General features: G+C 48.9%; 1 protein-coding gene across 1 annotated transcript; it reads left to right on the forward strand.

Annotated features, from left to right (window-relative positions):
* Positions 1 to 40,751: 40,751 nt before the first annotated feature.
* foxo6b (forkhead box O6 b) lies at positions 40,752 to 100,504 on the forward strand (the record flags this gene model as incomplete). Its single annotated transcript, XM_079258957.1, has 2 exons — positions 40,752 to 41,216; positions 98,825 to 100,504. 2 exons carry the CDS (start codon positions 40,752 to 40,754, stop codon positions 100,502 to 100,504), a joined length of 2,145 nt encoding a protein of 714 aa, XP_079115083.1.
* Between the last annotated feature and the right edge of the window lie 43,675 nt (positions 100,505 to 144,179).

Consider the following 144,179-nt stretch of genomic DNA (forward strand, 5'->3'; position numbering starts at 1 on the left):
CATTCTGGATACTACCGCCCAGAACAGGAACAACATTCTGGATACTACCATCCAGAACAGGAACAACATTCTGTATTCTACCATCCAGAACAGGAACAACATTCTGGATACTACCATCCAGAACAGGAACAACATTCTGGATACTACCATCCAGAACAGGAACAACATTCTGGATACTACCATCCAGAACAGGAATAAAATTCTGGATACTACCATCCAGAACAGAAACAACATTCTGGATACTATCATCCAGAACAGGAACAACATTCTGGATACTACCATCCAGAACAGGAACAACATTCTGGATACTCCCATCCAGATCAGGAACGATGTCCTGGAAACTACCATCCAGAACAGGAACGACGTCCTGGATACTACCATCCAGAACAGGAACAACATTCTGGATACTACTGCCCAGAACAGGAACAACATTCTGGATACTACCATCCAGAACAGGAACAACATTCTGGATACTACCATCCAGAACAGGAACAACATTCTGGATACTACCATCCAGAACAGGAACAACATTCTGGAAACTACCATCCAGAACAGGAACAACATTCTGGATACTACCATCCAGGACAGGAACAACATTCTGGATACTCGCATCCAGATCAGGAACGATGTCCTGGATACTACCATCCAGAACAGGAACAACATTCTGGATACTACCGCCCAGAACAGGAACAACATTCTGGATACTACCATCCAGAACAGGAACAACATTCTGTATTCTACCATCCAGAACAGGAACAACATTCTGGAAACTACCATCCAGAACAGGAACAACATTCTGGATACTCCCATCCAGATCAGGAACGATGTCCTGGAAACTACCATCCAGAACAGGAACGATGTCCTGGATACTACCATCCAGAACAGGAACAACATTCTGGATACTACCGCCCAGAACAGGAACAACATTCTGGATACTACCATCCAGAACAGGAACAACATTCTGGATACTACCATCCAGAACAGGAACAACATTCTGGAAACTACCATCCAGAACAGGAACAACATTCTGGATACTACCATCCAGGACAGGAACAACATTCTGGATACTCCCATCCAGATCAGGAACGATGTCCTGGATTCTACCATCCAGAACAGGAACAACATTCTGGATACTACCGCCCAGAATAGGAACAACATTCTGGATACTACCATCCAGAACAGGAACAACATTCTGTATTCTACCATCCAGAACAGGAACAACATTCTGGAAACTACCATCCAGAACAGGAACAACATTCTGGATACTACCATCCAGAACAGGAACAACATTCTGGATACTACCGTCCAGAACAGGAACAACATTCTGGATACTACCATCCAGAACAGGAACAACATTCTGGATACTCCCATCCAGATCAGGAACGATGTCCTGGATACTACCATCCAGAACAGGAACGACGTCCTGGATACTACCATCCAGAACAGGAACAACATTCTGGATACTACCATCCAGAACAGGAACAATATTCTGGATACTACCGCCCAGAACAGGAACAACATTCTGGATACTACCATCCAGAACAGGAACAACATTCTGGATACTACCATCCAGAACAGGAACAACATTCTGGATACTACCATCCAGAACACGAACAACATTCTGGAAACTACCATCCAGAACAGGAACGACGTCCTGGATCCTACCATCCAGAACAGGAACAACATTCTGGATACTACCATCCAGAACAGGAACAACATTCTGGATACTACCATCCAGAACACGAACAACATTCTGGATACTACCATCCAGAACAGGAACAACATTCTGGATACTACCGCCCAGAACAGAAACAACATTCTGGATACTCCCATCCAGATCAGGAACGATGTCCTGGATACTACCATCCAGAACAGGAACAACATTCTGGATACTACCGCCCAGAACAGGAACAACATTCTGGATACTACCATCCAGAACAGGAACAACATTCTGTATTCTACCATACAGAACAGGAACAACATTCTGGATACTACCATCCAGAACAGGAACAACATTCTGGATACTACCATCCAGAACAGGAACAACATTCTGGATACTACCATCCAGAACAGGAATAAAATTCTGGATACTACCATCCAGAACAGAAACAACATTCTGGATACTATCATCCAGAACAGGAACAACATTCTGGATACTACCATCCAGAACAGGAACAACATTCTGGATACTCCCATCCAGATCAGGAACGATGTCCTGGAAACTACCATCCAGAACAGGAACGACGTCCTGGATACTACCATCCAGAACAGGAACAACATTCTGGATACTACTGCCCAGAACAGGAACAACATTCTGGATACTACCATCCAGAACAGGAACAACATTCTGGATACTACCATCCAGAACAGGAACAACATTCTGGATACTACCATCCAGAACAGGAACAACATTCTGGAAACTACCATCCAGAACAGGAACAACATTCTGGATACTACCATCCAGGACAGGAACAACATTCTGGATACTCGCATCCAGATCAGGAACGATGTCCTGGATACTACCATCCAGAACAGGAACAACATTCTGGATACTACCGCCCAGAACAGGAACAACATTCTGGATACTACCATCCAGAACAGGAACAACATTCTGTATTCTACCATCCAGAACAGGAACAACATTCTGGAAACTACCATCCAGAACAGGAACAACATTCTGGATACTACCATCCAGAACAGGAATAAAATTCTGGATACTATCATCCAGAACAGGAACAACATTCTGGATACTACCGCCCAGAACAGGAACAACATTCTGGATACTACCATCCAGAACAGGAACAACATTCTGGATACTCCCATCCAGATCAGGAACGATGTCCTGGATACTACCATCCAGAACAGGAACGACGTCCTGGATACTACCATCCAGAACAGGAACAACATTCTGGATACTACCATCCAGAACAGGAACAATATTCTGGATACTACCGCCCAGAACAGGAACAACATTCTGGATACTACCATCCAGAACAGGAACAACATTCTGGATACTCCCATCCAGATCAGGAACGATGTCCTGGATACTACCATCCAGAACAGGAACGACGTCCTGGATACTACCATCCAGAACAGGAACAACATTCTGGATACTACCATCCAGAACAGGAACAATATTCTGGATACTACCGCCCAGAACAGGAACAACATTCTGGATACTCCCATCCAGATCAGGAACGATGTCCTGGATTCTACCATCCAGAACAGGAACAACATTCTGGATACTACCGCCCAGAACAGGAACAACATTCTGGATACTACCATCCAGAACAGGAACAACATTCTGTATTCTACCATCCAGAACAGGAACAACATTCTGGATACTACCATCCAGAACAGGAACAACATTCTGGATACTACCATCCAGAACAGGAACAACATTCTGGATACTACCATCCAGAACAGGAACAACATTCTGGATACTCCCATCCAGATCAGGAACGATGTCCTGGATACTACCATCCAGAACAGGAACGACGTCCTGGATACTACCATCCAGAACAGGAACAACATTCTGGATACTACCATCCAGAACAGGAACAATATTCTGGATACTACCATCCAGAACAGGAACAATATTCTTGATACTACCGCCCAGAACAGGAACAACATTCTGGATACTACCATCCAGAACAGGAACAACATTCTGGATACTACCATCCAGAACACGAACAACATTCTGGATACTACCATCCAGAACAGGAACGACGTCCTGGATCCTACCATCCAGAACAGGAACAACATTCTGGATACTACCATCCAGAACAGGAACAACATTCTGGATACTACCATCCAGAACAGGAACAACATTCTGGATACTACCATCCAGAACAGGAACAACATTCTGGATACTACCGCCCAGAACAGAAACAACATTCTGGATACTCCCATCCAGATCAGGAACGATGTCCTGGATACTACCATCCAGAACAGGAACAACATTCTGGATACTACCGCCCAGAACAGGAACAACATTCTGGATACTACCATCCAGAACAGGAACAACATTCTGTATTCTACCATACAGAACAGGAACAACATTCTGGATACTACCATCCAGAACAGGAACAACATTCTGGATACTACCATCCAGAACAGGAACAACATTCTGGATACTACCATCCAGAACAGGAATAAAATTCTGGATACTACCATCCAGAACAGAAACAACATTCTGGATACTATCATCCAGAACAGGAACAACATTCTGGATACTACCATCCAGAACAGGAACAACATTCTGGATACTCCCATCCAGATCAGGAACGATGTCCTGGAAACTACCATCCAGAACAGGAACGATGTCCTGGATACTACCATCCAGAACAGGAACAACATTCTGGATACTACTGCCCAGAACAGGAACAACATTCTGGATACTACCATCCAGAACAGGAACAACATTCTGGATACTACCATCCAGAACAGGAACAACATTCTGGAAACTACCATCCAGAACAGGAACAACATTCTGGATACTACCATCCAGGACAGGAACAACATTCTGGATACTCGCATCCAGATCAGGAACGATGTCCTGGATACTACCATCCAGAACAGGAACAACATTCTGGATACTACCGCCCAGAACAGGAACAACATTCTGGATACTACCATCCAGAACAGGAACAACATTCTGTATTCTACCATCCAGAAAAGGAACAACATTCTGGAAACTACCATCCAGAACAGGAACAACATTCTGGATACTACCATCCAGAACAGGAATAAAATTCTGGATACTATCATCCAGAACAGGAACAACATTCTGGATACTACCATCCAGAACAGGAACAACATTCTGGATACTCCCATCCAGATCAGGAACGATGTCCTGGATACTACCATCCAGAACAGGAACAACATTCTGGATACTACCGCCCAGAACAGGAACAACATTCTGGATACTACCATCCAGAACAGGAACAACATTCTGGATACTCCCATCCAGATCAGGAACGATGTCCTGGATACTACCATCCAGAACAGGAACGACGTCCTGGATACTACCATCCAGAACAGGAACAACATTCTGGATACTACCATCCAGAACAGGAACAATATTCTGGATACTACCGCCCAGAACAGGAACAACATTCTGGATACTACCATCCAGAACAGGAACAACATTCTGGATACTACCATCCAGAACAGGAACAACATTCTGGATACTACCATCCAGAACACGAACAACATTCTGGATACTACCATCCAGAACAGGAACGACGTCCTGGATCCTACCATCCAGAACAGGAACAACATTCTGGATACTACCATCCAGAACAGGAACAACATTCTGGATACTACCATCCAGAACACGAACAACATTCTGGATACTACCATCCAGAACACGAACAACATTCTGGATACTACCATCCAGAACAGAAACAACATTCTGGATACTCCCATCCAGATCAGGAACGATGTCCTGGATACTACCATCCAGAACAGGAACAACATTCTGGATACTACCATCCAGAACAGGAACAACATTCTGGATACTACCATCCAGAACAGGAACAACATTCTGGATACTACCATCCAGAACAGGAATAAAATTCTGGATACTACCATCCAGAACAGAAACAACATTCTGGATACTATCATCCAGAACAGGAACAACATTCTGGATACTACCATCCAGAACAGGAACAACATTCTGGATACTCCCATCCAGATCAGGAACGATGTCCTGGAAGCTACCATCCAGAACAGGAACGATGTCCTGGATACTACCATCCAGAACAGGAACAACATTCTGGATACTACTGCCCAGAACAGGAACAACATTCTGGATACTACCATCCAGAACAGGAACAACATTCTGGATACTACCATCCAGAACAGGAACAACATTCTGGATACTACCATCCAGAACAGGAACAACATTCTGGAAACTACCATCCAGAACAGGAACAACATTCTGGATACTACCATCCAGGACAGGAACAACATTCTGGATACTCGCATCCAGATCAGGAACGATGTCCTGGATACTACCATCCAGAACAGGAACAACATTCTGGATACTACCGCCCAGAACAGGAACAACATTCTGGATACTACCATCCAGAACAGGAACAACATTCTGTATTCTACCATCCAGAACAGGAACAACATTCTGGAAACTACCATCCAGAACAGGAACAACATTCTGGATACTACCATCCAGAACAGGAACAACATTCTGGATACTACCATCCAGAACACGAACAACATTCTGGATACTACCATCCAGAACAGGAACGACGTCCTGGATCCTACCATCCAGAACAGGAACAACATTCTGGATACTACCATCCAGAACAGGAACAACATTCTGGATACTACCATCCAGAACACGAACAACATTCTGGATACTACCATCCAGAACAGGAACAACATTCTGGATACTACCGCCCAGAACAGAAACAACATTCTGGATACTCCCATCCAGATCAGGAACGATGTCCTGGAAACTACCATCCAGAACAGGAACGACGTCCTGGATACTACCATCCAGAACAGGAACAACATTCTGGATACTACTGCCCAGAACAGGAACAACATTCTGGATACTACCATCCAGAACAGGAACAACATTCTGGATACTACCATCCAGAACAGGAACAACATTCTGGATACTACCATCCAGAACAGGAACAACATTCTGGATACTACCATCCAGAACAGGAACAACATTCTGGATACTACCATCCAGGACAGGAACAACATTCTGGATACTCGCATCCAGATCAGGAACGATGTCCTGGATACTACCATCCAGAACAGGAACAACATTCTGGATACTACCGCCCAGAACAGGAACAACATTCTGGATACTACCATCCAGAACAGGAACAACATTCTGTATTCTACCATCCAGAACAGGAACAACATTCTGGAAACTACCATCCAGAACAGGAACAACATTCTGGATACTCCCATCCAGATCAGGAACGATGTCCTGGAAACTACCATCCAGAACAGGAACGATGTCCTGGATACTACCATCCAGAACAGGAACAACATTCTGGATACTACCGCCCAGAACAGGAACAACATTCTGGATACTACCATCCAGAACAGGAACAACATTCTGGATACTACCATCCAGAACAGGAACAACATTCTGGAAACTACCATCCAGAACAGGAACAACATTCTGGATACTACCATCCAGGACAGGAACAACATTCTGGATACTCCCATCCAGATCAGGAACGATGTCCTGGATTCTACCATCCAGAACAGGAACAACATTCTGGATACTACCGCCCAGAATAGGAACAACATTCTGGATACTACCATCCAGAACAGGAACAACATTCTGTATTCTACCATCCAGAACAGGAACAACATTCTGGAAACTACCATCCAGAACAGGAACAACATTCTGGATACTACCATCCAGAACAGGAACAACATTCTGGATACTACCGTCCAGAACAGGAACAACATTCTGGATACTACCATCCAGAACAGGAACAACATTCTGGATACTCCCATCCAGATCAGGAACGATGTCCTGGATACTACCATCCAGAACAGGAACGACGTCCTGGATACTACCATCCAGAACAGGAACAACATTCTGGATACTACCATCCAGAACAGGAACAATATTCTGGATACTACCGCCCAGAACAGGAACAACATTCTGGATACTACCATCCAGAACAGGAACAACATTCTGGATACTACCATCCAGAACAGGAACAACATTCTGGATACTACCATCCAGAACACGAACAACATTCTGGATACTACCATCCAGAACAGGAACGACGTCCTGGATCCTACCATCCAGAACAGGAACAACATTCTGGATACTACCATCCAGAACAGGAACAACATTCTGGATACTACCATCCAGAACACGAACAACATTCTGGATACTACCATCCAGAACAGGAACAACATTCTGGATACTACCGCCCAGAACAGAAACAACATTCTGGATACTCCCATCCAGATCAGGAACGATGTCCTGGATACTACCATCCAGAACAGGAACAACATTCTGGATACTACCGCCCAGAACAGGAACAACATTCTGGATACTACCATCCAGAACAGGAACAACATTCTGTATTCTACCATACAGAACAGGAACAACATTCTGGATACTACCATCCAGAACAGGAACAACATTCTGGATACTACCATCCAGAACAGGAACAACATTCTGGATACTACCATCCAGAACAGGAATAAAATTCTGGATACTACCATCCAGAACAGAAACAACATTCTGGATACTATCATCCAGAACAGGAACAACATTCTGGATACTACCATCCAGAACAGGAACAACATTCTGGATACTCCCATCCAGATCAGGAACGATGTCCTGGAAACTACCATCCAGAACAGGAACGACGTCCTGGATACTACCATCCAGAACAGGAACAACATTCTGGATACTACTGCCCAGAACAGGAACAACATTCTGGATACTACCATCCAGAACAGGAACAACATTCTGGATACTACCATCCAGAACAGGAACAACATTCTGGATACTACCATCCAGAACAGGAACAACATTCTGGAAACTACCATCCAGAACAGGAACAACATTCTGGATACTACCATCCAGGACAGGAACAACATTCTGGATACTCGCATCCAGATCAGGAACGATGTCCTGGATACTACCATCCAGAACAGGAACAACATTCTGGATACTACCGCCCAGAACAGGAACAACATTCTGGATACTACCATCCAGAACAGGAACAACATTCTGTATTCTACCATCCAGAACAGGAACAACATTCTGGAAACTACCATCCAGAACAGGAACAACATTCTGGATACTACCATCCAGAACAGGAATAAAATTCTGGATACTATCATCCAGAACAGGAACAACATTCTGGATACTACCGCCCAGAACAGGAACAACATTCTGGATACTACCATCCAGAACAGGAACAACATTCTGGATACTCCCATCCAGATCAGGAACGATGTCCTGGATACTACCATCCAGAACAGGAACGACGTCCTGGATACTACCATCCAGAACAGGAACAACATTCTGGATACTACCATCCAGAACAGGAACAATATTCTGGATACTACCGCCCAGAACAGGAACAACATTCTGGATACTACCATCCAGAACAGGAACAACATTCTGGATACTCCCATCCAGATCAGGAACGATGTCCTGGATACTACCATCCAGAACAGGAACGACGTCCTGGATACTACCATCCAGAACAGGAACAACATTCTGGATACTACCATCCAGAACAGGAACAATATTCTGGATACTACCGCCCAGAACAGGAACAACATTCTGGATACTCCCATCCAGATCAGGAACGATGTCCTGGATTCTACCATCCAGAACAGGAACAACATTCTGGATACTACCGCCCAGAACAGGAACAACATTCTGGATACTACCATCCAGAACAGGAACAACATTCTGTATTCTACCATCCAGAACAGGAACAACATTCTGGATACTACCATCCAGAACAGGAACAACATTCTGGATACTACCATCCAGAACAGGAACAACATTCTGGATACTACCATCCAGAACAGGAACAACATTCTGGATACTCCCATCCAGATCAGGAACGATGTCCTGGATACTACCATCCAGAACAGGAACGACGTCCTGGATACTACCATCCAGAACAGGAACAACATTCTGGATACTACCATCCAGAACAGGAACAATATTCTGGATACTACCATCCAGAACAGGAACAATATTCTGGATACTACCGCCCAGAACAGGAACAACATTCTGGATACTACCATCCAGAACAGGAACAACATTCTGGATACTACCATCCAGAACACGAACAACATTCTGGATACTACCATCCAGAACAGGAACGACGTCCTGGATCCTACCATCCAGAACAGGAACAACATTCTGGATACTACCATCCAGAACAGGAACAACATTCTGGATACTACCATCCAGAACAGGAACAACATTCTGGATACTACCATCCAGAACAGGAACAACATTCTGGATACTACCGCCCAGAACAGAAACAACATTCTGGATACTCCCATCCAGATCAGGAACGATGTCCTGGATACTACCATCCAGAACAGGAACAACATTCTGGATACTACCGCCCAGAACAGGAACAACATTCTGGATACTACCATCCAGAACAGGAACAACATTCTGTATTCTACCATACAGAACAGGAACAACATTCTGGATACTACCATCCAGAACAGGAACAACATTCTGGATACTACCATCCAGAACAGGAACAACATTCTGGATACTACCATCCAGAACAGGAATAAAATTCTGGATACTACCATCCAGAACAGAAACAACATTCTGGATACTATCATCCAGAACAGGAACAACATTCTGGATACTACCATCCAGAACAGGAACAACATTCTGGATACTCCCATCCAGATCAGGAACGATGTCCTGGAAACTACCATCCAGAACAGGAACGATGTCCTGGATACTACCATCCAGAACAGGAACAACATTCTGGATACTACTGCCCAGAACAGGAACAACATTCTGGATACTACCATCCAGAACAGGAACAACATTCTGGATACTACCATCCAGAACAGGAACAACATTCTGGAAACTACCATCCAGAACAGGAACAACATTCTGGATACTACCATCCAGGACAGGAACAACATTCTGGATACTCGCATCCAGATCAGGAACGATGTCCTGGATACTACCATCCAGAACAGGAACAACATTCTGGATACTACCGCCCAGAACAGGAACAACATTCTGGATACTACCATCCAGAACAGGAACAACATTCTGTATTCTACCATCCAGAAAAGGAACAACATTCTGGAAACTACCATCCAGAACAGGAACAACATTCTGGATACTACCATCCAGAACAGGAATAAAATTCTGGATACTATCATCCAGAACAGGAACAACATTCTGGATACTACCATCCAGAACAGGAACAACATTCTGGATACTCCCATCCAGATCAGGAACGATGTCCTGGATACTACCATCCAGAACAGGAACAACATTCTGGATACTACCGCCCAGAACAGGAACAACATTCTGGATACTACCATCCAGAACAGGAACAACATTCTGGATACTCCCATCCAGATCAGGAACGATGTCCTGGATACTACCATCCAGAACAGGAACGACGTCCTGGATACTACCATCCAGAACAGGAACAACATTCTGGATACTACCATCCAGAACAGGAACAATATTCTGGATACTACCGCCCAGAACAGGAACAACATTCTGGATACTACCATCCAGAACAGGAACAACATTCTGGATACTACCATCCAGAACAGGAACAACATTCTGGATACTACCATCCAGAACACGAACAACATTCTGGATACTACCATCCAGAACAGGAACGACGTCCTGGATCCTACCATCCAGAACAGGAACAACATTCTGGATACTACCATCCAGAACAGGAACAACATTCTGGATACTACCATCCAGAACACGAACAACATTCTGGATACTACCATCCAGAACACGAACAACATTCTGGATACTACCATCCAGAACAGAAACAACATTCTGGATACTCCCATCCAGATCAGGAACGATGTCCTGGATACTACCATCCAGAACAGGAACAACATTCTGGATACTACCATCCAGAACAGGAACAACATTCTGGATACTACCATCCAGAACAGGAACAACATTCTGGATACTACCATCCAGAACAGGAATAAAATTCTGGATACTACCATCCAGAACAGAAACAACATTCTGGATACTATCATCCAGAACAGGAACAACATTCTGGATACTACCATCCAGAACAGGAACAACATTCTGGATACTCCCATCCAGATCAGGAACGATGTCCTGGAAGCTACCATCCAGAACAGGAACGATGTCCTGGATACTACCATCCAGAACAGGAACAACATTCTGGATACTACTGCCCAGAACAGGAACAACATTCTGGATACTACCATCCAGAACAGGAACAACATTCTGGATACTACCATCCAGAACAGGAACAACATTCTGGATACTACCATCCAGAACAGGAACAACATTCTGGAAACTACCATCCAGAACAGGAACAACATTCTGGATACTACCATCCAGGACAGGAACAACATTCTGGATACTCGCATCCAGATCAGGAACGATGTCCTGGATACTACCATCCAGAACAGGAACAACATTCTGGATACTACCGCCCAGAACAGGAACAACATTCTGGATACTACCATCCAGAACAGGAACAACATTCTGTATTCTACCATCCAGAACAGGAACAACATTCTGGAAACTACCATCCAGAACAGGAACAACATTCTGGATACTACCATCCAGAACAGGAACAACATTCTGGATACTACCATCCAGAACACGAACAACATTCTGGATACTACCATCCAGAACAGGAACGACGTCCTGGATCCTACCATCCAGAACAGGAACAACATTCTGGATACTACCATCCAGAACAGGAACAACATTCTGGATACTACCATCCAGAACACGAACAACATTCTGGATACTACCATCCAGAACAGGAACAACATTCTGGATACTACCGCCCAGAACAGAAACAACATTCTGGATACTCCCATCCAGATCAGGAACGATGTCCTGGATACTACCATCCAGAACAGGAACAACATTCTGGATACTACCGCCCAGAACAGGAACAACATTCTGGATACTACCATCCAGAACAGGAACAACATTCTGTATTCTACCATACAGAACAGGAACAACATTCTGGATACTACCATCCAGAACAGGAACAACATTCTGGATACTACCATCCAGAACAGGAACAACATTCTGGATACTACCATCCAGAACAGGAATAAAATTCTGGATACTACCATCCAGAACAGAAACAACATTCTGGATACTATCATCCAGAACAGGAACAACATTCTGGATACTACCATCCAGAACAGGAACAACATTCTGGATACTCCCATCCAGATCAGGAACGATGTCCTGGAAACTACCATCCAGAACAGGAACGATGTCCTGGATACTACCATCCAGAACAGGAACAACATTCTGGATACTACTGCCCAGAACAGGAACAACATTCTGGATACTACCATCCAGAACAGGAACAACATTCTGGATACTACCATCCAGAACAGGAACAACATTCTGGAAACTACCATCCAGAACAGGAACAACATTCTGGATACTACCATCCAGGACAGGAACAACATTCTGGATACTCGCATCCAGATCAGGAACGATGTCCTGGATACTACCATCCAGAACAGGAACAACATTCTGGATACTACCGCCCAGAACAGGAACAACATTCTGGATACTACCATCCAGAACAGGAACAACATTCTGGATTCTACCATCCAGAAAAGGAACAACATTCTGGAAACTACCATCCAGAACAGGAACAACATTCTGGATACTACCATCCAGAACAGGAATAAAATTCTGGATACTATTATCCAGAACAGGAACAACATTCTGGATACTACCATCCAGAACAGGAACAACATTCTGGATACTCCCATCCAGATCAGGAACGATGTCCTGGATACTACCATCCAGAACAGGAACAACATTCTGGATACTACCGCCCAGAACAGGAACAACATTCTGGATACTACCATCCAGAACAGGAACAACATTCTGGATACTCCCATCCAGATCAGGAACGATGTCCTGGATACTACCATCCAGAACAGGAACGACGTCCTGGATACTACCATCCAGAACAGGAACAACATTCTGGATACTACCATCCAGAACAGGAACAATATTCTGGATACTACCGCCCAGAACAGGAACAACATTCTGGATACTACCATCCAGAACAGGAACAACATTCTGGATACTACCATCCAGAACAGGAACAACATTCTGGATACTACCATCCAGAACACGAACAACATTCTGGATACTACCATCCAGAACAGGAACGACATCCTGGATCCTACCATCCAGAACAGGAACAACATTCTGGATACTACCATCCAGAACAGGAACAACATTCTGGATACTACCATCCAGAACACGAACAACATTCTGGATACTACCATCCAGAACACGAACAACATTCTGGATACTACCATCCAGAACAGAAACAACATTCTGGATACTCCCATCCAGATCAGGAACGATGTCCTGGATACTACCATCCAGAACAGGAACAACATTCTGGATACTACCATCCAGAACAGGAACAACATTCTGGATACTACCATCCAGAACACGAACAACATTCTGGATACTACCATCCAGAACACGAACAACATTCTGGATACTACCATCCAGAACAGAAACAACATTCTGGATACTCCCATCCAGATCAGGAACGATGTCCTGGATACTACCATCCAGAACAGGAACAACATTCTGGATACTACCATCCAGAACAGGAACAACATTCTGGATACTACCATCCAGAACAGGAACAACATTCTGGATACTACCATCCAGAACAGGAATAAAATTCTGGATACTACCATCCAGAACAGAAACAACATTCTGGATACTATCATCCAGAACAGGAACAACATTCTGGATACTACCATCCAGAACAGGAACAACATTCTGGATACTCCCATCCAGATCAGGAACGATGTCCTGGAAACTACCATCCAGAACAGGAACGATGTCCTGGATACTACCATCCAGAACAGGAACAACATTCTGGATACTACTGCCCAGAACAGGAACAACATTCTGGATACTACCATCCAGAACAGGAACAACATTCTGGATACTACCATCCAGAACAGGAACGATGTCCTGGAAACTACCATCCAGAACAGGAACGATGTCCTGGATACTACCATCCAGAACAGGAACAACATTCTGGATACTACTGCCCAGAACAGGAACAACATTCTGGATACTACCATCCAGAACAGGAACAACATTCTGGATACTACCATCCAGAACAGGAACAACATTCTGGATACTACCATCCAGAACAGGAACAACATTCTGGAAACTACCATCCAGAACAGGAACAACATTCTGGATACTCGCATCCAGATCAGGAACGATGTCCTGGATACTACCGCCCAGAACAGGAACAACATTCTGGATACTACCATCCAGAACAGGAACAACATTCTGTATTCTACCATCCAGAACAGGAACAACATTCTGGAAACTACCATCCAGAACAGGAACAACATTCTGGATACTACCATCCAGAACAGGAATAAAATTCTGGATACTATCATCCAGAACAGGAACAACATTCTGGATACTACCATCCAGAACAGGAACAACATTCTGGATACTCCCATCCAGATCAGGAACGATGTCCTGGATACTACCATCCAGAACAGGAACAACATTCTGGATACTACCGCCCAGAACAGGAACAACATTCTGGATACTACCATCCAGAACAGGAACAACATTCTGGATACTCCCATCCAGATCAGGAACGATGTCCTGGATACTACCATCCAGAACAGGAACGACGTCCTGGATACTACCATCCAGAACAGGAACAACATTCTGGATACTACCATCCAGAACAGGAACAATATTCTGGATACTACCGCCCAGAACAGGAACAACATTCTGGATACTACCATCCAGAACAGGAACAACATTCTGGATACTACCATCCAGAACACGAACAACATTCTGGATACTACCATCCAGAACAGGAACGACGTCCTGGATCCTACCATCCAGAACAGGAACAACATTCTGGATACTACCATCCAGAACAGGAACAACATTCTGGATACTACCATCCAGAACACGAACAACATTCTGGATACTACCATCCAGAACACGAACAACATTCTGGATACTACCATCCAGAACAGAAACAACATTCTGGATACTCCCATCCAGATCAGGAACGATGTCCTGGATACTACCATCCAGAACAGGAACAACATTCTGGATACTACCGCCCAGAACAGGAACAACATTCTGGATACTACCATCCAGAACAGGAACAACATTCTGGATACTACCATCCAGAACAGGAACAACATTCTGTATTCTACCATACAGAACAGGAACAACATTCTGGATACTACCATCCAGAACAGGAACAACATTCTGGATACTACCATCCAGAACAGGAACAACATTCTGGATACTACCATCCAGAACAGGAATAAAATTCTGGATACTACCATCCAGAACAGAAACAACATTCTGGATACTATCATCCAGAACAGGAACAACATTCTGTATACTACCATCCAGAACAGGAACAACATTCTGGATACTCCCATCCAGATCAGGAACGATGTCCTGGAAACTACCATCCAGAACAGGAACGATGTATTGGATACTACCATCCAGAACAGGAACAACATTCTGGATACTACCGCCCAGAACAGGAACAACATTCTGGATACTACCATCCAGAACAGGAACAACATTCTGGAAACTACCATCCAGAACAGGAACAACATTCTGGATACTACCATCCAGGACAGGAACAACATTCTGGATACTCCCATCCAGATCAGGAACGATGTCCTGGATTCTACCATCCAGAACAGGAACAACATTCTGGATACTACCGCCCAGAACAGGAACAACATTCTGGATACTACCATCCAGAACAGGAACAACATTCTGTATTCTACCATCCAGAACAGGAACAACATTCTGGAAACTACCATCCAGAACAGGAACAACATTCTGGATACTACCATCCAGAACAGGAATAAAATTCTGGATACTATCATCCAGAACAGGAACAACATTCTGGATACTACCATCCAGAACAGGAACAACATTCTGGATACTCCCATCCAGATCAGGAACGATGTCCTGGATACTACCATCCAGAACAGGAACAACATTCTGGATACTACCGCCCAGAACAGGAACAACATTCTGGATACTACCATCCAGAACAGGAACAACATTCTGGATACTCCCATCCAGATCAGGAACGATGTCCTGGATACTACCATCCAGAACAGGAACGACGTCCTGGATACTACCATCCAGAACAGGAACAACATTCTGGATACTACCATCCAGAACAGGAACAATATTCTGGATACTACCGCCCAGAACAGGAACAACATTCTGGATACTACCATCCAGAACAGGAACAACATTCTGGATACTACCATCCAGAACAGGAACGACGTCCTGGATCCTACCATCCAGAACAGGAACGACGTCCTGGATACTACCATCCAGAACACGAACAACATTCTGGATACTACCATCCAGAACAAGAACGACATTCTGGATACTTCCGCCCAGAACAGGATCAACATTCTGGATACTATCATCCAGAACAGGAACAACATTCTGGATACTATCATCCAGAGCAGCAACAACATTCTGGATCCTACCATCCAGAACAGGAACGACGTCCTGGATACTACCATCCAGAACAGGAACAGCATTCTGGATACTACCATACAGAACAGGAACAACCTAACAAACATGCCACAAACACCACAATGCATCCAAGACACTGTGGATTCATTATTCGTGGATCTGGAATCTGGTAGTGGATCCATAGAAGATGGATGTCGGAGCAGAACATCGGCTGCTGGATGCAGGTCTGAGCTCTAACTGGGATTTTAAATCTTTTATGCTACAGTTCTACACCCATTCTGTCGTGCTTATAACCAGAAGTTATCGTGAAAGGTGCAGCGGCTAAATGTGTGCATATGTGTAGATATGTTTGTGTTTGTGTGTTGTTACATCTGCTGAAAAAACAACAGAAATGAGGAAGAAGTCGAGTCTGAAGTCACTGTATGAGACTTGTGTGTGTCCTGAGTCCATGTCCTGGACTTGAGTTTGATCTCAGCGCTGGCTTTGGTTTTGGTGTTACGTCGGCATCTCTCATGCAGATAGCATCAAAGATTCTCAGATGCTCAGTTTGAACTTCAGCCTGTCTATGTAGTGTTGGCCTGTGAGTGGCTGAGAAGATATGCGTGAGAATGAAGTCGCTGTAGCCTCTGACTGTTAAGTCTCCACTTCTCAGCCTTTAACCAAGCTTCTGAACCGCTTCCATCCCTTTCTTCCTTTGCAGCTTCTGTATGAATCCTTTGTGTGAATTGGATCAGTCGTTGATGTTTGGAGAGAAAGTGGCGAGCCAGCAACGCAGCGAGCGTACCTGTAATGGTCTGTGACAAGGCGGCGAACCGCAGGTGAAAACTGACTTCAAAGATCTCCAAAGCGAGATTTGTGACAGTAGAATCAAATGTTTTCTATTTTTATAGCAGAACGTGTCAGAACTTTGAGTGAGGGGCTGGAATTGATGTGACTGTTATTAGAATTCATCTGTGCGTGATATTTGTATAATAAACTGTAATCCATAGCCCTCGCTTGGCTCTGTGTGAGATGATGTGGAGGAGGATTAGAGGGTCCCTGGAGAAATCTCCCACTGAGCTTACAATACTTTCATGTTTTCACTTTTGTCTGCATGCTGCCAATGGTGCCAGCTATGAAGAGAAGTGAAAGAAGCCCCTGAGAGTGCTAATTAAGTGATTTATTTTCTCTTTTAGCAAACTGGTTCTGATAGCATGTCTCCAGCACATGCTAAATGTGTCACTTTCCTCCCATGCTGATGGAAGCGTCCTCTGAAGAGGCGAGCAGCTATCTGTTCTTTCTGTTTCGGCTTCGGTCACAGTGACAGCTGTGCTCTTACAAACGGTTCGTCTCGTGTCTTTTGGATTCATCTGCTGATTTATTGCTTTATTTTTCATTTTGCTGCTGCTCTCTGTTCTCCTAACAGTCACTAATAATTCCCTCCACGCGTAATGAAGCGTCTGCTTCAGCGCTCAGCTGAACAAAGCTGCTCAGTAGCAAAGTTCTGCAGGCGCCTGTGTTGTTTTTCCAGCAGAGGGCAACATGTGTACTAGAATCCACAAACATCCACGCGGTGCCTCTCTCCACGCTCCTCTGCATGCAAATCACATCCTTTTTTCCATACTTTTGAATACCATACAGCTTTGATAGTCTCTTTTCGCTGCAGAAATGCTGCTTATTTCTTCTCTGCTGTCAGCTGCAAAGATGAGACCTTTTGCTGGAAAAATAGTCTTTTTCAGACAAACTCTTACTAATCAGTGATTTTGGAGCTTTGGAGGAAAGTGACGCGTTTCCGGGGGGAAAGTGACGCGTTTCTGAGGGGAAAGTGACGCGTTTCTGAGGGGAAAGTCACGCGTTTCTGAGGGGAAAGTGACGCGTTTCTGAGGGGAAAGTCACGCGTTTCTGGGGGGAAAGTGACGCGTTTCTGAGGGGAAAGTGACGCGTTTCTGAGGGAAACGTGACGCGTTTCTGAGGGAAACGTGACGCGTTTCTGGGGGGAAAGTGACGCGTTTCTGGGGGGAAAGTGACGCGTTTCTGAGGGGAAAGTGACGCGTTTCTGAGGGGAAAGTGACGCGTTTCTGAGGGAAACGTGACGCGTTTCTGAGGGGAAAGTGACGCGTTTCTGAGGGGAAAGTGACGCGTTTCTGAGGGGAAAGTGACGCGTTTCTGAGGGGAAAGTGACGCGTTTCTGAGGGGAAAGTGACGCGTTTCTGAGGGGAAAGTGACGCGTTTCTGAGGGGAAAGTGACGCGTTTCTGGGGGGAAAGTGACGCGTTTCTGAGGGAAACGTGACGCGTTTCTGAGGACAAAAGTGACGCGTTTCTGAGGGAAACGTGACGCGTTTCTGAGGGGAAAGTGACGCGTTTCTGAGGGGAAAGTGACGCGTTTCTGAGGGGAAAGTGACGCGTTTCTGAGGGAAACGTGAAGCGTTTCTGAGGGAAACGTGACGCGTTTCTGAGGGGAAAGTGACGCGTTTCTGAGGGGAAAGTGACGCGTTTCTGAGGGGAAAGTGACGCGTTTCTGGGGGGAAAGTGACGCGTTTCCGAGGGGAAATGACGCGTTTCCGAGGGGAAAGTGACGCGTTTCCGAGGGGAAAGTGACGCGTTTCCGGGGGGAAAGTGACGCGTTTCTGAGGGGAAAGTGACGCGTTTCTGAGGGGAAAGTCACGCGTTTCTGGGGGGAAAGTGACGCGTTTCTGAGGGGAAAGTGACGCGTTTGTGAGGGGAAAGTGACTCTGAGGGGAAAGTGACGCGTTTCTGAGGGGAAAGTGACTCTGAGGGGAAAGTGACGCGTTTCCGAGGGGAAAGTGACGCGTTTCCGGGGGGAAAGTGACGCGTTTCTGAGGGGAAAGTGACGCGTTTCTGAGGGGAAAGTGACGCGTTTCCGGGGGGAAAGTGACGCGTTTCTGAGGGGAAAGTGACGCGTTTCTGAGGGGAAATGACGCGTTTCCGAGGGGAAAGTGACGCGTTTCCGAGGGGAAAGTGACGCGTTTCCGGGGGGAAAGTGACGCGTTTCTGAGGGGAAAGTGACGCGTTTCTGAGGGGAAAGTCACGCGTTTCTGGGGGGAAAGTGACGCGTTTCTGAGGGGAAAGTGACGCGTTTCTGAGGGGAAAGTGACTCTGAGGGGAAAGTGATGCGTTTCTGAGGGGAAAGTGACGCGTTTCTGGGGGGAAAGTGACGCGTTTGTGAGGGGAAAGTGACTCTGAGGGGAAAGGTGACGCGTTTCTGAGGGGAAAGTGACGCGTTTCTGGGGGGAAAGTGACGCGTTTCTGAGGACATTTCAGCTGCTAACGGTGCAAACATTGCAGACATTCCACCTTCAGGGTATTCTCCAGCGCTGTGCAGACCCCGCCGTCTAACAGATAAATGGCACCTCGTTAATCAAATCTGCATGAGTGCACTCAGGTTGCCATGGCAATAATTATCAGAGCAGCCTAATTAACTTTCTCAATTGCTTAATGATGTATGACCCTCTGAACTCCCTGCTTCTTTTTTCTGTCGCTACGACGCTCCTGCCGTTAACAAACGACCACCTGGAGCCGGGTCTGGAACTGGGTCTGGCAGCGGGCCTGGAGCCGGGTCTGGAACTGGGTCTGGCACCGGGCCTGGAGCTGGGTCTGGAGCTGGGTCTGGAACCGGGTATGGAGCCAGGTCTGACACCGGGCCTGGAGCCGGGTCTGGAGCCGGGCCTGGAGCCGGGTCTGGAACTAGGTCTGGCACCGGGCCTGGAGCTGGGTCTGGCACCGGGCCTGGAGCCGGGTCTGGCACCGGGCCTGGAGCTGGGTCTGGCACCGGGCCTGGAGCCGGGTCTGGCACCGGGCCTGGAGCTGGGTCTGGAGCGGGGTCTGGAACTGGGTCTGGCACCGGGCCTGGAGCTGGGTCTGGCACCGGGCCTGGAGCCGGGTCTGGCACCGGGCCTGGAGCTGGGTCTGGAGCGGGGTCTGGAACTGGGTCTGGCACCGGGCCTGGAGCTGGGTCTGGCACCGGGCCTGGAGCCGGGTCTGGAGCGGGGTCTGGCACCGGGCCTGGAGCTGGGTCTGGAGCCGGGCCTGGAGCCGGGCCTGGAGCCGGGTCTGGCACCGGGCCTGGAGCCGAGTCTGGAACTGGGTCTGGCACCGGGCCTGGAGCCGGGCCTGGAGCCGGGCCTGGACCTGGGTCTGGAGCCGGGTCTGGCACCGGGCCTGGAGCTGGGTCTGGAGCGGGGTCTGGAACTGGGTCTGGCAGCGGGCCTGGAGCCGGGTCTGGCACCGGGCCTGGAGCCGGGTCTGGAGCCGGGTCTGGAACTGGGTCTGGCACCGGGCCTGGAGCCGGGTCTGGCACCGGGCCTGGAGCTGGGTCTGGAGCGGGGTCTGGAACTGGGTCTGGCACCGGGCCTGGAGCCGGGTCTGGCACCGGGCCTGAAGCTGTGGATGCTGCTGCAGGCCAACGTGAGCCGCTGCCGTATCTCTGGCCTCTGTGACGCATGGCTGCCTTCGCTGTGACCTCGTGTGACAGCTGAGTGAAGGTTGGGAGCAGAGTTCCTGTCGTCCCTGATCAGCCAGGCAAAACTCTCCGAGACACACGGAGACAGAGGGGAACGGTGCCTGGTGACACCCACCCTGCCGTCCTCGTCACCACCAGGCTGCCGTACTGTCGGCTGCCTCTCGGTGTGGCTTCCTGTCAGCTGGAAGGAGACAGTCCGAGTTCTTCTCTCTGAGCTTCTTTCACTACAAGTTTCAACAGTTCAGTAATACTGATGAACTGTGCAAAGCTTTTCTTAAAAAATGTTTATTACAGCAGCTTGAACTGCCGGAATTCAGTTCCGACATTCTGACCCGACTTTAAAGGACCTTGTCTGTCTCACTTCCTCTAAGTGTTTTTAAATAATTGTTTAAAAACTTATTAAACCAAAAAATGTTTAAAAAGTGCTTTTTCTGACCCTTTATTCATAATAAAACTTTTCTTGTGAGATTTCATGCAAGATTTTGATAAACACAGATGTTAGTTTAAACAATGTTAATGAGGTGGCCGCCAGAAGTCCAGCGTCAAAAGGGGGCGGGGCCAGTACGTCCAATGCTAACAGCAGCTAGTGATAGCAGCTAAATGACAGCAGCAGCTTTCTGAATTCAACCATTTATGTTTGAACGCGACTCTAAGCCTGAGATAGAAGATACGGAGATGGTGGAAGGAGCACGTTTACAACAAACTGTCTCTGAATGGTAAAGTCGTCATTTTATTGTCTGCATCATATTTCCCTACCAAACTTACACACACACAATACCAAACTTACTGGCAGCCAGATGAGCACACACATTTTAACGACAGAACTGCACAAAGCAGCGCGTTTACTTTAGGTTTTATTTACCGTCAGTGTTTATCTTAATTAATTCACCTATTTAGCCAGGAGTCTTGAAAATGTGGTGATTTCCACATGACAGATCTCTGGTTTATTTAGCCACCATGCGGCCGTGTTACTGTACAGATAAATAACATGTAGTTAAATATCCTGTATAAATAAAGCGTCACAGTTTGGCTGCAACATCCTGATGAGGCTTCCTGCTGACCTATGTAGACCCGTGTTTTATATATGCAGCATCACCTGCCATCTTCTATGTTCTAATTATCGTCTCTGTTAAGCTGCACATGTGGAAATTCTGTTAACAGAAAGAGAACAGGGACACAGCAAGATATTTCTTTTTACTGTGCTTAGAGAATAAAATGTCTCCATTTCTCAGGTGCTCAGAAGGAAGGATGAAGCTCCAAACTCCCCCGTGTCTGATCCAACATCCTGGCGTGGAACCTGTCTGTTTAAATGCTTTTTCATTACAAAATGCAAGAAACATTTATAAGCAGGATTGTGTACATTTACCTATTGGAGGAAATGAGAGGGAAGTTTCTCTTCTAGACCCAAAAATTCAGAAATAAAGCTAATCAAATGGTAAATAACTGTAAAAGATAATTATATATGTTCTTGTCATTTTATATAACAAATAGTAACTTTATTGCAGTCACTTAGGACAAAAGTACTTAAATTAAAGTAAATACATAACTTTACCATAAACACATTCCTGAATCTGACTTTTGAACATAAAATGTAAAGCTGAATTAAAAAACAACAGCTCATTAAAATACAATGTCTTTATTAGTGTTCAGAAATAAAAATCAATGCTCATTTTTAATGTAATAAAATGAAAATGATCATTTTTACTCTTCGTTATTGATTCTGTGAACACAGTAGCTGAGTTTTCTGGGTTAAATGTTGTTAAATGTGGCGTCTGATGGTTCTGGAACCACTAAACAAGCCTCCAAAGAAATATTCATCTTCCTCCAGACTGAGTTGAGGCTTCTTCAGGGATGGCTGTTAGGACCAGGGAAGGCTGGAACCACGGTATCAAGAGATGTGCAGACTCCTAAATCATCTTTACTGCTGTCGCCTGGGTTCCTTTTCTGCACAAAACAGATACTGACATCAAAACAAGCAATAAAAGTGCCTTTAACTTCCAATAAGAATGTTCCATTACAAGAGAATTGACCATACATCAGGAGGCCATTTTAAAGCTTGAGCAATACTCTCAATTGCAGCAAAATAGCTGTCCACCTTAGCCTCCCTAAATTTCGGCACCAAAGCAATGCATCTGGTCACATCCAAAGGTCCAGCCGGTGGAGGAACAGAAGGAGAGCCACTGTCTGTGACAGGAGCGTGCACAGCACTAGCGCTCACCTGGGAGTCAAGCTCAAGCTGACGCCGCCTCACAGCTTTTTCAGCCTCAATCTCCAGTTTTTTTTCTCCAACTGGAGCAGTGTCTGTCTATGTTGGACTTTCTCCTGGGCCTCAAGCTGAAGCCGAGCGAGACTGACTTTCAGACGGGCCTCACCTTCAGTGGAGCCACTGTCGCTGAGGGGATTAAAACGTGAAAGAGTAAAAGGTATTTTTGGTCGACCACTCTTCTCATCCTCACCCTCCATCTCACATAGGGTGAATCCTCAGCTAACCCAAAAGCCAAAAAACAGCTTATTACTAATTTATTTCAAAACATTCAAACTTAGCTATAGTGTCATATCCAAGCTGTACAAAATTAATCTAATAAGGAAAACAAAATAAAATATTTTAACATCTTAATTTTTTGTAGAATTGCATTTAAATGATTATTTACATCTTGAAAAAACCTGTTTTGTAGGTAAACAAAGCCAGAATCTTTTAAAAAACTCTTGAATCAAAACTGATCCGGATCACCACAAAAATTAAATCACTTCTTCCTTTTAACATTCCCAACAACTCCTGAAAAATACATGAAAATTCGATCCATAACTTTCTGAGTTATCTTGAACACAAACAGGTAAACGCCGGTAAAAACAGAAGCTCTTTGGCAGATGTAACAACAGCACATCGCTACTCGCTAATGCTAACTTTAGCTAATGCTAACTTTGCCATCAGGAACGCTGGAAACATGACTCCGGGGTGCTTTCCTTCCAGACGCTCATGCATGACTGTCGTGCTGCCGTGGTACGCCGACTCTGCGTGGCAAACGACACATTTCACCTGTTTGACTCTTTGTTTAGCGGGAAATATCCCCAAACTGTGGAAATAGGTTGCGCCGAGGTCAGTTTCTTCTTCGTTGTTTAAACAAGGACGCTGCAGGACAACACTGCCCCCAGCACTTCCTGTGGTGTGTTACAGGCCTCCGAGGAGTCCTGTATATTTTTGCAGGAAGGAAAAGACGCGTTAGCTGTGATCTGTTGGCAGGGAGGCTCTGATCTGAGCATGCGTTGCTTCCCAGCAGGTCACCACACCCAGCGCTCACCTCGGCCCAGACGCCCTCTGCTGGTATAATATTGCAATTCAACATAACAGACCTAAAACAGGTGTTTTATAGATGAGCTAAGACCTTCTTCTTAATAATAGAAAAACAAATTAAATCACATTCATGATCCTAGATTTGTAGGCGTCACAGGTGCTTTGCGTCGTTTGCTGGGTGTTTAGAGTTCTTACACTGTCTTAAAAGTCGTGGTTGGTAAATGGCGTTAAGCTGCCTGGTGCAGCGTTTTATTAGCTATAAAACAATTTTTCATGCACCAAATTATACAATATAGAATATTAAAAACACACTAATTTTATTTCACATACTGCTATACACAGATGTTTTAGCCCCCCGACAAACCTCATGTAGATCAAAATATAATAAAATAAAAGTAATAAATATCTGGCTTGATGCGAATGTGACGAAACATATATTTCAGATCCATACACACCAGAAGTCAGACCTCCATATAGGCTGTTGCCATAGCAACCACCCAGATAAAAGCAGGTGGGGGTCCACACCTCGGCGGTAACATGCAAGACCCTCCACCACTGGGCTTTACAGGAGTAATAAAGTAAATAGTGATTACACACACTTCAGCCTCTGGAACACAGACAGTTCACCAGCTTCAGCCTCCAGTAGGATCATTTCTTCTCAGTGTTACCAGTGTATGTTCTGCTTTACACACATTACGTGGAAATGTCAGAGAAATTAATGGTTAATGGTTCTGTGATCTGCGATGGACTGGCAAGCTGTCCAGGGTGTACCCTGCCTTCGCCCATAGACAGCTGGGATAGGCTCCAGCTTCCCCGCCACCCTGAATTGGATTAGGCGGCTTGGAAAATGAATGAATGACTGGTTCAGTGATAAAATCTGATGCTATTGGAAATAAAAAAGCAGTAAGATGTCACTTTATTTTCTACAAATACATCTTCTCTGTGATGTGATGGCAGCATCAGAACCATAGACTGTTAATAAAAAGATGGACGGAGCCTCTGTGACGTCACCCGCAGGTTTCTGAAGAGCTGAATTGAAGCTCGGTGGGCGGTTGCTACCATTGCCATCTTGGCAGGGGTATGCACGTTGTCTCTCCCGGAAAATACAAATATGAGCAAAGAGGTGGAGCTGAGAGGAGGGCTGTGAGCGTCATGGTGGATGATTGACATCGAGCGAACTCCGAGCTTTCTGTAGCTAAGAGCTAACCGAGCTAACCCGGAGATAACAGGAGCTAACCAGCTAACGGAGGTAAGCGGGCTAAAGCTAAGTCACGTTGTTAACCGGCTAAAAACTGCGGTTGTTCTACGTTCTTCTGACTTGAAGCGGGAGATCGGGTACCTGTCAATCAAAAGGACACGCCCCTAAATATGCCGAACTTCGAGATTAAACGGGCGAGTTAAAAAAAATTCATTCCCCCCCACAGTTGTCTATAAAACCTAAAATGGATTTTTGAACCAGGCTGTAAACATGTTTATTCCTGCTGTAAATGTGTTTATTCCCGCTGTAAACATGTTTATTTCTGCTGTAAACATGTTTATTCCTGCTGTAAACATGTTTATTCCTGCTGTAAACATGTTTATTTCTGCTGTAAACATGTTTATTCCTGCTGTAAACGTGTTTATTTCTGCTGTAAACGTGTTTATTTCTGCTGTAAACATGTTTATTCCTGCTGTAAATGGTTTATTTCTGCTGTAAACATGTTTATTCCTGCTGTAAACATGTTTATTTCTGCTGTAAACATGTTTATTCCTGCTGTAAACATGTTTATTCCTGCTGTAAACGTGTTTATTTCTGCTGTAAACATGTTTATTTCTGCTGTAAACATGTTTATTCCTGCTGTAAATGGTTTATTTCTGCTGTAAACATGTTTATTCCTGCTGTAAACATGTTTATTCCTGCTGTAAACATGTTTATTTCTGCTGTAAACATGTTTATTCCTGCTGTAAACATGTTTATTCCTGCTGTAAACATGTTTATTTCTGCTGTAAACATGTTCATTTCTGCTGTAAACATGTTTATTCCTGCTGTAAACATGTTTATTTCTGCTGTAAACATGTTTATTCCTGCTGTAAACATGTTTATTTCTGCTGTAAACATGTTTATTTCTGCTGTAAACATGTTTATTCCTGCTGTAAACATGTTTATTTCTGCTGTAAACATGTTTATTTCTGCTGTGAAGTTGGTCTTTTTAACATGGGAGTCTATGGGGATTTGCTCTGTTTTGCAGCCCCTAGTGGATGAAGGGGGAACTGCAGTTTTATGCACTTCCGCATAGGCTTCACTTTTTACCACCGAAGGCTCCGTCCATCTTTCTTATAAGGTCTGTAATCTGAGTACAAACCTCGACAGGTCAGATGGAGAGACGGATCCAACCCAGAACCTTTCTGTTAGGTGCACTGAAGTGATTTTTATTCTTTGGTTGTGAATTATCACTGGCCAAAAAGTCTTTAAGCTTCTTTTCTCCAAAACATTGTGGCAGCAATTTACCGAAATGTGAAACATTAGTAAAACTCCCGTCTGTAAGGAGGTTTCTGTCTCCTCGGCCCGTGATGGGACAAATCTCACTGGTGATATTTAACCTTTTACATATGTCATTCTCAAAAACTGGGTCCTATATTCCATAATGCCACCTGAGTCTTTTACCAGCTTCGCTTGGTGTTGTTTGTTTCGCAGATCGTCCAGTTTTCCAGGCTGGTTTGAGATTCCTTCCAGAAACTTTGACAGCAGGTGGAGGTGGGCTGGAAAACCACAGCTCAATCGGGAAATCATCTGAAGGTCTGGTACTGGCTTTCTGGGTCCTGCTCCTGGGTCTGGGTCACAGGCCTTGTTGCTGGAGACACTGGAAGACTTGTGTCTGAGTTCTGGGATCAGTGCTGGGTGTGCAGACCACAAGGCCTGGAAGAGGTTGGGGGACTGAGTCCCTGCAACGGGAAGTCTGCGAAGCGGGAAGCTTGGCAGGACTGGCTCAAATCCAGCTTCGGCAAATAACTTTCAGCATAAAGTCTGCCGCATGTCGAGCCCTGCCCACCAACACGGTGTGGTACCATTCCTCCTTTTTCTTTAATAAAACTGAACCTTAAACCCTGAAACTCCCCAGTATGCCCCCCCCCCCCCCCCCATGCTTTAATTGTCCCTGCTTTTGTTGCTTTAAAGCTGTGCAGGAAAAGTGGCAGCGGGAAGATTATCTGAATAACACGTCTGCACTGCATCGCTGTTTTTTTCCTCTTCTTGTGAGTGGATTTCATGGTTGAGAGTGCAATTTGAAATCGGATTAGCAGTAGGTGTTGGGTAGTGTTAGCTAAACCTCTTTATGTCAGGTATGGCGGAGAGAGATCTGTCACTGCGTCTGCCTGAACCTTTCACCATTAAACACTGCTTGAGGGGGATTCTTTAAATATTACTAAAACTGTATTTGTATTCATCAAAGGGCTGTGAGGCAGAGCAACACAATGCTGTGATTTCTACCCATTAAAAGTAGAAGAAAGAATGTGTGTGTGCAGTATTAGCCAACCTCGCCATGTACCGCCAATATGAGAGGAAAAACACAGACTTTTGTTTTTCCAACATGAATGAAGAAGCTAAAAGAAGAGGAAAGCTTTTGTCTTTGTGCCGCTGTGACATTGGGAGGCCACATGCTTGGCTGCCGCCCAGAGAGGATGCATTCCTGGGATGGCCGTCGGCAGCGTATGGGCTGAGCCGCCCATCCCTCCGCTCCCACAGTTTCCGCACTCTGCGGCGAGTCCTGCGGAGAGCGACACTTTCAGCATCTTATGTAACCGGGTCGGTTGTAAAGACTTGGCAGCGCTGGAGGCAGAGATGATGATGGATGGAGAGAAGGAAAATACCAGAAGGAGGGGTTGTTGTAGAAACAAAGTTGTGTACTGGCAGGTTCCAGCTCAACGCGGAGCTTCCCACGCAGCCTTTCCAGCTAAATGCTGAACGTGGATCAATCTCGGTCAAGTCGCTGGAAGCTAAAGTTCCAGTTCTGCATGCAGTAGTCAATCCAGACGGATTGCTTCAGGAGAACGCATCAATCAATACTCACTGTGCACGTGATCAGGCCCACGTGCACCACCAGCTCGGACCTGCTTTTCCATTCAGGTAGGATGGACTCGGAGAGTTTGTTCCATGTTGCCACGAAGCATCACACAGTATCTGCACACCAGGAGCTGCGTTTCCGTCAGGAGTAAAAGTGGTTTTTCTAAAAGCTTCATGTTTCCACTGAGTGGCGTTTAGCCTCTCGCTAGCTAGCTTTGTTTCCGTTTTCCTCTTCCTGTGGAGAATTTCCGAAGCCCTACTACCTCACGTCTCTTTCTAAATCCTGAAAAACTCGCTGTTTGCTGTCAAAGATGGAGGGTTTGTTTTTCTTTTCATCTATCTGTTTAAAGATTTTTGGGTCCTCCTCCGTCCGTACCCATCACGCCATCTACACCTGAAAGGAACTGGTCACATGACCCCAACATGTCTGTGTTATACTTCTACATGGACACATTCATTCATTCATTCATTCATTCATTTTCCAAACCGCTTATTCCAATTCAGGGTAGCGGGGAAGCTGGAGCCTATCCCAGCCGGCTTTGGGCGACAGGCAGGGTACACCCTGGACAGCTCGCCAGTCCATCGCAGGGCCACACAGAGAGATGAACAACCACACTCACACTCACTCCTAGGGGCAATTTAGAGTGACCAATTAACCTATGATGCATGTCTTTGGATGGTGGGAGGAAGCTGGAGTACCTGTAGAGAACCCACGCATACATGGGGAGAACATGCAGACTCCACACAGAAAGGCCACTGACCAAACCAGCCAAGGATTGAACCAGTGACCTTCTTGCTGTGAGGCCACAGTGCTAACCACTGCGCCACCGTGCAGCCCTACATGGACACATCTGAGTGTAAAAACTTCCTACATATTTGAGAGTTTTTTCATGTTGCAGGTGTTTCCATTAGCAGTTTTTCATCGCGATATTTTGGTTTTGCGCCATTCGGTGATGGAAACGCAGCTGGTGATGCGAACCTCCCGTTTCTCTGCATCCCAAAGCTGCTCTGTTGGGCTGAGATCTGGTTGCTGGGGATGGGAATTAAAAACCGGACCCACTCACACGCTGGTTCCAAGTCTTCCAAAGTATTGTAACCATGCACCACTAAAAATGTCCCGATCAGCGCCGACCATCCACATGAAAACAATGCTGGACGCGTGGCTACACGATCCAGATCGTCTCATATTTCATTGAGAAACATGACAAATGCACAAGATCTGATGAAGGGTTCCTCATTTCAGTCCTACGAGCCGCAATCCAGCAGGTTTTTAATGTTTCCTGCTTCAACACACCTGAATCACTCTGAATGGATCTAACAACCTGTGAGTCAAGCGTGGACCTGTTGTCCTGCAGGTTTTACATGCTTACCTGCTGTGAAACACCTCAGTCATATCATTAATGGGTTGTTTGTGACAGTTCTGCACATGAAACCAGAGGTCAGTGTTTATTTTACTGCATCCATGTTTCATGTCTACAGAGGTTTAATATGAAATGATGGATTATTTTCCTATTTCAGACAGATCTGTACTTCTGGCAACTGTTTGCAAACTTATGTTTGTCTTCTTTTGTGCTGGGACAGGACCAGACTGGAGGGCAGGGACCACCTGGTGTTCAGGGGGAAGGATCTATATTTTATATTTGTTATAAAAGCTAAATAAAAACCTGTGAGAGTTTTCAGCAGCTCATTGAAGTGAAAGATGAGCATAAAGGTGTTAAAGAGAAAGAATTTAGAAAGCTTTCTGGTGTGAGCTCATTGAAGGAGCACTGTTGAGCCTCTTTACGGCAGGTTGACAAAAAAATGTGCACAGAAAGGTGCACGCTTGAGATTCAACTTCATGATTAAATGAAGCGAAACAGGTGAGTCAAACTTGGGAGTGCAACCATCTCTCTCCTCATTATGAGCACATCGGAGCACATTCTGACGTTTCTGATTGGAAGCAGCCTTGGCAGCAGTCAGTGTTACTCAACAGTTGAAAGCCTCAGGGTTTCCCAAGGCAGGGAGTGGCATCACCCCCCCACTGGTAAACACATCAATAATCCCGCAGGTTGACTGGCTGGCTCACTGGAAGAGGCATGGAAATGAAGGAGGAAGACCTGTGGAGAAGAGGCAATTAGTGTTCAGTCTAAGGTATATGGTGTCTTGGAATATTTAGTGTCATACTGTTAAAGGCAAACCCTGAGCAGTAATGCAAGCTAGCACCATGAGATGGTAAAAATGACTGAAGCACTGCCTTTGCATCTTTATGAACCTACTTCTGGGCTGTTTTAATGGCCTATTCAGGACTTACCAGGCTGTGTTTGCAGGACCCTGCCATGTTTAGTCATCTTAAAGATCAACATAAATTCCATTCCCATGTCTGGATGGGGGCATGGCTTGCAGTGTGGTTAAGCTAACTTTAGCACAAAAACTAGAGGCAGGGAAAACAGCTAGCATGACTCTTCAGGACGTAAAGTACGCCTTCAAAGCTTCCCTTCTCATGCAATGTGGAAACAATGTACAAACAAGACACTGTGGTTATTTCACAAGCCTCCATACCTAAATGACAAAGTAGGTCATGTTAGCGCTTTAAAAAGCCAACCCGAGCATCCTTTAAACCCAAAAGCTCTGTGGCTAAAGCTGAATGCAGGGCACTTGTGCACGAGGGAACACTTTAAAAGTCTGTTTTTTTTATCAACTCTGACACGTTATCACTGAGATATTGGCAGGTTACACGAGGTTAGTTACTGTGCACATATTAGCAAACACTGTCCACAGACATGTAGCAACAGCAGCATCTGTCTGATAACAGTTAATCACCAAGGTATAGTTATTTAATAAATAGCCAAAACATTCTCACCCTCAGCTCATCACACCTGGTAAGAAGAATCCTCAGTAAGGAGACGCCCCTCATATGTCCCTCTGACATGCGCAGAGGACTCTGCATAAGTACTGTGTCACGAGCGGCGCACAAGGCCATGACAACAATGCGGGAAGGCCACGCTCAACATACACAAAGATGTATTTTATTAAAGAAAGAACTTAAAAGTATGTGTATGCAGCGTGTAAGCATGGAAATCAGTGTTGTAAAGTAGTTGCAATCAGTATCTGAACAAACCAAGCCGTAGGCTGAGAGAGAACGAGAGCAGACAGCCCGCAGCCTTATATAGGCAGGTGCGCTACAGCCATGTGCTCTGATGACTGGAACCGCCCATAGCACACCTACCTACGAAATAAAGAAAAACAGTTAAGGCCAGACCGTCACACCTCCCCCCCAAAAAATAATACAAGGCCACAAAAAGGCAAATTCCTTCACCAACCGGAACAGCAACGTTTGAAAAACAGGAAATACAACCTTCATGCGGTGGTGTCAACAACTGAACCTCAACTGGTTCCTCTCGATGCGGAGGAGCAGCGGCTCTACTCTGATCTCCTCCCGGATGACCGAGCTCCTCACCCTATCTCTAAGGGAGAGCCCGGCCACCCTGCGGAGGAAACTCATTTCAGCCGCCTGTATACGAGATCTCCTTCTTTCGGTCACGACCCACAGCTCATGACCATAGGTGAGGGTAGGAACGTAGATCGACTGGTAAATCGAGAGCTTCGCCTTCTGGCTCAGCTCCTTCTTCACCACGACAGACCGGCGCAGAGTCCGCATTACTGCAGACGCCGCACCGATCCGTCTGTCGATCTCGCGCTCCATCCTTCCTTCACTCGTGGACAAGACCCCGAGATATTTAAACTCCTCCACTTGAGGCAGGACCTGACTCCCGACCCGGAGAGGGCAATCCACCCTATTCCAGCTGAGGACCATGGTCTCAGATTTGGAGGTGCTGATTCTCATCCCAGCCGCTTCACACTCGGCTGCGAATCGCTCAAGTGAGAGCTGGAGATCACGACCAGATGAAGCCAACAGGACCACGTCATCTGCAAAAAGCAGGGATCCAATCCTGAGGCCACCAAGCCGGATCCCCTCAACACCTCGGCTGCGCCTAGAAATTCTGTCCATATAAGTTATGAACAGAATCGGTGATAAAGGGCAGCCTTGGCGGAGTCCAACCCTCAATGGAAACAAATCTGACTTACTACCGGCAATGTGGACCAAGCTCTGACACCTGTCGTACAGGGACCGGACAGCTTGCACAAGGGGGTCTGGTACCCCATACTCCCGGAGTACCCCCCACAGGAGCCCCCGGGGGACACGGTCGAATGCCTTCTCCAGGTCCACAAAGCACATGTAGACTGGTTGGGCAAACTCCCATGCCCCCTCCAGGACCCCAAAGAGGGTATAGAGCTGGTCCACTGTTCCGCGACCAGGACGAAAACCACACCGCTCCTCCTCAATCCGAGATTCGACTATCCGGCAGACTCCTCCTCTCCAGGACACCTGAATAGACCTTACCAGGGAGGCTGAGGAGTGTGATTCCCCTGTACTTGGAACACACCCTCCGGTCCCCCTTCGTAAAAAGGGGGACCACCACCCCAGTCTGCCAATCCAGCGACAATGTCCCCGACCGTCGGTACCCATCAGCTGCCTCCAGAGTCCCACAGGCCAAGAAGGCCCGATAGGACTCCTTCTTCAGCTTGACGGCATCCCTCACTGCTGGTGTCCACCAACGAGTCCTGGGATTACCGCCACGACAGGCACCAACGACCTTACAGCCACAGCTCCGGCTGGCCGCCTCAGCAATAGAGGCACGGAACACAGCCCATTCGGACTCAATGTCCCCCGCCTCACTCGGGACATGGTTGAAGCTCTGCTGAAGGTGGGAGTTGAAGCTCGCTCTGACAGGGGACTCAGCCAGACGTTCCCAGCAGACCCTCACAACACGTTTGGGCCTGCCAGCTCTGACCGGCTTCCTCCCCCACCATCTGAGCCAACTCACCACCAGGTGGTGATCAGTTGAAGCTCCGCCCCCCTCTTCACCCGAGTGTCCAAGGCATGTGGCCGCAGGTCCGACGATACGACTACAAAATCCATCATCGAACTGCGGCCCAGGGAATCCTGATGCCAGGTGTACATATGGACACTCTTATGTTGGAACATGGTGTTCGTTATGGACAATCCATGACGAGCACAGAAGTCCAACAACAAAACACCATTTGGGTTCAGAGGGGGGGGACCATGCCTCCCAATCACTCCCCTCCAGGTCTCACTGTCATTGCCCACGTGAGCATTGAAGTCCCCCAGCAGAACAATGGAGTCCCCAGAAGGAGCACCCTCCAGCACTCCCTCCAAGGACTCCAGAAAGGGTGGGTACTCTGAACTGCTGTTCAGTGCATAAGCACAGACAACAGTCAGGACCCGTCCCCCCACCCGGAGGCGGAGGGAAACTACCCTTTCATCCACCGGGGTAAACCCCAACGTGCAGGCACCAAGCTGGGGGCTGATGAGAATGCCCACACCTGCTCGGCGCCTCTCACCATGAGCAACTCCAGAGTGGAAGAAGGTCCAGCCCCTCTCGAGGGTACTGGTTCCAGAGCCCAAGCCATGCGTCGAGGTGAGTCCAACTATATCTAGTCGGAACCGCTCAACCTCGCGCACAAGCTCAGGCTCCTTCCCCACCAGAGAGGTGACGTTCCACGTCCCTAGAGCCAGCTTCTGCAGCCGGGGATCGGACCGCCAGGGTCCCCGCCTCTTGCTGCTGCCCAGCTCACATTGCACCCGACCCCTACGGCTCCTCCCACAGATGGTGAGCCCACGGGAGGTAGGGCCCATGTAACCCTTTCGGGCTGAGCCCAACTGGGCCCCGCAGGCAAATGCCCGGCCACCAGACTCTCGCTCTCGTACCCCACCTCCAGGCCTGGCTCCAGAGGGGAATCCCGGTAACCCGCGACCGGGCAAGGGAACATTTCTGCCAGAGTTTGTATACATCATAGGGGTCTGTGAGCCGTACTTGGTCTGGTCCCTCCCCTAGACACCTGTTTGCCGTGGGTGACCCTACCAGGGGCATAAAGCCCCAGACAACATAGCTGCTAGGATCTTTGGGACACACAAACCCCTCCACCACGATAAGGTGACGGCTCAGGGAGGGGCGACAATTTACCCGCCACCACAAAAGGACGAGAGTACCTTGCTTGAAAAGGGGAGCCAACAGTCAGCAAAGCCAGCACCTGATAACCTGGCTCAAACTCCCGACGGCCAGCCTAACGGTCATGCATAAGTTTCATTAACCCTCGAGCCACGGCGCATCTTGGTAAAGGACCAACACCATCCACTATTAGACGTTCAAAAGGATTGCTTATTGCAGGAATAGGCTGTAAAAGGTCAACTTGCTCAGTTTGGTTAGGTTTACCTGTCATCTGACACATGTGGCATGTTCTAATATACTCGATGAGTATGAGGCCAAAAATAGTGCCTAAGAATGCTGTGATGTATCTGTCCTACGCCAAAATGACCACCTTCTTCATGCGCAGTTTTCATCACCAAAGGGCAAAATACACTGGGGACCAGCAACTGAAACACCAGGGTCCCAACAACCTTGTCCCCCAAAGGAACCCACATCCTAAATAACAAATTGTCACGCATAAAATATCCATATGCGGCACTTCTTATCTCAGACGACGACATCGCGCTGGTAAACAAATCTATTATCATTGCGCTGCTCACGTCGGAAATCATCCCCAAACACAGATAATAGGAAATCGGACAAGTTTAAACTGGTCTCACACACATCATCCTGGGATGATAAAGCAGATATCTTTGCAGCCCTACTTGCTGCTCAGGTTACTGCACAAGCAGAAGAACTATTGTTCTGGTCAGATGGCAAAATGGAAACAACAAGTGCACAGGACGACCACCTGACAGACAACCTAACCCAAGACCAACCCCTACAGAGCATGTGTAGAAGTATTTATATTCACTAGTAAAAGTCGCAGTACTAGTGCATAAAGTACTAGTCACGACTGTTTACGGAGTGCCGGAGTCATCAGGTTGTGTTTCTGCGGCCTCATCTCAAAAAGGTCGCTGTTTGTCTGGAAGGGAGGTTTGAACAGCGGCCTTTCTGTGTGGAGTTTGCGTGTTCTTCTCGTGTACACCCACTCCCTCCCACCATGCAGACAAATGTTTGTTCAGCCAACTAGCCTCTCTAAACCAGGGGTCTCCGACTCCAGTCCTCACAGGCTACCATTCTGCAGGTTTTACTGTTACCCTGCTGCAACACACTTGATTCTAACATAAAGGTTGTCCTATATCCTATGTCCGAATTTCCCCTCGGGAATGAATAAAGTATCTTTGATTTGATTTGATATAACCTGTATCTTTAATATAAAACCTGCAGGACTGTGGCCCAGGAGGACCGGAGGACCCCGGGCCTCAGCGGTATAGAAGATAAAAAGGCATGAGTAATCGTAATCTACCATTATAAACAATCTGACAACACCAGAAGAAGAACAGAAATGTCATCTTCCTCTTCTTCTGTGGTTTGTTCCTTTCTCTGGCAGGCATACAACTGGACACTGCCCCCTGTGGTTTCCGGTGGTATCTCTCTGTTTTCTGTGTCATGTGATGGATAGCTAAGCTTGCTGAATACCTGAGGGGTATATAATCCAGGTGCCAGAAAGTAGAAGTCGTGTCCAGCAGCTGCTCCAACCGGTAACCAAACCCGCTGGCTCCACTGCAGGGTGGTGAGAGAAAACCTGCTCTAAATGTATCGGCAGACCCAGAAACATGGCAGGAGTTTTACAGACGCAGAGGATTTTCAGGAATTCTGCAAGGAAGACTTGGAAATCGCAATCGTACTTTGACAACATTTTATAAGTATTGCTTTTATTTAGCAGAAAACCTGCGATGGAAATGCAGCTAAAGGGGACGAAGCTCTAGCCGGCGAGCGGCGTTGCCACATAGCTGCAGAAACGTAACGTGTGTGTGAGCGGCAGGACACAGACTGTCCCACCAGAACACCAGCAGTGTTGCTTTACCTGGCAGTGCTTTACGGTAAACCCTTCCTACAGGACGAACACATACACGCCGTTTCAGGATTATTGCCCATCTTCATTACTGATCAATAAGAAGAGGAAGGCAGCAATACGCTCAATGTGCATATCATAAATATCAGATGTTGAAAAACAGAGGAATGACTGATGAACATGAATCACATAAAATCCATCCTGCTCAATCAGAACAGTTGGAAGCGAAGCGTCGATGTGACGACGTGTAGCTCTGACTGTCCAGCGTGGCCAACCCGTCCCGCCTGTTGACCACGTGGCTCCTCGTGTTTACGCTGTGGCCGTGCATCACCTCGTCGTGATGACGAGCCACAGCTGACAGCCTGTATCCACCCGGCTGGCAGCGCTTCAGTGTTTTCATTCCATACGGTCGGAGTCACGCCACACTGCTGCTACAGCTCTGCATGAAAACAGGTCTACACCACAGAGCCATGTGTTGAGAATTTCCGCTCTCTGCGCCCATTTCCAGCCTCTCCTTCACACCAACGGAGCGCTCCTCTGTCTGGAGGATCGGCCCATTTAGTCCTCATGAAAGCATTCCATTTAGGTGCATGTGAGGTTGGGGTTGTCGGTGACAACAGGCTGTCGGAGAACGTTGGGGGTTTTCCAACACAGAGCAGCCATTGATGAAAGCCAGCTAAGGACATGGTGTGTGACAGAAGCACTGAGGAGTTGGATTCTTTTACAATGTTCTGCCCTTTGCAAACAGGAAGCATCTTATGTGGCTTTTAGTTTGATTATTATGAAAAGATGGAACAAAGCTGCCAGAGTCCCATTCCAGGAAGCTCAGGGGTTTTCCTGGCGCTCCTGAATCGGTCCACACAGCAGCACTCGTCATGAAGAGAAGCTGGTTGAGATCATCCTGCCGCCACAGAGGCAACATCAGTCATTTGGTTTCTCTGTAGAGCTCAGAGGAACGATTTCAGGAGCAAATTTAAGTCTCTTTTACTCACAACGCCTCTGGCGGGACGAGCTGTCCGTTCGGTGGAAACGGCTCCATCAGTGGTTCTGTCTGGGAGCTGAAAACCGGCGAGCTTCTCCAGCAGACGCCATCATCACCAGCCAGGGCCGGGTTAAAGGTCCAGAGGCCCCCAGGGGGTCCCTGGAGCCCCCTGACAAACAGAGCCGTGTGTGTCCTCCTCACCTTTCCATGTCTCTCAGTGCTCGTCTCTCCTTCTGTCTTTACGTCTCACAGCACTGCCTTCGTCCGTCAGCCTCGTGTCTCAGTCCTTCTCATTTCCTCCGTGTGAAAACAGCCATCTGACATTACAACAAAAACAAAATGTTATGAAAAATCAGTGACGTTCCCGCTGCTGCAGCTAGCTTCATGCTAACAGTAGCCTCCTCCAGATCCGGACCCGGCTGACTTCCACGTCATCGTCTACACCTTCTTCATCCTCATTTTCCTCTCTCGATTTGACAGGACCATGTCTTTAGAAGGCAAACTTCCTAAGAAACATCCTCTCCTCTCTTTCGCTTCCATGTATTTATTTATGTTTTATTGGTTATCGGCTCGCCGAGCGATGGTTCGCTGTGGTGACCCCTTCAGAGTCCACACTCGTCATCGGCTCCCATATTTGAAACTTAAAAAAGTATAAATTTGTTTTTTAAACTGGGTTTTTTAAACCCTACATGGGCCCATTAGGTACCGAGATGAGATCCTCAGACCCCTTGTGGGACCATATGCTGGTGCGGTTGGCCCTGGGTTCCTCCTAATGCAAGACAATGCTAGACCTCATGTGGCTGGAGTGTGTCAGCAGTTCCTGCAACACCAAGGCATTGATGTTATGGACCGGCCCGCCCGTTCCCCAGACCTGGATCCAGCTGAGCACATCTGGGACATCATGTCTCGCTCCATCCACCAACGCCAAGTTGCACCACAGACTGTCCAGGAGTTGGTGGATCCTTTAGTCCAGGTCTGGGAGGAGATCCCTCAGGAGAACATCCACCGCCTCATCAGGAGCATGCCCAGGTGTTGTAGGGAGGTCATACAGGCACGCGGAGGCCACACACACTACTGAGCCTCATTCTGACTTGTTTAAAGGACATTACATCAAAGCTGGATCAGCCTGTAGTGTGTTTTTCCACTTTCATTTGGAGTAGAACTCCAAATCCAGACCTCCATGGGTTGATATGTTTGATTTTCATTGATAATTTTTGTGTGATTTTGTTGTCAGAACATTCAGCTATGGAAAGAACAAAGTATTTAATTAAAAAAAAAAAAAACACACACACATATATATATATATATATATATACACACACGTATTTATACATACTGTATTATCTTCAGGTAGTGATTACAAGTAGAAGTACAGCTACTATCAGATTAAAGATGCTGCCTGGCCTGAATGAGGGTCTCAGCAGCAGGTAGGGGCCTCAGAAACCCTGCAGGGTGATGATGTTTCAGCTGGAAGCAGCTTTTTAAACCCGAACCGATGCGATGAGCGGCTCCTGCAATAAGCAGGGGGTTATCATCAGCATCCAGCAGAGAAGGAGGAACATTTTCATAAAAACTAATGAACCAATTCTGTTGCAGATGTTTGGGTGTCCAGGTGTCTGCAGCAGAAACCTTTCCTCTGTTGCCATGAGGAGGCGATCAGACGCTTAAAGGGCTCCTGGTGTATCTCTTTCTGTTTAGTTTGAGTCATTTCTGTTTAAAAAGCTGAAAGAGTTTTCTCTCTGTGTGTGTGTGTGTGTGTGTGTGTGTGTGTGTGTGTGTGTGGCTGTCCAGAGACAATGAGGAGGAGTCCTGATGAAGCTCCGCGTGACTTTTACTTTACTTCTAAATGTGACGTCAGTGGTTTGTTACTAAACATGAAAAAAGAAAACATGAATTATTGGACAGATTCTCCTGCTAATTTAAATATTTAAATCAAAGCAGGAAAATTGTCATTGATCTTTAATTAGAAAAAAGCAGAATTAAACTCCTGATTGTCATCTGCAGGGTGCTCTGTGTGTGTGTGTGTGTGTGTGTGTGTGTGTGTGTGTGTGTGTGTGTGAGAGAGAGACTCGTCTGCAGCCTTCAGGAACAGTGCTGGGAATATCAGCCACGCGCGCGCTCCCTCCGCCCCTTCTGGAAACCTGTTCTGGAGGGAGTGACTTAATTCAGGCGGCGTCCAATTAAATGGAAGCGGTTCTTCTCCCACTTGGAGTGGCTGGAAGCCTTCAGACCCACGCAGAGACACGCAGGCTGGAGTAGCTGGAGAGCGAGACGTTCCGCGCGTGACATGTGCGCGGACAGCTAGGAGACAAAAGGTGGAAGCGGAGGATGCTCCTCATCACCAGGAGCTTCTTCTCTCCTTCCGCGCCAGGAATCCACGCCTCGTGCCACTGATCCACGACAGCCTGCGCGCGTGTGCGGGGAGATAACCGCGCGCGCCGAGTTTCCCAGCTCCAGTAGAAGCTGGGAGAACTGGGAGAACTGGGAGAGTCTGAAGCCGGATCAACTGTTGCTGCTTCCCGCATGGACGCCTGAGCGCGCGCCGCTTCGCGCGCAGCCTCCGTTGCCATGGCAGAGACCCCGCGCGCCGCCCGGGATGTGACCCGTCCTGATGCTGAGGGAGAATGACCACACCACGCACACCACGCACATCACGCACCGCATCTCTGGCGTGAAACTACAGCTTCTGCTCTTTCTCTGTGCGCGCTCCAGTCTGGGCTTTTCCACGCACGAACACGCGGCCGCGCAGCCAGCTTTGTGCGGGAAGTGACCTTGCGTGGCCGTGGCAGGAGACCATGCTGATGATGATGGAGAGCAGCGGCGTGGACGCGCATCAGGTTGATGTCGATTCGGAATTTGAGCCTCACGCTCGCTCGCGCGCGTGCACCTGGCCGCTTCCGTGTGCAGAAGATTTCCACGCGGGAGAAGAGGCGAGGGGTCTGGTGGTCAAAGTGGAGCAGTACGACGTCCCCGCGTGCCGCGCGGGGAGAAACGGCGGCGCGCCGGCGGAGATCACGCACCCTGCCGCCGCGCCCGCGTGCATGTCCGGGGCCGCGCTCGACGTGGCCGGACAGCTGCGCAAAGCCAAGTCGTCCCGGCGGAACGCGTGGGGGAACTTGTCCTACGCAGACCTGATCACGCGCGCCATCGAGAGCGCGCCTGAGAAGCGGCTGACCCTGTCTCAGATCTACGACTGGATGGTGCGCGTGGTGCCGTACTTCAAGGATAAAGGAGACAGCAACAGCTCCGCGGGCTGGAAGGTAGGCCACGCGCACGCGCACACACACTTTAAACACACAGCAGTGAGTGTCACTCCACGGCCCGGTGCGCGTGGGAAGGGGCGGTGAACGCGCACTGGGTCGGGGTTCACTGGGTTCACCGGCGTGCACCGCGCGCGTGCAGGAGAACCAAAAACTTCCGCATTTGTTTGGGGAAGGTGCGCCGTGACACATCCACGCACCTGTCAGGTCACGCGGGGGGCAGAGCGCGCACGCGGCCCGACTTTCAGCTGCTTGCCTTGAAGTTTCTCTCACACACACACACACATACATACACACACACACACACACACACATACACACACACACACACACACATACACACACACACACACATACACACACACACACACATACACACACATACACACATACACACACATCCCCTCTCCCATCCACTATGCCAAATTACGGTGGGATGGCACAAGGCATTGTGTGTGTGTGTGTGTGTGTGTGTGTGTAAAAGCAGAACAACAGAGATGATGACATCGGGTGTCACAGTAAACAGATGTAACTCCAGATTATCTCTTTCAGTCACATTAAAACCGGGTTAATCTGGGGGTGAAGCTGCTTCAGACCCCCCCCCCCCCCCCCCCCCCCCCCTCCATACGGGTCTGTATTCCTAACAAAGTTGGCTGTTTTCCTCCCAGGAGCTCTGCAGGAGTCCACTGACCCCCCCCAGCTGGACTCGGTCCAGTTTCTCCCAACATCCTCATCCTCGATGAAGAGCAGCACTTCCAGTGCTCCCAGCCGGATCTCGGGTCAGACTGGGCCTGATGGCGTTTCTGTCTGGAAGCTGAACTTCAGACACTTCGCCACAACCCCCCCCCCCCATCAAAACTTTTATTTATTCATTTGTTTTTTTTTTCTTTGTTTTCCTGCGTGACCGTTCCTGTCATGCTGCGTGAACGGATCCAGTTTTTTCCACAGTTTCAGGAGAAAACTGGAACAAATGAAGAAGTTTCTGTAGTTTGCTGCCGTCTGACATGTCCAGCATGTTTCCTTCGGGTCACTGACACGGCGGCGCTCTAACGTCCGGTTCTTCTGCTTGTTGTCCTCCCTTGTCTCACTGTTCACCGTCTTGTTGTCTGTCTCCGAGGAGAGAGGTGCAGATTGACGATGGGATGATGAAGAGGAGAAAAACGATGGATTTAAGGGGCTTAACTCTGCTGGACTTGTTTGTTCTGACCAGGGGTGCCCAGCTGGATGCCTGCAGGCCCCTTAGCAGCTTTACCCCGAGGCTCTGATTGGCCCTCTGGAGGGGGAAGCTGATTGGTGGAGAGCAGCTCCAAGTCAGGAGGAAAAGGGTCCTTCTGTCTGGATCCGCCATGTTGGCTGAGGTGGCGGCCACAGCGTCACTGCTGTCTGATCCACCGGGTCTACCGGGACAATCTGACCTGGGGCTGGAACACAGAGGGAGAACGTCATCATGCCGTCAGTGACATTCGTCCATCTTTCCTTCCAAGCTTGCGTTTCAGGCGTCACCAAGATGGGCGTCACCTGGACGGGCGTCCACAAACCAAAAACGTTGATTTTCCAACAAAATCACAGAGTAAAACTGAAATGAAGTAATAATTTTCAATTCAATTCAGTTCAGTTCAATTCAACTTTTATTTATATAGCCACAAATCACGGCAATGCCATCTCAAGATGCTTTACAGTCAGAGGGGAAAACATAATGAAGGCCAATTCATAACAGCCTATATAAGGAAACCAACAGATTGAGTTGAGTCCAACTCAATCTCCCATCCTGAGCAAGCACACTGGCGACAGTGGGAAGGAAAAAACTCCCTTTTAACAGGAAGGAAACCTCCGGCAGAACCCGGCTCAAGGACAGGCAGCCATCTGCCTCTGCTGTGTGGGGGGAAGAGGACAGAAAGACAACAGACAACAGGAACTGCTACTCCCGGCCAGGGAGACCTGCTGAGACAGGAGACATACATGTTAATGATGCAACACTGTTATGGGGGGGGGGCGGATAAAAGAAAGAGATAAAGAGAAAAAGAAAGAAGCTCAGTGTATCAGGAAATGTCCCTCAGCAGTCTAAACCTATAGCAGCATAACTAAGGGATGCTAACCATCCCTAGCTATAGGACTTATCAAAAAGATAAGTCTTCAGCCTAGTCTTAAAGGTGGGGAGGGTGTCTGCTTCCCTAACACTAACTGGGAGCTTATTCCATAAGAGAGGGGCCTGATAACCAAAGGCTCTGCCTCCTGCTTGGCTCTTTGAGACTCTAGGAACCACAAGTAAGCCTGCAGTCTGCGAACGAAGTACTCTGCTTGGTATATAAGGAACAATGAGGTCTTTGCTATATAGTGGTGCCTGGTTATGGAGGGCTTTATATGTAAGGAGAAGGATTTTAAATTCTATTCTAGATTCAACAGGCAGCCAATGAAGAGAGGCTAAAACTGGAGAAATATGATCTCTCCTGCTGGTTCTGGTCAGGACTCTGGCTGCAGAATTCTGGATCAGCTGAAGGCTTTTCAGGGCATATTTAGGACAGCCCAGTAATAGAGAGTTACAGTAATCTAGTCTCGAAGTAACAAAAGCAGGAACCAGTTTTTCTGCATCACTCTGAGACAGAATGTCCCTAATTTTGGCTATATTACGTAAATGAAAGAAGGCTGTTTTAGTAACCTGCTTAATATGTGGGCCAAAGGACAGGTCAGGGTCAAATATTACTCCAAGGTTTCTCACTGTAGCACTGGAAGCTAAAGTAATGCCATCCAGGTTCATTACAAAACCGGAAAATTTAGCTCTGAGTTTTTCAGATCCAACGAGAATTACTTCAGTCTTATCTGAGTTTAAGAGGAGAAAATTTCTAGACATCCAAGTCTTTATGTCTATGAGACAATTTTGTAGCCTATTGGGCTGATTTGTTTCATCTGGTTTAAAGGATAAGTATAGTTGAGTATCATCTGCATAACAATGAAAGTTTATTCCATGTTGTCTAATAATTTTGCCTAAAGGGAGCATATATAGCGTGAAGAGTATTGGTCCAAGTACAGAACCTTGAGGAATTCCATGACTTACTGTAGTTTGTGAGGAGGACTTGTCATTTACATGAACGAACTGAAGTCTATCAGATAAATATGATTTAAACCAGCTTAACGCTGTACCTGTAATTCCAATCACCTGTTCTAGTCTCTGTAACAGAATGTTATGATCGACTGTATCAAATGCAGCACTAAGATCAAGCAAGATAAGTACGGACACAAGTCCTTTGTCTGAGGCCATAAGAAGGTCATTAGTAACTTTCACCAATGCTGTCTCAGTACTATGATGAGCTCTAAATCCTGACTGAAACTCTTCAAATAAATTATTTCTGCTCAGGTGGGCATGTAGCTGAGCTGAAACTATTTTCTCCAGAATTTTGGACATAAACGGGAGGTTAGATATAGGTCTATAATTTGCTATCACCTCTGGATCCAGAGATTGCTTTTTAAGTAAAGGCTTGATTACAGCAGTTTTAAATGATTGTGGTACATATCCTGTCACTAAAGACATATTGATAAGATTTAGTAGTGATGTATTAATTAAAGGGAAAATGTCCTTAAAGAGGCTCGTTGGGAGAGGGTCTAAGATACAGGTGGATGGTTTAGATGAAGCTATTATTTTAGTTAATTCAGAGGGTTGGACAGGACAGAAACTATTTAGACACAAGTCAGATCCTGGTTCTAAGGATGCTTCGGAGACCACAACAGGCTCAACATTATAGGTAGAAGGAAGAATATTGTGAATTTGATCTCTAATAGTGTCAATTTTATTCCTGAAAAAATACATGAAATCATCCCAGCTAAGTGAGAAAGGAATACATGGCTCCACAGCGCTCCGGCTCCTAGTAAGCCTAGCTACAGTGCTGAAAAGAAACCGAGGGTTGTTTTTGTTTTCCTCTATCAATGATGAATAATAAGCTGTTCTTGCCGTACGTAAGGCTTTTTTGTATACGCTTAAACTTTCTTTCCAGGTTAAGTGAGACTCCTCTAGTCCTGATGAACGCCATCTGTTTTCCAAACGCCTTGACGCCTGTTTTAGAGCTCGAAGCTGGGAATTAAACCAGGGAGCCTTCATAATCTTACCTAATTTCTTCTTCTTTAGGGGAGCAACATTATCCAAGGTTGTACGCATTGAAGCTGTTATAGTATCAGCATGTTGATCAATGTGAGCAGGAGTAAGGCTTAAAGGGGGACTCTCAGTCATGCTAACACATGGTAGAGGTGAAAAAAATGATTCAATTGATTGTTTAAATTTTGTGATAATATTGTCTGATAAACATCTACTATAGTAGAATTTATTTTTGGTCAGTGAGTAATCAAATAAAGTGAATTCAAAGGTTAATAAGAAGTGATCGGACAAGACAGGGTTATGAGGAAATACTTTGAGCTTATCAGTCTCAATACCAGATGTTAGAACAAGATCAAGAGTATGACCATGAGAGTGAGTGGCTCCATGGACATTTTGTGAAAACCCAATTGAGTTTAGAATAGAGCTAAAGGAAATGTTTAAACTATCATTTTCATGGTCAACATGAATATTAAAATCACCTAGTACAATGACCTTATCAGTAGTCAGCACTAACTCAGACAAGAGATCAGAGAATTCGGTCAGAAACTCGGAGTAAGGTCCAGGTGGGCGATACACTAATGCTAAAAGGAGCGGTTTCTCTGAATTCCATTTTGGATGAGATAAATTTAATGTCAGGAATTCAAAGGATTTATAGTTAGTTTTGTGCTTAGGATTAATTAATAATTCTGACTGAAAAGTATCTGCAACATCTCCTCCTGCCTGTAGTTCTAGGAATGTGAAAGTTTAAATAGTTAGCTGGCGTAGCTTCATTAATACTAACATAATCCTCTTGCTGTAACCAGGTTTCCGTAAGACAGAATAAATCAATATAATAATGATCATAATATTAAAGACCTTTCACATCCAACTTTATTAATATGATTATCATCCTGACCAATCAGAAACTCCAATTTGTTTTTAACTTATTCTGAAAGGTTCGGTGCTTCCTGCATCACCATGAACCTCTGAAGGTAAAATATTTCCATACAGTAGGAAAAGTCCTGCTTCTCTGGAGCTTTAGCATGAGATCTGTATTAAACTCAGTCATTTCATCTTCGGGAAAGCGCAACGGAAATATTTCAGCTACAGTTCTGCTTAAGGTGAACACATGGCCCCTGTTTCTTGGGTCGGGCTGTAACAACGTCCTGCATTAACAATGAAATTCTGGGTCCACGGTGTAAAAAGACAGGAATAGCTGCAGAGAAAGAGCATATCTGCTGATGTTTACCTCCGGCGTGCTGCTCATCTACCTGCAAGGCGCCACAACCTGCCTCCTGTACGCTGTCTCCGCCCAGGCTGACGGCCATCACCTGCTTCTGCTCACATTTATCCTGCCAGAGGTGCAGAAGGAGAGCAGAGACAAAGAGTAGACAGAGGTTTTATTGTCCCTGCCAACTGAAAGCCGCTCTGAATTAGATTTGGAGCTGAGTGGGAGAAGAAGGAAGAGGGAGAAAATGGCGAGCGGTGGCCGCGGCTGCTGAGCACACTGATAGCAGCCTGAACGCCTGCGATGCTCCAGCGCCAGCCCAGACGGAGGGGAATTGGTTGAAGATGGTGGAAGAAGCTCAGAGGGTTCCCCGTGCCAGCCGGCCTTGGCTTTGGCTCAACTGAGAGCCCTCCGCAGGGCTGCACGTTATTGTTATCATCACAAAGGGGCAGCAGAAGGAGAGGCAGCTCTTGAGTCGGCAGGCTTGGTGCTGGGTTAACTGGGGGCGGAGGATGGGGAGTGGACTGTGATAAAAGTCGTCTGATGTTCCTGGAATGGATGAAACCGCTTTCATTGAGTCAGCTAGGATTGAATGGAGAGCAGACCGACGCATTTAGATCGGAGTGCAGCGACAGATCTCGCTTCGCCTGGAGAGGCTGCGATGTAAACGAGGCTCGCACGGCAGTGTGGGCGGGGACGAACCGAGGAGACTGTTCTCACACTTCAATCATTTGGAATAAAACTCTCCAAACGGAAATTCCAGAGAGAAAACCAAATCCAGACGCAGATCAGTCGGAGAGGCAGACGGATCCTGGGAATTGTGCCTGGTGGCGTGTCGTAAAATGTTGGCCTTCTCGCATTCTCTCCATGCTCTCTGCCAGACCTCAAGGCTTCAGAACATTCTGGCGCGGCCCAGACGATGAGCAGAGTGCCAGTAAAACACAGGCCTCCCTGTCAGACCGTGACTCAGAACCACATCAGCATGTCATGTTGTGGAACTATCACTGCCTCAGAGGGGCAAAGTAGCGCTTCCATGTCCGTTAGCTCACTTTGACCAATCACAGCAGCTCCAAAGCATTTTTACCTCCACAGAGGAGGTGATGTTTTACCTGTCTGTAAGGAACTTTATGTAAAAACTCCTGCAGGATCTTCAGGACGTGTTTCTGAGAACAGGTCCTGGTCTAACTTAGATCATCATCTGGATGCAGGAATGTAGTGAAGGACCATTTTCAGTAAATGTTCATATAACCCCACAATACGGTAACAAGATGTCTTTTACTTTGAAATTAATTATTCCAAATAAATAACTCAGAATAAAAGTTTTCTCCTTCGGGTTTACTAGAAATGTAATTCTGAAATGATGTTTACATTTATCTATCTGCACTTTAATCCGCTGTAGGTAAAGGGTAGGGAAGGCTTCTGATTGGACGGAGACGGACGTGACATACTTATGTCTACAGGAAGTAAACAAGCTGCACTTCCTGCTTCTTTTCTTCTCGGTTAGAATGTGGAAAACTACATGGGTAGAACCGTTTTCTCTTCAGTTTTAATGATAATTCTCTGACCTCTCTGAGGGGTTTTTAAGTCTATTTTTAGCTTAACCAAGTGGATCTATTCATCATTTACTTATTGGTTCCATTTATCCTTGAGACATCTGTTGTGCAGCGTTTTATATCTTTATCACCCCTAACAACCCTTAATTTCCACAACTTTCCGTGTGGACAGGGGCAATCTCACCATTTCCATTGGTGTCTGCGCAAGAAACTCTTCAATAGCAATCTTCACACTTTTCCATTTTCCTCTTCCTCAATACCACGCGTCCACCTACAGACCAGCGTGAGCTGGTTCTGTTTCCTCTTTCTTCGTTATTATTCCAGGATGTTTGCATGGGCTGTTATGTAGCTAATGCAGCTACCACTCCGCGGCTATGGCTCCGCGGCTATGGCTACCACTCCGCGGCTATGGCTCCGCGGCTATAGCTCCGCGGCTATCGCTGCACGGCTATCGCTCCGCGGCTATTGCTTTGCAGCTAGCTGTGAAAACGTAACTGATCAGGTTTTGCCGGACCTGTTAGTGGTCTACACAGAAACGCTACCTTCTCACCAAGTCTAACACCAGTGATGATTAAGGGAAAGAAAAGATCCAGAAAGAAAATACAAAGGAAAAAAAAAGGCCAAATTTCTGAGCTGCTAAAAGTTTTTCTTTCTTTCCTCCAACCAGCTTTGCTTTAATCCCACCAGGCCTCCTCGTCTCTCCGAGTGCCTGCTGCCCATCGGACGAGCTTTCCGGCACAAATTAAACCCAACTGGGAGTTTTTCAGCTTTCTAAAGTCACAAATCAGGAATTGCTGGAAAGATACAGCCAGTCAGTTTTAATGTGGTCTGATGAAACCTGGGAGCAGAATGGTTTTATCACCAGGAGACGTCATTCAGGACTCTCTGGATTATGCTGTTCTGCCCACTTCCCCAGTTCCACCAGGACTGACGCTGGAATGACCCATAAAGCATTATCCTGGACGCCCACAGAGTTCAGCACATTACCAACAGCTTTTATTTCCCGTACGTCCTAGGCTTGGTTGGAACTGGTTTCTGGAGAATTTCATCTCTTCTTTTCGCTGTTGGTCCAGTCGGGATCAGATCTGATGTCCTTCCAGATCCCCGACATCCCGTTCCATCATGGATTATCATATTGATCTCATACATCAGACCCATTTCCATGTTTGTCTCAACCTGATTCTCCATTTGTCCCTCAGAAAGTTATTCCATATTGAACGACAGGAACTTTCCCACGGGGTTACCGGTAACTCTACGACCCGTAGAGTGACCGATACGATGCATACGAACGGCAACGTGGCACTACTTTTCCCCCCTTATCTTCAGCATATCTGCTGCATGTTTGATAGGAGTCATCATCTTCACTTTGAACCAGTCCAACTGGGAATCTTCCAGTGTGTTTTTGAAGTCATGCTACATGTTTTTCCAACCTGCTCTTGCTGGCCTGTAGGAAAACGTGGATTTGGATTTGACATTTGATGAAAACAAACATCTGGACTGACTCGGCTGTGATGACATGGGACACGTGGGGACGACTGATATCGGAACAGGTTCAGAAATGTCTTTTGTCCTGAAGGGTAAAATACAATAAAAATGTTAAAAGACTTGTTTATTATTGGCTCCTTTTAGGAGTAAAATCTATGAATATAAATCAGGTTTATGTGGTGGGACAGCTTCACATTCTGGTGAACGTTGTGTCTGAGTAGCTTTTAATGGTCTGATGATACTGATCAACCCTGGAAATGGACAAATCCCCCAACCTGTAAGACTTCTCACAGACTGGGACCTGAACCCAGACTGGAACCTGAACCCAGACTGGGACCTGAACCCAGACTGGGACCTGAACCCAGACTGGAACCTGAACCCAGACTGGGACCTGAACCCAGACTGAGACGGACCTGAACCCAGACTGAGACGGACCTGAACCCAGACTGGGACCTGAACCCAGACTGAGACGGACCTGAACCCAGACTGGGACGGACCTGAACCCAGACTGGGACCTGAACCCAGACTGGGACCTGAACCCAGACTGGAACCTGAACCCAGACTGGGACGGACCTGAACCCAGACTGGGACCTGAACCCAGACTGAGACGGACCTGAACCCAGACTGGGACCTGAACCCAGACTGAGACGGACCTGAACCCAGACTGAGACGGACCTGAACCCAGACTGGGACCTGAACCCAGACTGAGACGGACCTGAACCCAGACTGGGACCTGAACCCAGACTGGAACCTGAACCCAGACTGAGACGGATCTGAACCCAGACTGGGATCTGAACCCAGACTGGGACCTGAACCCAGACTGAGACGGACCTGAACCCAGACTGGGACCTGAACCCAGACTGAGACGGACCTGGACCCAGACTGGGACCTGAACCCAGACTGGGACCTGAACCCAGACTGGAACCTGAACCCAGACTGGGACCTGAACCCAGACTGGAACCTAAACCCAGACGGGAACCTGAACCCAGACTGGGACCTGAACCCAGACTGAGACGGACCTGAACCCAGACTGAGACGGACCTGAACCCAGACTGAGACGGACCTGAACCCAGACTGAGACGGACCTGAACCCAGACTGAGACGGACCTGAACCCAGACTGGGACCTGAACCCAGACTGAGACGGACCTGAACCCAGACTGAGACGGACCTGAACCCAGACTGGGACCTGAACCCAGACTGAGACGGACCTGAACCCAGACTGAGACGGACCTGAACCCAGACTGAGACGGACCTGAACCCAGACTGAGACGGACCTGAACCCAGACTGAGACGGACCTGAACCCAGACTGGGATCTGAACCCAGACTGAGACGGATCTGAACCCAGACTGGGACCTGAACCCAGACTCAGACGGACCTGAACCCAGACTGGGACCTGAACCCAGACTGGAACCTGAACCCAGACTGGGACCTGAACCCAGACTGGAACCTGAACCCAGACTGAGACGGACCTGAACCCAGACTCAGACGGACCTGAACCCAGACTCAGACGGACCTGAACCCAGACTGGAACCTGAACCCAGACTGGGACCTGAACCCAGACTGGAACCTGAACCCAGACTGAGACGCACCTGAACCCAGACTGAGACGGACCTGAACCCAGACTGAGAGAGACCTGAACCCAGACTAAGACAGACCTGAACCCAGAGTGGGACCTGAACCCAGACTGGAACCTGAACCCAGACTGGAACCTGAACCCAGACTGGGACCTGAACCCAGACTGGAACCTGAACCCGGACTGAGACGGACCTGAACCCAGACTGGGACCTGAACCCAGACTGGGACCTGAACCCAGACTGGGATCTGAACCCAGACTGGGACCTGAACCCAGACTGAGACGGACCTGAACCCAGACTGAGACGGACCTGAACCCAGACTGGGACCTGAACCCAGACTGGGACCTGAACCCAGACCTGGACCTGAACCCAGACTGAGACGGACCTGAACCCAGACTGAGACGGACCTGAACCCAGACTGGAACCTGAACCCGGACTGAGACGGACCTGAACCCAGACTGGGACCTGAACCCAGACTGGGACCTGAACCCAGACTGAGACGGACCTGAACCCAGACTGAGACGGACCTGAACCCAGACTGAGACGGACCTGAACCCAGACTGAGACGGACCTGAACCCAGACTGGGACCTGAACCCAGACTGAGACGGACCTGAACCCAGACTGGGACCTGAACCCAGACTGAGACGGACCTGAACCCAGACTGGGACCTGAACCCAGACTGAGACGGACCTGAACCCAGACTGGGACCTGAACCCAGACTGGGACTTGAACCCAGACTGAGACGGACCTGAACCCAGACTGGGACCTGAACCCAGACTGGAACCTGAACCCAGACTGAGACGCACCTGAACCCAGACTGGAACCTGAACCCAGACTGGGACCTGAACACAGACTGGGAGCTGAACCCAGACTGGGACCTGAACCCAGACTGGGACCTGGACCCAGACTGGGACCTGAACCCAGACTGGAACCTGAACCCAGACTGGGACCTGAACCCAGACTGGGACCTGAACCCAGACTGGGACCTGAACCCAGACTGTGACCTGAACCCAGACTGAGACGGACCTGAACCCAGACTGAGACGGACCTGAATCCAGACTGGGACCTGAACCCAGACTGGGACCTGAACCCAGACTGAGACGGACCTGAACCCAGACTGGAACCTGAACCCAGACTGGAACCTGAACCCAGACTGGAACCTGAACCCAGACTGGGACGGACCTGAACCCAGACTGGGACCTGAACCCAGACTGGGATGGACCTGAACCCAGACTGGGACCTGAACCCAGACTGGGACCGACCTGAACCCAGACTGGGACCTGAACCCAGACTGGGACGGTCCTGTACCCAGACTGGGACGGACCTGAACCCAGACTGGGACGGTCCTGAACCCAGACTGAGACGGACCTGAACCCAGACTGGGACGGACCTGAACCCAGACTGGGACGGTCCTGAACCCAGACTGGGACGGTCCTGAACCCAGACTGGGACGGACCTGAACCCAGACTGGGACCTGAACCCAGACTGGGACGGACCTGAACCCAGACTGAGACGGACCTGAACCCAGACTGGAACCTGAACCCAGACTGAGACGGACCTGAACCCAGACTGGAACCTGAACCCAGACTGGGACCTGAACCCAGACTGAGACGGACCTGAACCCAGACTGGAACCTGAACCCAGACTGGGATCTGAACCCAGACTGTGACGGACCTGAACCCAGACTGAGACGGACCTGAACCCAGACTGGAACCTGAACCCAGACTGTGACCTGAACCCAGACTGTGACCTGAACCCAGACTGAGACCTGAACCCAGACTGAGACGGACCTGAACCCAGACTTGAGACGGACCTGAACCCAGACTGGAACCTGAACCCGGACTGAGACGGACCTGAACCCAGACTGGGACCTGAACCCAGACTGGGACCTGAACCCAGACTGAGACGGACCTGAACCCAGACTGAGACGGACCTGAACCCAGACTGAGACGGACCTGAACCCAGACTGGGACCTGAACCCAGACTGAGACGGACCTGAACCCAGACTGGGACCTGAACCCAGACTGGGACCTGAACCCAGACTGGGACCTGAACCCAGACTGAGACGGACCTGAACCCAGACTGGGACCTGAACCCAGACTGAGACGGACCTGAACCCAGACTGGGACCTGAACCCAGACTGGGACTTGAACCCAGACTGAGACGGACCTGAACCCAGACTGGAACCTGAACCCAGACTGAGACGCACCTGAACCCAGACTGGAACCTGAACCCAGACTGGGACCTGAACACAGACTGGGAGCTGAACCCAGACTGAGACAGACCTGAACCCAGACTGGGACCTGAACCCAGACTGGGACCTGGACCCAGACTGGGACCTGAACCCAGACTGGAACCTGAACCCAGACTGGGACCTGAACCCAGACTGGGACCTGAACCCAGACTGAGACGGACCTGAACCCAGACTGAGACGGACCTGAATCCAGACTGGGACCTGAACCCAGACTGGGACCTGAACCCAGACTGGGACCTGAACCCAGACTGAGACGGACCTGAACCCAGACTGGAACCTGAACCCAGACTGGAACCTGAACCCAGACTGGAACCTGAACCCAGACTGGGACGGACCTGAACCCAGACTGGGATGGACCTGAACCCAGACTGGGACCTGAACCCAGACTGGGACGGTCCTGTACCCAGACTGGGACGGACCTGAACCCAGACTGGGACGGTCCTGAACCCAGACTGAGACGGACCTGAACCCAGACTGGGACGGACCTGAACCCAGACTGGGACGGACCTGAACCCAGACTGGGACGGTCCTGAACCCAGACTGGGACGGTCCTGAACCCAGACTGGGACGGACCTGAACCCAGACTGGGACCTGAACCCAGACTGGGACGGACCTGAACCCAGACTGGGACGGACCTGAACCCAGACTGGGACGGACCTGAACCCAGACTGAGACGGACCTGAACCCAGACTGGGACGGACCTGAACCCAGACTGGGACGGACCTGAACCCAGACTGAGACGGACCTGAACCCAGACTGGAACCTGAACCCAGACTGAGACGGACCTGAACCCAGACTGGAACCTGAACCCAGACTGGAACCTGAACCCAGACTGAGACGGACCTGAACCCAGACTGGAACCTGAACCCAGACTGGGATCTGAACCCAGACTGTGACGGACCTGAACCCAGACTGAGACGGACCTGAACCCAGACTGGAACCTGAACCCAGACTGTGACCTGAACCCAGACTGAGACCTGAACCCAGACTGAGACGGACCTGAACCCAGACTGTGACCTGAACCCAGACTGTGACCTGAACCCAGACTGAGACGGACCTGAACCCAGAGTGGAACCTGAACCCAGACTGGGACCTGAACCCAGACTGAGACGGACCTGAACCCAGACTGGAACCTGAACCCAGACTGGGACCTGAACCCAGACTGAGACGGACCTGAACCCAGACTGGGACCTGAACCCAGACTGAGACGGACCTGAACCCAGACTGGAACCTGAACCCAGACTGTGACCTGAACCCAGACTGAGACCTGAACCCAGACTGAGACGGACCTGAACCCAGACTGAGACGGACCTGAACCCAGACTGAGACGGACCTGAACCCAGACTGAGACCTGAACCCAGACTGAGACGGACCTGAACCCAGACTGAGACGGACCTGAACCCAGACTGAGACGGACCTGAACCCAGACTGAGACGGACCTGAACCCAGACTGAGACGGACCTGAACCCAGACTGGAACCTGAAACCAGACTGGAACCTGAACCCAGACTGAGACGGACCTGAACCCAGACTGGGACCTGAACCCAGACTGAGACGGACCTGAACCCAGACTGAGACGGACCTGAACCCAGACTGAGACGGACCTGATCCCAGACTGGGACCTGAACCCAGACTGAGACCTGAACCCAGACTGTGACCTGAACCCAGACTGAGACCTGAACCCAGACTGAGACCTGAACCCAGACTGAGACGGACCTGAACCCAGACTGAGACGGACCTGAACCCAGACTGGGACCTGGTTCCATAAGAGAGGAGCTGATAGATGAAGGCGCCTCCTCTCATCGTTCCCTTAGAGCAGGGGTCACCAGTTCCGGTCCTGAAGGGCTACCATCCTGCAGGTTTTAGTGTTTTCCAGGTACAACACACCTGACCCAAACCAATGGCTCATTAACAGGCAGGTGCAGAAGATGACAACAAGGTCTTGGAGAACCTTTTCACTTGGGTCAAATGTGTTGTACAAGGGAAACACTGAAACCTGCAGGTTGGCAGCCCTCAAGGACTGGAGTTGGTGACCCCTGCCTTAGAGACTCTGGAACCACAAGTAGACCAGAATTTTCCATATTTCTGCAACAACTAGTTTAGAAGTGAGTAGACAGAGTAGCGATGTGGTTTAATTTCCCGTTTCAGGCTGACAGGCTGCACGTTCCATCCTCCCATTCCAAGTCCATCAATCTGGCCGGCTGGAATCACACACAATGTGATCATGCATCACGTCTTAATGCAACTAATGACAGAGTTTCCCTCATAAAGTATTCACCCCAACTTTCAGCATATTGTGCTCATTATGCTTTGCCCCAGTTTGAATAAATCATTCTGCACTCACAGTGTGTTTATTTTGGGCTTGTGAGGCCTCGTGCCTTATGAGGACCACTTCAAGTAATGTGTTGCTCTTATTCGCAGTGCAAATGGGATTCGTTTTTAAGCATCCCCACATGTGGGTTCGATAGAGGTTTGTATGGATCTGAAGATTCAGTGTATACGTGTGTGTGTGTGTGTGTGTGTGTGTGTGTGTGTGTGTGTGTGTGTGTGTGTGTGCTCTTGTTGTTGTGTAGCCAGGCCTGATGGGAGTCCAAGTCCAGGGGGTACAGCTCTAGTTAATAATTCAGTTGAGGCTCATTATCAAGACAGTGCAGATCTCTCTCTGATTCCACCTTAATTGCAGGCAGGATGTGCCTCTCAGACTCTCTCAGAGTCACTCCCTCTCCTGTCTGCAGCTGCACACACACATTACTAGCGGTTCACATCCAGACCTCCTCGCACGGATCAGGTTTGGATCACATGTAGGACATTTGGAGATGAGCAGATAGCATGGTCTCCGGGGCCAGCCATGTGCTCTATTATGAGCCACTTGCATGTTTAATCAGATCATCATGAGGACTTCCCTCTGTCGGAGGCTCCGCTAACTCAGACTGATGGCAGCTAATCAGTCAGAGGGCAGCAGCTTTTAGATAATGCTGCTGGACGAAGCTCTCAGCATCACAGTGGACATCCTTTCCACCGCCTCGTCCTAAAGACCCGTTTAAAACCAGGTGGAAATAAAGTCAGTTCTTCATAACTTGAATCCCTCTCAGGGTCTGTCAGAAGGAAGCGAGCATGTGGACTATAAACTCTGGACCGGGAGTTCTGGGATGCTGACATAAAACTCTTGGTCCGAGTGAAGAGATAATAAATCTGAGGTGCTAAAACCCACCAAGGTGTGGAAGACTGCAGCGCTGCCAGGATTAGGAGCTTGTTTCACACTGAAAAATGTCCTCTGTGCTCCTTATCCTATAAACATCTTGAGACATGGAAGGACCCCGTTTAAGTTGCATCACTTGGAAGACTGAAGCGGTTCTGGAAGCGGCCTGGTTGCTGGTCTGCAGAATGTTGGAAATCCTCCTGGATTTTCTCACCATGTATTGTGGATTAAAAGAAGGAATCAGAAAAAAATTCACTCCCTCCACAGTTGTCATGAAGGCACACCTGACCTGTTAAACCCAGAATGGATTTCTGTACCAGGTTGTAAAGTTTTTACCATAAGATGATGTAAAAGCTCTCAGAAACAGTATGAGACAGAATGGATACATGCAGCGTTAAAGGATTAAATATGTCTGACCAACTTTATTTGTTTGATTTTGTTGTAAGCTGCTGAATTTTACATTAATGTTTTAGGAGTTTTACAACAGCACTAAACTCTTTTTTACAGTTAAACTACATTTGTCATATCTTATGTTTATTAATGGCATGCTTTAATATCTAACCTGTTATATTGTACACATTGTTTTAGAGACCTGTTGCACCACCACATGGTAGAAACTTTGCTCAGAAGCCTGTTATATCCAGTCAGATGATTGTGTTCTGCCCCTTGTGGACACCTTTTTAATCACAGTAAAGGTGATGTTACAGGGCCTTATAAAAGCTTTAGTTCCTAGAAGAAGTTGTTTTCTGCCGAACAAACTATATTGTAAACCTGATCCAGATCATTCAGAAGTGAAAATAATATTACGTAAATATGTTTCAGCATATCTTGCAGCCATAGGCAGAAAACTTTAGAAGTACAGGAGTCTACTGCTAGATGATGGAAAGGCTGACAGTTTTTCGGGGAAACTAATGGATGTAACGGTGGCTCACGGAGTATATTAATAAGGAAGTACACTGCCTAACTTTGGAGTACTATCAGTCACCTTTAATGTGTTTTGTTCTCAGCGTAGTTCAGTCATGTTGAGGTGATGTTCGGCATCAATCAAGTCACACTCATTTGCTCACAGTTGAATCCATTTTCATTAAAGATGTCTGTTACTGCGCTTTAATTACCGCTGATAAAAGCCTGCTGAAAGTAGGAGCCATTAGTGTCTGAAGAGTAGGATCATTTACCGTCTTTTAACCAGAATTATTTGCACACCGTCTTTGTGAATGTCCTGTTAAAGTGGTGCTACAACAGGGAAGGTGTCTGTTAATGTCTGTCTGAGCATGGAGAACTTCTGTCTACCGTCAGCACAAAATCGGGTCAGGGAGGAGTATTTTCTCTAATGAATATGCATCAGGCTGCTGACATGTTTGGACAAATTACAATAAAAGCTTTTCAAACTGGGGCTGAGTAGAATAAATCACATCCTTGTCATTTTGAAGATTATTAATGAAACTCCATTTAACTGCTTTAAATCATAGCTAAATAGATTTACGTTATGGTACACGCAGACTGTCCCAAGTGTGTGTGTGTGTGTGTGTGTGTGATCCAGGAGGCATGCAGAGGTTAGCAGCTCAAGACAGCCTCTCTGGGGATTTCCATGTCAGTTTGATGAAAATAGGTCAGGATTCAGAGCAGGACGTTTAGCATTTTGATCATGTGATGGCTGACGCCGCGCTCGACAACTTCCATCCTCAAATGAACTCCAGACTCTTTCTGTCGCTTAGTTACCCCCCCATCCCATCCCATCCACGCCACCACCCTCCTTCTCCCTCCATCCACTGTAATCTCAACTCGGTCATCCTCCGTCTCAGTGCTGCTGCCGTCGCTTCCAGCTCATGTAGACAAACTCACATCTGCAGATGAAAACTCCACAGAAATTACACAATAAAAGAACATCTGGTGGAATTTATGTGATTTAGAAGTACTTTTGTTGCACTTTGAAGTTTTATGAGCCACGTTAGAGGAAGCGCCACAATGAGTTTGGTCACCATTGTGTCTGTCTGGCTTGATCAATTTTGCTCCAGCATGACAGACTCATCTTTCATGACTGCTGCACCTTCAGAACGACTCTCTTACAAGTAAATCTGCTTACAGATGAGCCACTTCCATGCTGGGCTACAGCTGAGGCTCAGTGTTTCAGTCACAGCAACCATGCCTGGCGTCTGCAGCGCTGGCTGTAATCAAAAACTGAGTAAATTTAATGGCAAGTGAGAGATGAGTTGCAGGTCATTTTAGCTGAACCAAACAGTGGACGAGGTTCATGTGTGTCTTGTTACCAGAAGAAGAAAAGTGCTTTACAGCTGGGACTGGAGAGAGTTTCCTCTACTAGCTGGCAGTTAGCCATCAGCTAATGTAGCATCATGGCATGCTAGCATAGCAGTTATGCTACAAGTAGGCCTGTCACAAAAAACAATAAGTCAATTAATCGCACGATAAAAGAAAAAGGCCGCAGTAAGTTTGCTTGATGCAAAAAATTTCATTTGTCTTTCTTTTCTTGAGTCCCACATTTATTTTAAGACATTTGTCTTTTTCTAAACTGCTTAATCCAATTCAGGGTTGCGGGGAAGCCTATCCCAGCAGTCTTTGGGAGAAAGGCAGTCTATCGCAGGGACACACAACCATTCACTCCTAGGGGCAATTTTGAGTAACCAATTAGCCTATCACACATGTCTTTGGATGGTGGGAGGAAGCCAGAGGACCTGGACGGAACCCACACATACACAGGGAGCACATGCACACTCCACACAGAAAACCTTGCCCCAGCCAAGGATTGAACCAGCAACCTTCTTGCTGTGAGGCCACTGTGCCACTGTGCCGCCCAATATTTTAAGACAATATTAACACGGCAATACAACAAGCTTTCAACTGCACATCAGCTGCAGTGTTCCCAGCTGAGAAAAACGATCTTAACAAACAGGCTAGCTCCATCTTCCCGACAGTCCACCATCACTGGGGTGTTTAAACAACAGATACAAACAGGACAAGGCAAAATGTGGAGCTCCAGACAGCATGGTTACTAAAGTCATGCTGCCATTTCACATTGCTAAAAAGGCGACATTTTGAAAAATGTTGCAAACTTTGCGCAATATTACTGTTTATCGCAATAATAATAATCGCATGGCAAAATTTGTTACCGTGACAGGCCTAGCTACAAGCTAACTGCAAGTTTTACTTTGTTTCATTATTGTGCCACAATATTTTTCATGAATTGCAATTATATCAATACGGCTTCAATGAATCTGTTTTGTAATAAATTGGACCACAATGAATTGAACTGGATTATAAATAGATCACAATGATCATAATAAGATTTGATTCAACTGAATTATTTTCTGTTTAAATTTCTTTGTGATGACATTTACTGTAATTGGTGGCATACAAGAGAATTGAACTGAATTGAACTGAACTGAATTGAATGAAAGTAGTTGCTGTAGTTCAGGAGGAAGAGCAGTAGTCTTTTAACTGGAAAGTTGGGAGGTCATTTCCAGGCTTCCCCTGACTGTGTGCCGAAGTGTCCTTGGGCAAGAGACTGAATCCCAAGTTGCCCCCCCGATGTGCCTATCGGGTGAGTGTGTGTGTGAATGGGACATATTGTGTGAAGCACTTTGAGTAGTTGCCATGACTACAAGTCCATAAATTGGATTGAATTGAGGGCCAAACATTTTTTTCTTTTTTTTACTGATTCATGGTTCATGAATCAGTAACAAATTTCCGAATTGGCTAAATATTTATTAGGACTGTGGATAACTGTTTTCCATTTCCATTAGCATCTCCCTCAGCAGCAAACTTCCCAACAAAGTCCCAGCGTTTACTGAAAGATACTCATGTGGTCGTGATGCTGAAGCGGGAACTGTATCACTTCAGCTTTTAATGGCTTTGCAGCGTCTTTGTTAACACATCCATTAATAAATGAGGAAAATCAGATTGGAACATGGCAGTCACGGTTACATGCAGTAATATTATGTGTTAGCCTTATAAAGCATTACTTCCAATAACCAAAAGTGCTCGTGACCTCAGACGTCGCCGGTTCACTGTGGCTTCCAGGGATTTGATTGTCGGACATTATGTGTTTATCAGACATAATAAAGGGAATTTAGCTCATTTTGTGGCCTTGTTTTGTATGTTAATTCAGCAAATTGTTTTTTAAACCCTTCTGCTTCTGTGTTGTATATTTCTTAAATAAAATCATGCTTATTTTGCGATTAACCACAGTGTGTCAGGCATCTGAAACGTATTCAGTTCTCTATAGTAAACTCAATATGTATTGCTCCTGAGCAAATATACTATAGGCATGCTTGTATCACCACCTGGACATAGCGGGGGACTTCCGAGGGTACCTGTAGGGATTGAAGACTTAATTAATGTGAGTAAACTGATCCAACTTTAATTACAGAGGGACCTCGCAGTACTGGCTGATTTGGTGACTATCATTTAAAGGGGCTCTTTGCTTATAAGGCACTTCATGTTAAATAAAATAATATGTCAGTATCATAAATGTGGTCTGGGAAGCCCTCATACAGGTGGGGAAAACGTTGCTAGAGGATGGTTGGATGGATAGATGTATGTATGGATGGATGGATGGGTGGATTGATAGATGGATGGATGGATGGGTGGGTGGGTGGGTGGATGGATAGATGGATGGATGGGTGGATGGATGGGTGGGTGAATGAATGGATGAATAGATGGATGGATGAATGGATGAATAGATGGATAGATGGGTGGATGGATAGATGGATGGATGGATGGATGGATGAATAGATGGATGGATGAATAGATGGATAGATGGGTGGATGGATAGATGGATGGATGGGTGGATGGATGGATGGATGAATAGATGGATGGATGAATGGATGAATAGATGGGTGGATGGATAGATGGATGGATGGGTGGATGGATGGATGGATGAATAGATGGATGGATGAATGGATGAATAGATGGATAGATGGGTGGATGGATGGATGGATGGGTGGATGGATGGATGAATGGATGAATAGATGGATAGATTGGTGGATGAATAGATGGATAGATGGGTGGATGGATAGATGGATGGATGGGTGGATGGATGGATGGGTGGATGGATGGATGGATGAATAGATGGATGGATGAATAGATGGATGGATGGGTGGATGGATGGATGGGTGGATGAATGAGAAATGTTGTGTGCTTCATTCATCACTTGCCAAAAAGGAACTTTTTAACCTACTAAGATGAACTCTGGCAGATTTTGGATAATTGTGTTTTTGGCAACAAATCATTTGTGCAAATGCTTCTGCTTCTCCACCTCATGGAGCAGATTGTGCCTCTAAGTGATTAATCAGCCCTCTGAAAGTCTGACTTCATCATATCATAGATTCTAACAGTCATATATATATACATATATATACACACACACACACACACACACACACACACACACACACACACACACACACACATATATATATATATATATATATATATATATATATATATATATATATACATATATATATATATATATATATATATATATATATATATATATATATATAATGTATACACACTACTCACAAAAAGTTAGGGATATTTGGCTTTCAGGTGAAATTTATGGAAAATGCAATATGTTCATGCTACAGTGATATAATATAAAAGTAAGACATTTAAGTAGAAGGATGCACTACTGATTTCCTCATCTCAAAAAATTCATTCAACACAAAAGGTAACAACAACGGTAGTTACACCACAACAAAAAATGTGAACGTCTCAATATCTGGTCATGTGCCCTTGAGCATCAATTACAGCTTGACAACGACGTCTCATGCTGTTCACAAGGCAACTTATTGCCTGCTGAGGCATGGCATCCCACTCTTCTTGAAGGGCAGCCCTCAGGTCATTGAGGTTCTGGGGTGCAGGGTCTCGAGCCTCTACACGACGGCTCAGCTGATCCCACAGGTTTTCAATGGGATTCAGGTCTGGAGAGAATGCAGGCCGTTCCATTTGAGGTCCACCAGTCTCCAACAGCCGTTCCCTGATGATGCGGCCTCGATGAGCAGGAGCATTGTCGTCCATGAAGATGAAATTAGGCCTGTGCTGTTCATGTAGGGGCACAATCACTGGATTAATGATGTTACTCAGGTAGTATGGGCTTGTCACTGTACCATTCACAAAGTGTAGGGCAGTTCTGTACCAAGTGGACCCCCCTGCCCACACTGTAACACCGCCACCACCAAAAGCTGGCCTGGTGACAACAGTGGCTGATGCATAGCGCTCTCCCTGACGTCTCCAACATCGTTGCCGGCCATCATTTCTGCTCAGTGTGAATCGACTTTCATCAGAGAACAGCACTGAGGCCCACTGGTTCCTCGTCCAGCGTAAATGCTCCCTGGCCCATGCAAGACGATGATGCCTGTGCCTGGTGGTGTGGTCAGGTACCCGTGCAGGTCGTCTAGCACGCAGACCACGCTGATGGAAACGGTTTGGAATGGTCTGACGTGACACTTGGGTGCCTCTCACCTCTCTTAAACGTGCCTGGAGTTGAGTGGCATTCATCATCCGGTTTCTCAGGGCAGTGTTCACAATGTAGCGGTCATCAGCACGGGATGTGGCCAAAGGACGTCCACTTCTAGGCCTTTCTGTGACTCTTCCAGTCTCTCCATATCTCTGTTGCAACCTGCTGATGACACTCTGTGACACTCCAAGCTCAGTGGCCACTTCTGTCTGAGAACGTCCTGTTTGAAGCATTGCAATGGCAAGGGACTGTTGTTCCATTGTTAGGTGTCGTCTTGGTCTCATGATGTCAAAATGTGAACAGCATGATGAGGACAACTGTTTAAACACCAGCTCTAATTGAACCAGGACATTTATTGGTCAATTCAAGGATCACACACCTGCCGTGATTTTTGCCGTTAAGCTCCTTGTTAGAGAACAGCAACTTGTGCAAAATTTATTGAAACATTTAACAGTTGGACATGTGCATTTAAAAGCTTAGAGAAGATCACATTAAGTTCACCTGTACAGGTTTGAATGCATTTTAGGCTTGTTGTGAAATTTCACCCAAAAGCTGAATATCCCTAACTTTTTGTGAATAGTGTACATATATATATATATATATATATATATATATATATATATATATATATATATATATATATATATATATATATATATATATATATATATATATATATATACTGGCTTTGATGAGTGCCACCAAAGTCGACGTACGGATTTAATAGCAGCATTAATCTGCCTGTTTAATGGCGTTGTGGAGTGGAAGGTGGTCACTGAGAGATGCTGCACTAAAAGATAAGTTATGACCTCCGATGGTAAAAGGGCAAAAATGCAGAACAGTGGAGAAGTGGAAGAGAGCAGAGGAGTTAAACTAAACCGTTCAGACAGCACTGTGAGAACAGGTTGTTCCAGCATCCAGGCATCATAAAGGTAAATATTATATTTTATTTCTTTTACTGTGGATAATCGCAGTTATTATCAAGTGAACAACATTCTAAAATATGTTTATAACACCATTGACTTTTTTAGAAGGTTTTTTTTTTTAGCTCATAATGACTTAAACAGAACATTTTGCCATGATTTTAATGAATAAGAAGTGACATTTAATGTGTTTTATCCCTATGATCATCTTAATTTAAGCTTAAAAATATTACTAAATATGAGATAATCCTCAAAGTTTCTTTTTTTGGATTACAATTCAAGAGTAAAGAGTAAAAATGACAGTTGAACAATAAATATAAGCTAGTTTTAGTCTTATATTAAAGCATTTGAGTCCTCAGTTCATCAGGTATCCCGTTAAAGATTTTTCCCTGGACACCATAGCAATGTTGGAAACAGCTTAAGTTTTTACTTTTATCATCACTTTAGTGACAAAACCCAGCTGTTTTGGGTCATATTTGAAAAGCAAATATTAAAAAAACCCATTTCCTTTCTGGAGGTTTTAGACGGGACACTGCATTGTCTTTGGATGAGACAAAACTTCAGTAATTTTTGTCTAAAACAAAAAGTCTTCTGTCTTCCATCACTGCAGTGTTAGCAAAACACACCAAGTAGCTTTTCCAGCTAACTTGTGCTAACTTTGTCTGTAGTATGCTAGCTTCATGTTTCATCAATTAGCTTTGGTTAGCCAAAGTTAGCTGTAATAAGAAAGTTAGTTAGCTGTAATAATCTAAAGGTAACTGTAATTAGCTAGTTAGTTAGCAGTAAATAGCTAGCTGTAATTATCCAGTTAGCAGTAAATTAGTTTATCTAAGCTGGTTCCTCCAAGTTTTACGTTTTAAAGGCTGTAGTTGATGTAGAAATCTTCAGCTCAGCATTTATGGCTAATTTAGCTCATTTTTAAAATGCCTTATAAAATATAAAAAAAACAACAAAAAGCAAATATTGGACATGTCAAGTACTTTGAACAGCAGGATAGTTGTTAAGTTGTTCAAATTAAAAAAAAATAAACTGAGGTGAAAGAAACAAGAAAGGGATAAATCTTTCTCAAGCTCAGCAACAGTCAGATACATGTCTATGGTTATCCTCATGTTCCTCATCAGCTTCTTCACATGATCTGTATTGTTAATAAGGAAGCTATAGAATTGCTTTCTCAGTGTTTATTAGCCCAGTTATGTGACTGTTATTATGGCTGTTAAACATTCTGTACTGTTACACTGTAACACTAAATTACCTGCAATATTTCTATTACTGCCCTTTAAGATTTGAATTGCTATTACAGAAACCCCCTGCGATGGACTGGCGAGCTGTCCAGGGTGTACCCTGCCTGTCGCCCAAAGCCAGCTGGGATAGGCTCCAGCTTCCCCGCCACCCTGAATTGGTTTAAGCGGTTTAGAAAATGGATGGATGGATGGATTACAGAAACCTTGTGATGTTTGTAGTCATGAAGCATCCTCCTCAACCTGTCAAAGCAGTTTTACTATGTGGTTTGATCCTGGAGACATTTTTGGCAGGAAATATTTTATTGCATGAACAGATTACAGATGGTGACAGATTAAATGGAAAACTAACATAACGGACAGGCCAACAAAAAAAAAAAGAAAGAAAATGTCCTGTCAGTTTACATAATGGATTTGTCCATTTTGGACAAACATGTCCAGACCCCCTCTTGCCCCAAGTCCTCCAACTTTAAATCGTCATTTCTCACATGTCTGACGGTGAGCGGATAAGTCCTGCAATGACTCCCTCTACAGTGATCAGACCTGAATCTAATGCATGGCTTTCTCTGAGTGCTATCGGCTATAAAACTTGTAATAATATGAACCTTTTAAGTAGAGAACAGATTAAACATGATACCGACTTAACTTTAATAAGATACAACCTTCCAGTGGCTTAAAATAAATCAATTCATTATTATTGAAGGGAAAATTCCAGCCCGACTCCAGAGATGCTGGAGGTTTGGTGTCCGTAGAGGCTTACGGTGCTGATGGCGGGAACAGGAGGAACAACAGCGAAGGTTGCGTGACTGAGCAGCAAACAGGTCTGCTGTAATTCTCGGAAGACGGATATTAAAACGGCAGCTCTGAGGCCTTCCCTCCGCTCTGTCCCTGCACTCCCTCGCCTTCCCCATTCTGCCGTCCCCTCTCCTTTCCCGTTCCCCTCCCCGTCTCTGCTAATGATCTGCTCCGCCTGTCGCTGCCTGGCTGACTGATGCTCGCTGACAGCCCCACTCATGCGGAAATCTGCACCCCCTCACACACATACCCTCACTCACATGGAGTAATGAACTCCTCCACATCGCTCCGCTACATATTTACTATGCATGTGTGACACACATGCACCATGCACGCCAGTTTGCATAAGTGCTTACGGTGAGATAGATCTACATTAACTAATCACCCCCATTTGTTCAGTCACATGTCAGCAGACATATATGTAGAGCAGATGACAAACACACAAACAGACCACACATGTATGTGTGATCCAGAGAAGGCAGCCCTCCACTTCCATCACATGGTGTGCTTATTTGGCAGCTGACTCACCATCCATGCATCTTTATGCAAATGATAAAGTATTGAATAAGACTGAATGGAAAGTGGCACATTTCAGAGAAACTCCTGCAGCACAATACTTTCTCGCTTGCCCTAACCAGATGACTCGATTAAGAAGCGATGTGAGAGTGTAGGCAGCGGTTCCTATTCATGACATACCTGCGAAATATCTCTTACCTGTCAAAAGTTTGGATACTGAATAATTAACCACGTCTATGTAGATCAAGTTATCCAACAACTTCTAGCAGCTTGACAGCAAAGACATGCAGCCAGGGAGAGTTTCAACAAACTGCCGACTCCAAATAGTTCCCTTTAACCCTTTAGTGACCAGTAACAACCCAGTATAATCACCAGGCAAGGAGAGTGACCAGTAACCGTCCAGGACGGTCACCAGGCGAGGAGAGTGACCAGTAACCGTCCAGGACGGTCACCAGGCGAGGAGAGTGACCAGTAACCGTCCAGGACGGTCACCAGGCGAGGAGAGTGACCAGTAACCGTCCAGGACGGTCACCAGGCGAGGAGAGTGACCAGTAACCGTCCAGGACGGTCACCAGGCGAGGAGAGTGACCAGTAACCGTCCAGGACGGTCACCAGGCGAGGAGAGTGACCAGGAACCGTCCATATTATTGTAGAAAATTCTTTCATCCTGGTGTTTATTTGTTCCAAACACTGACACAGTAAGTCTGTTGGACTGAAAGACACATAAAGTTGTGTTTCATCTGCATAACTGGGATAATCGATGATACAGTTCCGTGTTATTTGACCCAGCAGGAGTAGATACAAGATGAACAGAAGAGGTCCAATGACTGACTTCTGTGGAACTCCACAAGTTGTGGCCACTCCTCAGATTCACAGCTGCCGATTGTAACTAAATATCTCTGGCCTCCATCGTTGCAAACAAACAAGTGGGCGGCATCCAGGACTGCACAGCGTGCTCGCATTTAATCACAGTTGCACGTGAAAGCCGAGTGGCAGAACCTTATTGTTTTCATTCCAATTTTACCCAAAGCAATATTTAAAAAATTGCGATAAAATTCAATTGTGATTAGCAGGTGTTTCCATCGGATGGTGTTTAGCATGTAAGTCAGGTAAAGTCTCATCCTGTGACAACATGTTACGATACGAAAGCAGATATTTTGGTTCCACTGCTGTTGCTACAGTCTTCATCAGAAGATGAAAGAAGTCTTTATTTGAAATGAACTGGTCACATGACCCCCTATGCCCTGTCTGGTGATGTATAAATGTGAATAAAGTATTTTTATTAAACCTTTGCCATAAACGTCTGTATCAAAACATCTTAAAAACCACCTCATGACAGCGTAAAAATATTTATTTCACCAAGTTTTTATTGAAACATTTAGGTTTGTAGTTTTGGGATAATGGAAACGTGAGTCTGAGATAGAACAGAATGAGCACTAACCCCAAATTTCATAACTTGGAAATGGTGAATTACCCATTTTTAATCTTTTTTCATCTCGGGTTTTTTTTCGTTTTCGTTTTTTTGAGGCGTTTCTTTGAAACTGAATCATTTTAGATGATGAAAGAAGTTCCGAGCATTGGGCTGCTGGAGACTCCCTGTCCCTCAGAACAAAGCCGATTATTTAGACCAATTTGTGCTAAAATGAAGAACCTAAGGACCTTATCTGGTGACATCAAGAGATAATCAGATTAATCTTTGTCTATTCTTACTGAGGCAGGGCCATGCATGAGCTGTTTCACACTGAAAACCACTTGCCATGTGAATTTGGCTCAAGATGTAAAGTTAAAAGTGGTGACGGAAGGAGGGAGATATATCTGTTGTCCTAAGATTCTGTGGTTTTAAAAGGTCAGATGTTGACCAAACAACCCTGATGACCAGATAAAGTTGTTGCTACACGGCAGTCTGCTGCATCACCTCATGTTCTGGAGAAACAGGAACGTTGGCAGCCATGACCAGCAGCCTCCACCTCCTCATGTAGTCCAGTCAGCCCAGCCTCTGTAGACCTAGAAAGTAGATCCCTTTTTAAAGATGTTTTTCAAGTAAATGAAAGAAATGATGGGTGAAAAAATAAAGAAAGAAAGTGAGGAACATGTATTTGTATCCAAACTGCAGTAACTCTGGTCTCCGTTCGCGGTACAGCATTGAATGTTGAACGTTGGGGTGAAATAGATATATAAGTTTGGTAAAACCATCCAGCACTCGTGGCTGCATGTTGAACCCGTGGCCACAAGATAACGGGATGAGCCCCTTCATGGCTGCAGCCCAACGTAACGTTATGGTTTCAACTTAACTCAACTTTATTTATAAAGGCCTTTAAAACAGCCACAGTTTAGACAAAGTGCTGAACATAATCAGCCAAAGCAACACAAGATAATAAAATGATTGAAAGGGAACACGCATCAAATTCATAGCTTTGCTTCGGGTTTACAAAACAATAACTCAAACGTTGCCCGTCTACCTTCACTCCTTCATCCAGACCTACACTCCCTCTCCACAGCTACGTTCCACCAGTGAAAGACGCCTCGTGTTACCACCACAACGTGGGACTAAATCACCAGCCAGACTCTTTTCCTCTGTTGTTCCACGATGGTGGAATGATCTCCCAAACTCTGTCCGCTCTGCAGAGTCCCTGTCTACTTTTAAGAGCAAGCTGAAGACTCAGCTATTCAAGGAAAACTTCAACACTTATATAGCTGTATTTGTTGGAAAGTTGGAGAACTTAGCCCAGTTCTTTGCAACAAACTTTATGGTATTCATTCTTTGTATTTTAGCATAGGTAAAATTATGGGGTGGGGAAAAGCAAAAAACTAGCCTGTAGCTCTACACGTCAAGACCAGCGTCCAACTGGACTCCAGCAGTCCACCTGCACCTTCCTACGATGTCCTCTACTGTTTGATTTCACGCTTGTGTTGTTGTCACTCTCATATGTAGCAGCAGGATGTAGCATGTAGCAGCAGCATGTAGCATCATGTAGCAGCATGTAGCATCATGTAGCATCGTGAAACAGCATGTAGCATCATGTAGCAGCATGTAGCATCATGTAGAATCATGTAAGCAGCATGTAGCATCATGTAAGCAGCATGTAGCATCTTGTAGCATCGTGAAACAGCATGTAGCATCATATAGCATCGTGAAGCAGCATGTAGCACCATGCAGCATCATGTAGCAGCATGTAGCATCATGAAGCAGCATGTAGCATCATGTAGCAGCAGGATGCAGCATGTAGCATCATGTAGCATCGTGAAGCAGCATTTAGCATCATGTAGCATCATGTATCAGCATGTTGCATTGTGTAGAATCATGTTGCGTTGTGTAGCATCATGTAGCAGCATGTAGCAGCAGTATGTAGCAGCAGTATAGAGCAACATGTAGCAAGATGTCGCATCATGTAGCATCATGTAGCAGCAACATGTTGCATCATGTAGCATCATGTAGCAGCAGTATACAGCAACATGCTGCATCATGTAGCAGCAGCATGTAGCAACATGTAGCAGCAGTATATAGCAGCATTTAGCAACATGTTGCATCATGTAGCATCATATAGCAGCAGCATGTAGCAACATGTAGCAACGTGTTGCATCATGTAGCATCATGTAGCAGCAGTATATAGCAACATGCCGCATCATGTAGCATCATGTAGCAGCAGTATATAGCAACATGCCGCATCATGTAGCATGATGTAGCATCATGTAGCAGCTCCATGTAGCAGCAGTATATAGCAACATGTAGCAACATGTAGCATCATGTAGCATAATGTAGCATCATGAAGCAGCATGTAGCATCATGTAGCATCATGCAGCATCATATAGCATCATGAAGCAGCATGTAGCATCATGTAGGAGCTGCATGTAGCATCATGAAGCAACATGTAGCATCATGTAGCAGCTGCATGTAGCATCATATAGCATCATGAAGCAACATGTAGCATCATGTAGCATCATGAAGCATAATGTAGCATCATGTAGCGCCATGTAGCATCATATAGCATCATGTAGCATCATGTAGCATCATGAAGCAGCATGTAGCATCATGTAGCAGCTGCATGTAGCATCATGTAGCAGCGTAGCAGTATCATGTAGCCACAACATGACTGTCCAGTTCCCACATTTAATCTGAAGTATTTTCTCCTGCAGTCACCATTCATCACATTTAAGGAAAAACTTTCTCAGAGTCATTCTAGTAAAGCGGCTCTATGATGCTATGTCTAGTTTTCTGAGCTTTTGTTCCTCGTCAGACATAAGAGCGGCACAGTTTTTTATCACCTAAACGCATGTTTCGGTTTCCATGGCGACGGAAACAATTGGTTTTAAAGAGTTTTTATTTATCGACGTCCCGGGGGAGGGACTCAGTGATTGGTCATCTTCTCTAGGTGCGTGCACGTTCACGCGAAGAAAGCCACGCCCACCTTCACTGCTCAGTATATAGTCTGTTGACCGTTTATCTGCTTCCAGCTACAGTATAATGCATTAAATAAGCGTTTAATACCGCCGCTAATTAAACAGGAAGTGTTGAGGGTTACTGTGGGATACTGAACAGAATAAATGACTGATTGAGTTTAATTAACTGATAATGAAAAAGATTATTTCCAGTCCTTCATTTCTTCCTAATTTTTTTCATGATTCACATCAGAACAGCAGAAAAGGTCACTTCAATTAAAATAAAAAGAAAAATTCCTACTTTTTTCTGCGTTGCAAACTTTTAACTCAAAAGAACAAATCTTGTCTGAGCTCCGTCTGCCTGATGACTCCAGTTTTCCGTCTTCTTGTCCCTACACTGCTGTTTTTATCTGCGTATCTATCTATCTATCTATCTATCTATCTATCAATCAATCTATCTATCTATCTAGATAAACATATTATAAGACTACCGTGAAAATAGTCGATAGAAATACAAATAAATTAAATAAAATGATAATAATAGTTATAATAAACACAAGTTTATAAGTAAACACACATATATGTATATATACTGGATTGCTTGTGTTGTATGGTGGGGTGGAAAGGAGGTCACTAAGCAGATGGAGGCAGCACCACTGGGCTTCCCTCAGTCCCACCCTCCCCTGCATGATGGCTCATTCTGAGCCGCAGGCTCATGTGAGGTTCTGCGAGGTTCTGCACGGCCTCGCAGAACCTCGCTGCTTCACATTAAACAGGAGACCTGGCCAGGTACTGACATCTGGGCTGGAGACCAGCAGGACGGAGCAAACTCCAGTGTTTTTATTTGTGACTGCTGGTTTTAATGCTGAAACCAGTAGCGGCTTGTAGATCAGCCGGATTAGAAAATCTCTCTTTAGATGTTGAATATTTAATAAGAATCATTAGGAAAAGCTCTCCAGCTTCTCATTTAAATAAGACATTCTGGCCTTGAGATAGAAACGTTATGAAGTAATGAATACAGCGTAATAAAGCAGCTGCGCAGCGAAGTGACAGGCCAGCAGCGACGCTCCATGATGTCCGTTCGCACCGTGTGGCGTGGAACAGGAGCGCTCTGGTTCAGCTCCACACCAGCAGTTTTACCTCAACGCAAATACCAGCGTGATGAAAAGGAGAAGCTCTAATTCACTTGTTTATCTAAATAAACAAATAACACCAAAAAATTCTGTAGCTGGAGTCGATCCCAGTATCCACAGGAAGACCTGGACAGGTCGCCGCTCACCCCACACCCCCTCCTACAGAGGGTTTAACCTGACATCACGTCTTTGGAAGCCGGAGAACCAGAGAGAACATGCAAACATAGAGCCGGGACTGCAAGAGACTCGCCTGCGGGAGACTCGCCTGCAGGAGACTCGCCTGCAGGAGACTCGCCTGCAGGAGACTCGCCTACAGGAGACTCGCCTGCAGGAGACTCGCCTGCAAGAGGCTCGCCTGCAGGAGACTCGCCTGCAGGAGGCTCGCCTGCAGGAGACTCGCCTACAGGAGACTCGCCTGCAGGAGACTCGCCTGCGGGAGGCTCGCCTACAGGAGACTCGCCTGCGGGAGACTCGCCTGCAGGAGGCTCGCCTGCAGGAGGCTCGCCTGCAGGAGGCTCGCCTGCAGGAGACTCGCCTGCAGGAGGCTCGCCTACAGGAGACTCGCCTGCGGGAGACTCGCCTGCAGGAGGCTCGCCTGCAGGAGACTCGCCTATAGGAGACTCGCCTGCAGGAGACTCGCCTATAGGAGACTCGCCTGCAGGAGACTCGCCTATAGGAGACTCGCCTGCGGGAGACTCGCCTGCAGGAGGCTCGCCTGCGGGAGACTCGCCTGCAGGAGGCTCGCCTGCAGGAGACTCGCCTATAGGAGACTCGCCTGCAGGAGACTCGCCTATAGGAGACTCGCCTGCGGGAGACTCGCCTGCAGGAGGCTCGCCTGCGGGAGACTCGCCTGCAAGAGGCTCGCCTGCAGGAGACTCGCCTATAGGAGACTCGCCTGCAGGAGACTCGCCTACAGGAGACTCGCCTGCAGGAGACTCGCCTGCAAGAGGCTCGCCTGCAGGAGGCTCGCCTACAGGAGACTCGCCTGCAGGAGGCTCGCCTACAGGAGACTCGCCTGCAGGAGGCTCGCCTACAGGAGGCTCGCCTGCAGGAGACTCGCCTGCAAGAGGCTCGCCTACAGGAGACTCGCCTGCAAGAGGCTCGCCTGCGGGAGGCTCGCCTGCAGGAGACTCGCCTGCAGGAGACTCGCCTACAGGAGACTCGCCTGCAAGAGGCTCGCCTGCGGGAGACTCGCCTACAGGAGACTCGCCTGCAGGAGACTCGCCTGCAAGAGGCTCGCCTGCGGGAGGCTCGCCTGCAGGAGACTCGCCTGCAGGAGACTCGCCTACAGGAGACTCGCCTGCAAGAGGCTCGCCTGCGGGAGACTCGCCTACAGGAGACTCGCCTGCAAGAGGCTCGCCTGCGGGAGGCTCGCCTGCAGGAGACTCGCCTGCAGGAGACTCGCCTACAGGAGACTCGCCTGCAAGAGGCTCGCCTGCGGGAGACTCGCCTACAGGAGACTCGCCTGCAGGAGACTCGCCTGCAAGAGGCTCGCCTGCAGGAGACTCGCCTGCAAGAGGCTCGCCTGCAGGAGACTCGCCTGCAGGAGACTCGCCTGCAGGAGACTCGCCTACAGGAGACTCGCCTGCAGGAGACTCGCCTGCAGGAGACTCGCCTGCAAGAGGCTCGCCTGCAGGAGGCTCGCCTGCAGGAGACTCGCCTGCAAGAGGCTCGCCTGCAGGAGGCTCGCCTACAGGAGACTCGCCTGCAGGAGACTCGCCTACAGGAGACTCGCCTGCAGGAGACTCGCCTGCAAGAGGCTCGCCTGCGGGAGGCTCGCCTGCAGGAGACTCGCCTGCGGGAGGCTCGCCTGCAGGAGGCTCGCCTGCGGGAGACTCGCCTGCAAGAGGCTCGCCTGCGGGAGACTCGCCTGCGGGAGGCTCGCCTGCGGGAGACTCGCCTGCGGGAGACTCGCCTGCAAGAGGCTCGCCTGCGGGAGGCTCGCCTGCGGGAGACTCGCCTGCGGGAGACTCGCCTGCGGGAGGCTCGCCTGCGGGAGACTCGCCTGCAAGAGGCTCGCCTGCAGGAGACTCGCCTGCGGGAGACTCGCCTGCGGGAGGCTCGCCTGCGGGAGGCTCGCCTGCGGGAGGCTCGCCTGCGGGAGGCTCGCCTGCGGGAGGCTCGCCTGCGGGAGGCTCGCCTGCGGGAGGCTCGCCTGCGGGAGACTCGCCTGCAAGAGGCTCGCCTGCGGGAGGCTCGCCTGCGGGAGACTCGCCTGCAAGAGGCTCGCCTGCGGGAGACTCGCCTGCGGGAGGCTCGCCTGCAAGAGGCTCGCCTCGGCTCGCCTGCAAAAGGCTCGCCTGCGGGAGGCTCGCCTGCGGGAGGCTCGCCTGCGGGAGGCTCGCCTGCAAGAGGCTCGCCTGCGGGAGGCTCGCCTGCGGGAGGCTCGCCTGCAAGAGGCTCGCCTGCAGGAGACTCGCCTGCAGCGCAGCCAAACAAAGCGGACACTAAAAGCATTGTCTGCTGGAGCTGAGGGGATTCAGAGACAGGGAAAGGACCACCAAACCACTAAGACCAGCTGATCCAGTTCCAGCAGCTACTGGGCAGACAGCGTAGTGGAGGTGGTGAACACAGAGACACAGGAGGGGTAACGGGACGGTGAGAACGTTTCCCGACAACAGAAGCAGAAACTTCAGATGAACTTCTTCTTCTTCTCTTTGAAAGACTGTAAGCTCTGCCCCCCCCCGTTACTAGTTTGACCCCCCCCTCTTCTTTTCCCCTTGCTCAGACACACACATGCACATACGCAGACACACACACAGAGAAAACACACACACTCCAGCTTCCTCATTTGCAATTCATCAGCAGCGTCTCATTAGACGTGAAGTTCCACCGTCGGCCTCCGAACAACGACTTTAATATTTCATTGTCTCCCAACTGCACTCCTCTTTCTCTTCTTCCTCTGCCTCCCCCCTCTTCGTCAGGGTGCCTCTCCCCTCTTCGTCAGGGTGCCTCCCCCCTCTTCGTCAGGGTGCCTCCCCCCTCTTCGTCAGGATTCCTCTCCCCTCTTCGTCAGGGTGCCTCCCCCCTCTTCGCCAGGGTGCCTCCCCCCTCTTCGTCAGGATTCCTCTCCCCTCTTCGTCAGGGTGCCTCTCCCCTCTTCGTCAGGATGCCTCCCCCCTCTTCGTCAGGATGCCTCCCCCCTCTTCGTCAGGATTCCTCTCCCCTCTTCGTCAGGGTGCCTCCCCCCTCTTCGTCAGGGTGCCTCCCCCCTCTTCGTCAGGATTCCTCTCCCCTCTTCGTCAGGGTGCCTCTCCCCCCTCTTCGTCAGGGTGCCTCCCCCCTCTTCGTCAGGGTGCCTCCCCCCTCTTCGCCAGGGTGCCTCCCCCCTCTTCGTCAGGATTCCTCTCCCCTCTTCGTCAGGATGCTTCCCCCCTCTTCGCCAGGGTGCCTCCCCCCTCTTCGTCAGGATTCCTCTCCCCTCTTCGTCAGGGTGCCTCTCCCCCCTCTTCGTCAGGGTGCCTCCCCCCTCTTCGTCAGGGTGCCTCCCCCCTCTTCGCCAGGGTGCCTCCCCCCTCTTCGTCAGGATTCCTCTCCCCTCTTCGTCAGGGTGCCTCTCCCCTCTTCGTCAGGATGCCTCCCCCCTCTTCGTCAGGATGCCTCCCCCCTCTTCGTCAGGATTCCTCTCCCCTCTTCGTCAGGATGCCTCTCCCCTCTTCGTCAGGATGCCTCTCCCCTCTTCGTCAGGGTGCCTCCCCCCTCTTCGTCAGGATGCCTCCCCCCTCTTCGTCAGGATGCTTCCCCCCTCTTCGCCAGGGTGCCTCCCCCCTCTTCGTCAGGATTCCTCTCCCCTCTTCGTCAGGGTGCCTCCCCCCTCTTCGTCAGGATGCCTCCCCCCTCTTCGTCAGGATGCCTCCCCCCTCTTCGTCAGGATGCCTCCCCCCTCTTCGTCAGGATGCCTCTCCCCCCTCTTCGCCAGGGTGCCTCCCCCCTCTTCGTCAGGGTGCCTCCCCCCTCTTCGTCAGGATGCCTCCCCCCTCTTCGTCAGGATGCCTCCCCCCTCTTCGTCAGGATGCCTCTCCCCCCTCTTCGTCAGGATGCCTCTCCCCCCTCTTCGTCAGGGTGCCTCCCCCCTCTTCGCCAGGATGCCTCTCCCCCCTCTTCGTCAGGATGCCTCCCCCCTCTTCGTCAGGATGCCTCTCCCCCCTCTTCGCCAGGATGCCTCTCCCCCCTCTTCGTCAGGATGCCTCCCCCCTCTTCGTCAGGGTGCCTCCCCCCCTCTTCGTCAGGATGCCTCTCCCCCCTCTTCGCCAGGATGCCTCTCCCCCCTCTTCGTCAGGGTGCCTCCCCCCTCTTCGTCAGGATGCCTCCCCCCTCTTCGTCAGGATGCCTCTCCCCCCTCTTCGCCAGGATGCCTCTCCCCCCTCTTCGTCAGGGTGCCTCCCCCCTCTTCGTCAGGATGCCTCTCCCCTCTTCGTCAGGATGCCTCCCCCCCTGTTCGTCAGGATGCCCCTCCCCCCTGTTCGTCAGGATGCCCCTCCCCCCTGTTCGTCAGGATGCCTCCCCCCCTGTTCGTCAGGATGCCTCCCCCCCTGTTCGTCAGGATGCCCCTCCCCCCTCTTCGTCAGGATGCCCCTCCCCCCTCTTCGTCAGGATGCCTCTCCCCTCTTCGTCAGGATGCCTCTCCCCTCTTCGTCAGGATGCCTCTCCCCTCTTCGTCAGGATGCCTCCCCCCTCTTCGTCAGGATGCCTCTCCCCTCTTCGTCAGGATGCCTCTCCCCTCTTCGTCAGGATGCCTCTCCCCCCTCTTCGTCAGGATGCCTCTCCCCTCTTCGTCAGGATGCCTCCCCCCCTGTTCGTCAGGATGCCCCTCCCCCCTGTTCGTCAGGATGCCCCTCCCCCCTGTTCGTCAGGATGCCTCCCCCCCTGTTCGTCAGGATGCCCCTCCCCCCTGTTCGTCAGGATGCCTCCCCCCCTCTTCGTCAGGGTGCCTCCCCCCTCTTCGTCAGGATGCCCCTCCCCTCTTCGTCAGGATGCCTCTCTCCTCTTCGTCAGGATGCCTCTCCCCCCTCTTCGTCAGGATGCCTCTCCCCTCTTCGTCAGGATGCCTCCCCCCTCTTCGTCAGGATGCCTCTCCCCTCTTCGTCAGGATGCCTCCCCCCCTGTTCGTCAGGATGCCCCTCCCCCCTGTTCGTCAGGATGCCCCTCCCCCCTGTTCGTCAGGATGCCTCCCCCCCTGTTCGTCAGGATGCCCCTCCCCCCTGTTCGTCAGGATGCCTCCCCCCCTGTTCGTCAGGATGCCCCTCCCCCCTGTTCGTCAGGATTCCCCTCCCCCCTGTTCGTCAGGATGCCTCCCCCCTGTTCGTCAGGATGCCCCTCCCCCCTGTTCGTCAGGATGCCTCCCCCCCTCTTCGTCAGGGTGCCTCCCCCCTCTTCGTCAGGATGCCCCTCCCCTCTTCGTCAGGGTGCCTCCCCCCTCTTCGTCAGGATTCCTCTCCCCTCTTCGTCAGGGTGCCTCCCCCCTCTTCGTCAGGGTGCCTCCCCCCTCTTCGTCAGGATGCTTCCCCCCTCTTCGCCAGGGTGCCTCCCCCCTCTTCGTCAGGATTCCTCTCCCCTCTTCGTCAGGATGCTTCCCCCCTCTTCGCCAGGGTGCCTCCCCCCTCTTCGTCAGGATTCCTCTCCCCTCTTCGTCAGGGTGCCTCCCCCCTCTTCGTCAGGATGCCTCCCCCCTCTTCGTCAGGATGCCTCCCCCCTCTTCGTCAGGATGCCTCCCCCCTCTTCGTCAGGATGCCTCTCCCCCCTCTTCGCCAGGGTGCCTCCCCCCTCTTCGTCAGGGTGCCTCCCCCCTCTTCGTCAGGATGCCTCCCCCCTCTTCGTCAGGATGCCTCCCCCCTCTTCGTCAGGATGCCTCTCCCCCCTCTTCGTCAGGATGCTTCCCCCCTCTTCGCCAGGGTGCCTCCCCCCTCTTCGTCAGGGTGCCTCCCCCCTCTTCGTCAGGATGCCTCCCCCCTCTTCGTCAGGATGCCTCCCCCCTCTTCGTCAGGATGCCTCTCCCCCCTCTTCGCCAGGATGCCTCCCCCCTCTTCGTCAGGATGCCTCTCCCCCCTCTTCGTCAGGATGCCTCCCCCCCTCTTCGTCAGGATGCCTCTCCCCCCTCTTCGTCAGGGTGCCTCCCCCCTCTTCGCCAGGATGCCTCTCCCCCCTCTTCGTCAGGATGCCTCCCCCCTCTTCGTCAGGATGCCTCTCCCCCCTCTTCGCCAGGATGCCTCTCCCCCCTCTTCGTCAGGATGCCTCCCCCCTCTTCGTCAGGGTGCCTCCCCCCCTCTTCGTCTGGATGCCTCTCCCCCCTCTTCGCCAGGATGCCTCTCCCCCCTCTTCGTCAGGGTGCCTCCCCCCTCTTCGTCAGGATGCCTCCCCCCTCTTCGTCAGGATGCCTCTCCCCCCTCTTCGCCAGGATGCCTCTCCCCCCTCTTCGTCAGGGTGCCTCCCCCCTCTTCGTCAGGATGCCTCTCCCCTCTTCGTCAGGATGCCTCCCCCCCTGTTCGTCAGGATGCCCCTCCCCCCTGTTCGTCAGGATGCCCCTCCCCCCTGTTCGTCAGGATGCCTCCCCCCCTGTTCGTCAGGATGCCTCCCCCCCTGTTCGTCAGGATGCCCCTCCCCCCTCTTCGTCAGGATGCCCCTCCCCTCTTCGTCAGGATGCCCCTCCCCCCTCTTCGTCAGGATGCCTCTCCCCCCTCTTCGTCAGGATGCCTCTCCCCTCTTCGTCAGGATGCCTCTCCCCTCTTCGTCAGGATGCCTCCCCCCTCTTCGTCAGGATGCCTCTCCCCTCTTCGTCAGGATGCCTCTCCCCTCTTCGTCAGGATGCCTCCCCCCCTGTTCGTCAGGATGCCCCTCCCCCCTGTTCGTCAGGATGCCCCTCCCCCCTGTTCGTCAGGATGCCTCCCCCCCTGTTCGTCAGGATGCCCCTCCCCCCTGTTCGTCAGGATGCCTCCCCCCCTCTTCGTCAGGGTGCCTCCCCCCTCTTCGTCAGGATGCCCCTCCCCTCTTCGTCAGGATGCCTCTCTCCTCTTCGTCAGGATGCCTCTCCCCCCTCTTCGTCAGGATGCCTCTCCCCTCTTCGTCAGGGTGCCTCCCCCCTCTTCGTCAGGATGCCCCTCCCCTCTTCGTCAGGATGCCTCTCTCCTCTTCGTCAGGATGCCTCTCCCCCCTCTTCGTCAGGATGCCTCTCCCCTCTTCGTCAGGATGCCTCCCCCCTCTTCGTCAGGATGCCTCTCCCCCCTCTTCGTCAGGGTGCCTCCCCCCTCTTCGCCAGGATGCCTCTCCCCCCTCTTCGTCAGGATGCCTCCCCCCTCTTCGTCAGGATGCCTCTCCCCCCTCTTCGCCAGGATGCCTCTCCCCCCTCTTCGTCAGGATGCCTCCCCCCTCTTCGTCAGGGTGCCTCCCCCCCTCTTCGTCTGGATGCCTCTCCCCCCTCTTCGCCAGGATGCCTCTCCCCCCTCTTCGTCAGGATGCCTCTCCCCTCTTCGTCAGGATGCCTCCCCCCTCTTCGTCAGGATGCCTCCCCCCCTCTTCGTCAGGGTGCCTCCCCCCTCTTCGTCAGGATGCCCCTCCCCTCTTCGTCAGGATGCCTCTCTCCTCTTCGTCAGGATGCCTCTCCCCCCTCTTCGTCAGGATGCCTCTCCCCTCTTCGTCAGGATGCCTCCCCCCTCTTCGTCAGGATGCCTCTCCCCTCTTCGTCAGGATGCCTCCCCCCCTGTTCGTCAGGATGCCCCTCCCCCCTGTTCGTCAGGATGCCCCTCCCCCCTGTTCGTCAGGATGCCTCCCCCCCTGTTCGTCAGGATGCCCCTCCCCCCTGTTCGTCAGGATGCCTCCCCCCCTGTTCGTCAGGATGCCCCTCCCCCCTGTTCGTCAGGATGCCTCCCCCCCTCTTCGTCAGGGTGCCTCCCCCCTCTTCGTCAGGATGCCCCTCCCCTCTTCGTCAGGATGCCTCTCCCCCCTCTTCGTCAGGATGCCTCTCCCCTCTTCGTCAGGATGCCCCTCCCCTCTTCGTCAGGATGCCTCTCCCCTCTTCGTCAGGATGCCCCTCCCCTCTTCGTCAGGATGCCTCTCCCCTCTTCGTCAGGATGCCTCTCCCCTCTTCGTCAGGATGCCCCTCCCCTCTTCGTCAGGATGCCTCTCCCCTCTTCGTCAGGATTCCCCTCCCCTCTTCGTCAGGATGCCTCTCCCCCCTCTTCGTCAGGATGCCTCTCCCCTCTTCGTCAGGATGCCCCTCCCCTCTTCGTCAGGATGCCTCTCCCCTCTTCGTCAGGATGCCTCTCCCCTCTTCGTCAGGATGCCTCCCCCCCTGTTCGTCAGGATGCCTCTCCCCTGTTCGTCAGGATGCCCCTCCCCCCTGTTCGTCAGGATGCCTCCCCCCCTGTTCGTCAGGATGCCCCTCCCCCCTGTTCGTCAGGATGCCTCCCCCCCTGTTCGTCAGGATGCCCCTCCCCCCTGTTCGTCAGGATGCCTCCCCCCCTGTTCGTCAGGATGCCCCTCCCCCCTGTTCGTCAGGATGCCCCTCCCCCTCTCTGCAGAACCCTGCTCCGCCACACAGACCCTAACTCAGACGGACTTAATTGGGCTCTTTGTTGTGGGAAATGCGGCGTTCCTTCCCGACTCCCGTCAGACGGAGGAGAGGGAAGCAGGAAGAGGAGGTGGGAAACCAGGGGGGAGGAGAACCCCGACTGAACTCCAGCCGCACCACGAGGACCTCGGTGTGCCGCGCCGGGGGGGGGACGCCAGGTCAGAGGGGAGAGGATGACTGATGGGGGCGGGGGGGCAGGGGAGCTCTGGCCCCAAAACAAACCCAGTGTGTGTGTGTGTGTGTGTGTGTGTGTGTGTGTGTGTGTGTGTGTGTGTGTGTGTGAGCGAGGGGATGGAGGAAGAGGAGAATCAGATGAGGATGATGAAGTTTCTCCTGAAGGAAGACCCCCACCAGAACCAGGACCAGGGAGGAAGACCTCCACCAGAACCAGGACCAGGACCAGGGAGGAAGACCTCCACCAGGACCAGGACCAGGGAGGAAGACCTCCACCAGAACCAGGACCAGGACCAGGGAGGAAGACCTCCACCAGGACCAGGACCAGGACCAGGGAGGAAGACCTCCACCAGGACCAGGACCAGGGAGGAAGACCTCCACCAGAACCAGGACCAGGACCAGGGAGGAAGACCTCCACCAGAACCAGGACCAGGGAGCAGGTCCATCTTCCTGGACTGATTAGGGGTCTCGCTCCATCACCCCCACCAACCCCACCTTTCTGCCGTCACCCTTCCTCCTCGTCTCTCTCTACGACGGTCAGGCCTCATGGGGAAAGACGGCTGGCAGGATGCAGACTCGCTGCCATGGCAACAGGATCCCTCCCTCTCCCCCAGGTCTCCTTAGCAACTGGTAGCTTGGCGCCGTAATGAGCCGTCCCAGCATGCCTTGCTAGCGAGGCGAGAGACGTGATGTCAGCTGAGGAAGCAGAAATTTGCTGCAGATGAAAGTTTGTTACAGTCCATCCAGATGGACGTCTGTCTGCGTGCAGACGACAGGTGATCTATGCCGCCGCCGCCGCTCCAGTGCTTTCTGGATACAAACATGATTAAATAAAGCAAATATTCTGGGACAGATTCAGCACGACTGTCCCAGGGAAGCCATCAGACGTCCACCATGTCCACCATTTGTGGTGGCAGGATTAACAATGCTCGATTTATGAAAAACCATAAAGCAACTGCTACATAAATCTCAGCCAGCGGGGGTGAAACTGGCACACACACTCAGCTTGCAGCAAATATACTTGGAAACTAAGTCGGATTCAGATGATTTGATTCTTTGATTCTTAGAGATCTGGGTGCACCAGCTAGCCGTGCGTCGCACCACGCTGTCTTTAAAGTTGCGATAATCCAAAATGCAACGAACCAACCAGTCGGAGTGAAAGGATGTCTGTGCAGAAAAAAAACACACCATGAAAGATCACGTCCGACTTTTACCAGTAGCCAATCACAATAAACGTCAGTATATTTACATATATGAATATGGCGGTTAGCATGGTGGCCTCACAGCAGGAAGGTCGTTGGTTCGATCCTTGGCTTTGGACGGTGGCCTTTCTGTGTGGAGTTTGCGTGTTCTCCTGCGTATGCGTGGGTTCTCCGGCTTGCTTGCAAAGACGTGTTGGGTTAACTGGTTACCCTAACTCGCCCGTAGGAGTGTGTGGTTGTGTGTCTCTGTGTGTCCCTGTGATGGACCGGCGAGCTGTCCAGGGTGTACCCTGCCTTTCACCCAAAGCCAGCTGGGATAGGCTCCAGCTTCCGGCGACCCTTCATCGGACTGAGCGGTTGGGATGATAAATGAATGAAGGATACTGTATGTCCAGAAATATGAGTTGTCTTTTTCCAACAAGGATTTTTGTGTCTGTAAACAAGTGTTGTTGAGCTGGGCTGATGGAGTAAATGGGTCTGTGGACTTGTAAAGGTTGCAGAGCTCTGGTTGTGGCTGTTAAAACCAGTGCTTGTGGTTTCAGACCAGTTTATATAAGTTTTTGGTATGAACTGGTAACTTAGTGGAGTAACTCTGCTGGAAAGAGGAGGGAGAGACGCCACAACCTTCCGTCAGCGCTAGCGCTGGATGCAGAAGTGTGTTTGGGCTTCTGGCTGAATCTTCTGGTGAACGTCCTGCCTGTTGTTTCTTACTGTGTATTTGCTCATTGGATGAATCCCTTCACACCTCGGTGAACAGATGGGATGGTGTTTAGCGCAACATGTACGTCTTTCTTTGGAATTATCCTTTAAATGATCTTAACATCTGCATTTAATTTCATTGCCTCAGTTTCCACGTGGACTGGAAATGGCGCCACCAGATCTGAGCGGATTACTGTCTGAAACCCGATAAAATCCTCATAAACAAACTCATTTCAACACATTGTGAGACAAAGTGAATTAAATTCAGCAAAATGGGATTGTAGTCCCATTATAAAGCAGTTCCCTGTTGAAGCGGAGAATGGTGAAGTCCTGTCGCCAAGCAGCAGTAAGGAGCAAAGGTTTCAAACTATGAATATTCAACATTTCCTCAGTTTAATTATGAATATTCAATAGAAAGTGTTGAATAACCATGATCACGGTAAAGTGCCTTTTCAGTGCAACTTGAGGTTGGCTCAAACTATATCCTGTAATTGAGGTGGAGATTAAGTGAATCACCTTCTTTAGGAGCCTTTTCTTCTTTCAAGGCTGCAGTGTTTTGTTGAGAAGACTGTGGTTGAAAGTGCAAAAGTTTCAAGCTATAACCCAAGCAAACGAGAAAATGTTGAAGTTTCTAGCGTTAGCATGGTCTTTTCTCCGAGTTGACGGGGAATGCAGGCTTTCCTGCACCTATAGTGTCATTTTGAGTGTGTATCAGTGCAGTTGTTGGAGGTGTCGTGCACAGCCTCGGTGTGGATGGATGTGACAGCTGAGCGTTGGGGCGGGAGCTGCTCCCCCGAGACCTGATGGCAGGTGTGATCAAGCCTGTTTATCAGCTTCTTTCTTGGCGCCCATAGGTGTAACGGTGCTACACCTGGTGTGTGAAAACTCCCAGCGATGAAACGGAGAGCCGAGGCGGTTTTAGGAGTCAAGAGGTCTACTGCTGTTAGGATAATGGAGAGTTAGCTCTTTTGTGTAGTTTTACTGGAAAATAGGAAACCTTTACAAGTCTGTATCAAATCTAAATTATAATTATACATTATAATGTGGAGCAGATATCTTAAATATTAAAATTCTTCGAACTTGCAATGTAACTTTTACCTTATCCCAGAGTATGAGTATTGTTAATATCTAAAACAGAATGTAAAACAAGGCCGGCTCTAGGAATGCATACATGAGGGAGCAGCAGAAAGGTGAACGGGGCATCATGCATGCACGCCATGCTTCAGCTGATTTTGTTGTTATTGTTTAAAAGTGTGAAGAAGTGGGTTGCACCTTGTCAGGCCTCTAACCGAAGACGTTTCCAGCCTGGGTGTCCCACCAGAACCTAAAGCTCCTGCTGGTATAGCTCTTACGGTCACTGAGGTACCAAACCCCCTGACCACAACACGGTTGCAAACGGAATATAAAAAATTAGAGATACTTTAAAATAAGGAAAAGAATTAAACAAATATCAATCATCAAAGTTTTAACAAACAAAAGTCTCATCAGACAGTGAAATAACAAACTAAAATATTAAACTAAGCTGAAATAATTCGGCCTATCACGAACAAAGACAGGACCGAGCATCAAACTCTAGACCATAATACGGTGGAAATCCCTCAAACAACTTGGAGAGCAGAAACCTCCGCCAAGCACAACGTTAAAGAATCCTTTAAAAAAATCCAAACGGTGATCCAGATCACCACCAGAATTTAATCAGTTCTTCCTTTTTTACATTTCCAACGACTCTTGAAAATTTCATGAAAGTCCGTCCATAACTTTCTGAGTCATCTTGAACAAAAACATAAACAGATAAACGCCGGGCAAAACATAACTTCCTTGGCGGAGGTAATTACCTCAAATATATGTAAAAATCAAGGACAAACAACAAAAACGGTAGAACATTAAATTTTTTTCTTAATTTTGCTGAATTTTTTCTTCTTTGTTTTCAGAACTTCATTCCCGACTCCACAATAACAGTCTGAATGCACACGCATCCAGCGCTCGTGTGATGGAGCAATGCTCCCACGGACAGGCTCATGCACAACACAACAATCCCTGTTAACAGAACATAGACGTTATATACTACTTTATTTGTCATTAATTAGAAATGATGTATTTTAATTGATGTAGTATGTTGATTATTCGGCAGCATGTCTCGTAATATAAATATCTACGAGGTATTTACAGAGCTTCACTCCTCACTTGCTTGAAGTTTTACCGCTGCAGCAGCTCAAGAGGGGTAGCAACCTGACACCCAACAATCAGGCTACTTATCAGCTTATTAGCACACTGAACGCTGACTGCTCGTTCACTGGAAATGAGGGGTCCTGCAATGTAATGCTGTACAACCGGCACGCAGCTCGATGCAGAGCGGAGAGAGAGTTCAGGTACCTTATGCATTTTTGGCTAAATTTGATTTGAGGGGACAAGGTGTTTACCTGAGGGGCGTTGCCCCCTCTTGGCCCTGCTTATGTAAAAAAGAGACAACCAACTGTAGTCTGTTTCTGGACAAGCTGTGCTAAAACTTCCAAAGCAGCTAGAAAATCAAATATTTTTAGTTAAGATAGCTAAAAACAAACATTACTTCCAATATTAATGATAAACGAACACATTTAGTTAAAAGATGCATTTAATGTTGAGGAATATCAGTGAACATTTGTACTGTTACTTACATGTTTACTTTTCCTTATGCTGTCAAACTAACATATGAGGGTTAGGGGTTAGCAAAAAAACAAACAAACAAACAAAGAACAGCTAGCCGGTCTTGCTAGTTTTCCAGTGTCGTGGACAACTAATAGAAACAGTTTTCTAAACGATAAAATCTTCCATATGTTAAACCATTAGACAAAACTTCACTGTTAAGGATAATATATGCACATTTATTCATGATTTGGTTTTTACACTATTTTTCTTGTGTTTGCTGCCAGGCTAACTTACAAAACAACACAGAGCTGGTTACTCTTGCTAGTACCCAGGGACCTTTAAGCTGGATAGCTGGAAACAATATTTACATGAAAAAAGGAACAATTTTAGTTTAAAATACTTCCATAGAATCTCTGGTGTTTAGGATATAGGTGAACATTTATACCACAGTGTGTTTACTTTTCTTTGTTTTGCTGCCAAGCTAATTTATGAGGGCAGCAAAACAGCCAGACAGCTAGCTAGTTTTGCTAGCTTTTCAGTGTCTTGAAATTGACAAAATTTAGAAATTAAATTAACTATAAAATTATCTTTTTTACTTTGGATCCCAAATTTACCTATATAAACTACTTACATGACTACATATGAACATGTACACAACCTTTAACACATTTTTTGCTTCCTGTCTGCTTGTTGTCAGGCTAACTTATGAGCATAGGGACTGGCAGATGTCCTGTCAGTTAGCAAAAATGTTAACAAAGTTAAAACAGTGAAAATTAATATAATCAGTTCCTAATTTTTAGAAATAATACTAGTGTTGTTAAAGTTCCAAACGTACTCGATAAACCCTGTTTATGGATGAGAACAACTAACATCTAACTTAGCTTAGCTTTTATGTTTTACGAAAAGAGGCACAGAAATGAAAAGAGGAGGGACCATGCAAACAAACTGTTTCCATTTATCAAAAGGATAAATTATAAAACTGAGTTAGTTTTGTCTTTAGAAACAACCTTGCGTGTGTAAATGGGAAAAAAGAGAAGATATTACTGTAGTTATAGCCCAGAAATGTTTTTACCAAGTACTTCATTAAACATCTCGAAGTAGGGGTTTTCTGCCATGTCCTGCTGTTTGTGATGTGAGGAGGGGGAACAGGAAGGAAGCACCACTCGTGGCCACTTTGGGTCCATCAGGCTTTGCAGAACTGGCTGTAGCCTAAGGACCGGGCATCTTTGGCACGCAGGAAGGATTTTCCGAACTCCTGCGCCGCTTTCAGATGCTTGTTAATCTGCCGGCTCTATTTTTATCTGCCCTCTCCTCCCACCCCCGGGCTCTCTGTCTTCACTCAGCTCCTTATGTCCATCCACATAGGGAGAGGCAGCCTCAGCAGGCCGGCAGCTCCAATTAGAGGCCTCTTCGCTGGGAATTGGGCTTGCTGTCCACCCCCGGCCCCTCAGGCTCTCTCCCCGTCTACCTTTCTCAGGTTAGCCCCAGACAGCGCTTCACTTTCTGCCTCCCTCCTCTTGTCTCTCCTCTCCCTGCATTGTTCCCTCCACCCCCTAACTGCAGCTCCACAGGGAGTCAGGGGAGTGAAAGGCCTTCTGTCGCCTGAAGGCTGGCTGTAGTCTCTCAGCTGTGCTTTGAGGAAAAGGTAACTGGTGCAGCTTTCAGAAGGCAGCTGCATGGAGACACTAACTCTGATCCAATTGTCACAGTTGCTGCAAGTGCATAAGTGAAACTGCTACAGTTCCTCATCCTCCGCTCAGAAAAGAGAGGTTCTTGATGTTGTTCTGTTCTGTTGGACCACTGGGATCCAAGGAACCAGCCACTTACAAAGCAACTCACAAACGTAGCATCTGTTGTTTCTTGTAACCTGAACACGAGCTTTACAGTAAATGACAAACCGCATGTCTTTGTACGGCTGAATGATCCACTACATTAAAAACTGCATTTTAGCATGAAAGCCATATCATATTTAGCACTTGGAGTTTTACACACAGTGATGTTTTTAAGAGGTCTTTCATATCAGAATAGTCTGCTAGACTTGGTCCGGTTGGAGACTCGGCCCGGTTGGGGACTTGGTCTGGTTGGGGACTTGGTCCGATTGCGGACTGGGTCCGGTCGGGGACTCAGTCCGGTTGGGGACTTGGTCCGGTTGGGGACTCGGCCCGGTTGGGGACTTGGTCCGGTTGGGGACTTGGTCCGGTTGGAGACTCGGCCCGGTTGGGGACTTGGTCCGGTTGGGGACTTGGTCCGGTTGGGGACTTGGTCCGATTGCGGACTGGGTCTGGTTGGGACTCGGTCCGGTTAGGGACTTGGTCCGGTTGGGGACTTGGTCCGGTTGGGGACTGGGCTCCGCTGTAGGGGGGTGTATCCATGCGGACCGTGTTCACGCTGCACTTTGGTCAAACCAGCCAAACCATTAGAATAATATGTCCCCATTCCCACCAGAGGTGGCGCTGCACTAGTATTTAGCAGAAGAGAGGACCAGACCGGCATGAAGAAGAAAACTCTGTTTCCTCCACCTGCCAGTTAAACATGGAGACCAAACTATGGCTGTTTTGGGTTTTTATTGTGTCTTATGCAAGTATACTGCAGAAATCCACTGCAACAATGGACGCAGTATGAACACCAGACGAGGCAGAGGACCCTTAACGCCATCGCTATGGATTTACCCACAATGCAACGCTACAACACATGCAGGAAGGGACTTGGTTTGTGGTACGCTTCATGTATTTGGTCCGCTTGAAACGGGCCGAGACCTGCGATTGTAGGCAGACCGATTCTTTGGACTGGGTCAGGATTCGTTTGGCAGATTCACATTTCCCCCAAATGAAGCGACTTTCCCAGGAAACAGACTCAGATTGGGACCAGAAAGGCTGAAGTGGACGTGTCCGACAGCAGTTTTATTCTGCTGATTGGTCTGTTGTGTTGCCTGCCAAGTTATTGTGTCCCTTAAATGTTCCAAACTACACTGCATTCCTTCGGATGTTCTAACACATTGTTTTCCTGCAATATGCCAAAAGAATAGCATCTTTTTCCCAGCTGAGCCCCCACTCAAACTCTCCATGCTCACACCTTCTCCAACCCCATTAATCCCTCTGCCTCCCACCTCTTTATTTCCCTTCAAAGAGACAAGCGCTGCCCGTGACATCAGTCACAGGAAGTGAATCTTTAACGTTGACTAATTTCCATCGATTGCCTGAAGACAGGCTTAGTAGACGAGACCCATTCCCACACAGAGCCTGGATGCTCTCATTTAAGTCTCCCTGCCTGCAGAAAACGCTCTACAATGAACGCAGTCAGCGCTTTTATCTTCTCCCCCACTCCTGCTTATTATCAAATAAATGCGTGGCATAGAGAGATACCCATTGACAGGACCGTGCATAATGACTCCTGGCTGTGTGAAATGGATTAATAAATAATGGTTGAGCAAGGGGAGAAAACAGCTTTGCTTAGTCCCACTACTTCTCAACAAGGCAGAGCAGAACAATCCTAACAACACTCAGCAGGATTGTGTTGGACCACATCTGATAGGGAGCTGGATGGAATTTAAAACGCAACAGTCCTCTTTGAATGCTTTGAGGAATGCGTCATAAATTAGAGGTGGGCTCCTTAAAATGTGGAGCAGAAAGCCCTGTAAAATCCACTACATGATGTTGTGCTGAATCCTCTGAAGCCACCCCCCCTCCCATAGGCTTTGCTTGTGTGAGAACAGTCTGAAAGATGTCCCTCCCTCATCTCGCTGCTGACAGAGCTGCTGCAGAAGGTAAATCAGTTTCCTTTTGGCTTCTGCTTTCATGCCCTCATGAGTAGACACTCAGTTCAAAGACACAAATCCTGCAGCTTCCACAGCGGAGCCTACGAACACTACAGGACGGCTTGTTTTTAACAAAGCATCCCCTTCCATGCCCTGTCAGTGACATATTGCTTCATTAACACTCTTGGCTTTGTGTACGTTAACAGCTTTTTCTTTAAAATGGCAGAGAGGAAAAGTGTTTCCATGTACTGTTCTGCACCGGCGGGGTTTAAACAGACGATGAAACCCCAGCGGAGGCTGCGATGGCGGAGTGTGCTGCCACTGTACCACTGTGCCAAAGTCATGAGTGTGTCTGAGACGTGAGGTGAAAAGGTCTCAATCTTCTTAATGCTGGATTAAGCAGAAGCTTGATCAAGGTGTCTTAAGTGCTTCATTTGGATTCAGGATCGATGGCCACTAAGAACTGAGCTCGGAGTTTCACCAGGAGGAGCTGATTGAAGACAAGCCTTGTTCAGCAGAGGGATGTCTCAAACTGTTCATCCCATTGATTTTATTTGTATTTTTCCCTTATAGTTTATACATTACAGTTATCGCAGCTCTGTGTTTGGAAGGGCACAGCAACACGTGGACATGAGGTGAAAACATGTTTTCTACCCCAAGCAGCGCCAACGGCGAGGCCTGGACGTGGCAAACAACACAATGGGGTCAATCCGGATGTATTTTGAAGACAGTGAAAACCTGTGCTTGTTTTTCTTGACTCCTGATAACTGCCCAACCAATTATGTCTATCAAGGGTGCGCCCACCCTCACTCACCGTGATCCAACCAATCCCCACCCTGTCTCTGTGGTTTCAGGGTGAAACCCAGCCGAGGAGTGCTCAGAATTAACCAGGATTAGCCTTGGATTGTCGGGGATTACTCAGGCTGGAGAGGGATTAAGTATGATTGCCAGTTTGGTGTGGGGGTGTGTGTGGGAGAGGGGCATAGTGGGTAAAGTGTGTGTCTGTGTGTGCGTTCAAATCAGGTTGAACAAGTTGTGAAATACATATGTTGGCTTTGGTTGACATGTGTGCTGACTCAGCATAATTTATAAACTACCATCAAGGAAGATGCAGAAAATCCAGAGAACTGGAACATAAAGGAAATCACAGGGAGGTGGTGTGTGTGTGTGTGTGTGTGTGTGTGTGTGTGTGTGTGTGTGTGTGTGTGTGTGTGTGTGTGTGTGTGTGTGTGTGTGGTGGGGGGCAGATTGGAGATAATAACTGTGATCATAACGGGATTATAGGTTACCAGCCATCACACAGAAATACAGACAAGGTGATCCAGGCAAGGATGATGAGGAGGATGAAGAGATACTACTAGGTTACAGAAAGAACCTGCTAATAGAAGGAGGTAGGAGGTACAGGAGGTAGGAGAGACAGGAGGTAGGAGGTACAGGAGGTAGGAGAGACAGGAGGTAGGAGGTACAGGAGGTAGGAGAGACAGGAGGTAGGAGGTACAGGAGGTAGGAGAGACAGGAGGTAGGAGGTACAGGAGGTAGGAGGGACAGGAGGTAGGAGAGACAGGAGGTAGGAGAGACAGGAGGTAGGAGGGACAGGAGGTAGGAGAGACAGGAGGTAGGAGGTAGGAGGGACAGGAGGTAGGAGGTAGGAGGTACAGGAGGTAGGAGGGACAGGAGGTAGGAGGGACAGGAGGTAGGAGAGACAGGAGGTAGGAGGTACAGGAGGTAGGAGAGACAGGAGGTAGGAGGTACAGGAGGTAGGAGAGACAGGAGGTAGGCGGTACAGGAGGTAGGAGAGACAGGAGGTAGGAGAGACAGGAGGTAGGAGGTACAGGAGGTAGGAGAGACAGGAGGTAGGAGGTACAGGAGGTAGGAGAGATAGGAGGTAGGAGAGACAGGAGGTAGGAGGGACAGGAGGTAGGAGAGACAGGAGGTAGGAGGGACAGGAGGTAGGAGGGACAGGAGGTAGGAGAGACAGGAGGTAGGAGGGACAGGAGGTAGGAGGGACAGGAGGTAGGAGAGACAGGAGGTAGGAGGTACAGGAGGTAGGAGAGACAGGAGGTAGGAGGGACAGGAGGTAGGAGAGACAGGAGGTAGGAGAGACAGGAGGTAGGAGAGACAGGAGGTAGGAGAGACAGGAGGTAGGAGGGACAGGAGGTAGGAGGTACAGGAGGTAGGAGGTACAGGAGGTAGGAGAGACAGGAGGTAGGAGAGACAGGAGGTAGGAGAGACAGGAGGTAGGAGGTACAGGAGGTAGGAGAGACAGGAGGTAGGAGGTACAGGAGGTAGGAGGTACAGGAGGTAGGACAGACAGGAGGTAGGAGAGACAGGAGGTAGGAGGGACAGGAGGTAGGAGAGACAGGAGGTAGGAGGTACAGGAGGTAGGAGGGACAGGAGGTAGGAGGTACAGGAGGTAGGAGAGACAGGAGGTAGGAGGTACAGGAGGTAGGAGGGACAGGAGGTAGGACAGACAGGAGGTAGGAGAGACAGGAGGTAGGAGGGACAGGAGGTAGGAGAGACAGGAGGTAGGAGAGACAGGAGGTAGGAGAGACAGGAGGTAGGAGGGACAGGAGGTAGGAGAGACAGGAGGTAGGAGGTACAGGAGGTAGGAGAGACAGGAGGTAGGAGGTACAGGAGGTAGGAGAGACAGGAGGTAGGAGGTACAGGAGGTAGGAGAGACAGGAGGTAGGAGGTACAGGAGGTAGGAGAGACAGGAGGTAGGAGGTACAGGAGGTAGGAGGTACAGGAGGTAGGAGGTACAGGAGGTAGGAGAGACAGGAGGTAGGAGAGACAGGAGGTAGGAGGGACAGGAGGTAGGAGAGACAGGAGGTAGGAGAGACAGGAGGTAGGAGGTACAGGAGGTAGGAGAGACAGGAGGTAGGAGGTACAGGAGGTAGGAGAGACAGGAGGTAGGAGAGACAGGAGGTAGGAGGGACAGGAGGTAGGAGAGACAGGAGGTAGGAGGTACAGGAGGTAGGAGAGACAGGAGGTAGGAGGTACAGGAGGTAGGAGGTACAGGAGGTAGGAGAGACAGGAGGTAGGAGGTACAGGAGGTAGGAGAGACAGGAGGTAGGAGAGACAGGAGGTAGGAGGGACAGGAGGTAGGAGGGACAGGAGGTAGGAGGTACAGGAGGTAGGAGAGACAGGAGGTAGGAGGGACAGGAGGTAGGAGAGACAGGAGGTAGGAGGTACAGGAGGTAGGAGAGACAGGAGGTAGGAGGTACAGGAGGTAGGAGGTACAGGAGGTAGGAGGTACAGGAGGTAGGAGGGACAGGAGGTAGGAGGGACAGGAGGTAGGAGGTACAGGAGGTAGGAGGGACAGGAGGTAGGAGAGACAGGAGGTAGGAGGTACAGGAGGTAGGAGAGACAGGAGGTAGGAGGTACAGGAGGTAGGAGAGACAGGAGGTAGGAGGGACAGGAGGTAGGAGGGACAGGAGGTAGGAGGGACAGGAGGTAGGAGGTACAGGAGGTAGGAGGGACAGGAGGTAGGAGGTACAGGAGGTAGGAGGTACAGGAGGTAGGAGGGACATATTCATGGCATATTCCTAGGATATTGCAACCATGAACAAGATTTAGTTATCTTTATATGAAATTGAAAAAATAAATGAAACATTTTGTATTTGTTCACCTTTAGTTGATGCAAACTTTGACTCAGAGTGATGTGGCACCACAATCCTTCATCCATCATCATAAGCCCAGATCACCTCTGCACCTTTGCTCTGCAAACTGAAAAACATCTTGTTTCACTTAAAAACGGCCAACACGTCTCATAAATGTTCTAACTGAGGCGATTTCATACATGCTGCTGTGCAGAGGCAACGAACGAGGCGTTTCTCTGCTCAGACACAAAGCTGATAGAACTGCTGCGAACAGAGAGGCAGCCGGAGGGAAAGAGGCGGAAGGGTTTACTTCATTCCCGTTGCTATGCAACACAAACTGGATAATTTGCAATGGATGCAATTAGTGTTAGCTAGGTTACCCAGAATAATGAAAGGGACAAAGGGCTTGAAAATGATAATCTAGAAAATTAGCCAACGCTCCATTAATGCTGCAGCTGCATGGAGCGTCCTTCTACAGAGAACGTATAGAGTCTGACTGCTCATAAGGCCAGGACAGAAGCAGAGTGGGGAGCGGTACAACACGATGTACGCCACTAAGGGACCATGACGCTCCATGTGACAATCTGCTGGGCGGGACTCAACTCGAGTTATGATCCATAATATTCATGCTGTGTGATCAGATGTTCATTGTCAAAGAAGAGAAGCTCATTAACCAGTAAAAGTAATGGTTAGATCCCACATGGCATCCCACGTCTGTCCGGCCTGCCGCATGCTCTTCGTGTGGACAAGCATTTATGTTCACCGTTTCTGGTTGGTCATCTCCTACGCTCCGAGCCAGTTGTGAACGGCCGGCTGGTGTGGAGGGTGACGGCTCTGTGCAGAGTGGTAGCCGTGTACCCACAGACCTTTAGCCAAGCGCTGGGCTGGCTAGCCCCTGACTCAGGGGAAGCAGCAGTGTGTCGGCGTCAGACTCTTATGGATAACATACAGCTGTGGAGCTGCACACAGCTCAGCGGGTTCCCTGTAGAACAGGGTGGATCTAAGGACACATTCATTCACTGTGCTGCAATAGCCCTTCTCCTCCTGCGTTAGCACAAAGGCAAAGGCTAACAGCAGCGGGAACGGCGCCTCTACTTCAGAATCACGCCTTCTGACAAGTGAATGCATGCGGCGAGGCTGGGATGGACAGCTTTGTGCCACGGAGAGATGAGAATCTACAGGTTTCATTCAGCCCAGAGGCTATGCTGGAGGATCTGCTTCTCTGTAGCTGACAGCAGGCTGATAATGGCGGCTATATTGCTGTAATTGCTATTATAACGTGGAACTCCTCACCCTCCCACGGCACGAATTCATCAAGTTCTGCCGATGTGTGAACGGATGTCTTCTGTCTTCCAAACGGAAAACGTAGTTCTGGTCTGACGGGTGGGGGGTTAACCGGCTGGAAACCGCTTCAGCCTGGACCAACGTGTGCTACTTTCTACCAGCTACTGCTACTGTTACCTGCTACAGGGATGAGTCTGCTGATGTTGATAGGACTACATGTGAGCAGAAGAAGCCGCGTTGGCAGGTCGCTGGTTGGACTGGTGACGTCCCTCTGACAAGCTGGAAGTCTGAATGGTTTAACTGGAAATTTAGCGCCTTCTTGGCTGTAAGACGCCTTAGAACAGCCATGCCCAGCTCCAGTCCCCCGGGGCCACAATCCTGCCAGTTTTCCATGTATCCCTGCTCCAACACACCTGAAGCAAACTAGTCAGTCATTGTGCAGAACTTCATGGGCTGTTGGATCCATTCAGTGGAAGCCAGGTGTGTTGGAGCAGGGAGACATGGAAAACCTGTAGGAGAACCAACTCTGGGCCCCCCTGCCCTAGAACAACACATTAGCTTTAGCTTTGTGTTTCTAATTAACCTGCAGCTTTATGGACCTGCATGTTGGAGCAGCTCAGCGTGAAACCCTGGAACCAACTGAACATGTAGAAAAATTTCAGCTTGTTTCTAACAAACTGTGATGAATTTTAATTTTATTTGACAGAACATGTGTTCATCACCTCAGAGCGGTTTTCCAGTTGCATGTGATGGATCTGAGACTGGAGGTCCCCTCGGCTCCATACCCCACCCTCATTCATCTTGATCCGTTTCTCATATGAACATGGATAAGTTGCATGTGGAAGCCACAGCGCATCACATTCAGAGGCCTCGCTCAGCTCCGTTTGACTTTATCCACTTTGTTGATGATTCATTGGCTCCTTGTTGCCCCCCTGTTGGAATAAAGCCGGCGATAAGAAGGCGTGTCGTCCTGGTGCTCAGAGGAAACGTCAGGAGTTTAACATGCAAACACAGATGCAGGTCCGAGGACAGAAATGTCTCTCTCTCACTCTCTCCCTAAATACACTGCTCAAAAAAAAAAACTAAAGGGAACACCTAAACAACACGATGTAACTCCAAGTCAACCAGACTTCTGTGAAATGGAACTGTCCACTTAGGAAGCAACACTGATTGACAATCAGTTCCACCTGCTGTTGTGCAAATGGAATAGACAACAGGTGGAAATTATAGGCAACTGGCAAAACACACCCAATAAAGGAGTGGTTCTGCAGGTGGAGACCACAGACCACTTCTCAGTTCCAATGCTTTCTGGATGATGATTTGGTCTGAATGCTGGCGGTGCTTTCACTCTAGTGGTAGCATGAGACGGAGTCTACAACCCACACAAGTGGCTCAGGTAGTGCAGCTCATCCAGGATGGCACATCAATGCCAGCTGTGGCAAGAAGGTTTGCTGTGTCTGTCAGCGTAGTGTCCAGAGCATGGAGGCGCTACCAGGAGACAGTCCAGTACATCAGGAGACGTGGAGGAGGCCGTGGGAGGACAACAACCCAGCAGCAGGACCGCTACCTCCTTCTTTGTGCAAGGAGGAACAGGAGGAGCACTGCCAGAGCCCTGCAGAATGAGCTCCAGCAGGACACAGATGTGCATGTGTCTGCTCCAACAGTCAGAAACAGACTCCATGAGGGAGGTATGAAGGTCCGACGTCCACAGGTGGGGTTGTGCTTCCAGCCCAACACTGTGCAGGACGTTTGGCGTTTTCCAGAGAACACCAAGATAAATTCTCCACTGGCGCCCTGAGCTCTTCACAGATGGAAGCAGGTTCACACTGAACACGTGACAGACGTGACAGAGTCTGGAGACGCCGTGGAGAACGTTCTGCTGCCTGCAACATCCTCCAGCAGGACCGGTTTGGCAGTGGGTCAGTAATGGTGTGGGGGGGGCATTTCTTTGGAGGGCCGCACAGCCCTCCATGTGCTCGCCAGAGGTAGCCTGACTGCCATTAGGTACCGAGATGAGATCCTCAGACCCCTTGTGGGACCATATGCTGGTGCGGTTGGCCCTTGGTTCCTCCTAATGCAAGACAATGCTAGACCTCATGTGGCTGGAGTGTGTCAGCAGTTCCTGCAACACCAAGGCATTGATGTTATGGACCGGCCCGCCCGTTCCCCAGACCTGGATCCAGCTGAACACATCTGGGACATCATGTCTCGCTCCATCCACCAACGCCAAGTTGCACCACAGACTGTCCAGGAGTTGGTGGATGCTTTAGTCCAGGTCTGGGAGGAGATCCCTCAGGAGAACATCCGCCGCCTCATCAGGAGCATGCCCAGGTGTTGTAGGGAGGTCATACAGGCACGCAGAGACCACACACACTACTGAGCCTCATTCTGACTTGTTTAAAGGACATTACATCAAAGCTGGATCAGCCTGTAGTGTGTTTTTCCACTTTCATTTGGAGTAGAACTCCAAATCCAGACCTCCATGGGTTGATATGTTTGATTTTCATTGATAATTTTTGTGCGATTTTGTTGTCAGCACATTCTGCTATGGAAAGAACAAAGTATTTAATAAAAATATCTCATTCATTCAGATCTACAACATGTTATTGTAGTGTTCCCTTTAGTTTTTTTTTTAGCAGTGTGTGTGTGTGTGTGTGTGTGTGTGTGTGTATATTTCTATATATATTTGTGTGTATATACCTTTTTTTGTGTGTGTGTGTGTGTGTGTGTGTAGAGGTAGACAAAGAAGGATGGAGCGCTGCTGATGTTCAGTATCTCAGCAGGTGAGGGAACAGCAGTGTGCTGTTGTGGTGTAATTGTTGCTCTCGTACAGAATCTCTTAAACACACACACACGCGGGGCTGCTAATCACAGCTTGGTACAGGTAGTGAGGCGTTGGGACTGCTGGTGATTGAGCCTCCCTGGTGGATTGGAAGCAGGAATCTGACAGACTCAGATAAAAGGCTGTTTGGAGTTGCCTGCAGCATCAAACAGCATCAGCCGCCTCCCCACCTCCCCCCTCCTGCCTCCTCTCTTCCCCACTATCGCGTCCCCTCTCTTCGTTTTTCCCTCTTTTGGTTTACTCTGTTGCCATAGCTACAGTCAGCCGGAGCCGTCATGTCGGCGAGGAACCTGTCAGGGCTTCACTCTCAGATCACCTGATGCGGGTCGCCTCCATCGGCGGCCTCTTTCACACGCAGCATCGTTCAGTTTGGCTTTGATTAAGTCTGTCTGCTGCAGTGTGGCGGCGGAGAGCAGTCGCCTGCTTTCTCACCAAGCGTTAAGCTCCTGCAGTTTTGTCGACCTCGTGTTCTGGAGAGGACTCGTCTGAAAAGCAACAAAAGGGACAAAAAGCCATAAATCCAGATCTCCAATCAGATTTCTACGTCTGTGAAGAGAGACTAGTCAGAGCAGCGTGATTTGAGAGGAGGGTGGGATGAAATGACCTGTTAGGAGTGTCGCTGTGGGGACGGCTGCAGAAACCCACTCAGAGCCGACTTCTGCCTGTAAAGCTGTTGCTGCTGCTCTTCTCAACAACACGTCTTTCAGCTGGCGGCCCAGTTTGCAGCTAACTGACCCCTCCATTCCCATTAAACACTGATTTGCATCTTGTTTTGTTTGGCTTTTCTCCACTATTTGTTTGCCTTTCAGTGAAAGAATGAATGAGTTGCAGAGAGGCAGCGGTGGGGGGGGGGTAAGTTGTGGAAGGTGATGAGAGTCTGGATGTGGAGAGGGAGGCGAAGAATGAGCAATGTGGTGATGAAGAGAGGCTGGGACACGGAGAGGGAGATGAATGGGGCTGAGAGCAGGAAAATTGGACAGGAGGCGGGGAGTGAATGAAGATGGAGAATGGCTCAAGATATCAGCAGACAGAGATTGTGAGCTATGTGCAGGTAATAAACAAGGCAGAATAGATAGATATCTCCAGAGAGGAAGAAGGAAAGTGTGTGATTGGCTGGAGGGCTGAGTTTGTTCCTGATCAGAAAGCAGGCAGAGGCCAGAGAAGACTGTGTGAATCACCACACAAGCCGGGAAGATCTGGATGAACACGCTGTACTTCGACTGACTTGGCCAGCTGAGATGATGTGGATCCCTGCTAAGCTCTCCTTTAGGCAGGCTTAGATCTCATCAACTCTCTCCAGGTTGGCACTGGCTTCAAATGCTGCTGTGAAGCCTGGGATTAACCATGCAGCCGTCACTCAGACGCTTTCACAGGGGTCTGGAGAGGCTTATCCTACAGACACACTGCTCTCCACACCCACCCACAGCCCGCCTCCAGGCCGCTCTCAGGAAGACTTCATCAGAGAGAGATCCGCCGCCGTTGCCTACGGTTATGATTCTAACAGAGGTTAAATGAGCACATCTGCCCTCTGATTCGCCTCTATCTCACTCCAACTCCGAGTCTTTGTGGTGTGTCTTCCAAGTCTTCCACTGCCAAATCGCACCCCTTGCCTTCCTCCATATCCTCCCAAGCTCTAGCTCCATCTCAGGTTTTCATATTTGGACGCCCCGTAATCAATACGGCCCGTCTGTGATTGGGTTTCTTCGCATGATTCATTTCTGTAACCTTGGTGATGGTTTGATGTGGAGGCTGCACCCATGTCCATATTATGACTCAGTGAGCGCGTGCAGAGAGGAGAGGCTGGTCAAGGGAGGTATCGATTGGTCCTTCACCCTCCCTGCCCTTTCTGCTCTGCCCCCCCATCTCCAGCTTTTTCTTTATCCATCATTTTCCTCGCCTGCCATGGAGCAATGATAGTTTAGCCATAATTTTAAATGACTTTGTCTCCTCAGGAAATGATTATTTAACCCTATGTGTGTTAATATATCTCTCTTTTTTCCTCTCCCCCTTTCCTGCCTCTCCCTCCCATTTGTCTTTTGTCGTTCCAGAATTCAATCAGACACAACCTATCCCTCCACAGCCGCTTCATCCGGGTGCAAAACGAAGGCACGGGGAAGAGTTCCTGGTGGATGCTCAACCCAGAGGGAGGGAAGATGGGGAAGGGGCCCAGACGGCGCGCGGCATCCATAGACAATGGGACCCGTTATCTGAAGACCAAGGGTCGCATCAGCCGAAAAAGAGCGGGAGTCATCGGCCTTGGACGTGACCAGGTTCAGGGAGCTGGACCGGCGGTGCAGGGCTCGCCGGAGCACGGCAGCCCAGCAGGGAAAGGAGGCGTGGGCATGGGTGGTGATGAGTACGACACCTGGACAGACCTCCACTCCCGCACCTCGTCCTCTGCTTCCACGCTGAGCAGCTGCTTGTCACCAATCCTGGCCGAGGCAGAGGCTGATGAGCCCGAGGAGGGCGGGCTGTCCTGTTCAGCTTCCCCTCGGCTCTACCCCAGTCCCACCAGCACTCGTTCTCCAGCCTTGGGCACTGGAAGCCACTGCCCCAATGTGGAGCTGCCCCAGCTGACTGATCTGACCGGGGCCATTAGTCTCGATGAAGGTGGCTACCCCCAGCCACCGCAAATCAAATGCAATGGTTATTCCTATGTGCCTGGGCCAAAGACAGAGGGATCTTACTGCGGGCCCATGTACGGACAGTCTCCTTTGGGCATGCTAAGGCACCACACCCCCATGGAGACCATCCAGGAGAACAAGCCAGTCAGCTTTCAGCGTCCGATGAGGGGCTACTCGGAGAACAATGCCCTGCAGAGTCTCCTCACAGGAGGTCCTTCATACTGCAACAAAGATTCAGTCCTTGGTCAGGGACGGGAATCACACTCACTGTTGACACAGGGAAATGGCGTTCACAACCACAATCACAGCCAAGAGCATCCTCACAATCCCAGTCTACACAATGGCCATGGCTCGGTCCATGACCAGAACGCCACCCATCATCAGAACCACAGTCAGGGTCACAAACACCAAGCCAGCCTTGACTACAGCCACAAAGCCCACACTGCCCACGATTACAGTCAGAGTCACGAGCACGGCCACAGTAACAAAGTCAATCCCAGCCACGACCACAATCCTTGTTCCAGTCAGAGTCACTTGCACAACCACACTTCCCACAACCCTCATAACGCTATGCACAGCGGGCCACACCATCAGGCTCTGTCCCCACGGGTGAGCACTGACATCCTGCAGCCCTACAGTCTCAAGACCTCTAACCACTATAGGCCACGCCCCCACCTCCCAACGTCCCCCTCCCTGCCACCAAACCCTGCAGGCATCATGGACGTTCCCCAGGACCCCTGTCGTCTTGCATCTGCGCCTCACCCCCGTCACCAGTCCTACCCAGGAGCTCACCATCAGGCCATGGCTGACTCCTGGCATGGCTACTATCACAACAACCAGCAGGCAGGGAATGCTGGATACCAGGGACAGCAGCACAACTCCCACAGCAGAATGGCTGCCCCGATGGAGATGGAGAACATGCCTAATAGCGTGGACTGTGATGTGGACTCCATCCTCCTCACTGACTTTATGGACGCAGAAAACATGGACTACAACTTTGATGGTTCTTTGTCTCAAGGGGTGGGCATGGGGATGGGCTTGAGTTTAGGGGCTTTTGCTTGTCCTCCACCCGCCCATTGCAACCAAAGTTGGGTGCCGGGGTGAACTGAAGCCTGAGGTTTGGGAAGACGATTGCCCAGGACGCTCACCCTCCGGGTCAGGCTGCTGGTGGGCTGTGCCCTTGGACCAACTGGGATTTTGTTGCTCTGAGATGATACATATTGTCATTTTATTTCCTAGGGACTCTTTTCACTTCCACATTCTACTTTTCTCCTTCTTCCACCTTGTTTATAAATTCCCCTGTCTCCATATTGGACTTGCCCCCTCTGAGCCCAATCCAACGCGCGCCACCCCCCCCCCCACCTCCAATTTAATGCCCTTCAATTTTGTGTTGTTTTGACTTTATTCTCTCTTCTTGCAATCTCATCCCGTCTCCTCTAAGCTCTCAAGCACTTTACATCCATCTTTTCATGCAGATGCAGCCACACCAATGCCAGGCAAAGCCACACTGTGTTGACTTAAGTGTAATGTATGCAATCCACTTTACCGTATTATCTCCTCCTACAAAGGAGGTGTTGTTCCTGACTTAAGAACATGATCAAACAGCTGCATGAATATCCTCAATGCAGAGGTGCTCTGAGGAGGGGAGGCTTTCAGGTATGAGGATGGAGGGATGGGGAATGAGAGTAGGAAGGGGAAAACAGGGAATTCCAGGGTCAGTTGGATTGCTCCACCGGCAGGTAGACGGTGGTTTGGTCCACCACAGGAGGACAGTCATCCATCAGGCAACCATCAGCACCAACGTCCTTTCTTTAATCTCCAAAGTAATGCCAGATTGATGCATCACTATTGCACATCTAATGCGGCACTCTGTTTTTTCAACCCCCTCCTCTCTCTCTCCTCCACTCCGGACACACCGGCTTAATGTGTTTTGGTGAAAGTGATGATAAAAGTCACTCTGCACTAAATGGGGGAGGGATTGAAAGGGGTGGCGTGGTGGGGGGATGATAGGAGAAGAGAAATGCAAATATTCCCTCTGTGCCTCTTCCACTCCATTTTGTGGATTTATGTAGCTTTCCCCGTAATGAAATAAGCAACGATCAGAGCCTGCTGTACATCCTGACGAGCTGTCTGATTGGCTCATCGTGGCACCTTCGCACGCTGACCCCAGCTTAGCGAGCCGCCGTGGTCAGGCCCGCATGTTGATGGAGCTGCCGTCCTCAGAAAGCCATGGCAACCTTGTCTAATTCACTAACATCCAGGTTCAAGCCCACTATGTGCTTTTACCTCTGCCAATTACTCACTGATGAACAGCGTCAGCAGATTACTATTTTGCACTATCTCCTCTTCCCAGGCTCCCTCCTATCACGCCGCCCCATCCCGAGGTTATTCGGAGGGTAAACAAGAGTAATTAACCGCCAAACAGGATGGATGATTTATGCAAGTGCATGTATTCGTTCACTGGCGCGAAGTCATAATTCTCACCCCTCCCGCCAAAAACAAGATTTTTTTGAGCGGTGGTGCCCAGTGACAAGGTAAAGCAGTCGGAAAGTGGTTTGCGTACTGTGTCCTTGGAGTCTTGTGTTCCCGCCTCATCCCAGCCGTGGCTTTCCTTTGCTGTCGTCTTTTCTTGTGCTCGTTCTGTGGTTGTGCAGTTGTCCGTCAGATACAGTGTGGATAAGAGCTTCCGTGTGTTTTCTTACGTTTCAGTTTTTGTTTGCAGCTGGAAAACAGTGGGGGGGCATTGTTAAACGGTCTTCTGGCAGAGGCAGGGAAGGTAGATGGTACGGTCCTGAACAGGAGGGAAGAGGCTAAATGTATCTGCTGGACTGGAAGAGGTTTTCCAGCTCAGTAGCTTTCTGTAAAATTGGCTGTTTCAATCAGGCCAAATGTCAAGTGCTACTCAGGCGGCTCCGCCGAGCTTCGACCAGAGAGCCACTTCTCCCCCCTGATCAAGGACAATGACGGGTATTTCCATACACATTTCCTTTCATTCTTCCTGCATTTCACGAGTTCAGATGGCTCATTGTTGTAACCCAACTGTAATTTGTTCTTGTGTGTCAAGCTTCTTGTGTGTGTGTGTGTGTGTGTGTGTGTGTGTGTGTGTGTGTGTGTGTGTGTGTGAGATGCACAGTCATGTACAAGAACTGATTAAGGGAATCTTGTTGAGAAGTAACTTGCCCTGGTGTTGTCCATGCTGAGTGCAGCATACATAATAAATACAGTTTCTATTTATTGGGTGGGAGAGGGGTGTACGGAGGACCCCTCACTGTTTTGTCTTCTCGCTGACAGAGTCCAACTGCAACTTCAGTTTGACTGCATTTCATCCTGTACATACTCTATATGGAGAAAATTGTATTATAATTTTTTTTTGCAAATATGAGTTTCTTTTCTAAAATGATGTATCTGCTCATCTGGTGACTGTAAAATAAAACAGAAAAAATGTGGAGTCTCAGTTATTTGCCTGCTACACCTGCATTGCTGTCAAGGTGCATTTACAGCTTCCTGGTCATCTGGTCCCGACCTGGAGAAGAAGTGTCGGGCTCACCTTTACTCGTGGGCATAATTTAACCTGTAATCAGCATGTATGAAGTCTCTCAGAAAACTAATTCCAGTCAGAGAACGAGAACCATTTTTAATCATATTTATATTCTGCGGTGGGAAATAACTGATTACAGGCAGCATTAATGTCAGGAAACTGACTGCACATAATATTCAGGTGTAAAATCTATGTGTAGCCAAGCTGCTGTTCATAGAAAGGCCAGTTACCATCAATATCGTCCGCTCCTTCCAGCGCAGGTGTTCCCAGGTGACAGTCAGGTTGTAACTTTTCATTGCACGTGCACCTTGAAAGTAAAGGCCGGTTTCCACCAGGTCCATGTGTGCCACAGCCTCCAGCGCCAACCGTGATCGCTTTACCCCTCAGTTTCATTGAACCCAAAAGTGCTTCAGCTTTGTAGCAGATCTAATCTTAGTGGTTCCACCATTTTTGCATCTTAGAACCCACATTGGTCTGAGCAGAGCGGATCGTTCAGACAGGCAGTCGGTCCATGTAAAGCAACGTGGATCCGGTGGATTTTACAAGAAAAACACTGCATGTCCACACTTTGAATAACATTTTACTCTGGAAACAGCAACATGTCCTCGTTACCGGCAGCACTGGCACTATAGGTGTTGTTAACCCATTTTTGGGGGTGCTGAAGCCCCCCTAGACTGAAGCAAAGCACCCCTAAAATCTGATTTGCTGTGTGTTCCTGTGATGGACTGGTGACCTGTCCAGGTGTTCCTGCATCTCACCCAGTGATTGCTGGGATAGACTCCAGTTTCCTGTGACCCTTAATTGGAATAAGTGGTTAAAGAAATGCCTGCCTGACTCTGTTCTGGACTCATCGTATGGTCTGATGAGTCTAGGGGTGCATTCACATCAGGACAGTCCGCTAGACTCAGTCGGTTTGGGACTCGGTCCGGTTGGGGACTGGGCTTAGCTGTAGGGGGGTATATCCATGCAGACTCTGCTCTTTGGTGAAACCAGCCAAACCATTAGAATAATATCTCCCCATTCCCACCAGAGGTGGCGCTGCACTAGTATTTAGCAGAAGAGAGGACCAGACCGGCGTGAAGAAGAAAACTGTTTCCTCCACCTGCCAGTTAAACATGGAGACCAAACTATGGCTGTTTTGGGTTTTTATTGTGTCTTATGCAAGTATCCTGCAGAAATCCACTGCAACAATGGACGCAGTATGAACACCAGACGAGGCAGAGGACCCTTAACGCCATCGCTATGGATTTACCCACAATGCAACGCTACAACACATGCAGGAAGGGACTTGGTTTGTATTCCGCTTCCTGTATTTGGTCCGCTTATAATGTCCAAGACCTGCGTTTGTAGGTGGACTGAGTCGCTGATTTGGCCAGAATCAGAATTCGTTTGGCGCGTTCACATTTCCCCAAAGATCAAAAAGACTGATGTGGACGTGTCTTTAGTCTCATCATTGGGTAAAACTCGATTCCAGTTTTAACCATATGTGACTTGGATCTGTTTTAAAATCCAACCAAGGATATTCTGTAACTGAATAATATCTGGTTTGTGTGGAAGCGACGTCAGTCCGAATGGTCATGTTGCATTTCATCTGACACTTCAACATTTTGGTGTTGGTCTCGTTTCCTCTTTGTAATGTAAACAAAAACGATGACCACACAACAGCATTGCTATGAAACATATGAACACCTGCAGAAAACAAAGGTAATGAAGGGAGAAGCGAGTCGGTTTCAGGTTTCACTTAGATTTCTGCTCATAACGTGAAGGGTCTGGTAGTCATGCTAACGGGTTCGGACGAGTGCGAGTTGGTATAACTTTATGAAATTAGGAACACATATTCTTCATGACAGGACAAATGAAAAATCGTCTTGGAGCAATCGCCAAAACCAAACAGGAAGTCAGCCATTCTAGGTCAAATTCGCCATCTTGACATTTTAGAGATGTTACGTTTGATCAAACTCATTCTGAGGGATTTCATCCAAAATTAGTCAAAATGTTCAGGAGGCATGTGTGGTTAAAACTCCGACATAAAGCAACAAAACTGTACCTGGCAGGATGAACTGTGCATGGAGCAACTCTCTTGCTGTAGAGTTGCTGCTGCAGTGTCTGCATGTGTTTCTGCATAAAGTCACAGCTACTTCTGCCCAAAGGGGAAATGTTAACACTTGCTCTCTCCTCTTTCTGAGTCTCCTCAGTTCATTCATCAGCTGGGAATAATTTTGTTGGTTCACAGTGTCCAAGTCCGTCCAAATGAACAAACAGACCTGAGCAGGATTTCCAGGGTGTGGTGTTGCGTTTTCCTTTGTACATGTGTCAATTCGGGGACCATGAATCTTTACAGCCAGAGATGTTTCTGCTGCTGGTTCTGTGATCCAAATGGAGAAAAGCTAAAACCAGGATGTGGGATGAAGGGAGGAGGTCTACAGATGGAGGGAGGTGTCTACAGATGGAGGGAGGTGTCTACAGATGGAGGGAGGTGTCTACAGATGGAGGGAGGAGGTCTACAGATGGAGGGAGGAGGTCTACAGATGGAGGGTCTACAGATGGAGGGAGGAGGTCTACAGATGGAGGGAGGTGTCTACAGATGGAGGGAGGAGGTCTACAGATGGAGGGTCTACAGATGGAGGGAGGAGGTCTACAGATGGAGGGAGGTGTCTACAGATGGAGGGAGGTGGTCTACAGATGGAGGGTCTACAGATGGAGGGAGGTGGTCTACAGATGGAGGGTCTACAGATGGAGGGAGGAGGTCTACAGATGGAGGGAGGTGTCTACAGATGGAGGGAGGAGGTCTACAGATGGAGGGTCTACAGATGGAGGGAGGAGGTCTACAGATGGAGGGAGGTGGTCTACAGATGGAGGGTCTACAGATGGAGGGAGGAGGTCTACAGATGGAGGGAGGTGTCTACAGATGGAGGGAGGTGGTCTACAGATGGAGGGTCTACAGATGGAGGGAGGTGTCTACAGATGGAGGGAGGAGGTCTACAGATGGAGGGAGGTGGTCTACAGATGGAGGGAGGTGGTCTACAGATGGAGGGAGGTGGTCTACAGATGGAGGGAGGTGTCTACAGATGGAGGGAGGAGGTCTACAGATGGAGGGTCTACAGATGGAGGGAGGAGGTCTACAGATGGAGGGTCTACAGATGGAGGGAGGAGGTCTACAGATGGAGGGTCTACAGATGGAGGGAGGAGGTCTACAGATGGAGGGAGGTGGTCTACAGATGGAGGGTCTACAGATGGAGGGAGGTGGTCTACAGATGGAGGGAGGTGTCTACAGATGGAGGGAGGAGGTCTACAGATGGAGGGTCTACAGATGGAGGGAGGTGTCTACAGATGGAGGGAGGTGTCTACAGATGGAGGGAGGTGTCTACAGATGGAGGGAGGAGGTCTACAGATGGAGGGTCTACAGATGGAGGGAGGAGGTCTACAGATGGAGGGTCTACAGATGGAGGGAGGTGTCTACAGATGGAGGGAGGTGGTCTACAGATAAATGGAGGAGGTCTACAGATGAATGGAGGTGGTCTACAGATGGAGGGTCTACAGATGGAGGGAGGAGGTCTACAGATGGAGGGAGGTGTCTACAGATGGAGGGAGGAGGTCTACAGATGGAGGGTCTACAGATGGAGGGAGGAGGTCTACAGATGGAGGGTCTACAGATGGAGGGAGGTGTCTACAGATGGAGGGAGGTGGTCTACAGATAAATGGAGGAGGTCTACAGATGAATGGAGGTGGTCTACAGATGGAGGGTCTACAGATGGAGGGAGGAGGTCTACAGATGGAGGGTCTACAGATGGAGGGAGGTGTCTACAGATGAATGGAGGTGGTCTACAGATGGAGGGAGGTGGTCTACAGATAAATGGAGGTGGTCTACAGATAAATGGAGGAGGTCTACAGATGAATGGAGGTGGTCTACAGATGGAGGGAGGTGGTCTACAGATGGAGGGAGGTGTCTACAGATGGAGGGAGGTGGTCTACAGATGGAGGGAGGTGGTCTACAGATGAATGGAGGTGGTCTACAGATGGAGGGAGGTGGTCTACAGATGGAGGGAGGTGTCTACAGATGGAGGGAGGTGGTCTACAGATAAATGGAGGTGGTCTACAGATGGAGGGAGGTGGTCTACAGATGGAGGGAGGTGGTCTACAGATGGAGGGAGGTGGTCTACAGATGAAGGGAGGTGTCTGCAGATGGAGGGAGGAATCTACAGATGAAGGGAGGTGGTCTACAGATGGAGGGAGGTGGTCTACAGATGGAGGTAGGTGTCTACAGATGGAGGTAGGTGGTCTACAGATGGAGGGAGGTGGTCTACAGGTGGAGGGAGGTGGTCTACAGATGGAGGGAGGTGGTCTACAGATGGAGGGAGGTGGTCTACAGATGGATGTAGGTGTCTACAGATGAAGGGAGGTCTACAGATGGAGGTAGGTGGTCTACAGATGGAGGGAGGTGGTCTACAGGTGGAGGGAGGTGGTCTACAGGTGGAGGGAGGTGGTCTACAGATGGAGGGAGGTGGTCTACAGATGGATGTAGGTGTCTACAGATGAAGGGAGGTGGTCTACAGATGGAGGGAGGTGGTCTACAGATGGAGGGAGGTGGTCTACAGATGAAGGGAGGTGGTCTACAGATGAAGGGAGGTGGTCTACAGATGGATGTAGGTGTCTACAGATGAAGGGAGGTGGTCTACAGATGGAGGGAGGTGGTCTACAGATGGAAGGAGGTGTCTACAGATGAAGGGAGGAGGTCTACAGATGGAGGGAGGTGGTCTACAGATGGAAGGAGGTGGTCTACAGATGGAAGGAGTGTCCGTGTCCGTGAGTGGAGGGAGGGGCGAGGTCCGGAGAAGGCGGTGACAGAAAGGAGAGTGTGTGTGTAACAGTGTGAGTGTGTGTGTGCGTTCAGTAAGTGAGTCTGTGAACTTTCCACAGTTCATCTGTTCCACCTGATGTAAACGCGGCCTTGAGAGCTGAGTTCAGTTTAAGTTCTACAGGCCTGAGAAAGGGAGGGGGGGTTAGGAGGGGGGCTGAGCATCAGACAGCATTACATTCCAGGAGACGTGATAACCAGCCTGCCCAAGGCCAGTCAGGGAGCCAGATCCAGATAACAGCTTTGTTTTGGGTCAAGCTAAGCTTTGCTTGGCTCAGCTTTGAGTCCTTAGTGGTCTCTGTCGGACTCCGAAACAGCCGAATCGGGGGTCAGTTTCCACCAAAACCGAGCAACTGCTTCTCCAAGATGTTTCCCACCTACGGATGAGCTCCAGAACCACGACCAGCTCCAGTCGCGGTCCAGTGCTGTCATGCATGAGTTCGAGTGCTAGCTGCTCGGCGTAGTCCATCACAGATCTTCCAGAATTTGCGAGACACCAGGAAACTGCACACACCAAACAGCAGAAACCCAGTTATCATAAATCCAGTTGTGTAGAAATCCTCCACAGAAAGAAGCAGCAGACACATGACCTTCATCACGTATCCAGCAGCATGCAGTCCGTCGGGACCTGCGGGCTCCCCATAGCCCATTCTTTGGGGAAAAACGATTTTCTAAGTTGCATTGAGAGACCAGCTTACCAGATCCATGATTTAAATTCAGAAAGACATGGAGAAAGAGGCTCAGATAGATAGATGACAATACAGAGAAGCAGCAGGTCTGAGTGGGAACGGGAGGGAGAGAAAAAGCATCCGTCCTCTGTGAGAGCAGGAAGCGAAGACATCAAGGCGTCACACGAAGAAGGTCGCTGGTTCGATCCTTGGGTGGGGCGAGGCTTGGACAGTGGCCTTCCTGTGTGGAGTTTGCATGTTCTCTCTGTGTAATCGTGGGTTCTCTCTGAGTATTACGGTTTCCCACCGTCCAATGCTAGGCTAATTGGTTACTCTAAATCGCCCCTAGGAGTGAGTGGTTCTTTGTCTCTGTGTGGCCCTGCGATGGACTGGTGAGCTGTCCAGGGTGTTCCCCGTCCTGGGATAGGCTCTAGCTTTCCTATGACCCTTCATTGGGTTAAGCGGTTGGGATAATGAATGAATATTGTACATATTGTAAATATTTATTCACTGTATATAACGCTCTACTGCACTTTGGAGGGCTGGATTGTAAAATAAACTACCTCAAACGGAGGTAGTTTGAGGTAGTATACATAGTCCAGACGGACTGTAGGATCCCGGGAAGGGGACCGCGGTCCGGTTAGAGGACCAAACAGCAGCAGTGTGACCGCGAGTCCAGACCAGAACCACGTGCTGGAGCTTCAACTCCCCATCACGACGAGATCCTGGACAAACACTGGAAATGAATAAATCTGCTGACGATGCAGAAGCTTCTGGAAACACCGAGAATGAAGCTGGAATCAGAGATGAAGGAGGTCCAACCTGATGGTAGCACGTCTGACCTTTACAGTCTGTTCATACGGACCTGCGTCATGGAGACTTAACCCACCTCTATATCCCCACACACACACACGGTTTAACGACTGAGTGTGTGTCTGCTTTAGTCTGTGTGATGAGGCTCGTTAGCAACCGGATACCGTGTCACAGCTGTGTTTGTCCCAGAGGACGCCTCCTCATGGGGGGACTGACTGCATCTGCCCCACCCGAATGTGCAACGCACACACATGCACACACAACTGTGTCCTTATTACCCTCTCTGCCTCAGTTGCTGTGTGTGTGTGTGTGTGTGTGTGTGTGTGTGTGTGTGTGTGAGCCTGCAGAGACAGTGAAGGAAATACGAAGTTAGCTGCGTCTCACCTGACAAGATGGCTGATCCCTCTACACCTGGGAAGATGGCGGCATCTGGCACGCGTACACACACACACACACACACACACACACACACACACACACACACACACACACACACACACACACACACACACACACACACACACACATGCATGCTGTCAGAAGCCAGTAACAGCTCTTCATCATCCCTGGCTTATGCCTTTCTGTAAAATATGCCTCTCGGATGCGAGCTGGTTGATGTGGTGGAGAGAAGGAGGTTAGTGTGAGACAGAATGCATAATCAGGACGGCTCCTGCTGCACTCCATGCAAATGTGAAGCCTGACGTGTCGGAGGCTTGATGGATTTGTTCTGACAGACACGGTGACAGCCCGGTGACAGCAACTTAAAAACCTACACTCCCTCTCCCCCGCCGCTCTCCCCCCTCGTATATATTAACAAGCAGGGCATCCTAATGCACCTTTCCTCCCTAATCTCCCGTGTACCTCGGCTTAGTTCAGAGATGTCCCCGTATTTCACAGGATATGGAATTTTGTGATCTGACAAAGGCTGCAGGCTGATATGTGAGCTTTGTGCTGCTGTATGATATCTGAATAAACTGTATAGCATGCTTTATAAGGTCTCCTCTGACTGCTAATCATGTCCCTTTGGGATTAATCACGGAGAGGCATTTCGTTTTGCGCTGCAGTCCAACAGTTTTTACACTGAATTATTCCTGTATGACCGCTAAACTTAACGTCATCAGATTAATAATTCCACATTTAAAGTCTTCCCATCCTCAGTATCTGCAGGGGTGTGCAGGTTCAGAACCACCTCCATCCATTCATCCATTCATCCATTCTTTCTTTCATTCATTTTCCGAACTGTGTAGTCCAATTAAGGGTTGCAGAAAGTTGGAGTCTATCCCAGCAATCACCGGGCGAGAGGCGGGTCCACCTGGACAGGTAACCAGTCTGATGCAGGGCCAACACAGGCACAAAAATTGACGCAACCCAGATTACATTTTATCAGCCACACAGAAAATAACTAAAAATAAAACAAGTTGACATATTAAAACTAGCTGTGATATGCAGTTATGATACAGCTAGTTAAAGAAAAAACAACTCATAGCTGATGATGTCTTAGAAGCCTGAAAGACTGGACATGCAGCAGCGTGGTTAAAATTTCAGCCCCCACTTGGTAAAAAGGAAAATAGTGGTGAATCCATATTTATTCCCACAATTTTACAAACATTTAATAAACAAAATTAGGTAAATTTGTATATAATAATAATAATAATAATAATAATAATAATAATAATAATTTATTTCTTTATTCTGTTACTCAGGGTCACATGGTAATAAAATAAAATAAAATAAAATAAAATAAAATAAAATAAAAAAGGGAAAACTGATTGCAAGGGGAACATCAGCAAACAGAAAAACATCCGAGTGGAAATGAGTTCTGTATGGGAGCACAGCGGCTGCATGTCGGGCCTCATGATGGACAGTGGAATGGAATTGACATGAGTGAAGACGATGGAGAGATGGAAGGATGAAGAAGACCTGAGGATGGGAGCAGGACCAGTGGAGGTCAGGCAGGAATATACATATTCCTGATTTCTGATTAAGTCTAAATTAATTTATTAAATGAACCTGGATGGACTGTTTAATAATTCGTTCTAAATTAAAATAAAGCAAATTTACTTGTTTTTCTCATTGATTTACATTTAATCATTAAAGTGGAAATGAAGCAAACTAACATTATTTACTAGACTCAGTTATTATCTTATCAATAATAATATTCCAGATGTAAAAAATATTAACATATATAAGAAAACCGTAGTTTAGTTTAATCTTTTGTAGCAAGAGCCATCTTGCAGTACCGTTTGGGTTGGTTGGTTTGGCAGTCCTGATGAGAGTCCCATTGTGCGCATCAAATTAAGAGAGACAAGAGTAAACAATGGAGACTTGTGAACCAAAGAGAAGGAGGCACTACTGCATTGCTTCCGGGTGTAAAAATTAGTTTTACGGAGTTCGGGCTGAGGGCAAAACAGTTCATCTTCACAAACGTCCGCTAAAAAGAAGAACTGTGCTTCTGCGCTAGTTAGCAGCACTGAAGAGGAAGAACGCTCCGATTGGCCACGAGTCTTATTTGTATTTGTTCAACAAGCTAATATAAATTTAACTTAAAGGGTTTTTTAATCTTAATCTTATAATAAACTTTATTGTAATTACAAAACTACAGTTTTTATACACCAACAATGTTTTGACAGCAGGAAACAACTTCACACATAAGACGAGCTCCTCATGTTATTGTTAGATAACGCTATTGTTTAGCTTGTCATTAGCTAGCAGCGTTAGCCGGAAGCAAAATAAATCTAGACGTTTTATTAGCTAATTGCAAATGGAAATATTGTTTGCATCTTTTTCATCATATTACTGTTTCACTGCACCGTTTATTTTATTTGAGATTAAACCAGCAGTGATTACTAACATTAGCTAGCTTTTCTAACAGTTAGCTGCTGTTAACCGGACGCTCCAGTGTCTCGGCTCAGACATCCTTCAGGGACAGCATGGCCACCGCCAACATCTCCACCTACCGGCACAGTAGATCAAACATGCGGACTTCAGTTATGCACGATTTACAGCGCAAGACATGGTCTAAGTCAGCCTCTTGGCAGCAGATCGACTCCACTATTGTGGACATCGCAGAACAGCAGCTACACCTACACCAGGTGGTCGTACCGACCCGCTCCGCCCCTTAGAGAAGCACCGGCTCCTCATCTTCCTCCTCATTACTCCTTGACTCACCCGGCGTATTGGCTCGAAAGCGTAGGCAATGGGATTATTATATTCACTCAGTCTTTCAGTTTGGTCCTCCATTGTACCACTCTTAATAATCGTGTTACTGCTTTAGGTAGAATGGATTCATTCAGCTCGCAGCCAAAGAACCAACCAACCCCGTGACGTCAGCGTTTACGGTACTGCAAGATGGCGGCGCTCTTGCTACAAAAGATAAAACTAAACTTCGGTTTTCTTGTAAATGTTAATATTTGTCACATCTGAAATATTATTATCGATGAGATTATGACTGGGTCTAGTAAATAATGTTAGTTTGCCTGACTGTTTCATTTCCACTTTAAAAGTTCAGTTTCACCAACCCAAAGAATTCAGAAGTATTCATGTAGGAGACAATTACAACTCAAATGCTGTTTTACAGCCAAAGCTGCTGATAAATTGGTCTAATTTGGTCTGAATTGGGTTAAATTGGGAATAATTGGGTTGAATTAGGCTGAATTGGGCTTAATTAGGTTGAATTCAAATAAATTCAGATGATTTATTTGGAAGCATTAGGATTAATTGAGTTGAATTTTATTAAATTGGGTTTGATTGGGTTGAATTGGGACTAATTGGGATTAAATGGGTTAAATTGGGCTACAAGGGTCTGAATTGGGCTGATTTGGTCTGAATTGGTCTAAATTGGGCTAAAGTGGGATTAATTAGGTTGAATTGGGACTAATTGGGTTGAATTTGAATAAACTGGGATGATATAGGATGAATTGGGCTATGCCTTAGAAACAGCTTTGCCTTTTTGCTGAATTGAATTTAAACTTCGTGTTTCTCGTCATCTGCTAACGCTCTGACCTCCGACGCCCGTGGACACCTCCAGAAGTCCCTCTCAGACCAGGTCCCGGGGGGTCTGGGCTTTCCTGGTTCTGGATCGTTTTCTACTGTGAATGCACTCTTGAAAGAAGCCATGGTGCAGCGATGTGTCCTAACCCTCGGCATGCTGCCCTCATGCAGCTCCCAGTGAGCCAATGGGACGAGCTGAAAGGACTTCCTGCTGGCTGCTGCAGCAGAACCTCCCCAGGGATTCAGCTGATGGAGAACATCAAACAGCGTGGATGTGGGTGGAGGTCATCTCTGATGAGTTCTGCTTCATATATGGGACAAACGCCTTGAGCACGTTGCACAAATGCTCATTATCAATTCATGGAGACGCTGAAAACTCTGTCTCTTCATATTCTCATTTTTTTCCTGCTCTTTAAAGAGGAATAGTTTTTTTTTTTTAGCATGAATTTCGACAATTCAAACTTCCGCTCAATGACAAGCTACGAGTCTCATGCTGGAGAAAGGTCCCAAGTGTTTGAAGCATCTAGGCCGCTCCATCTTTTTGATCAGCAGCTCGGCTGTGAATTGTGCAGATCAGAAAGTGGATCAGAGACTCCCTGGGGACCGCCATTTATGCCTGCCACCAGCAGAGGATAGAAAACGTAATTAAGAGTTTGTTAAGATGCTCAAATTCCTTCTCATTTCCACCCGCCTCCCTCCGTCCTCCTCCCATCCCTCCTCCTCCTGCTCCCAGTAGCTCTGATCTCGCCACAGATTTAAACCTCTCATTCCCAAAGAAGACGGAGCCATGGAGGGGAGCTGCATCTCCAGCCACACAGGCTGATTATCTTAAAGAGTAATTAGCGAGTGCGACAATGCCAGCGAGGGTGCGCGGTGTCGACATGATGGAGACGGATTATTCTGACACTGGCGAACACGGGCCCCTTTGAAAGGCACAAGAAAGAGGAGAGCATGTGTTGCATGTGTGTTAATTATCAGTGTCACTCATTCTTTATGTGTCTTTATGTGCTTGATAGTAATTAATGTTCATGTATGTGTGTGCATCAGTGTCAGTCAGTCAGCAAGCAACTTCAAACCACCGCAAGGCAGCAATTATCCCTCAACAATACGCAGCTCCGGCTGAGAAAATGGAGACCTGATACTGAATGCTAATTGATCAGGAAGTTGATGTTAGTGATGTGGGGGCGGCTGAAGACTTTTCCTGATGTCTAGCTCACTTACACTGAGAATAATATTCATATTTTATCAATTCTGCTGGTTTTATCTCCAAGAAAATAAAGAAAGGATATTCATTCACATCTTGAAGTGGCTACGCATGCTTTTTCTTATTTACGGTCTTCTCGCCTGGATTTCACTTATTAACAATATAAAACATGACAATTAAGGAATTTCAATAAGAGGGGAATAATTAATAATAAAATCTTTTTTTTTTTAAATTAATTTTACTGTTACTTTTTAAAATTGTGTTGTATTTCATTTTGTCATGTTGAATGTTATTTTTGAGTCATTCAATTTATACAAAATAGTGGGTTTTTTATTAAATATGACAGACATATATTATATATGTCATGTTATGTGACAGACAGACAATATTGTGACATTTGCTCTTGAGAAATGCAAAATAAATGAAATTTATTTTCTCAATATTTATTTATTGAAAAAAAAATCAGCAAACAACAGACCCAGCTGGGCTGAATGGAGTTACAGTTAGATTTTATTTTGGCTTTAACCAGCTCGCTCCGTTTAGCAGGATGGACTTCTGGTCCGTCTCTTGGAAGATTCTGGGCAGTAGCACAACTGTCAGCTACTTGCCACAATTTACAGCTGCGTTTCTGTCGTTTAATTATTGAGAAAAGTAATTGTTTTTTCACATTCATGAATCATTCAGTGATAAAAAACTGTTCTGGATGGTAGTATCCAGAATGTTGTTCCTTGTTCTGGATGGTAGGATCCAGAATGTTGTTCCAGTTCTGGATGGTAGGATCCAGAATGTTGTTCCTGTTCTGGATGGTAGGATCCAGAATGTTGTTCCTGTTCTGGATGGTAGTATCCAGAACGTTGTTCCTGTTCTGGATGGTAGGATCCAGAATGTTGTTCCTGTTCTGGATGGTAGGATCCAGAATGTTGTTCCTGTTCTGGACGGTAGGATCCAGAATGTTGTTCCTGTTCTGGATGGTAGTATCCAGAATGTTGTTCCTGTTCTGGACGGTAGGATCCAGAATGTTGTTCCAGTTCTGGACGGTAGGATCCAGAATGTTGTTCCTGTTCTGGATGGTAGTATCCAGAATGTTGTTCCTTGTTCTGGATGGTAATATCCAGAATGTTGTTCCAGTTCTGGATGGTAGGATCCAGAATGTTGTTCCTGTTCTGGATGGTAGTATCCAGAATGTTGTTCCTGTTCTGGGTGGTAGTATCCAGAATGTTGTTCCTGTTCTGGATGGTAGTATCCAGAATGTTGTTCCTTGTTCTGGACGGTAGTATCCAGAATGTTGTTCCTGTTCTGGATGGTAGTATCCAGAATGTTGTTCCTGTTCTGGATGGTAGTATCCAGAATGTTGTTCCAGTTCTGGACGGTAGGATCCAGAATGTTGTTCCTGTTCTGGATGGTAGTATCCAGAATGTTGTTCCTGTTCTGGATGGTAGTATCCAGAATGTTGTTCCTGTTCTGGATGGTAGTATCCAGAATGTTGTTCCAGTTCTGGACGGTAGGATCCAGAATGTTGTTCCTGTTCTGGATAGTAGTTTCCAGAATGTTGTTCCTTGTTCTGGATGGTAGTATCCAGAATGTTGTTCCTTGTTCTGGGCGGTAGTATCCAGAATGTTGTTCCAGTTCTGGACGGTAGGATCCAGAATGTTGTTCCTGTTCTGGATGGTAGTATCCAGAATGTTGTTCCAGTTCTGGATGGTAGTATCCAGAATGTTGTTCCAGTTCTGGACGGTAGTATCCAGAATGTTGTTCCTGGTCTGGACGGTAGTATCCAGAATGTTGTTCCTGTTCTGAATGGTAGTATCCAGAATCTCATTCCTGTTCTGGATGGTAGTATCCAGAATGTTGTTCCTGTTCTGAATGGTAGTATCCAGAATGTCATTCCTGTTCTGGATGGTAGTATCCAGAATCTCATTCCTGTTCTGGATGGTAGTATCCAGAATGTTGTTCCTGTTCTGGACGGTAGTATCCAGAATGTTGTTCCAGTTCTGGATGGTAGTATCCAGAATGTTGTTCCTGTTCTGAATGGTAGTATCCAGAAACTCATTCCTGTTCTGGATGGTAGTATCCAGTATGTTGTTCCTGTTCTGGACGGTAGTATCCAGAATGTTGTTCCTGGTCTGGACGGTAGTATCCAGAATGTTGTTCCTGTTCTGAATGGTAGTATCCAGAATGTCATTCCTGTTCTGGATGGTAGTATCCAGAATGTTGTTCCTGGTCTGGACGGTAGTATCCAGAATGTTGTTCCAGTTCTGGATGGTAGTATCCAGAATGTTGTTCCTGTTCTGAATGGTAGTATCCAGAATCTCATTCCTGTTCTGGATGGTAGTATCCAGAATGTTGTTCCTGTTCTGGACGGTAGTATCCAGAATGTTGTTCCTGTTCTGGATGGTAGGATCCAGAATGTTGTTCCTGTTCTGGATGGTAGTATCCAGAATGTTGTTCCAGTTCTGGATGGTAGGATCCAGAATGTTGTTCCTGTTCTGGACGGTAGGATCCAGAATGTTGTTCCTGTTCTGGACGGTAGGATCCAGAATGTTGTTCCTTGTTCTGGATGGTAGTATCCAGAATGTTGTTCCAGTTCTGGATGGTAGGATCCAGAATGTTGTTCCTGTTCTGGATGGTAGGATCCAGAATGTTGTTCCTGTTCTGGATGGTAGGATCCAGAATGTTGTTCCTTGTTCTGGATGGTAGGATCCAGAATGTTGTTCCAGTTCTGGATGGTAGGATCCAGAATGTTGTTCCTGTTCTGGATGGTAGGATCCAGAATGTTGTTCCTGTTCTGGATGGTAGTATCCAGAACGTTGTTCCTGTTCTGGATGGTAGGATCCAGAATGTTGTTCCTGTTCTGGATGGTAGGATCCAGAATGTTGTTCCTGTTCTGGACGGTAGGATCCAGAATGTTGTTCCTGTTCTGGATGGTAGTATCCAGAATGTTGTTCCTGTTCTGGACGGTAGTATCCAGAATGTTGTTCCAGTTCTGGACGGTAGGATCCAGAATGTTGTTCCAGTTCTGGATGGTAGTATCCAGAATGTTGTTCCTTGTTCTGGATGGTAATATCCAGAATGTTGTTCCAGTTCTGGATGGTAGTATCCAGAATGTTGTTCCTGTTCTGGATGGTAGTATCCAGAATGTTGTTCCTGTTCTGGGTGGTAGTATCCAGAATGTTGTTCCTGTTCTGGATGGTAGTATCCAGAATGTTGTTCCTTGTTCTGGACGGTAGTATCCAGAATGTTGTTCCTGTTCTGGACGGTAGTATCCAGAATGTTGTTCCTGTTCTGGATGGTAGTATCCAGAATGTTGTTCCAGTTCTGGACGGTAGGATCCAGAATGTTGTTCCTGTTCTGGATGGTAGGATCCAGAATGTTGTTCCTGTTCTGGATGGTAGTATCCAGAATGTTGTTCCTGTTCTGGATGGTAGTATCCAGAATGTTGTTCCTGTTCTGGATGGTAGTATCCAGAATGTTGTTCCTGTTCTGGATGGTAGTATCCAGAATGTTGTTCCAGTTCTGGACGGTAGGATCCAGAATGTTGTTCCTGTTCTGGATAGTAGTTTCCAGAATGTTGTTCCTTGTTCTGGATGGTAGTATCCAGAATGTTGTTCCTTGTTCTGGGCGGTAGTATCCAGAATGTTGTTCCAGTTCTGGACGGTAGGATCCAGAATGTTGTTCCTGTTCTGGATGGTAGTATCCAGAATGTTGTTCCAGTTCTGGATGGTAGTATCCAGAATGTTGTTCCAGTTCTGGATGGTAGTATCCAGAACGTTGTTCCTGGTCTGGACGGTAGTATCCAGAATGTTGTTCCTGTTCTGAATGGTAGTATCCAGAATCTCATTCCTGTTCTGGATGGTAGTATCCAGAATGTTGTTCCTGTTCTGAATGGTAGTATCCAGAATGTCATTCCTGTTCTGGATGGTAGTATCCAGAATCTCATTCCTGTTCTGGATGGTAGTATCCAGAATGTTGTTCCTGTTCTGGACGGTAGTATCCAGAATGTTGTTCCAGTTCTGGATGGTAGTATCCAGAATGTTGTTCCTGTTCTGAATGGTAGTATCCAGAAACTCATTCCTGTTCTGGATGGTAGTATCCAGTATGTTGTTCCTGTTCTGGACGGTAGTATCCAGAATGTTGTTCCTGGTCTGGACGGTAGTATCCAGAATGTTGTTCCTGTTCTGAATGGTAGTATCCAGAATGTCATTCCTGTTCTGGATGGTAGTATCCAGAATGTTGTTCCTGGTCTGGACGGTAGTATCCAGAATGTTGTTCCAGTTCTGGATGGTAGTATCCAGAATGTTGTTCCTGTTCTGAATGGTAGTATCCAGAATCTCATTCCTGTTCTGGATGGTAGTATCCAGAATGTTGTTCCTGTTCTGGACGGTAGTATCCAGAATGTTGTTCCTGTTCTGGATGGTAGGATCCAGAATGTTGTTCCTGTTCTGGATGGTAGTATCCAGAATGTTGTTCCAGTTCTGGATGGTAGGATCCAGAATGTTGTTCCTGTTCTGGATGGTAGGATCCAGAATGTTGTTCCTGTTCTGGATGGTAGTATCCAGAATGTTGTTCCTTGTTCTGGATGGTAGGATCCAGAATGTTGTTCCAGTTCTGGATGGTAGGATCCAGAATGTTGTTCCTTGTTCTGGATGGTAGGATCCAGAATGTTGTTCCTGTTCTGGATGGTAGTATCCAGAATGTTGTTCCTGTTCTGGATGGTAGTATCCAGAATGTTGTTCCTGATCTGGACGGTAGGATCCAGAATGTTGTTCCAGTTCTGGACGGTAGGATCCAGAATGTTGTTCCTGTTCTGGATGGTAGTATCCAGAATGTTGTTCCTTGTTCTGGATGGTAATATCCAGAATGTTGTTCCAGTTCTGGATGGTAGGATCCAGAATGTTGTTCCTGTTCTGGATGGTAGGATCCAGAATGTTGTTCCTGTTCTGGGTGGTAGTATCCAGAATGTTGTTCCTGTTCTGGATGGTAGTATCCAGAATGTTGTTCCTTGTTCTGGACGGTAGTATCCAGAATGTTGTTCCTGTTCTGGATGGTAGTATCCAGAATGTTGTTCCTGTTCTGGATGGTAGTATCCAGAATGTTGTTCCAGTTCTGGACGGTAGGATCCAGAATGTTGTTCCTGTTCTGGATGGTAGTATCCAGAATGTTGTTCCTGTTCTGGATGGTAGTATCCAGAATGTTGTTCCTGTTCTGGATGGTAGTATCCAGAATGTTGTTCCAGTTCTGGACGGTAGGATCCAGAATGTTGTTCCTGTTCTGGATAGTAGTTTCCAGAATGTTGTTCCTTGTTCTGGATGGTAGTATCCAGAATGTTGTTCCTTGTTCTGGGCGGTAGTATCCAGAATGTTGTTCCAGTTCTGGATGGTAGTATCCAGAATGTTGTTCCTGATCTGGACGGTAGGATCCAGAATGTTGTTCCAGTTCTGGACGGTAGGATCCAGAATGTTGTTCCTGTTCTGGATGGTAGTATCCAGAATGTTGTTCCTTGTTCTGGATGGTAATATCCAGAATGTTGTTCCAGTTCTGGATGGTAGGATCCAGAATGTTGTTCCTGTTCTGGATGGTAGGATCCAGAATGTTGTTCCTGTTCTGGGTGGTAGTATCCAGAATGTTGTTCCTGTTCTGGATGGTAGTATCCAGAATGTTGTTCCTTGTTCTGGACGGTAGTATCCAGAATGTTGTTCCTGTTCTGGATGGTAGTATCCAGAATGTTGTTCCTGTTCTGGATGGTAGTATCCAGAATGTTGTTCCAGTTCTGGACGGTAGGATCCAGAATGTTGTTCCTGTTCTGGATAGTAGTTTCCAGAATGTTGTTCCTTGTTCTGGATGGTAGTATCCAGAATGTTGTTCCTTGTTCTGGGCGGTAGTATCCAGAATGTTGTTCCAGTTCTGGACGGTAGGATCCAGAATGTTGTTCCTGTTCTGGATGGTAGTATCCAGAATGTTGTTCCAGTTCTGGATGGTAGTATCCAGAATGTTGTTCCAGTTCTGGATGGTAGTATCCAGAACGTTGTTCCTGGTCTGGACGGTAGTATCCAGAATGTTGTTCCTGTTCTGAATGGTAGTATCCAGAATCTCATTCCTGTTCTGGATGGTAGTATCCAGAATGTTGTTCCTGTTCTGAATGGTAGTATCCAGAATGTCATTCCTGTTCTGGATGGTAGTATCCAGAATCTCATTCCTGTTCTGGATGGTAGTATCCAGAATGTTGTTCCTGTTCTGGACGGTAGTATCCAGAATGTTGTTCCAGTTCTGGATGGTAGTATCCAGAATGTTGTTCCTGTTCTGAATGGTAGTGTCCTGAAACTCATTCCTGTTCTGGATGGTAGTATCCAGAATGTTGTTCCTGTTCTGGACGGTAGTATCCAGAATGTTGTTCCTGGTCTGGACGGTAGTATCCAGAATGTTGTTCCTGTTCTGAATGGTAGTATCCAGAATGTCATTCCTGTTCTGGATGGTAGTATCCAGAATGTTGTTCCTGGTCTGGACGGTAGTATCCAGAATGTTGTTCCAGTTCTGGATGGTAGTATCCAGAATGTCATTCCTGTTCTGGATGGTAGTATCCAGAATGTTGTTCCTGTTCTGGACGGTAGTATCCAGAATGTTCTTTCAGTTCTGGATGGTAGTATCCAGAATGTTGTTCCAGTTCTGGATGGTAGTATTCAGAATGTTGTTCCTGGTCTGGACGGTAGTATCCAGAATGTTGTTCCTTGTTCTGAATGGTAGTATCCAGAATGGTGTTCCTGTTCTGGATGGTAGTATCCAGAATGTTGTTCCCGGTCTGGACGGTAGTATCCAGAATGTTGTTCCAGTTCTGGATGGTAGTATCCAGAATGTTGTTCCTGGTCTGGACGGTAGTATCCAGAATGTTGTTCCAGTTCTGGATGGTAGTATCCAGAATGTTGTTCCTTGTTCTGAATGGTAGTATCCAGAATGTCATTCCTGTTCTGGATGGTAGTATCCAGAATGTTGTTCCTGGTCTGGACGGTAGTATCCAGAATGTTGTTCCAGTTCTGGATGGTAGTATCCAGAATGTTGTTCCTGTTCTGAATGGTAGTATCCAGAATCTCATTCCTGTTCTGGATGGTAGTATCCAAAACGTTGTTCCTGTTCTGGACGGTAGTATCCAGAATGTTGTTTCAGTTCTGGATGGTAGTATCCAGAATGTTGTTCCTGGTCTGGACAGTAGTATCCAGAACGTTGTTCCTGTTCTGAATGGTAGTATCCAGAATGTTGTTCCTGTTCTGGATGGTAGTATCCAGAATGTTGTTCCTGGTCTGGACGGTAGTATCCAGAATGTCATTCCTTTTCTGGATGGTAGTATCCAGAATGTAGTTCCTGGTCTGGACGGTAGTATCCAGAATGTTTTTGGGATCCACATCTATCCTTGATATCCTGGAAAACCTTTTGGGAACTTCTGGATTTTCTCATTGTTTATTGTGGAGTTTTATGCAGATATACTGAAAATGGTTCTATTTCACAATGAGGAAGAATCCTTCACAACATTCCTGCATCATTACACTGATCCGGATCCGGAAGTTAGACCAGGGCCTGTTCTCAGAAACACATCACTGAAGTTTGTCCTGCAGTCTTTGTGTAAAGTTGCGAACAAACAGATAAAGGGAGGGAGAAACATCATTGTGGCCACCTCCTGGGTGGAGGTAGTGAATGTGGAACTAGAACAAGGGCTGGAAATGAGCTGCGTGACGGAAGTCTGTGCTCTCAGTGCTGCTTTAATCTGCGAGTTGCTTTCATGGCTTCATGCAAAGGATACGGTAGTGCTTCTCTGGTGACTGGGAGACCACCAGCAGAGCGCCCCTCTCCAGCATGGATCTGCTCCAGCCTGGGTCAGGCTTCCAAATGTTTTCCCATGTCTTTAATGAACTGTTCCAGCTCACAGTGGTGGCAGAGTCTCCTCTGGATGAACTTGTGCTCTTTCATCATCTTCTCTACTAACACACTCAGCAGGCTGCTTTGTTTTTTTCCCTGGATGAGGAATTGTCTCAGAACTCCACTGGAAGAAAACTGAGCTGTGATGGTTTCTGGGTTAGGGTTAGGCCCAGTTTTTTGGCGTCTTTAGTTTTAGTGTTTGTCGTGTTTTGGGTTTTCTATCTTCTGCATGTTGTAAACTTTCCTTTTGCAGAACCTGCTCCTGCATGCTAGGCGTGCTATGTGGTTGTGATTACTCCTGTCATTAGAAATGTTTGTCAACATGCTCCATGTCTTGTGTTTCTTAGCTTTCCTGCTGGGCAGCATCTTCTTGTTTAGAGTTTATAAAAGTTCCGCATCCTGCCTGATACTATGTCCACGCGGCGCCGAAGCCTGTTCAGGTGTGAAAATGGTGGTGAAAGCTAGGTGAACGTGTTCTCCTAGCACAATGCTGATGCCATCAGTGTGAATGTTCCTCTTTAACCGTTTGTGCCACTTCAGCCTTTCAATCTCTTCGGTACATTCAGGAGGATTATGCTATGACTTTTGCTATAGCAAACTTTTGTAGCTTTTGAGATATTTTGCGTTTTGTATAAAGAACTTGTGATTGGATGAGAGGCCTTCAAACCAAACTGCAAATCGCTTCGACAGGGTTCAGAGTTCTGCACCAGTTTCCAGTGTCCGATACATGGTAGCACTGATACTGACAGCTTTAACTCTGTTACTTGCTTGGTAGAGTTTTACCACTGCTGTGTACACATAGAAGTGCTCCTATGTTTAATTCTGCCCTGTGCTACTTTCAACTCTTCAGTAGTTCTGCCAGTACCTTTAATACCCTCTTCTCAAGAGAAAATCTTTGTCTTTCTCCACACAAGTGATTATGAGAGTGGAATTTCATGCTGGTTATTGTGGGTTCAAATCCAACATGTGACATTTCCCGAATATTTCTACACAGTACAACTTATCACCCCCTACCACATTTTATTTCTCTCTCTGCAGTTTTTATCACTTATTAAATTTAAAAAAAAAATTTCTTTTATACTTTATCAAATTAGACAGAATGCTGCACATCAGCTAGCTGCTGGAATGTGCTGCCACTAATTTCAGCGTATACATCAGTAAACACACATTATTGCATTCACACTTGCTGTTATGTAACAACAGCACATTTTATAGTGTGTGTTTGTCATATTGATCTCATATCCTACAGTTGTGCAGTTACTCTGCCCTGACAAAACACAGGCAGTTTCAAACCAACCCATCTTGGTTTGAAACTGGTTTCAAACTGGTTGCATCTAACTGGTTTTAGATGCAATTGGTTTAATTGAGGCAAATTCCCGATTTTGTTTAGACAAAAAGGTGGATTGCTAAAATACTTTTTGGTTTTACTGGCAATTTTCCAGCGAAAGCTTCACATGTGACATGTGGAATGTATAATTCAGACCTGCGACACATGAAGTTAATGTCTTGTTGAGTTGTGAGTGGACAGTGTGAAGAAGTAGAGACCAGCCAAGTCTCGTTCACACACAATAAATTCACAGATGCATGGCTTGCCTTCAAGTTTGTATTGTACAGAGTTACGACTTTTCAAAGATTTTCTCCTGTGTTTTCTTTTCTAAATCTCTGAAATTCACAGTTGTTTGTTGCACACTGCGCCATTTTCACTGGAAATGAACCGGTCATGACCGTCATGTCACATCTGAGGACATGTAAATGTAAAAAGTGTTTCCATTATCTGTTTGCTATATATTTCTATATTGAAACGTCTGAAAAGCCATCTCATGAGAGCGTAAAATCTTTTTAGCGATATTTGAGACTTTTTTGAGATTTTATTTGCAATATTTAGTTTTTGCGTAATTCTCGGTGTAATAGAAATGCAGCTGGAAGCTGAGGTAAAAGTCAAATGTAAGAAGTCACTTTTTTCACATTAGACATCCAGTAAATCCAGGACAACTGTTACAGTGAGGAAGAGAAAATCATGATGGTTGGTGGTTAGCACTGCAGCTTCACAGTAAGAAGGTCACTGGTTTGATCCTCGGCGGGTGCAGTGTGAGCTGGGCGGCAGCAAGGGGCGGGGACCCTGGCGGTCCGATCCCCGGCTGCAGAAGCTGGCTCTAGGGACGTGGAACGTCACCTCTCTGGTGGGGAAGGAGCCTGAGCTTGTGCGCGAGGTTGAGCGGTTCCGGCTAGATATAGTTGGACTCACCTCGACGCATGGCTTGGGCTCTGGAACCAGTACCCTCGAGAGGGGCTGGACCTTCTTCCACTCTGGAGTTGCTCATGGTGGGAAGTGCCGAGCAGGTGTGGGCATTCTCATCAGCCCCCAGCTTGGTGCCTGCACGTTGGGGTTTACCCCGGTGGATGAAAGGGTAGTTTCCCTCCGCCTCCGGGTGGGGGGATGGGTCCTGACTGTTGTCTGTGCTTATGCACCGAACAGTAGTTCAGAGTACCCACCCTTTCTGGAGTCCTTGGAGGGAGTGCTGGAGGGTGCTCCTTCTGGGGACTCCATTGTTCTGCTGGGGGACTTCAATGCTCACGTGGGCAATGACAGTGAGACCTGGAGGGGAGTGATTGGGAGGCATGGTCCCCCCCCTCTGAACCCAAATGATGTTTTGTTATTGGACTTCTGTGCTCGTCATGGATTGTCCATAACGAACACCATGTTCCAACATAAGAGTGTCCATATGTACACCTGGCATCAGGACTCCCAGGGCCGCAGTTCGATGATGGATTTTGTAGTCGTATCGTCGGACCTGCGGCCACATGCCTTGGACACTCGGGTGAAGAGGGGGGCGGAGCTGTCAACTGATCACCACCTGGTGGTGAGTTGGCTCAGGTGGTGGGGGAGGAAGCCGGTCAGAGCTGGCAGGCCCAAACGTGTTGTGAGGGTCTGCTGGGAACATCTGGTGGTGTCCCCCGTCAGAGCGAGCTTCAACTCCCACCTTCAGCAGAGCTTCAACCATGTCCCGGGTGAGGCGGGGGACATTGAGTCCGAATGGGCTGTGTTCCGTGCCTCTATTGCTGAGGCGACCAGCCAGAGTTGTGGCCGTAGGGTCATTAGTGCCTGTCGTGGCGGTAATCCCAGGACTCGTTGGTGGACACCAGCAGTGAGGGATGCCGTCAAGCTGAAGAAGGAGTCCTATCGGGCCTTCTTGGCCTGTGGGACTCTGGAGGCAGCTGATGGGTACCAACAGGCTAAGCAGCATGCGGCTTCGGCTGTCGCCAAGGCAAAAACTTGGGCATGGGAGGAGTTCGGCGAGGCCATGGAGAAAGACTTCCGGACGGCTTCGAGGAGATTCTGGTCCACCATCCGGTGGCTCAGGAGGGGGAAGCAGTGCTCCATCAATACTGTGTACAGTGGAGGTGGGGAGCTGGTGACCTCAACTCGGGACGTTGTGGGTTGGTGGAGGGAATACTTCGAAGACCTCCTCAATCCTACCAACACGTCTTCCGATGAGGAAGCAGAGCTGGGGGACTCAGGGGTGGACTCTCCTATCTCTGGGGCTGAAGTCGCTGAGGGGGTCAAAAAGCTCCTTGGCGGCAAGGCCCCGGGGGTGGATGAGATCCGCCCGGAGTTCCTTAAGGCTCTGGATGCTGTGGGGCTGTCCTGGCTGACACGCCTCTGCAGCATCGTGTGGACATCGGGGGCAGTACCGCTGGATTGGCAGACTGGGGTGGTGGTCCCCCTTTTTAAGAAGGGGGACCGGAGGGTGTGTTCCAATTACAGGGGAATCACACTCCTCAGCCTCCCTGGTAAGGTCTATTCAGGGGTCCTGGAGAGGAGGGTCCGCCGGATAGTCGAATCCCGGATTGAGGAGGAGCAGTGTGGTTTTCGTCCTGGTCGCGGAACAGTGGACCAGCTCTATACCCTCTCTGGGGTCCTGGAGGGGGCATGGGAGTTTGCCCAACCAGTCTACATGTGCTTTGTGGACCTGGAGAAGGTGTTCGACCGTGTCCCCTGGGGGCTCCTGTGGGGGGTACTCCGGGAGTATGGGGTACCGGACCCCCTTGTACGAGCTGTCCGGTCCCTGTACGACAGGTGTCAGAGCTTGGTCCGCATTGCCGGTAGTAAGTCGGATTCGTTTCCGGTGAGGGTTGGACTCTGCCAAGGCTGCCCTTTATCACCGATTCTGTTCATAACTTATATGGACAGAATTTCTAGGTGCAGCCGAGGTGTTGAGGGGATCCGGCTGGGTTGGGTCCCTGCTTTTTGCAGATGACGTGGTCCTGTTGGCTTCATCTGGTTGTGATCTCCAGCTCTCACTTGAGCGATTCGCAGCCGAGTGTGAAGCGGCCGGGATGAGAATCAGCACCTCCAAATCTGAGACCATGGTCCTCAGCCGGAATAGGGTGGATTGCCCTCTCCGGGTCGGGAGTCAGGTCCTGCCTCAAGTGGAGGAGTTTAAATATCTCGGGGTTTTGTCCACGAGTGAAGGAAGGATGGAGCGCAAGATCGACAGACGGATCGGTGCGGCGTCTGCAGTAATGCGGACTCTGCGCCGGTCTGTCGTGGTGAAGAAGGAGCTGAGCCAGAAGGCGAAGCTCTCGATTTACCAGTCGATCTACGTTCCTACCCTCACCTATGGTCATGAGCTGTGGGTCGTGACCGAAAGAAGGAGCTCTCGTATACAGGCGGCTGAAATGAGTTTCCTCCGCAGGGTGGCCGGGCTCTCCCTTAGAGATAGGGTGAGGAGCTCGGTCATCCGGGAGGAGATCAGAGTAGAGCCGCTGCTCCTCCGCATCGAGAGGAACCAGTTGAGGTGGCTCGGGCATCTGGTCAGGATGCCTCCTGGACCTCCCTGGTGAGGTGTTCCAGGCACGTCCCTCTGGGAGGAGACCCCGGGGAAGACCCAGGACACGCTGGAGGGATTATATCTCTCGGCTGGCCTGGGAACGCCTCGGAATCCCCCCCGCAGAGTTGGCAAATGTGGCTGGGGAGAGGGAAGTCTGGGCTTCCCTGCTTAGGCTGCTGCCCCCGCGACCCGACCCCGGATAAGCAGCACGCAGACGAGACGAGACAGTTATTTTACTATTTAGTTTGCAATGTTCATCCATAAGAAGCACATTTATAAGGTTTTTCATTAGTTTGTCGAGCAGGACTTTGTCTCCAGAACCTCTCTGTTAAGCCTAGGTTCCATGAACAGGCACAGGTACAGGTTAGGTTGGGACACAAGCAAAAACTGGGAAGGATATCCTAATATCTGACCGAACCTGTCCTACTTTTCTGGGGGTCCTTCTGTTGGGGTTCCAATCTGCCCCAATCCAACCCAAAACGATGGAGCCTGACATGCCATTGATTGGTTGAAAATGAAAGTCACTTCCCTTTATTGTCAGATGAAGGTAACATGGTACTCTAGGTGAACGTCAGGCCCAAAATAAAATATGTAAAAAACGCAAACGGTTTTTCTTTAACCTAAAATTCGCATAGCAACAACTGGGGAGTCAGGATCTGGTCCTTCATGTGTTTTTTACACCTAAGTGACGTTTAACAGTGCATTTAAAATTTGACACAAAATATCTCTAAATGCTTTTAAATTCAGTTTTACTGAATGTTGTACAAAAAACCACCACAATGATGATATTTCACGGGATTGTAGAGCTACTGACATCAACAAACAACACATCATTTAGTCTTCGTAGTTTGGTTATTACTTACATTATCGTGATGAAAAAATATTATCACCTATTTATTGTCTGTAGTTCAGATTGTTGAGTGGAGTCAACTTAAACACAATCATCACACACGTCTGATTAAAGAGAAAATTTGCTAAATTAGTCTAAAACATGTAAACAAACATGCTAACAGCTAGGAAGCTAACAACTCGCTAGCTGTTCTGTGTCTAGCTTCGCCGGCAGCTCGACCTCCTCTGTTCTGAGTGCGTCTCCACACATGAAGTATGAACACCACAGACTGTTGGATGAAGACATCCTCTGGTCCTGAGTTGTGTTTTGGCTCTACTTTCAGTAAGACGTGCTACTGCGATGCTGTAGCTCAGGCGTCTGTCCCGAGCCCGCTGTTGACCAGCCTCTTGGTTCAGGTTACATCCCGTCCTAATCAACATGAGGCTTTATTTCCAGTTGTAAATTCTCGAATCTGTCCATGAATCTGGGACGAGAAGCAACTTGCTTGCAGAATCTTCCTTAGAATTGGATGTTTTCATGTTTCTTCTTGCAACAAACATGATGTAGTAAACACAAAGAAAGTATATTGCCTTTTTAACCACAACTCTGGTTTTATCGATTTTGTCAACATGGTTTAAAAACTAGTATATAATTTAAAGTGTGATCTTTTTATTACAGTCTGATTCTTCCTAATCTGACCCTGGCCACTTTCACATGTGCCAAATCAGATCTTTTTCAGAGACCTCAGTCTGAATCAAATGATTTGTTGAATATATTTTGTATGATTACAAACAAATCAGGGTCAGGAAGAAGCTGCGGGCCACCCCAGCAAACAGCAAGCGACAGGTAGGTAGAACCTGGACAGGTCAACAGTCCATCCCAGAATATCTGATCAAATTTAGTTATACAGCACTTTTCTTAACAAACAGCAGCGCAAAGTCCCTCAAAACACTGAATAAATATCAGTCATAGAAGTTCTCATACGATATAAATTCTCTGCTAGCACCACATTCCACAGCAGGACAGTTGCGCCGAAGCTTCTTCTTCTGTGTTTTATTTCCAGGAGGCTAGAAAACAGTGAGGCAAACTGGTCCACCTGGTGGTTACCTCGCTTTGACCCCCAATCCTGTCAATCTGCGAAATAATTCCCATGAGAGCCAAAAAGGCTTTGAGGCAAAGTGGACAGCAGCGTGTTCTGACCAGAATCCGAAAGAACTAATTATAGGTTTTAGAGTCCTCAGTTCTGTCCTCTTCACCACAACCAGTGGTGGAAGATGGCCGTCCTTCCCCGTTCTGGTTTTCCTTCCCTGTTCTGGTTTTCCTCCCCTGGTCTGGTTTTCCTCCACTAGTCTGGTTTTCCTCCCCTGGTCTGGTTTTCCTTCTTTCGTCTGGTTTTCCTCCCCTGGTCTGGTTTTCCTTCCTCCGTCTGGTTTTCCTTCCCCTGGTCTGGTTTTCCTTCTTTCGTCTGGTTTTCCTCCCCTGGTCTGGTTTTCCTTCCTCGGTCTGGTTTTCCTTCCCCTGGTCTGGTTTTCCTTCCCCTGGTCTGGTTTTCCTTCCTCGGTCTGGTTTTCCTCCCTCGGTCTGGTTTTCCTCCCCTGGTCTGGTTTTCCTTCCTAGGTCTGGTTTTCCTTCCCCGGTCTGGTTTTCCTTCCTAGGTCTGGTTTTACTTCTCCGGTCCGGTTTTCCTTCTTCGGTCTGGTTTTCCTTCCCCGGTCCGGTTTTCCTTCCCTGGTCTGGTTTTCCTTCTTTCATCTGGTTTTCCTCCCCCGGTCTGGTTTTCCTTCTTTGTTCTGGTTTTCCTTCTCCGGTCTGGTTTTCCTTCCCCGGTCTGGTTTTCCTTCCCCGGTCCGGTTTTCCTCCCCCGGTCTGGTTTTCTTTACCCGGTCCGGTTTTCCTTCTTTGGTCTGGTTTTCCTTCTCCGGTCTGGTTTTCCTTCCCCGGTCTGGTTTTCCTTCCTCGGTCTGGTTTTCCTTCCCCGGTCTGGTTTTCCTTCTCCGGTCTGGTTTTCCTTCCTCGGTCTGGTTTTCCTCCCCTGGTCTGGTTTTCCTTCCCCGGTCTGGTTTTCCTTCTCCGGTCTGGTTTTCCTTCCTCGGTCTGGTTTTCCTCCCCTGGTCTGGTTTTCCTTCCCCGGTCTGCTTTTCCTTCTTCGGTCTGGTTTTCCTTCCCCGGTCTGGTTTTCCTTCCCCGGTCCGGTTTTCCTTCTTCGGTCTGGTTTTCCTTCTCCGGTCTGGTTTTCCTTCCCCGGTCTGGTTTTCCTTCCCCGGTCTGGTTTTCCTCCCCTGGTCTGGTTTTGCTTCTCCGGTCTGGTTTTCCTTCCTCGGTCTGGTTTTCCTTCCCCGGTCTGGTTTTCCTTCCCCGGTCTGGTTTTGCTTCTCCGGTCTGGTTTTCCTTCCCCGATCTGGTTTTCCTTCCTCGGTCTGGTTTTCCTTCCTCGGTCTGGTTTTCCTCCCCCGGTCTGGTTTTCCTTACCCGGTCTGGTTTTGCTTCTCCGGTCTGGTTTTCCTTCTTCGGTCTGGTTTTCCTCCTCCGGTCTGGTTTTCCTTCTTTCGTCTGGTTTTCCTCCCCTGGTCCGGTTTTCCTTATCCGGTCTGATTTTCCTTCCCCGGTCTGGTTTTCCTTCCCCGGTCTGGTTTTCCTTCCTCGGTCTGGTTTGCCTTCCCCGGTCTGGTTTTCCTTCCTCGGTCTGGTTTTCCTCCTCCGGTCTGGTTTTCCTTCTCCGGTCTGGTTTTCCTTCCCCGGTCCGGTTTTCCTTCCCCCGGTCTGGTTTTCCTTCCTCGGTCAGGTTTTCCTCCTCCGGTCTGGTTTTCCTTCCCCGGTCTGGTTTTCCTTCTTCGGTCTCGTTTTCCTCCCCCGGTCTGGTTTTCCTTCCCCGGTCTGGTTTTCCTTCCTCGGTTTGGTTTCCTCCTCCGGTCTGGTTTTCCTTCTCCGGTCTGGTTTTCCTTCCCCGGTCCGGTTTTCCTTCCCCGATCTGGTTTTCCTTCCTCGGTCTGGGTTTCCTTCTCCGGTCTCGTTTTCCTTCCCCGGTCTGGTTTTCCTCCCCTGGTCTGGTTTTCCTTCCCCGGTCTGGTTTTCCTACCCCGGTCCGGTTTTCTTTACCCGGTCCGGTTTTCCTTCCCCGGTCTGGTTTTCCTCCCCTGGTCTGGTTTTCCTTCCCCGGTCTGGTTTTCCTTCCCCGGTCTGGTTTTCCTTCCTCGGTCAGGTTTTCCTCCTCCGGTCTGGTTTTCCTTACCCGGTCTGGTTTTCCTTCCCCGGTCTGGTTTTCCTCCTCCGGTCTGGTTTTCCTTCCCCGGTCTGGTTTTCCTTCCTCGGTCAGGTTTTCCTCCTCCGGTCTGGTTTTCCTTCTCCGGTCTGGTTTTCCTTCCCCGGTCCGGTTTTCCTTCCCCCGGTCTGGTTTTCCTTCCTCGGTCAGGTTTTCCTCCTCCGGTCTGGTTTTCCTTCCCCGGTCTGGTTTTCCTTCTTCGGTCTCGTTTTCCTCCCCCGGTCTGGTTTTCCTTCCCCGGTCTGGTTTTCCTTCCTCGGTCTGGTTTTCCTCCTCCGGTCTGGTTTTCCTTCTCCGGTCCGGTTTTCCTTCCCCGGTCCGGTTTTCCTTCCCCGGTCTGGTTTTCCTTCCTCGGTCTGGTTTTCCTTCTCCGGTCTGGTTTTCCTTCCCCGGTCTGGTTTTCCTCCCCTGGTCTGGTTTTCCTTCCCCGGTCTGGTTTTCCTACCCCGGTCCGGTTTTCTTTCCCCGGTCCGGTTTTCCTTCCCCTGTCTGGTTTTCCTTCCCCGGTCTGGTTTTCCTTCCTCGGTCTGGTTTTCCTCCTCCGGTCTGGTTCTCCTTCTCCGGTCTGGTTTTCCTTCTTTCGTCTGGTTTTCCTCCCCTGGTCCGGTTTTCCTTGTCCGGTCTGGTTTTCCTTCCCTGGTCTGGTTTTCCTTCCTCGGTCTGGTTTTCCTCCCCCGGTCTGGTTTTCCTCCCCCGGTCTGGTTTTCCTTCCTCGGTCTGGTTTTCCACCCCCGGTCTGGTTTTCCTCCCCCGGTCTGGTTTTCCTTCCCCTGTCTGGTTTTCCTTCCCCGGTCTGGTTTTCCTCCCCTGGTCTGGTTTTCCTTCCTCGGTCTGGTTTTCCTCCCCCGGTCTGGTTTTCCTTCCCCGGTCTGGTTTTGCTTCTCCGGTCTGGTTTTCCTTCCTCGGTCTGGTTTTCCTTCCCCGGTCTGGTTTTCCTCCCCTGGTCTGGTTTTCCCTCCCCGGTCCGGTTTTCCTTCCCCCGGTCTGGTTTTCCTTCCCCCGGTCTGGTTTTCCTTCTTTCGTCTGGTTTTCCTTCTTTCGTCTGGTTTTCCTCCCCTGGTCCGGTTTTCCCTCCCCGGTCCGGTTTTCCTTCCCCCGGTCTGGTTTTCCTCCTCCGGTCTGGTTTTCCTTCTTTCGTCTGGTTTTCCTCCCCTGGTCCGGTTTTCCTTCCCTGGTCCGGTTTTCCTTCCCCCGGTCTGATTTTCCTCACCTGGTCTGGTTTTCCCTCCCCGGTCCGGTTTTCCTTCCCCCGGTCTGGTTTTCCTCCTCCGGTCTGGTTTTCCTTCTTTCGTCTGGTTTTCCTCCCCTGGTCCGGTTTTCCTTCCCCGGTCTGGTTTTCCTTCTTCGGTCTCGTTTTCCTTCCCCCGGTCTGGTTTTCCTCCTCCGGTCTGGTTTTCCTTCTTTCGTCTGGTTTTCCTCCCCTGGTCCGGTTTTCCTTCCCCGGTCTGGTTTTCCTTCCTCGGTCCGGTTTTCCTTCCCCGGTCTGGTTTTCCTTCCTCGGTCCGGTTTTCCTTCCCCGGTCTGGTTTTCCTTCCCCGGTCTGGTTTTCCTCCTCCGGTCTGGTTTTCCTCCTCCGGTCTGGTTTTCCTTCTCCGGTCTGGTTTTCCTTCCCCGGTCCGGTTTTCCTTCCCCGGTCTGGTTTGCCTTCCCCGGTCTGGTTTCCTCCTCCGGTCTGGTTTTCCTTCCTCGGTCTGGTTTCCTCCTCCGGTCTGGTTTTCCTTCTCCGGTCTGGTTTTCCTTCCCCGGTCCGGTTTTCCTTCCCCGGTCTGGTTTTCCTTCCCCGGTCTGGTTTTCCTTCCTCGGTCTGGTTTTCCTTCCCCGGTCTGGTTTTCCTCCCCTGGTCTGGTTTTCCTTCCCCGGTCTGGTTTTCCTTCCCTGGTCCGGTTTTCTTTCCCCGGTCCGGTTTTCATTCCCCGGTCTGGTTTTACTTCACCGGTCTGGTTTTCCTTCCCCGGTCTGGTTTTCCTTCCCCGGTCTGGTTTTCCTCCCCCGGTCTGGTTTTCTTTCTCCGGTCTGGTTTTCCTTCTTTCGTCTGGTTTTCCTTCCTCGGTCTGGTTTCCTCCTCCGGTCTGGTTTTCCTTCTCCGGTCTGGTTTTCCTTCCCCGGTCCGGTTTTCCTTCCCCGGTCTGGTTTTCCTTCCCCGGTCTGGTTTTCCTTCCTCGGTCTGGTTTTCCTTCCCCGGTCTGGTTTTCCTCCCCTGGTCTGGTTTTCCTTCCCCGGTCTGGTTTTCCTTCCCCGGTCTGGTTTTCTTTCCCCGGTCCGGTTTTCATTCCCCGGTCTGGTTTTCCTTCCCCGGTCTGGTTTTCCTTCCCCGGTCTGGTTTTCCTTCACCGGTCTGGTTTTCCTTCCCCGGTCTGGTTTTCCTTCCCCGGTCTGGTTTTCCTCCCCCGGTCTGGTTTTCCTCCCCCGGTCCGGTTTTCCTTCCCCGGTCCGGTTTTCTTTCCCCGGTCCGGTTTTCATTCCCCGGTCTGGTTTTCCTTCACCGGTCTGGTTTTCCTTCCCCGGTCTGGTTTTCCTTCCACGGTCTGGTTGTCCTCCTCCGGTCTGGTTTTCCTTCTCCGGTCTGGTTTTACTTCCACGGTCTGGTTTTCTTCCTCCGGTCTGATTTTCCTTATCCGGTCTGGTTTTACTTCCTCGGTCTGGTTTTCCTTCCCCGGTCTGGTTTTCCTTCCTCGGTCTGGTTTTCCCTCCCCGGTCTGGTTTTTCTTCTTCGGTCTGGTTTTCCCTCCCCGGTCCGGTTTTCCTTCTTCGGTCTGGTTTTCCTTCACCGGTCTGGTTTTCCTTCCCCGGTCCGGTTTTCCTTTCCCGGTCTGGTTTTCATTCCCCGGTCTGGTTTTCCTTCCTCGGTCCGGTTTTCCTTCCCCGGTCTGGTTTTCCTCCCCCGGTCTGGTTTTCATTCCCCGGTCTGGTTTTCCTTCCTCGGTCCGGTTTTCCTTCCCCGGTCTGGTTTTCCTTCCCCGGTCTGGTTTTCCTCCTCCGGTCTGGTTTTCCTTCTCCGGTCTGGTTTTCCTTCCCCGGTCCGGTTTTCCTTCCCCGGTCCGGTTTTCCTTCCCCGGTCTGGTTTTCCTCCCTCGGTCAGGTTTTCCTCCTCCGGTCTGGTTTTCCTTCCCCGGTCTGGTTTTCCTTCTTCGGTCTGGTTTTCCTCCCCCGGTCTGGTTTTCCTTACCCGGTCTGGTTTGCCTTCCCCGGTCTGGTTTCCTCCTCCGGTCTGGTTTTCCTTCCTCGGTCTGGTTTCCTCCTCCGGTCTGGTTTTCCTTCTCCGGTCTGGTTTTCCTTCCCCGGTCCGGTTTTCCTTCCCCGGTCTGGTTTTCCTTCCCCGGTCTGGTTTTCCTTACTCGGTCTGGTTTTCCTTCCCCGGTCTGGTTTTCCTCCCCTGGTCTGGTTTTCCTTCCCCGGTCTGGTTTTCCTTCCCCGGTCCGGTTTTCTTTCCCCGGTCCGGTTTTCCTTCCCCGGTCTGGTTTTCCTTCCCCCGGTCTGGTTTTCCTCCTTTCGTCTGGTTTTCCTTCTCCGGTCTGGTTTTACGTCCTCGGTCTGGTTTTCCTTCCCCGGTCTGGTTTTCCTTCTCCGGTCCGGTTCTCCTCCCCCGGTCTGGTTTTCCTTCCCCGGTCTGGTTTTCATTCCCCGGTCTGGTTTTCCTTCTCTGGTCTGGTTTTCATTCTCCGGTCTGGTTTTCCTTCCCCGGTCCGGTTTTCCTTCTTCGGTCTGGTTTGCCTTCCCCGGTCTGGTTTTCCTTCCTCGGTCTGGTTCTCCTCCCCCGGTCTGGTTTTCCTTCCCCGGTCTGGTTTTCCTTCCCCGGTCTGGTTTTCCTTCCTCGGTCTGGTTTTTCTTCTCCGGTCTGGTTTTCCTCCCCTGGTCTGGTTTTCCTCCCCTCGTCTGGTTTTCGTTCCCCGGTCTGGTTTTCCTTATTCGGTCTGGTTTTCCTTCTCCGGTCTGGTTTTCCCTCCCCGGTCTGGTTTTCCTTCTCCGGTCTGGTTTTCCTCCCCTGGTCTGGTTTTCGTTTCCCGGTCTGGTTTTCCTTCTTCGGTCTGGTTTTCCTTCTCCGGTCTGGTTTTCCTTCTCCGGTCTGGTTTTCCTCCCCTGGTCTGGTTTTCCTTCCCCGGTCTGGTTTTCCTTCTCCGGTCTGGATTTCCTTCTCCGGTCTGGTTTTCCTTCTCCGGTCTGGTTTTCCTTCTTTCTTCTGGTTTTCCTCCCCTGGTCTGGTTTTCTTTCCTCGGTCAGGTTTTCCTTCCCCCGGTCCGGTTTTCCTTCTTCGGTCCGGTTTTCCTTCCTCGGTCTGGTTTTCCTTCCCCAGTCCGGTTTTCCTTCCCCGGTCTGGTTTTCCTCCCCTGGTCTGGTTTTCCTTCCCCGGTCTGGTTTTCTTTCCCCGATCTGGTTTTCCTTCCCCGGTCTGGTTTTCCTTCCCCGGTCTGGTTTTCCTTCTCCGGTCTGGTTTTCCTTCCCCGGTCCGGTATTCCTTCTCCGGTCTGGTTTTCCCGCCCCTGGTCTGGTTTTCGTTCCCCTGTCTGGTTTTCCTTCCCCGGTCTGGTTTTCCTCCCCTGGTCTGGTTTTCCTTCCCCGGTCTGGTTTTCCTTCTCCGGTCTGGTTTTCCTTCCCCGGTCCGGTTTTCCTTCCCCGGTCCGGTTTTCCTTCTCCGGTCTGGTTTTCCCGCCCCTGGTCTGGTTTTCGTTCCCCTGGTCTGGTTTTCCTTCTCCGGTCTGGTTTTCCTTCTTCGGTCTGGTTTTCCTCCCCTGGTCTGGTTTTCGTTCCCCGGTCTGGTTTTCCTTATTCGGTCTGGTTTTCCTTCTCCGGTCTGGTTTTCCCTCCCCGGTCCGGTTTTACTTCTTCTGTCTGGTTTTCGTTCCCCGGTCTGGTTTTACTTCCTCGGTCTGGTTCTCCTCCCCTGGTCTGGTTTTCGTTTCCCGGTCTGGTTTTCCTTCCCCGGTCTGGTCTGCCTTCCCCGGTCTGGTTTTCCTTCCCCGGTCTGGTTTTACGTCCTCGGTCTGGTTTTCCTTCTCCGGTTTGGTTTTCCTTCTGCGGTCTGGTTTTCCCTCCCCAGTTCGGTTTTCCTGCTTCGGTCTGGTTTTCCTTCTCCGGTCCGGTTTTCCTCCCCCGGTCTGGTTTTCCTTCCCCGGTCTGGTTTTCCTTCCGCGGTCTGGTTTGCCTTCCCCGGTCTGGTTTTCCTTCCCCGGTCCGGTTTTTCTTCTTCGGTCTGGTTTTCCTTCCTCGGTCTGGTTCTCCTCCCCTGGTCTGGTTTTCCTTCCCCGGTCTGGTTTTCCTGCTTCGGTCTGGTTTTCCTTCTCCGGTCCGGTTTTCCTGCTTCGGTCTGGTTTTCCTTCTCCGGTCCGGTTTTCCTCCCCCGGTCTGGTTTTCCTTCCCCGGTCTGGTTTTCCTTCCCCGGTCTGGTTTTCCCTCCCCAGTCCGGTTTTCCTGCTTCGGTCTGGTTTTCCTTCTCCGGTCCGGTTTTCCTTCCCCGGTCTGGTTTGCCTTCCCCGGTCTGGTTTGCCTTCCCCGGTCTGGTTTTCCTTCCCCGGTCTGGTTTTCCTTCCCCGGTCCGGTTTTTCTTCTTCGGTCTGGTTTTCCTTCCCCGGTCTGGTTTTCCTTCTTCGGTCTGGTTTTCCTTCTTCGGTCTTGTTTTCCTTCTCCGGTCTGGTTTTCCCTCCCCGGTCCGGTTTTACTTCTTCTGTCTGGTTTTCCTTCTCCGGTCCGGTTTTCCTCCCCTGGTCTGGTTTTCGTTCCCCGGTCTGGTTTTCCTTCTTTCGTCTGGTTTTCCTCCCCTGGTCCGGTTTTCCTTCCCCGGTCTGGTTTTCCTCCCCCGGTCTGGTTTTCCTTCTTTCGTCTGGTTTTCCTCCCCTGGTCTGGTTTTCCTTCCCCGGTCTGGTTTTCCTTCCTCGGTCTGGTTCTCCTCCCCCGGTCTGGTTTTCCTTCCCCGGTCTGGTTTTCCTCCCCCGGTCTGGTTTTCCTTCTTTCGTCTGGTTTTCCTCCCCTGGTCTGGTTTTCCTTCCCCGTTCTGGTTTTCCTTCCTCGGTCTGGTTCTCCTCCCCTGGTCTGGTTTTACTTCCTCGGTCTGGTTTTCCTTCTTTCGTCTGGTTTTCCTCCCCTGGTCTGGTTTTCCTTCCCCGGTCTGGTTTTCCTTCCTCGGTCTGGTTCTCCTCCCCCGGTCTGGTTTTCCTTCCCCGGTCTGGTTTTCCTCCCCCGGTCTGGTTTTCCTTCTTTCGTCTGGTTTTCCTTCCCCGGTCTGGTTTTCCTTTTTCGGTCTGGTTTTCCTCCCCTGGTCTGGTTTTCCTCCCCTGGTCTGGTTTTCCTTCCCCGGTCTGGTTTTCCTCCCCCGGTCTGGTTTTCCTTCTTTCGTCTGGTTTTCCTCCCCTGGTCTGGTTTTCCTTCCCCGTTCTGGTTTTCCTTCCTCGGTCTGGTTCTCCTCCCCTGGTCTGGTTTTCCTTCCCCGTTCTGGTTTTACTTCCTCGGTCTGGTTTTCCTCCCCTGGTCTGGTTTTCCTCCCCTGGTCTGGTTTTCCTTCCCCGGTCTGGTTTTCCTCCCCTGGTCTGGTTTTCCTTCTCCGGTCCGGTTTTCCTTCTCCGGTCTGGTTTTCCTTCCCCGGTCTGGTTTTCCTTTTTCGGTCTGGTTTTCCTCCCCTGGTCTGGTTTTCCTCCCCTGGTCTGGTTTTCCTTCCCCGGTCTGGTTTTCCTCCCCCGGTCTGGTTTTCCTTCTTTCGTCTGGTTTTCCTCCCCTGGTCTGGTTTTCCTTCCCCGTTCTGGTTTTCCTTCCTCGGTCTGGTTCTCCTCCCCTGGTCTGGTTTTCCTTCCCCGTTCTGGTTTTACTTCCTCGGTCTGGTTTTCCTCCCCTGGTCTGGTTTTCCTCCCCTGGTCTGGTTTTCCTTCCCCGGTCTGGTTTTCCTCCCCTGGTCTGGTTTTCCTTCTCCGGTCCGGTTTTACTTCTCCGGTCTGGTTTTCCTTCCCCGGTCTGGTTTTACTTACTCGGTCTGGTTTTCCTCCTCCGGTCTGGTTTTCCTTCTCCGGTCTGGTTTTCCTTCTTTCTTCTGGTTTTCCTCCCCTGGTCTGGTTTTCTTTTCTCGGTCAGGTTTTCCTCCCCCGGTCTGGTTTCCTCCCCTGGTCTGGTTTTCCTCCCCTGGTCTTGTTTTCCTTCCCTGGTCTGGTTTTCCTCCACTGGTCTGGTTTTCCATCCCCTGGTCTGGTTTTCCTCCCCTGGTCTGGTTTTCCATCCCCGGTCTGGTTTTCCTCCCCTGGTCTGGTTTTCCTCCCCCGTTCTGGTTTTACTTCCTCGGTCTGGTTTTCCTCCCCGGGTCTGGTTTTCCTCCCCTGGTCTGGTTTTCCTTCCCCGGTCTGGTTTTCCTCCCCTGGTCTGGTTTTCCTTCCCCGGTCTGGTTTTCCTCCCCTGGTCTGATTTTCCTTCCCCGGTCTGGTTTTCCTCCCCTGGTCTGGTTTTCCTTCCCCGGTCTGGTTTTCCTTCCCCGGTATGGTTTTCCTTCCTCGGTCTGGTTTTCCTCCCCCGGTCCGGTTTTCCTTCCCCCGGTATGGTTTTCCTTCCCCGGTCCGGTTTTCCTTCTTCGGTCTGGTTTTCCTTCCCCCGGTCTGGTTTTCCTTCCTCGGTCTGGTTTTCCTCCCCCGGTCCGGTTTTCCTTCCCCGGTCTGGTTTTCCTTCACCGGTCTGGTTTTCCTTCCCCGGTCCGGTTTTCCTTTCCCGGTCTGGTTTTCCATCCCCGGTCTGGTATTCGTCCCCTGGTCTGGTTTTCCTTCCCCGGTCTGGTTTTACGTCCTCGGTCTGGTTTTCCTTCTCCGGTCCGGTTTTCCTTCTTCGGTCTGGTTTTCCTTCCTCGGTCTGGTTTTCCTTCCCCGGTCTGGTTTTACGTCCTCTGTCTGGTTTTCCTTCTCCGGTTTTGTTTTCCTTCTGCGGTCTGGTTTTCCCTCCCCAGTCCGGTTTTCCTGCTTCGGTCTGGTTTTCCTTCTCCGGTCCGGTTTTCCTCCCCCGGTCTGGTTTTCCTTCCCCGGTCTGGTATTCCTCCCCTGGTCTGGTTTTCCTTCCCCCGGTATGGTTTTCCTTCCCCGGTCCGGTTTTCCTTCTTCGGTCTGGTTTTCCTTCCCCCGGTCTGGTTTTCCTTCCTCGGTCTGGTTTTCCTCCCCCGGTCCGGTTTTCCTTCCCCGGTCTGGTTTTCCTTCACCGGTCTGGTTTTCCTTCCCCGGTCCGGTTTTCCTTTCCCGGTCTGGTTTTCCATCCCCGGTCTGGTATTACGTCCTCGGTCTGGTTTTCCTTCTCCGGTCCGGTTTTCCTTCTTCGGTCTGGTTTTCCTTCCTCGGTCTGGTTTTCCTTCCCCGGTCTGGTTTTACGTCCTCTGTCTGGTTTTCCTTCTCCGGTTTGGTTTTCCTTCTGCGGTCTGGTTTTCCCTCCCCAGTCCGGTTTTCCTGCTTCGGTCTGGTTTTCCTTCTCCGGTCCGGTTTTCCTCCCCCGGTCTGGTTTTCCTTCCCCGGTCTGGTTTTCCTTCCCCGGTCTGGTATTCCTCCCCTGGTCTGGTTTTCCTTCCCCGGTCTGGTTTTACGTCCTCGGTCTGGTTTTCCTTCTCCGGTCCGGTTTTCCTTCTTCGGTCTGGTTTTCCTCCCCTGGTCTGGTTTTCCTTCCCCGGTCTGGTTTTCCTTCCCCGGTCTGGTTTTCCTCCCCCGGTCTGGTTTTCCTTCTTTCGTCTGGTTTTCCTCCCCTGGTCTGGTTTTCCTTCCCCGGTCTGGTTTTCCTTCCTCGGTCTGGTTCTCCTCCCCCGGTCTGGTTTTCCTTCCCCGGTCTGGTTTTCCTCCCCCGGTCTGGTTTTCCTTCTTTCGTCTGGTTTTCCTCCCCTGGTCTGGTTTTCCTTCCCCGGTCTGGTTTTCCTTCCTCGGTCTGGTTCTCCTCCCCCGGTCTGGTTTTCCTTCCCCGGTCTGGTTTTACGTCCTCGGTCTGGTTTTCCTTCTCCGGTCTGGTTTTCCTTCTTCGGTCTGGTTTTCCTTCCCCGGTCTGGTTTTCCTCCCCCGGTCTGGTTTTCCTTCTTTCTTCTGGTTTTCCTCCCCTGGTCTGGTTTTCCTCCCCTGGTCTGGTTTTCCTTCCCTGGTCTGGTTTTCCTCCACTAGTCTGGTTTTCCATCCCCGGTCTGGTTTTCCTCCCCTGGTCTGGTTTTCCTCCCCTGGTCTGGTTTTCCATCCCCGGTCTGGTTTTCCTCCCCTGGTCTGGTTTTCCTCCCCCGTTCTGGTTTTACTTCCTCGGTCTGGTTTTCCTCCCCTGGTCTGGTTTTCCTCCCCTGGTCTGGTTTTCCTTCCCCGGTCTGGTTTTCCTCCCCTGGTCTGGTTTTCCTTCCCCGGTCTGGTTTTCCTCCCCTGGTCTGGTTTTCCTTCCCCGGTCCGGTTTTCCTTCTTCGGTCTGGTTTTCCTTCCCCCGGTCTGGTTTTCCTTCCTCGGTCTGGTTTTCCTCCCCCGGTCTGGTTTTCCTTCACCGGTCTGGTTTTCCTTCCCCGGTCCGGTTTTCCTTTCCCGGTCTGGTTTTCCATCCCCGGTCTGGTATTCCTCCCCTGGTCTGGTTTTCCTTCCCCGGTCTGGTTTTACGTCCTCGGTCTGGTTTTCCTTCTCCGGTCCGGTTTTCCTTCTTCGGTCTGGTTTTCCTTCCTCGGTCTGGTTTTCCTTCCCCGGTCTGGTTTTACGTCCTCTGTCTGGTTTTCCTTCTCCGGTTTGGTTTTCCTTCTGCGGTCTGGTTTTCCCTCCCCAGTCCGGTTTTCCTGCTTCGGTCTGGTTTTCCTTTTCCGGTCCGGTTTTCCTCCCCCGGTCTGGTTTTCCTTCCCCGGTCTGGTTTTCCTTCCCCGGTCTGGTTTTCCTTCCCCGGTCTGGTATTCCTCCCCTGGTCTGGTTTTCCTTCCCCGGTCTGGTTTTACGTCCTCGGTCTGGTTTTCCTTCTCCGGTCCGGTTTTCCTTCTTCGGTCTGGTTTTCCTCCCCTGGTCTGGTTTTCCTTTCCCGGTCCGGTTTTTCTTCTTCGGTCTGGTTTTCCTTCCCCGGTCTGGTTTTCCTTCCCCGGTCTGGTTTTCCTTCCCCGGTCTGGTTTCACTTCTTCTGTCTGGTTTTCCTTCTTCGGTCTTGTTTTCCTTCTCCGGTCTGGTTTTACTTCTTCTGTCTGGTTTTCCTTCTTCGGTCTGGTTTTCCTTCTCCGGTCCGGTTTTCCTCCCCTGGTCTGGTTTTCGTTCCCCGGTCTGGTTTTACTTCCTCGGTCTGGTTTTCCTTCTTTCGTCTGGTTTTCGTTCCCCGGTCTGGTTTTACGTCCTCTGTCTGGTTTTCCTTCTCCGGTTTTGTTTTCCTTCTGCGGTCTGGTTTTCCCTCCCCAGTCCGGTTTTCCTGCTTCGGTCTGGTTTTCCTTCTCCGGTCCGGTTTTCCTCCCCCGGTCTGGTTTTCCTTCCCCGGTCCGGTTTTCCTCCCCCGGTCTGGTTTTCCTTCCCCGGTCTGGTTTTCCTTCCCCGGTCTGGTATTCCTCCCCTGGTCTGGTTTTCCTTCCCCGGTCTGGTTTTACGTCCTCGGTCTGGTTTTCCTTCTCCGGTCCGGTTTTCCTTCTTCGGTCTGGTTTTCCTCCCCTGGTCTGGTTTTCCTTCTTCGGTCTGGTTTTCCTCCCCCGGTCTGGTTTTCCTTCCCCGGTCTGGTTTTCCTCCCCCGGTCTGGTTTTCCTTCTTTCGTCTGGTTTTCCTCCCCTGGTCTGGTTTTCCTTCCCCGGTCTGGTTTTCCTTCCTCGGTCTGGTTCTCCTCCCCCGGTCTGGTTTTCCTTCCCCGGTCTGGTTTTCCTCCCCCGGTCTGGTTTTCCTTCTTTCGTCTGGTTTTCCTCCCCTGGTCTGGTTTTCCTTCCCCGGTCTGGTTTTCCTTCCTCGGTCTGGTTCTCCTCCCCCGGTCTGGTTTTCCTTCCCCGGTCTGGTTTTACGTCCTCGGTCTGGTTTTCCTTCTCCGGTCTGGTTTTCCTTCTTCGGTCTGGTTTTCCTTCCCCGGTCTGGTTTTCCTCCCCCGGTCTGGTTTTCCTTCTTTCTTCTGGTTTTCCTCCCCTGGTCTGGTTTTCTTTTCTCGGTCAGGTTTTCCTCCCCCGGTCTGGTTTCCTCCCCTGGTCTGGTTTTCCTCCCCTGGTCTGGTTTTCCTTCCCTGGTCTGGTTTTCCTCCACTAGTCTGGTTTTCCATCCCCGGTCTGGTTTTCCTCCCCTGGTCTGGTTTTCCTCCCCTGGTCTGGTTTTCCATCCCCGGTCTGGTTTTCCTCCCCCGTTCTGGTTTTACTTCCTCGGTCTGGTTTTCCTCCCCTGGTCTGGTTTTCCTCCCCTGGTCTGGTTTTCCTTCCCCGGTCTGGTTTTCCTCCCCTGGTCTGGTTTTCCTTCCCCGGTCTGGTTTTCCTCCCCTGGTCTGGTTTTCCTTCCCCGGTCCGGTTTTCCTTCTTCGGTCTGGTTTTCCTTCCCCCGGTCTGGTTTTCCTTCCTCGGTCTGGTTTTCCTCCCCCGGTCCGGTTTTCCTTCCCCGGTCTGGTTTTCCTTCCTCGGTCTGGTTTTCTTCCCCCGGTCCGGTTTTCCTTCCTCGGTCTGGTTTTCCTCCCCCGGTCCGGTTTTCCTTCCCCGGTCTGGTTTTCCTTCACCGGTCTGGTTTTCCTTCCCCGGTCCGGTTTTCCTCCCCTGGTCTGGTTTTCCTTCCCCGGTCTGGTTTTCCTTCCTCGGTCTGGTTCTCCTCCCCCGGTCTGGTTTTCCTTCCCCGGTCTGGTTTTCCTCCCCCGGTCTGGTTTTCCTTCTTTCGTCTGGTTTTCCTCCCCTGGTCTGGTTTTCCTTCCCCGGTCTGGTTTTCCTTCCTCGGTCTGGTTCTCCTCCCCCGGTCTGGTTTTCCTTCCCCGGTCTGGTTTTACGTCCTCGGTCTGGTTTTCCTTCTCCGGTCTGGTTTTCCTTCTTCGGTCTGGTTTTCCTTCCCCGGTCTGGTTTTCCTCCCCCGGTCTGGTTTTCCTTCTTTCTTCTGGTTTTCCTCCCCTGGTCTGGTTTTCTTTTCTCGGTCAGGTTTTCCTCCCCCGGTCTGGTTTCCTCCCCTGGTCTGGTTTTCCTCCCCTGGTCTGGTTTTCCTTCCCTGGTCTGGTTTTCCTCCACTAGTCTGGTTTTCCATCCCCGGTCTGGTTTTCCTCCCCTGGTCTGGTTTTCCTCCCCTGGTCTGGTTTTCCATCCCCGGTCTGGTTTTCCTCCCCCGTTCTGGTTTTACTTCCTCGGTCTGGTTTTCCTCCCCTGGTCTGGTTTTCCTTCCCCGGTCTGGTTTTCCTCCCCTGGTCTGGTTTTCCTTCCCCGGTCTGGTTTTCCTCCCCTGGTCTGGTTTTCCTTCCCCGGTCCGGTTTTCCTTCTTCGGTCTGGTTTTCCTTCCCCCGGTCTGGTTTTCCTTCCTCGGTCTGGTTTTCCTCCCCCGGTCCGGTTTTCCTTCCCCGGTCTGGTTTTCCTTCACCGGTCTGGTTTTCCTTCCCCGGTCCGGTTTTCCTTTCCCGGTCTGGTTTTCCTTCCCCGGTCTGGTTTTACGTCCTCGGTCTGGTTTTCCTTCCCCGGTCTGGTTTTCCTCCCCTGGTCTGATTTTCCTTCCCCGGTCTGGTTTTACGTCCTCGGTCTGGTTTTCCTTCCCCGGTCTGGTTTTCCTCCCCTGGTCTGGTTTTCCTTCCCCGGTCTGGTTTTCCTTCCCCGGTCTGGTTTTCCTCCCCTGGTCTGATTTTCCTTCCCCGGTCTGGTTTTACGTCCTCGGTCTGGTTTTCCTTCCCCGGTCTGGTTTTCCTCCCCTGGTCTGGTTTTCCTTCCCCGGTCTGGTTTTCCTTCCCCGGTCTGGTTTTCCTCCCCTGGTCTGATTTTCCTTCCCCGGTCTGGTTTTCCTCCCCTGGTCTGGTTTTCCTTCCCCGGTATGGTTTTCCTTCTTCGGTC

This window comes from Telmatherina bonti (assembly GCF_933228915.1).
Source record: "Telmatherina bonti genome assembly, chromosome: 19".
In the NCBI taxonomy this organism is placed as follows: domain Eukaryota; kingdom Metazoa; phylum Chordata; class Actinopteri; order Atheriniformes; family Telmatherinidae; genus Telmatherina; species Telmatherina bonti.